This window comes from Drosophila subobscura, chromosome U (assembly GCF_008121235.1).
Source record: "Drosophila subobscura isolate 14011-0131.10 chromosome U, UCBerk_Dsub_1.0, whole genome shotgun sequence".
NCBI lineage: Eukaryota > Metazoa > Arthropoda > Insecta > Diptera > Drosophilidae > Drosophila > Drosophila subobscura.
Genome location: NC_048534.1, coordinates 741,335 through 871,757, shown reverse-complemented (window position 1 = coordinate 871,757; position 130,423 = coordinate 741,335). Strand labels below are relative to the sequence as shown.

Genomic DNA, 130,423 nt, shown 5'->3' with positions numbered 1-130,423 from the left:
GATGCAAAATTTGGTGGCTCTAGCTCTTATAGTCTTTGAGTACTAGGCGCTCATCAGGACGGAAAGACGAACAGACGGACAGACGGACGGACAGACACACTTTGCTATTTTGACTAGGCTATTGATACTGATCAATAATATATATACTTTGTGGGTTCGGAAACGCTTCCTTCTGTGTGTTACATTTTTTCCGCACAAATACAATATGCCCTCCCTTATTACTCTTCGAGTACCGGGTATAGTTGTAACGAACCCTTTTTCCGGTCGTATGACCTGGGCTGAGCTGGCTCAGCGGGAAATGGGGTGGTTGCAACGAATTTGTATTGTTGCCTCGACGACCAAGTAATAACGCAGGATTGGTTTAATTCTGATATTTCAGGTTTTATTCAATATATTAAGGTTCTCTGTTAGCCTAGCTTATTGTTATAGTATCGCTATCGTGCTACCTGTCGACTTTGGCGGGTCGGATCCGGGCGTTGCACGCTGATGCTGCTGAACTGGGGCAATTGATCTACTCCGCCACACCAATTCCGCACTCTAACGGTTCGCCTTTCACCGTTCTAACCTCGTCCAAAATCTACCGTACACTCTGATTATGTAAGACTCACTCTGGGTCTTCGATGCCGCTGGTCCCGTTACACCTTCCGTTATTCTGCACTTCGATTCACTTGTACTCGACTTAGCTCTTGGGCTGCTCGCGCGCGAAAGATATCTTCATTAATCATTTATTTGCAAGAAAAAAAAGTGGAAAAATAAATAAAAATAATAGCCAGTGCAATTTATGCACTCCATCTTTTTATACCCGGTACTCGAAGAGTAAATAGGGTATATTGTAATTGTGCGAACAACGATTGTATGTAACGCACAGAAGGAAACGTTTCCGACCCCATAAAGTATATATATTCTTGATCAGCATCAATAGCCGAGTCGATTGAACCATGTCTGTCTGTCCGTCCGTCCGTCCGTCTTGTTGAGCGCCTGGATCTCAGAGACTATAAGAGCTAGAGCCACCAAATTTTGCATCCATACTTCTGTATGCTCACACTGTTACAAGCTCAAAAATGAGCCCCGCCCCCTTCCGCCACCCGCAAAAGGGCGAAAACCTCCCAAATCTACAATTTTTAAGATAGCAGAAAACTAAAAAACATTCCGTAGGGAATGACCATATCTATCAGATCACCAAATTGGGATCCGATTGGATCATTATTCAATGAAGAAATTAATTTGCAGTGGCTACCAGTGGCTACCACCCTGTCCCGCAGCTTTTGTTGTTTTTTTTACATTCTCTCATTCACACTCTGCTTTGCGCATTGGCAGAGGCCTCCGCCTCTGACACGTCTCTACCTCTGCCGCGTCTCTGCCCTGACTCTGCAGTGTGTTGCTCTAGGGGAGGGTGGCGAGCTAAAAGAGCGTTTAGGCGTGAGCAGTGTTGTAGATGTAGATGACAGATGAAGAAAAAATGTAAAATTTAACAAATAACCGCTAAGGTGCAGATGTAGTACTGAGTGCCGGGTATAAAAGTTGTGACGCGTAAGAAGCGTCTCACACGTCCCTTCTCGTTTATATATAAAATAAATATGAAATGTAGAAAGTGCGTGCCACATGGAACGTATAAAAATAATAAATTACCTCCCACCCCGTCCCAAAGTCCGGATGCCCGGATTCAGTTCAGGGTCTCTCAGGTCGAGAAGTGATTTTGGTGGAGCGTTTATTATGCGAAAAATAAACGGGGAGCGGGACGCAGGGGCGACATAAATTAAATTGATGATGCTTATAAATATTCCACAGTCATTTTCAATACAGCAACAAAAACGAGGGCAACGGGATAACGCCAGGATGTGTGCTGAGGCTCGTGTTTTCTCAACAAATTGTAGCCACACGAGAGATTGAGAGAGACCTAGAGACATACTCGCACATATATTTGATTTATGGGCATGCGATGATCAATAAAATAATTGCAAAAAACCCTACAAAAAAGTCCAGTTGCCACCACTAAAAGTGAAAATGAATCGTCCATAAAATTCATAAGAAACAAACCCACACATATGTAACTCGCACTCGTATTCCATGTGGGGGAATTGATGATAAACGTTGTCAGGCACCTGAAACAGCAATTTATGGATAAGCCGCACAGAAAAATTATATATCATCGGGGAGGACATCGAAATCTACCTATGTATCTCAATGGAATATTGTTATGTATTTGATCCAAATGACAGGCCCGAAGACCTGGTTTAACTGTGGGGTACAATATTTAAGATAATAAACTTTTGAGAGAAGCTATGTACATAATACTGATAGGGTACACGGCTCTGTTCGTTCAAAATTTAAGACAGATTGCTGCGTTTTCTTTTCAGGGGTTCTCCTGTAAGTTGTATTACATCCCCAGAATTTAATAACAAAATTCAAATTTCAATGGGATTTATCTTCAGATGGGCATATGTATATAGACACAAACGATTGTATAAAAAGTAGAAAATGTATTATTACAATGGTAATTTGGGTACCGGCTATCACAGTCTCAATATACGTGTGCTACGGTTTCAAATGTTTGTGTCGGCTTTCCCAGCCTAATATTTCCCCCTCGTAGTCAACCAAAATCATAGGATCCAAAATCGCCTTAATCAACTTAATCATAGTAGAGTCACTTTAATTGTTCTTTGTTTATACTACCCACTGTACCAAATTGTCATCTACATATGTACATACATGTACATATGTACATATGTATGTATGTATGTATGTATATTCAATCGTTCTTTCGTCTCTTTATCTCACGCCTTTCTGCTACCCTCTGTTATCTTCATCCGATCTCTAGTACTCTCAATCTCTCTCTTGCGCTCTAATCACAGCCGTTTTCTTTCGTCGCACATGTACATATATTCAGTCATTTGCTGGCATACGAGCCGCGGTCTATGTATGATTCTCTCCTCTATTTCACCTTTCCTATCACTTTCTTGATCCCTCGCTCTCGCTGGCATTAGGGCACGGCCAGTTCGGACCATCTGGCCATAGGTAGTGTGGAATTGATATGCATAGGCTACGGTCTCTATAACCTTTAACCATTTTTGAATATATATGTATACATATGTATGTACATATGTACATATGTACGTACATACATACATATTCGCTTAATATCGCCTAATAAATTTTTCATACTTTGTTATATCAAGTTTTCGTGTTTTTATTAAACAAATCAACAGCTACTAAAAACGCTTAGTAGCTCAACAGTTGGATTAAGCTTTTTTCTATTATCTAAAACTGTACATACTTTTTACAATAAAAGATCCTTTCTTTCTAATAAGATAAATGATTTATATTGGTTTTTTTTCATAGATAGCAAATGGAATTGAAATCGATTTGATTGAAATTTGCTAAACTCAATCGATAAAGCGATTGTACCATGACAATTATTTGCTTTGCATTTCAACTTCTTTTAATCGCCACCCTCAATCATTTGACAGGAAGACATTTAATTAGCTTAAATGTGGAATTTACAAGTCACCTAATGCAATTAGGACGGAGAGACGGCCATGGAAAATTAATTTCAAATTAATTAAGCTTGGAGCTGCCAAAGCGAATTTGAATGTGAATGAATGTGTACGGTGAGGCGTGTAGCTGCTTTTTTTGTTTTTTTGAGAGAATCGGGTTTTTGGGATCCGCCGAAAATTAGGCACTGCCAGAAGTGCAAATGCGAGCATAGTTCTCTTAAGAAAGTAGCGGAGGAAGCGAATTGCATGGATAAGGAGAGCAGAGAATGCAGCGACAAGCTAGTTAAAAGGAGAGCGAGTTCGAAGGCAAATTTCGAACAGAGAGGCTTTAAATAGAGGTCGGCAGGACGCCATTAGGCATTTTGGAGCTGTATCTCTATCAACTTAAAAAGAGTTTCAGAGGCTAAGAAAGTTTTTTTCAAGTGAAAAAGTGCAGTAAAAAAGTGAAATTACACCGCCAACTTTGCACCGCCACCATCGATCGGCTAGATCAATTAGCCTGCGAGAGCCGCAAGGCAGCTACTAGGTAAGGGAAGCTGGGGAAAAAAATAAGAAAAGGCAAGACTGACACATTTGCCCACCTTTATGCTAGGCAGCGACTAGATAAGCCAAAGAGGAGGCTCGGCCGTTTTAAATTTGTCAGCTGGAGCGACAGAGTTTCGCCGGAGCTTTTGCCGCCGCTAAGCAAGCGAGCGAGAGGGAAAAAAGCAAACAGAACCAGGCAGACGGCGGCCACCTAAAACAGCGCCAAAGCGGTGCTGACGCGGAGAAGTTAAAACCCCGCGAGGGAAGGGAGGGAACTAAACAAATTATTCAAACCTAATCTACAGCCAAACCCACTCAACAAGTGAAAAAAAATGTTATAAAAAAAAAAAAACGAAAAAATGCCCCCGATAATGTTTAAATATTAATAATTATAGTCAAAAAAATCTTTATTTTAATGGTTCAGTACTTTTAGTTTTCTATTGCTATTCTATCTCTTTCTACCTTCCTCTAAAAGTTAAAAGCGATCGCCGTTAAATGCACGGATGGCAGAGAGAGAGAAAAGAATTTGAGACGTGCAAAGGTGGAAGGGAAAGACAAAAAAAAAAGTTTATTGCACTGAATAACCGCAAGACGGATTTTGTATGTGCATGATTGTGTGCGGTGCGGCTGAGTTTTTTTGTTGTTTCTCTGGGTTTTTTTTTTGGTGTTTATTTTCAGCGGCCGAAATCGGAAGCGCTTCTACGATGGAGGTACCGTGTGAGTAAATATGTATATATGTATGTAAAATTGAAACGATGTCTTGTTTGGGCACAATGGTCCATTAGCAAAGGCGAATAGAGTCAAGACTAAGAGAGGAAAAAAAAGAAAACAGACAGCCTAAGCTCCAAACACATATGCCTTCACATTCAAAAAATAGAGGGTATCTACGCATATGCAAGTGCAGGTACAGCTGTTTTGTTGGTCTACATTTTTTTTTTTTTTCATGGCTTCACCCTTCTTTAGTTCCCCTCTCCCATGTGCATTTATTGTGCTTTTAATTATATTTCCTTTTGCTTCTTTTGCTTCTATTGATTTTAAAATCGTTACATTTAGTTTATTTTTAGCATAATTGATTACTGGGTAGAATTAATGGGAATGAATATTTTTATGGGAAATTTAATTAATGTTTATTAGTACTAAATAAATATTTATAATGATTGAATAGAGTATTAGTGTTTGATCTCCTGCAGCAAGCCCCTGTAGGCCTCTCGAAGATAAAGGGGTCTTGTAACTAGTTTATTTATTCTTGGTGATTGCAAGACCAAGGTAGGGTGGGCGTAAAGGTGCCTCGCAAACACCTGAGGTATGCTGTCCGTTGTCCGTTTTACACCTGTAGTTATTGTCTTCCGTTTTAGGCGTTGCACTCTTCCGTCCGGTTTATGGCTTTTTTGTATGCACGTTTCATTTTTTTTTAAAGTAATAATAAGGTAGGCCTTAGCTTGGACCAAGAACACCACACTCGTAGCCGACGAGCCAGCAGCCGGAATAAATATAAGCGTGCCGTCCAATGCTAAGAATAACATCTCGCCTAATCATGGGTTATCCATTACATATATTATTATTTTTGGCGCCCAACGTGGGGCCCGACTTTTGGATAGGAATTGTCAGCAATTATATTTAAAGGTGTGGTTCACGAGCAATGACCTAAAATAGACTGTCATTTGACTAATATTTTTTTTTTATTTTTATTTCGTTTTTTTTTTGTTTATTGTTCATTGAGATTGAGGAGAAGTTTCGAAAGTTTCTCCGAGGTCTTGAATGAAGATGAATAGGAAGAGATCGAAAACATTTCCGCTATCAGTTAGTTCCTGTACGAGTCCTTGGAATACCGAAAAGAACTTACCCGTAGGTTAATTTTCCGGGCCAGGATTCTAAAGGTTCTGATTGAGTTCTTCCCTTTTCGGTGCCAATAGCCGGACTGTCTTGCTTCTTAGGAATACTGCAAGAATAGCTTTTGGAAGCTGTCTGTAGTCCAGATCAATTCAGTTTAGGCTTGAAGCACCACTCAACTTTATGCAATTGGAGCTTTTGGAAGCATTTAGGTAGGTCGACAGATTTGGATTAACAGGTGATGCATTTCGCATAGCTGCACTCCTGACCACGGCCGATTTCATTAATGTCCAAGCTTGCATTCTTTTATTTATTTTTTTTTTGAATATTAGATCACTATTTAGCCGAAATTGGACGCAGGGAGAATAATTTAATTTGTTTTCCACTGCCCGTGGCTTAGTTGTTCTAACTTTTCATTAATTACTTTCCTCTTTAGCTATACTTGGTGTATTAAATCGTGCAATGTGAGAGGCTCTTCAGGGAGCTAAGCTAACGGGGAGATCAAACTATTTAGAAATTTTTTTTGTTTATTTTTGCGATTACATTTTTTAGGTATAATTTTTGTTGTGGTCGAACTCATTTTTTTTTTAAATTTTGGTTTTTATTCTACTTTAACATATTTTCTTATATTTTTTTTATTTTTATTTTAGACTTTTTTTTTTAAATTTCATAGTAGTTGAGGCAGTTAATTTTAAGATGGGACTAGATCGGTCGGATGATGAAGGGGAAGTTCCCGCAGCAGTTCGTTGTGGGCATTGCAAGGAAGCTATAGCTCCCGAAAATCTATTTAAAACCCCATGCCAGCACGAATTCCATAAAGCCTGTGCAAATACAATTTTCAAAACTCAAACAACTTGCCCAACTTGCAAAACTATATGCTATGCCTCATCGTCTTCCCAGCAGCCGCTAGTACCTGGCAAGACTAGACAGCAGACGAGGTTAGTTCTTAAGGAAGGGAACAACCCATCGCAATTGGAGTCAGATAATCAACCAACAGGTTCCAAACAAATATCTAGGGAGATCGCTGAAGCGATAAAGGGTATGCAAAATGAACTCCTTAACAATCTGACGGAGAAGATGGCTCAAATGATAACTACATCAGTGGATGCTCGGTTAGCCGAGGCACAAGTTCCGCAGCCATCAATAGGAGATCTGAACAGAAACGTTTCATTTGATCAATTGTTAGGGATTCCCGAGGAGAATCAGCGCGAAGATTTCTTACTACCACCTCGGACTTCTCTGACTAGAACAACAACATCTGATTTAGCACAGAGACCGGACAAGGTTGGACATATAATGAATAATTGGAAGCTTCGCTTTTCAGGAGCACCAGAAGCCTTGAGCGTAGATTCTTTTATATATCGATTAGAGGCCCTAACCCATCAAACGCTGGAGGGTAACTTCATGCTGCTGTGTAGCAATGCCAATACCTTGTTTGAAGGAAAGGCATCAGATTTTTACTGGAGGTATCATAAGACAGCCGGCTCAGTGAGGTGGTTAGAACTGTGTGAAGCCTTGCGGAAGCAGTTTAGGGATTCCCGAACAGACGTAGATATCAGACAGTTGATTCGCGATAGAAAGCAGAGAGAAAAGGAGAGCTTTGAAGTATTTTTCGATGCAATCTTGAAACTGACGGATAAGCTTGAGCAGCCTCTATCTCATAAAACTCTGGTCGAGATCGTTCGCAGGAACTTGCGTCCAGAAATACAGCATGAAATCTTGAATCAAACCATAGATTCAATAGAAGTGCGGAGGGATATATGCAGGAAACGAGAATGCTTTTTGGAAGAGGTGCGTCGTACTCATGGCTACCAAAAACCTGCTCCATTTCGAAAACAAATCTCGGAGCTAGTAGACGAAACCTCAGGAGATGATGCAGAAGAGTTCTTGGAATCAGAGTTTGGGGATGAAGTGGCAGCCATATCTCTCATTTGTTGGAATTGCCGAAAGGAGGGACACCGGTACCACGACTGCGTAGGAAAACGTAAAATATTCTGTTTTGGATGCGGGGCACCAAACACGTATAAGCCCTCTTGCAAAAAGTGTCAAAAAAACACCATGGAGAACACGGCAGATCCTCGTCGGCTGAGCAGTGTTCCGCAGAGGGGGGCGACGAAACAGGACTAAGACGGTCAGATTGTAAAATACAGGAAGTGTCTCCTCGGGATTTGATTGAGTCACACACACCAATGGTGGGATGGCACAAATTTCTAGCAGAGGCCAAGCAAAAGATAGCACCCCAATGGGAGACCGCAAAGTCGAATAGAGTTACAAGAAATGCACGGCGCATAAAGGCACATTTTAAATCCATAAAATATATAAATGAATTAAGGAAAAAGAAAGGAGATAGGAGGCCTTATGCAGACGTTAAGATTCTAGATAAAACAGTAACCGGATGACTAGACACCGGGGCGGGAATGAGTTGCGTGGGTGGTCAGTTAGCTAAGGAGATAATATGTAGTAAAATACCATTTAAATTAATGTCGTCTAACGCTTTTACAGCGGATGGCAAAAAGCAAGAAGTATTAGGAAAATTAGCTACTAAAATAGAGTACAGGGGGGAAGTTAAGATAATAGAACTATTTATAATCCCAAATTTAAGTCAAGATTTATATTTAGGAATTGATTTTTGGTCACTTTTTAATTTACTACCTTCCGAATTCAATATTTCAGAAATTAGCGAGGGTTTTGATAGACATAAACTTACTTCCGCTCAAGAATCGGCATTAAGCCAAATTATCTCACAATTTCCATCCTTCTCTGTTCTGGGTCTGGGCAAGACAAAAATGCTTACGCACTCTATTGATGTAGGGAACGCTAAGCCCATAAAACAGAGACATTTCCCAGTTTCACCAGCAGTCGAAAAATTGCTATACGGTGAAGTGGATAGGATGTTGAAGTTAGGGGTGATTGAAGAGTCAGAAAGCGCTTGGTCTTCGCCTGTGGTTCTGGTCCAAAAAACCAGGAAAAGTCCGTCTCTGTTTAGATAGTCGGAAGGTCAATGCGGTGACCGAAAAAGATGCTTACCCCTTGCCGCAAATTGATGGCATTTTGAGTAGATTACCAAAGGCAGAATACATAACTAGCCTGGACCTAAAAGATGCATTTTGGCAAATACCGTTAGAGAAGGCATCTAGGGACAAGACGGCATTTACCATACCAGGGCGACCCTTATACCAATTTAAGGTTATGCCTTTCGGCTTATGCAACGCTTGTCAAGCCATGTCCAGACTTATGGATAAGGTAATTCCCTCATCTCTCCGAAACCAAGTTTTCGTTTATCTTGATGACTTGCTGGTCATCTCAGACACGTTTGACTCGCATCTTGAAATTTTGCGGCTAGTGTCACAACACATCCGTCAAGCAGGATTGACGATAAATATAGAAAAGAGCAGATTCTGTAGGCGATCCGTAAAGTATCTCGGTCACATAATTGGCGAGGGTGGAATACGAACAGACCCGGAAAAGATCTCCGCCATCACTAAGTTTCCGCTGCCGAAAACACTCAGAGCCCTAAGGAGCTTCCTTGGAATGGCAGGGTGGTATAGGAAATTTATACATAATTTTTCTACATTGTCTACTCCGTTGACAGACTTACTAAAACAGAAGAAGAGATTCGTCATGTCCCGGGAAGGTATAGAAGCTTTCGAGAAATTGAAGGAATCGCTATGCACGGCCCCAGTTTTGAGAAGTCCTGACTTTAAGAAGCCTTTCTATATTCATTGTGATGCGAGCAATACAGGAGTAGGGGGTGTATTAGTCCAAAAGACGGAGGAAGGGGATGAAATGCCGATAGCATTCGTTTCAAAAACTAAATAAAGCCCAGCGCAATTATACCGTAACCGAGCTGGAATGCTTGGCGGCTTTAGTGTGTATTAAAAGATTTAGAGCATTTGTCGAAGGACATCAATTCACAGTGATAACGGACCATGCCTCACTGAAGTGGTTGATGTCTCAGAATGATCTGCATTCAAGGTTAGCTCGATGGTCTCTCAAGCTGCAAGGTTTTCGGTTTAACATCGAACATAGGAAGGGAACCCAGAATGTAGTCCCAGATGTATTGTCAAGGGTCCACCAAGATGAGATCGCGGCAATAGATGATAGTAATGGCCTGCTTGTAGATCTTGACTCTCCTCACTTCAAATCGGTGGAGTATCTCGATCTAGTAGATAGGGTAAAAAGCAACCAGGAACAATTACCAGACGTAAAAGTTGTCGATAACTTAGTTTACCGTAGAGCAGAGCATACGAACGGGGATTTGCTTCATGACTCATTTGCCTGGAAGCTATGGGTGCCTAGCGAATTGGTCAGCGTGATCCTAAAACAGTCGCATGATGATCCTCTAGCTTCGCATGGGGGTATCCATAAGACCTTGGAGCGAGTCCGACGGTACTACTTTTGGCCGGGATTGGTTAACGACGTGAAAGCCTATATAAACAACTGCAGCGAATGTAAGACCACAAAGGCGCCCAACTTTACCTTGCGACCACCGATGGGAAAGGCGGCGCAATCACAACGATTCTTTCAGAGATTGTACATAGACTTTCTGGGTCCGTATCCGAGGTCGCGAAGTGGTCACGTCGCTATCTTTATCGTATTGGACCATTATTCAAAATTTGTGTTCCTCAAAGCCGTGAAGAAACTGACTGCGGACGTAGTCATTAAATACTTGCGGGAAGATCTTTTCCATACTTTCGGGGTGCCAGAATCCATAGTGTCGGATAATGGATCCCAATTTAGAGCTGAGAAGTTCCAAAACCTTTTAAAAAGCCACCGGATCTCTCATACCTTAACAGCGGTGCACGCGCCACAGGCCAATGCCTCCGAGAGAGTAAATCGCTCAGTGATTGCTGCCATCAGAGCATATGTGCGCCCAGACCAAAAAGATTGGGATGAACATTTAAGTAGTATTTGTTGTGCACTCAGATCCGCCGTTCACTCTGGAATAAGCGCGACCCCATATTACATGGTGTTTGGGCAGCAGATGATTACTTCCGGGGCTACTTACTCCCTTTTGAGATCGCTCGAGATGTTAGAAGATAGAGCGGCAACCTTTACCAAGGAAGATTCTTTGGAGTTGGTCCGGAAAAAAGCTCGAGAAGTAATGGACAAGCAAAATGCTCGGAATGAAAGACAATACAATCTGAGGTCGAGAGAGGTAGTGTACCAAGTAGGACAGGAAGTGTATAGAAGAAATTTCAAGCAAAGCAACTTTCAAGCTGGCTATAATGCAAAACTGGGACATGCTTTCGTGAAGGCTAGAATCCGGAGAAAACTCGGAAATTCTATATATGAGCTGGAAGATCTACAAGGCCGAAGCATCGGGAAATATCACGGGAAAGATATCAGGCAATGACAGCTACAAGCGGATCAGCCTTGTGAACATTCGGTACCCCAAGTCTGATCTTGGCAGGGGGGATTTGTACGGTGAGGCGTGTAGCTGCTTTTTTTGTTTTTTTGAGAGAATCGGGTTTTTGGGATCCGCCGAAAATTAGGCACTGCCAGAAGTGCAAATGCGAGCATAGTTCTCTTAAGAAAGTAGCGGAGGAAGCGAATTGCATGGATAAGGAGAGCAGAGAATGCAGCGACAAGCTAGTTAAAGGAGAGCGAGTTCGAAGGCAAATTTCGAACAGAGAGGCTTTAAATAGAGGTCGGCAGGACGCCATTAGGCATTTTGGAGCTGTATCTCTATCAATTTAAAAAGAGTTTCAGAGGCTAAGAAAGTTTTTTTCAAGTGAAAAAGTGCAGTAAAAAAGTGAAATTACACCGCCAACTTTGCACCGCCACCATCGATCGGCTAGATCAATTAGCCTGCGAGAGCCGCAAGGCAGCTACTAGGTAAGGGAAGCTGGGGAAAAAAATAAGAAAAGGCAAGACTGATACATTTGCCCACCTTTATGCTAGGCAGCGACTAGATAAGCCAAAGAGGAGGCTCGGCCGTTTTAAATTTGTCAGCTGGAGCGACAGAGTTTCGCCGGAGCTTTTGCCGCCGCTAAGCAAGCGAGCGAGAGGGAAAAAAGCAAACAGAACCAGGCAGACGGCGGCCACCTAAAACAGCGCCAAAGCGGTGCTGACGCGGAGAAGTTAAAACCCCGCGAGGGAAGGGAGGGAACTAAACAAATTATTCAAACCTAATCTACAGCCAAACCCACTCAACAAGTGAAAAAAAATGTTATAGGGAAAAAAAACGAGAAAAAATGCCCCCCGATAATGTTTAAATATTAATAATTATAGTCAAAAAAAATCTTTATTTTAATGGTTCAGTACTTTTAGTTTTCTATTGCTATTCTATCTCTTTCTACCTTCCTCTAAAAGTTAAAAGCGATCGCCGTTAAATGCACGGATGGCAGAGAGAGAGAAAAGAATTTGAGACGTGCAAAGGTGGAAGGGAAAGACAAAAAAAAAAAAAGTTTATTGCACTGAATAACCGCAAGACGGATTTTGTATGTGCATGATTGTGTGCGGTGCGGCTGAGTTTTTTTTGTTGTTTCTCTGGTTTTTTTTTGGTGTTTATTTTCAGCGGCCGAAATCGGAAGCGCTTCTACGATGGAGGTACCGTGTGAGTAAATATGTATATATGTATGTAAAATTGAAACGATGTCTTGTTTGGGCACAATGGTCCATTAGCAAAGGCGAATAGAGTCAAGACTAAGAGAGGAAAAAAAAAAGAAAACAGACAGCCTAAGCTCCAAACACATATGCCTTCACATTAAAAAAAAATAGAGGGTATCTACGCATATGCAAGTGCAGGTACAGCTGTTTTGTTGGTCTACACATTTTTTTTTCATGGCTTCACCCTTCTTTAGTTTCCCCTCTCCCATGTGCATTTATTGTGCTTTTAATTATATTTCCTTTTGCTTCTTTTGCTTCTATTGATTTTAAAATCGTTACATTTAGTTTATTTTTAGCATAATTGATTACTGGGTAGAATTAATGGGAATGAATATTTTTATGGGAAATTTAATTAATGTTTATTAGTACTAAATAAATATTTATAATGATTGAATAGAGTATTAGTGTTTGATCTCCTGCAGCAAGCCCCTGTAGGCCTCTCGAAGATAAAGGGGTCTTGTAACTAGTTTATTTATTCTTGGTGATTGCAAGACCAAGGTAGGGTGGGCGTAAAGGTGCCTCGCAAACACCTGAGGTATGCTGTCCGTTGTCCGTTTTACACCTGTAGTTATTGTCTTCCGTTTTAGGCGTTGCACTCTTCCGTCCGGTTTATGGCTTTTTTTGTATGCACGTTTCATTTTTTTTTAAAGTAATAATAAGGTAGGCCTTAGCTTGGACCAAGAACACCACACTCGTAGCCGACGAGCCAGCAGCCGGAATAAATATAAGCGTGCCGTCCAATGCTAAGAATAACATCTCGCCTAATCATGGGTTATCCATTACAAATGCCTGCAGTTGCCTCCAATCGTAAATAAAGTTGATTACGATTTATTTGAAACAAAATCCAAAGCAAAGAAGAACAAACCAGGTTTAAAAAAAAAAAAAAAAAGACGAGGGGCGTGTGAGACGCTTCGTACGCGTCACAACTTTTATACCCGGTACTCTGTAAGTATATCTGTACCTGTTCTTTTCGAATTGTACGTTTTACATTTTTTTCTACATCTTTCTTCTACATGTACACACATCACTTCTTACACCAACACTACCTTTTAGCTCACCCACCGCCCTCCCCAAAAGCCACATACACGAGGCAGAGTGTGCGAGCGAGATAGTATGAGCAACAAAAAAAAGGCAAAGCTGCTGGAAGGGGTGGGGTAAGCCACTGCAAATTAATATCTTCATTCTTGCTATAATAATGATCCAATCTCAATTCGGAGATCGACCTGATAGATATAGGAATATAGGATCTGGTCGTCAAAATTGTGGATACAGCAGATGTTCTCTCTTTGTTTGTTCGCAAGGGGTGGGGCCAAATTTTGAAAGACACTTGTTTAATATCCCAGCAATCTTGATGCAAAATTTGGTGCCTCTAGCTTTTATAGTCTCTGATATCCAGGAGCTCATCAAGACGGACGGAAAGACGGACAGACAGACAAAAACTTGGCTATTGATGCTGATCAAGAATATATATACTTTGTGGGATCGGAAACGTTTCCTTTTGTGCGTTACATATGTACATCCACTTTCGTGCACAAATACAATATACCCTATTTACTCTTCGAGTACCGGGTATTCAAACATTCAAACGCGCTGATCAATTTGCAATGCAAATTATTTTTGTGTGCCATTCTCGTGCATAAAAATTAAGTAAATATATATTTTATGTTTCACTTGGCGTCGTTTAATGCCATAAAAATGGGAATGTGTCTTATTAACTGATTTGACTGTCGTCTTTGGGTCCCTCAACACAAAAAAAAAACGAGAAGGGACGTGTGAGACGCTTCTTACGCGTCACAACTTTTATACCCGGCACTCAGTACTACATCTGCACTTTAGCGGTTATTTGTCAAATTTTATTCATTTTTTTTCTTTATCTGTCATCTACATCAACAACACTGCTCACGCCAACACGCTCCTTTAGCTCGCCACCCTCCCCTAAGGACACACACTGCAGAGTCGCGGCAGAGGCAGAGGCAGAGAAGTGTCAGGGGCAGAGGCCATAAACAGCGCGAAGCAGAGTGTGAATGAGAGAATGTGAAAAAAACAAATATAAGCTGCGGGACGGGGTGGCAAATTAATTTCTTCATTGTTGCTATAATGATCCAATCGTATACCAATTTGGTGATCTGATAGATATGGTCATTCCCTACGGAATGGCGTTTTTAGTTTTCTTTTATCTTCACAATTGTAGCTTTGGAGGTTTTCGGCCTTTTGCGGGGACGGGGCTCATTTTTGAAATACACTTGTAACAGTGTGAGCATACAGAAGTCTGGATGCAAAATTTGGTGGCTCTAGCTCTTATAGTCTCTGAGTACTAGGCGCTCATCAGGACGGACAGACGGACAGACAGACAGACAGACATAGACTCGGCTATTGATGCTGATCAAGAATATATATACTTTATGGGGTCGGAAACGTTTCCTTCTGTGCGTTACATACAACCGTTATTCGCACAAATACAATATACCCTATTTACTCTTCGAGTACCGGGTATAATAAAAACCGGTACGGCACCAAGCCAAGATCTCCAAATAACCCCAATTCGTTAACCGTCTAGGGGCCATAGTGCCATTAATTTCGGAATCGTAAAGCCCACAATATGTCAAATGAGACCACACAGCGTCGTAAAACTCGATGTTAATGGCTGTTCGCCTCCGAGTTGGTATACTCCGTAGTATGTTTATTATACCCGGTACGCGAAGAGTAAAAGAGGTATATCGTATTTGTGGTCGAAAAATGTAACAGACAGAAGGTAACGTTTACGACCCTATAGGATTTATGTACATATGTATGTTCTATATCAGCATCAATAGCCTAGTCGATATAGCCATGTCTGTCTGCCCGTCCGTCTTATTTGACGCCTCGTTCTCAGAGACCATAAAGGCTAGAGTCACCAAATTTGTGTGAAGACTCATGTGATATCACACTGAATCAAGTTTGCTTCCAAATTTCTCACCGACCCCTTCCACCACCACAATTGGTGAGAATCTGTTGTATTAATTGGTGCTGCGTTTTCTTTTCAGGGGTTCTTCTGTAAGTGGTAGTACAGCCCCAGAATTTAATAACAAAGTTTTAATTTCAATGGGACTTATCTTCAGATGGGCATACATAGACACAAACGATTGTATAACAAGTGGGAAATGTATTAAATGCCTGTAATTTGGGTACCGGCTATCACAGTCTCAATACACGTGTGCTACGGTTTTCAAAAGTTTGTGTCGGGTTTTCCAGCATAATATTTCCCCTCTGCTTATTTTTGTTGCACCTACTATCTCTCTAGCACACTCTGCCTCGTGTATGTGGCTCTTGGGGAGGTTGGTAAGCTAAAAGGACGTGTTGATGTGAGAAGTGATGTAGATGTAAGTAGATTACAGATGTAGAAAAAATGTACAATTGGACAAAAAGCTAAGGTACAGATGTTGTACTGAGTACCGGGTATAAAAGTTGTGACGCGTAAGAAGCGTCTCACACGTTCCTTCTCGTTTATTTGTATTTTTAAACTCAAGTTGTGACTTTGGTTTTTGGCTTTCGAGGCTTTGAATTTCGTTATCAGAAGTGTCGCGTCGCTTTTAATGTGTTTTGCTTTGGGTCTTGAGCGTGTTTCGGTTTTTTAAACGCTTGCCACAAAATTAAGCGTAACTTATTTGTCAAGTTTCTTCTTTTTTGGAGGGAGAAAACCATTAACAAACGTGATTCGGTAAAAGATTCGAGTCGAAGTAAAATAAAGAAAAGAAACAAGGAGCAAATAAATATATATTTAAGTATTTGTTGGGATGGGTAACTGAAGATATATTAATTACACTACACTCAATGAACCAAACCGTCTTTTTCTGATAGATTTTGGGCATTAAAATGTTTTAAGAATTATAATTTTTTTTCTATAGCAGAACATTTTTTTAAGAATTTTAGGGGTTTTCTTTAAAGGTTTTTTCAGAGGTAGCGGTTTGTTTTTTAAAATAACTTAAGCATTTTAGACCTGGTTGTAAAGAACTTTCAGTATTTTTCGAGTACTTGAGCCAGAAATAGTTTGTCGGTTGGGCGCGCAAACCTCCAAAACGTACTTTTTTTATTTTTAAATTTTTAATATGTGCAATGCCTTAAACGGCGACCTTTTCTTGACTTTTCCTGAGTTTTTAAAGTCAACCTTTCGAAAAAAATACCGCACAAATATCAACATTTTTGCATTACAAAGCCTAATATTTTCCAGACGATAAGCTAAAACCACAAAGTGTGTGGGTCCACTTTTTAGCTGCATCAATCAGCTTTTCAGATAAACAAAGTTCTTTATAACCAGATCTAAGATACTTAACTCTAAAAAAAAGTTCTCCCATAGAAACAAAAAATTATCAAGAGACCATTTATAAGCCCCATATCTTTCATAAAAAGTGGGTTTGGTTCCTTAAGGTAAAATCATGTGTTATAAACAAGATAAACAAAAAAAAATGATAATAATAATGTGTTTCCTTTTTATATATGATTTTTCAGGTGGCGGTTTTTGATTTCAACTTTCTTTTTCGTTACTATTATTTTTGCAATTTTTGGACCATTCACTTATGAAAATATTAAACCAGAATATTATCAGGCTTGGGTGCTTTAAATATTTTATTCTTTAACATTTTGGTGAGTTTTAAAAAAAACAAGGGCAGTAAAAGAAATAATACTATTTACACCTAAATTTACAAATATTTTACCTTTATCTTTACTTGTATATTTCTCTAATATGTGGGTTAATATTTTGAGCTACAAATAAAAAGAAAAAATCTTCAGATAAAGAGTTAAATAAAATATAGCAAAATAACTTAATTTAAACAAATCAGTGAAATGTCTAAAACAACACTGAAATTCATTTAATAAATTGCCAATTCGAAACTCCCAATCTATGGCAATATTTAGTTCACCTGCAACATTAAGCATGTGCTGCAGCCAAACTGAATTGCAGTGTCAATTTTTTTTACATGTTTTTGAAAACGAATTATCAGTAAATATTTTGCTAATCACACCACAGAGTGAATATTTAAGCCATACCATGGGGCAGGGTGCTCAGTGCTGATGGTGCTTGGTCTTGCTGCTGCAATTCAGATTGTAACAGATGCCCCATGGTATCCATAATAATGTTAAATGCTTTATAATAACCATAAATGTTTGAAATGTATGTGCCAAATGGCTTTTGGTGGCACATCCAGTAAACTGGGCATTCCCAGTCTCAGTTCCAGTAAACAGTCACAAATCCAGCTGCGCCTCTCGACAGTCGGCACAGTGAGAGGTCCATTGCGTTGCGTTGGTTGTGACGGGCCCCCATGGAAATTGTTTATGATCATTTTCTGTCTGTGTCTAAATGTAACTGATTTTTAATGTGTGTGCCCCAACCGCGCAGAGAGATGGTTTGTGGGCGTCGAGCGATGGAGAGATGGAATTTGAGGTCCACACACAACGTCATTTGGTATTAGCCAATTTGTGGCAGTTTATTAATGGAAAACAATTTTGGCATGATTGGCTGCTGGCTACTGTTTAATAAACTCACTGATTTATGGATAATTAAATTCCGTTTTGGATACATGTACATATATTCATTTAAGCCATTTTACAGCAACAACGCAAAAATTCCTCAATGGGTCAATGCTGTAATTATTCAGTCCATACACACACACACACACAAACACAAAATTAAAATACAATCAAGCTACTAAATAACTAACTTAACGAGTGAATGGAGCAAACTGAAGTCAAGTCGAGCCGAGCCGAGTGGATATCAAAGATTAATGATCAACAAATTGGGTTGACTGGCAAATGGAATTATTTGAATTTTTTTTTTTTTAGACCATGGCCATGGAAATTGAGAACCCGCAACGCCCTAAACTGTCAGTTATACATCACGATTGATGGATGTGCTTTAGCTACAGAGAGAGAGAGAGAGATATATAGAAAGAGAAGAAGCTACCATCCACTCATCAGCGTCAGAGTCAGTATTCATTATCCATCCGCAAACTATAGCCTCAGGTAGCCGCTTTCCCCCGCCCATATACATATGGCTATGAGTATAAATCGTGCAAAATGATCTTCAATCCTCTCCCTGTGGGTCAATCTCTGGGGTGTTACCCAAACGTATGCCGTAACACTTTTTCGTTGCTTTTGGTGCTTATCCACAAAATTGTAATCAACTTAATAATGGCCCTCTCTGCACGCCTGAATGCTGATTATGGGCTTTGTTTTGTCCAAATATGCCTGCATCCGTACGGACTTTTATTACAATTATGTTGTGACAGTCACGTTACTTGCTTACTTTCGCTTTGCCGCAACCAGCCTTGGCAGCATGTTGCAAGACCTTCAGAAAGTTTCGCAACATACATATAGGCTATGTCTGGAAACCGTCCGATATATATTGATAAAAATATAAAAACATAATTCGGGAATTACAGCAATGTAAAAATTGTACATTACTTATTTTAAAGAATAAATAAACAATCTTTAAAGGAATTATAACCTTAAAATATGTATTCCAAATTATTATTGCCTAACTTTTTAGCTGACAAAATCGTTTATTTCCTTCTTCAAGTAAAATCGAATTAGTCATTAACCAAATGATTTTTTATAACATTTTCTTGACTTCCCCAAAAATCAATCATCAATGAAAAGATAAATTTATATATAATTTCCCAAAATTAATGATTTGCACGGAAAATGGCTTATGCAACATTTTAACTGCTTTCCCTCCCGCTTAATTTGTTATAAATATATGGCACTACCTGATAATCAAAATTAATTTCCAATATGATTGATATGTTTTTCACTAACACACACACACACAGAGACAGAAACCATAAGGCAAGAAATGACTTTGTCCGGTGGGGATGGCAATAAATCATTGAGACAGAAACGTAAACACGCGGCGCGGCACACACATTAGTCAAAGAGGCCAAGAGGCAGCCAGACAGCCAGCCAGCCAGGCCGAGAATCGGTTACTAGCCAGAAACGAATAAACATTTTAAAGCGCAAAACAATTAACTAAATATAAAACATAAAAGAGTAGGCAGAAACACAGAGAGCCAACCATGGCACAAATGATTAATGAACGTCACAAAAAGCATTTTGGGAAAGTTACATAAATTAACACATGTCTTTACCTATAATGAGTCAACGGCAGCAGCGATGGGACCAAGAGTAAGAGTCGAATTAATGTGTCTTTAGATTGTGGCTTTTATGGTCTGGTCTTCGCTTATGTTTCTCCAGCTGCCAATTGCCAGACAATCACATTCTTTGGATGTAAATATTCTATCAATTTTGAGAGATCATCAGCGTGAATTAATGGGTTGAGGAACATTTAAGTTCAAAAATTTGATAGAAAACACAAATTTGAATTGAGAGGCAACGGAAATAATAATGATATGTAGCAACATTTAAAAAGTTCGATTGGCTCCTGCAGGTGTCTAGGATTTCATGAGATACTTCTCAAATATTCGAATATTGTTACTATTTATTACTGAATTTAGATCAAATTAACTCTACAAAACCATTTCCGTTTAATTGAATTTCAAATCCTCTGTTAGCTGGTTGAAAAGAGCATACAAATGTGTTACATGATACTTGAAACATGCATAATTGAATCAGTCGTTGAACAGTCAAATAAATCAATACAAAATTCCATCCACTTACCGTCTACTACCTCCAGACATGTGAAAAATAACGAGTAGGGACGTTTGTGAGACGCTTCGTACGCGTCACAACTTTTATTCAGTCTGTCCCGGTAAAAGTCCCGGTACTCAGTCTGTATATACATATGTACATACATATATTTATTCATATGTATGTATGTCACCTAATGTACATGCATACATACATATGTACTTACACCCATGATTTTCTCGAATTTTACATTTTAAATGTTCTCTACATATGTTATCTCGCCCCCTCGCCCAGAGCCACACATTGCATGAGGCAGAGTGTCTAATGAGAGAATGAGCAATTAATAAACAAAGCTTCCGGAAAAGGTGGGGGCTAGCCACCGCAATTTAATTTCTTCATTAAGGCTATAATAATGATACAATCTGATTCTTATTCGGTGGTCTGATTGATATGGATATTCTGTACGGATATTTACTCTGCGAGTACCGGGTATAAAAAATAGGTCCTGTCATTATGTCAGAATTTGTTTTTAACTCTTTTTTACGTTGTTTTGTCTGCGGGATAGTGAAATGAACACACAAAAAATAAGGGCAAACAAGTAAAAACGTTTGTGAGACGCTTCGTACGCGTCACACTCGTGTACCCGGTACCACTAAGCAAACAACACATAGAGACTGCAAACTAAGTTAAAACTGGCTGCCTAATCAGTATAGTGGATCGGCTCCCATTGGCTTCGGCTCTTGGTGAGAGAGCCTTCGGCTGAGAGAATTTGGCGTTGGCTCTCTTGAACATTGAACCCAAAGCGACTCTCGCAAAAACAAAGTTTTGTTTCCTCTTGAAGTCTGCTTCGCAATTTCATGTGTGCGGTGACACATACATATGTACATACATACATGATGGCAATGCGTGTATCCATTCTCGACTTCAATTTTTAGCGTTTGAGCAGACGTTTGGCATTTTTCTGTTGTTCTGAGATCACATACCCTTTCTTTCAAACTTGCGACTTTATGAAGCAGCTTGCCCCAAATAAAAATAAATTGATTTTGTGTATCCCCTCTATGCTCATATATTTCTTAAGTACATTTAGGACGAAAGGGATAAACGGTTATAAACATCTAAAAATGTATACATATAACAACAATTGACTTGGCGTTGCAAATATTTTGTTTGCTTAGTGCCGGTACTCAGTCAGTATATATGTATGTACTATGTATGTACCAACATCTACAGATCGCCGCCCTTCCACAGTGATACATAATGCATGAGGCAGCGTGAGCGAGGGAGAAAGAATGAGCAACAAAAAGCAAGAATAAGCAAAGCAGCTGGACGGTGTTTGGGTAGCCATTGCAAATTTATTTCATCATTCTGGCTATAATAATAATCCAATATAATCCGAATTCGGTGATCTGATAGATGTGGTCACACCCTACGCAATTGCATTATTAGTTTTCTCTTATCTTGTGGATTTGTAGATACAGCAGATTTTCGCTCTTTGTGGGGGCGAAAGGGGGCGTGGCTTGATTTGGAACAAACTTGATTCAGTGTGAAATCAAATGAGCCTTCTCACAAAGCTTGGTGACTCTAGCTCTTGTAGTCTCTGAGAACGAGGCGTCAAACAAGACCAAGAGACGGACTGACAGACGGACAGATATAGACTCGGCTATTGATGCTGATCAAGAATATTGTATATACTTTGTGTATACATCCACTTTCGTGCACAAATACAATATAACCTATTTGCTCTTCGAGTACCGGGAATACAAAAAATGTGTGGCACATGTGGCCCCAGGACACACTCATCCCATAACACGACCCTGAGCCAGAGAAGAATGGTATCTCTCCTCTGGCCACCGACACGACCCACAGAGTCAGACGCTAATTCGATCTGATAATCGTGGACTCGCCAAAGGGCATGAATTGTAATTTCCTCTTTCTCGGAATTAACTGTCGGCCGGTCCCCTGTTCTCTCCTTGTTCCTGTCGCTTCGTGGGGTTTGACTTTGCTGTTTTTTTTATACCCGGTACTCGAAGAGTAAATAGGGTATATTGTATTTTTTGCGGATAACGGTTGTATGTAACGCACAGAAGGAAACATTTCCGACCCCATAAAGTATATATATTCTTGATCAGCATCAATAGCCGAGTCGATTGAACCATGTCTGTCTGTCAGTATGTCCGTCTGTCCGTCCGTCCGTCTGTCCGTCTTGTTTGTCGGCTAGTTCTCAGAGACTATAAAAGCTAGAGCCACCAAATTTTGGCACCAGACTGCTGTATGCTCACACTGAAACCAGTGTATTTCAAAAATGAGCCCCGCCCCCTTCCGCCCCCGCAAAAGGGCGAAAACCTCCCAAATCTACAATTGAAGATAACAGAAAACTAAAAACGCCATTCCGTAGGGAATGACCATATCTATCAGATCATTAAATTGGGATCCGATTGGATCATTATTATAGCCACAATGAAGAAATTAATTTTCAGTGGCCAAACCCACCCCGTCCCGCAGTTTATAGCAGCACACTCTGCTTCGCGCAGTTTATGGCCTCTGCCCCTCACGTCTCTGCCGCTGCCTCTGCCTCTGCCGCGACTCTGCCCTGACTCTGCAAAGTGTGTCTCTAGGGGAGGGTGGCGAGCTAAAGGAGCGTGTTGGCGTGATTACTGTTGTTAATGTAGATGACAGATGAATAAAAAATGTAAAATTTGACAAATAACCGCTAAGTTGCAGATGTAGCACTGAGTGCCGGGTATAAAAGTTGTGACGCGTAAGAAGCGTCTCACACGTCCCTTCTCGTTGGTTTTTGTTTTTGTTGTTTGAGTATACTTTTTTTTTTTTTTTTTGGCAGCATTGTTTTCTGTATTAGTGAGTCATATTTATTTATTTAAAATATTGCGCTCTTGTTTTTATTTCTCTCCGCTTTTTTATTTTTGCCAGCATCATTCATGTGCATTCATGACTGCAGGATTTTTTGTATTTGTCTGTTGAAGCCTTTGGTGTTGTTTTGTGTGCCGTTGATGTTTTGTGGTGTTAGGTTATTTTCGGTATTTTTTAATGCATTTTTGGATTAGTAAAGGAAATACATTAATAAGACAGGGACAGCTAGCCCATGGTGATTAAAAGCTTTCCCTCTGACAGCTTTTAGTTATATTTGTAACAGTTGGATAATATAGAAGTTTGGATGCAAGACTTGTTTGCTCTAGTTCTTATAGTCGTCTCTGATATCACTACTAAACACGATTTGGCCGCTTTGATCCAGACCAACTTTTTCTGAAAGATATGGGGCTTAGAAATGGTTTTTTTTATACCCGGTACTCGAAGAGTAAATATTTGTGCACAAAGTGAATGTATGTAACGCACATAAGGAAACGTTTCCGATCCCATAAAGTATATATATTCTTGATTCTATCATCAATAGCCGAGTCGATTGAGAAATGTCTGTCTGTCCATCCGTCTGTCCGCCTGGATCTCAGAGTCTATAAAAGCTAGAGCCACAAAATTTTGCATCCAGACTTCTGTATGCTCAAACTGTTACAAATGTATTTCAAAAATGAGCCCCGCCCCCTTCCGCCCCGGCAAAAGGGCGTAAACCTCCCAAACCTACAATTTTGAAGATAAAAGACAACTAAAAACGCCATATCTACCCGATCACCAAATTTGCAGTGGCTAAACCCTCCCTGTCCAACAGCTTATATTTGTTTTTTTCACATTCTCTCATTCACACTCTGCTTCTGCAGTTTGTGGCCTCTGCCTCTGCCGTGACTCTGAAGTGTGTGGCTCTAGGGAAGGGGGCGAGCTAAAGGAGCCTGTTGGCGTGAGAAGTGTTGTAGATGTAGATGACAGATGAAGAAAAAATTTAAAGTTTGACAAAAAACCGCTAAGGTACAGATGTCGTACTGAGTACCGGGTATAAAAGTTGTGACGCGTAAGAAGCGTCTCACACGTCTTCTCGTTTTTTCTGTGGCAGAACTTTTTTTTAAAGAGCTGTTACAATTTTTTTTTTTGTTCATTACTAAGTATCTTACATCTGGTTGTAGTAATCTTAGTGAAGTAGTGAAGTCAAAATTTCGTAAAAAATACCTCACAAAAATCAACATTTTTGCATTTTAAAGCTCAATTTTTTTCACACGGAAGGCTAAAACCACAGAGTATTATTGCATTTATCAGCTTAATAAAATGGCTAAATTCACTAAGAAAGTTCGATTTTGTCGAGTAGTGTATCTAGGCGCTCGTCTGGACGGACAGACGGACGGACAGACGACGGACATGGCTGTATCGACTCGGCGATTGATGCTGATACAGAATATATGTATATAATTAATGGGGTCGGAAGCTTTTCCTTCTGAACGTTACATACATCTACTTTCGACCAAAAATACAATATACCCTAGTTACTCCTCGAGTACCGGGCTTAAAAAAACAGAGGGCAAGTAGATACGTAAAAAAATAAAGGCAAAACAGTTGAGAGCTTTGGCCCAAACGAGAGGCACCTATGAAAATATATTTCATATGATGAATGTATTTACATACATACATATGTATGTATGGTATGCATATAAGAAGAGAAAGTTGCTGGGCATTCACAACAATTTTGCAAACGGAGGGCAATAAAAAAATCAGCATTTTTAGTAGTTAATTTAATTTATTGCTGCATTTTTATGGTTGACTTTATTGCATAATAAAACATAATTTACGGCTCCATTGAAACTTTTTGCGTTTGCGTCGATGATTCTAAAGCACAGCACATCGACCATAACCCTCCTAGAGAACAAAAGAAGCAGTAAAATGGGAAGAGCGCAAAGAGGAGCAACATTTTGTGGATGCTGCGAATTTTGGGGCGAAACAAAAACAGTGCCAGGGAGAGAGAGATAAGGTAAAGGCAGTTACGAGTATGAGAGGCAAACAGATTGCGATTTCTTTTATTTTTATTTTTTGTATGAAACACCCATTACGGTAGACACTCGAGCTTCTTCTACAGATTGCAGTCGGAATGAATATATTGTACAACAAACATATGTGTCAGCAGATAGCAAATCGCTATGGGAATGGCTTAATATACTTTTTATTAGGTCGTAGGAATACGGAAGTGCTCGTATTTTATAAAAATAAAAAATAATTTGAGGCTAAATTGTACAAGAAATTCTTATAATTTTTTCCCACTTTGATTTTCAATTTTTCCTAGATTTGCACTCTGCGACCTCATACGTATATTTATTAGAAGTATGTGCATACGTGTATGTACAGTGGGGAGCAATGATGAGAACATGTTCACAATAACTGACTTTCGTCGCCCATAACTTCTAAACGCATAATGCAAGCGTAACCAATCTTTTTGTAGATATCAATCACTTTATTCTTAACAATTAAGCAATACCAGAAAAATACAAATGTGAAGCTTTTAAATAGCAAAAAATTAAAAACTAAAATAACTCGCATGTACACATTTATGCACTTTTCGTTGCTTTCACTTATTTAATATTTCAAAATTTTCAAATCAACAATATTCTTGCAGATTTGATGTTAAATATTTTTCTGTTTATATTCTAGTAATACTAACATCAAATTAAGACATTTCTCATAATAATCGAAGCAGATTTCATGAATTTATTAAATAGTGCCTAAGTTGCACCTGAGACAGAAGAAACAATATCTAGAAAATGTAAATATTATTGTGTAGCTCACTGAAAATGGCTATACAACAGCTAATACTGCTGAAAAACATGGCATTAGTCAATCGGTGGTGATCAGAGTGGAAAAGACGAGAAATTTTGTCCCGAAACAGCAAAGCCAAGGTCGCCCTAAGGCGCTAGCAGACCCAAAAGCCAAACTTATAATGTCGCAAATTAGTAACAAGGACTTTCTAAGTCCAAAGGATGCTCTTTTCGCATAATACTATCAATGTTGGTCTAGATGGCCAAGTCGTACCACCACCTGAAACATCCTCACACCATTTAACATCTACCGGCATGTTTCATGGTTTGCTTGATATGATGTCCTTGAAGCCTTTTTTCGGTCTTACGCTAACATTACTGCAACCCATTTGATTATTTGGAATCATCTGACCTGATAACACGTTTTCAATCATCCGTGGTCAAATTGTTATGCTAATTTGATATTTTCGGGTTTGCTTTACCATTATTTACCTACCACGTGAAAAGTGCCGGTAGATGTAAAATGGTGTAAGGATTTTTCAGGGGGTGGTACGATGGCCATACTTGGCCATCTAGACCTACATTGATAGTATAGTATTGGCAGTGATAGCTTTCGTATAGCCATTTTCAGTGAGCTACACAATAATATTTACATTTTCTAGATTGTTTCTTCTGTCTCAGGTACAACATAGGCACTATTTAATAAATTCATGAAATCTGCTTCGATTATTATGAGGAATGTCTTAATTTAATGTTAGTATTACTAGAATATAAACAGAAAAATATTTAACATCAAATCTGCAAGAATATTGTTGATTAGAAAATTTTGAAATATTAAATAAGTGAAAGCAACGAAAAGTGCATAAATGTGTACATGCGAGTTATTTTAGTTTTTTATTTTTCGCTATTTAAAAGCTTCACATTTGTATTTTTTCTGGTATTGCTTATTTGTTAAGAATAAAGTGATTGATATCTACAAAAAAATTGGTTACGCTTGCATTATGCGTTTAGAAGTTATGGGCGACGAAAGTCAGTTATTGTGAACATGTACTCATCATTGCTCCCCACTGTATGTACTTACATACATCAGATGAACTCCATACTTAACTTGTGGTCTGGGCCATTTGATTTAATCGCCAGTTAAGAGAACAGCAAAGTGATTGACGCATAATCGAATGAGGTCCTACCAAATCATATCCTGCTGAGCAGGACACAAACATTCCATCAGCTGAGTCATTGACATATATCATGGCATTGTATCGCCGAATCGGTTTGGGCCCTTCTATAAAAGCCGCCTCTGTTCAGTGGTATCCAAACAGTTGGGTGTTGGTTACGGTACAGAATGCATGTCCAGGAATTTCTTTTCATTGCTGCGGTCCTAGTGCCCCAATGCCTAAGGGCTTTGCGATATAACCATCAGGGCACTGGCGATGAGAACTGCGAGACCCTTAAATCGGAAATACATTTGATCAAGGAGGAATTTGATGAACTGGGACGCATGCAGAGGACCTGCAATGCGGATGTTATAGTCAATAAATGTGAGGGATTATGCAACAGTCAGGTACAACCATCGGTGATTACGCCAACGGGTTTTCTGAAGGTGAGTAGCACCCAGTCCACATCTTACAGAACGCTCTCAAATACAAATATCTATCTCCATCTTTAGGAATGCTACTGCTGTCGCGAAAGTTTCCTCAAGGAAAAGGTCATCACACTCACCCACTGCTATGATCCTGATGGCACTCGTCTAACATCACAGGAAATGGGCACCATGGATATACGTCTGCGGGAGCCTACCGAATGCAAATGCTTCAAGTGTGGCGATTTTACACGTTAACTTCCCCATAAATCCAAACGAATATTGAATATATTTCAAAAAATTGTATGGCGAATGTAAATTGAATGTTTGTATATGGTTATGTGTTTTCTTTTTTTTGGTACCCCTAAAGGGCCAACAGATGTTTTGATTGGAACTTGCTCCACCTGAATGTTTGACATGTGACTGGAGGGCCACAAAAAATGTTTTTAACAGTCAATGATATTCACAGAGAGAATATTCTCTATTATCTATGGAGTGTCGTTGCATTTTCTTGATGGCTTGAGAGGAGTCTCTGATTGACTCATTTGTGTCGAGCGAGACTCCTGGCAGCTTGGACCTGGGACCCACCCGGAAACTTTACGTCTCTTGCAAAACATAACAATAAAGCATAAACTGCACTTTCTGGTTTGTTAATTTTAAACGTTTTATGCTGTCTTGATTAAAAGGCAAAAAGCTAAAAGAGAGGCATGGCATGGCCTGAACATCGGGTTAATTGTAAAGTGAAGTGGGGACTGCCGGCACGGAAACCCGTTTCTGTGTTCTTGGGGGCTATATTATAATTTCATGTTCACAAGCACATTTGCACACACTGTAATTTACTCAAGCATTTTTCCAACCGCTCCCCCAAAAACCCAAACCCAAACACGATATAGGCGAGAGTATGATCTGTCTTTAGTCGATGCTGCTGCTACCTGTTACCGCCTTTCGTTCGTTTGTGCGAAACTCATAGTTTATTTGTCACGCCCATTAATAACTAACAGGCAGGCTGCAGGAAGCAAGGCGGGCGATCTTGCCGTGAAGCAGGGCACGCAGGGCTTTGGGTGGCATCAGTTCACGTCAGTTGCTCCATCAAGCAACTGCAGCAACCAGCATCATCACAACGTGCCGACACAATATAAATTATATATTTAAACTAAATACTTCAGCAGAGAGAGAGAGAGGAGAAAGAGAGATAAAACAGCATCCAGGCAGGGACGCTCCAGTTCTAGGCAAACTGCCATTCCGGATGGAGTCACGTAACTGCCGGAGATCGAATCACTGTACAAAAAAAAACACCTTTTACATTTCATTATGGTAATCGAAAAGTATATAGTCTATGTGTTGATAAGTTATTTAGCTGTAGAAGGATTTAACTCCTACTTCCATATATGATTAATAGTTTGAGTCAAATACATACATATGTACCTTAATTCATACCTTGTTCATTCTTCATAGCTGTCTAATAGCATTAGTATTAAACCATGGTCATAATATACACCACATTGATTTCAATCAGAGAGCCATAACCAAAAGGCCTGGCCAAACCAAAGAAACACACAAAAAACGAGAAGGGACGTGTGAGACGCGTCTTCTTACGCGTCACAACTTTTATACCCGGCACTCAGTACTACATCTGCACTTTAGCGGTTATTTGTCAAATTTTACATTTTTTCTTCATCTGTCATCTACATCAACAACACTGCTCACGCCAACACGCTCCTTTAGCTCGCCACCCTCCCCTAGAAACACTAACTACAGAGTCGCGGCAGAGGCAGCGGCAGAGGCAGCGGCAGAGGCAGAGGCAGTGACGTGTCAGGGGCCAGGCCATAAACAGCGCGAAGCAGAGTGTGAATGCTGCGGGACGGGGTGGGTTTGGCCACTGCAAATTAATTTCTTCATTGTGGCTATAATAATGATCCAATCGGATCCCAATTTAGCGTTTTTAGTTTTCTGTTATCTTCAAAATTGTAGATTTGGGAGGTTTTCGCCCTTTTGCGGAGGCGGAAGGGGGCGTGGCTCATTTTTGAAATACACTTGTAACAGTGTGAGCATACAGAAGTCTGGATGCAAAATTTGGTGGCTCTAGCTCTTATAGTCTCTGAGTACTAGGCGCTCATCAGGACGGACAGACGGACAGACAGACAGACAGACAGAGACTCGGCTATTGATGCTGATCAAGAATATATATACTTTATGGGGTCGGAAACGGAAATTTATAGGCTACAAAAATCCTTCTTCTCAGCCTTTGCCAGCCATCTGCCAAAATTCATATTATCCAACTATTACTTTTAGAGTATTTTTAGGAAGCATCGTTGCAGTAGCTTTCGCACAATGCCTCCTCGCCTGCATATCACATATCGTATATCATATTTCAGTCAGACGATGAAAAATTCAGAATTCGAGCGCCAACAGCACGCAGCACGTGCATGCAGCGGACGGCGGGGGAGGTGCGAGCTAGTACAGGGGGCTGCCTAGGTGCAAGCGGGTTCACCTGTCAGTGGAGTAAAAGCGCAACAAAGCGCAAAGCGTTTTTGCATTTTGCAATAAATTTATGATTTTTACAGCTGGCATTTGTTTTGGGGCGTCTCTCTCTCTCTCCACTTGCACCGAGTCCACTCGGCGAGAGTCAGCCAGCAGCAGCAGCATGTGCAACATGCAGAAAATATAACAAGACAACAACAACAACAACCATGACAACATATTTCTTATACGCAACAGCAGCAGCAGGAGCAGCTGTCATAAGATACAATTTTGCCAGCGCCTGCATCATGCATAAATGCAACTGCCACCCATTGCTGAAGCAGCAATGCCCGAGGTGGAAAGAGGGTATAGCCAGAGAGACAGCAACATGCAACATATTCTAATGCGCTGCGACATCAAGTGACAGGAACGGCGACAGTTTCTGTTGCCGCATGAGAGTCGGCGACAGGCTACAGCACCCAAAGATGAGAGTGCTGCAACAGCAACAGAAACAATTTTATGAAAAGTGAGCTGCATTTTCTTGGGCATGGCATGCAAATGAAGTGCAATTATGATAAACGTCAGCAGTTGACCGGAAATGAGCAACTAAAACGAAGACTTATAGCGGAGCGGAGCCTCTTATAACACAATTAAGTTAATGAACAATGCCAGAAGATTGTAAAATTCTAGGAAAAGTGTAGGAATTCTACCGATTTGATCTTGTGTGACAGTTTAATAAGTTAGATACTTAACAGGGGAGGCAAACGGGTATGGAAGAGTAATGATACGGTATCTTAACCGTTTGCATTTACATAGATACCTTTGCATACATATGTGGATAGTGTCAGATGGATATATATTTTATGCGGACTCTCTTTTTCATTTCAAACACTAGCAATGAAATTATTATCTTCCCTGAAGATAATTCCCTTCGCTTCTTCAATTAAACCTGATGCTTTGGTTAATTTTCTCCCTGAAACCTGAGACCTTGGTTCATTTTTTCCCTGAGTCTATGCTTTGTTTTCCCCTGAACCAAGCCAAGATTTACCTCTGACTGAGGCTATTTAAAGGGTATACATATCACACAGAACTGAGAATTAGGCCTGTTTTGCCAGGCTAGCATCCATTTTCATTGTAGACAAGGCTTCCAGCGAGAAAGAGAGAGAGAGAGAGAAAGATGAAAGCTTATTTCATGGCATAAAGTATATCAAAACGTAAAATGAAATTGATGCTAGCATATGTTGCCTGCTGGCCTTTGGCTTTTTGGTATATTTTCTCATTTCTTTATTTTTCCACACACAGACACACACAAACACATGGTTGGGGGCGACACACTGCTTCTGCACATTACTCATACGCCCCAGAGAGTAAATTTATGAACTCGCAGGCGCACTTGAGGCGGGGCCCCACCGACAAACGAGCAGCAGAAACAGAATAAAACAGCAAAAATCAACAAGCAAAAAAAGGCCAACACACTCTCGCACATACGACAAACAATCTCAAAAACTCTCAAACACACAGAGCAGAGCTGAGCAGAGCAGAGCAGCGCCGTGTACACCCACTAACAATAAGTGCGTTTGTTCGCCTTCCCAGCGCACGCCACGGCGGCAGGCAGTCGGGGAGTAAAAGTAAAGCAGCTTGTAAAATAAAATATGCCAAGGGTTAAAAAGTGTGCAGCATATAATTCATACTCGTCCACATATGTACATACATATGTACGTAAACACACACACATACTTAAACCAATGCCCCCAACCTGGCTAAGGGTTAAGCAGACTAAAAAAAAGCGAGTAGGAACGTCACAACTTTTATACCCGGTACTCAGTCAGTATATATGACTGTTTTTTTTCGAATTTTACATTTTACATTTGTTCAACATCTGTCATCTATATACATACATCTACATCACTTCTGTGCGAGCGAGAAGAAATGACAACAAAAAGCAAACACAATAAAAGCTGCTGGACGATGTGGGGGTATCCACTGCAAATGAATTTATTCGTTCTGGCTATAATAATGATCCAATCTAATCCCAGTGATCGGATAGATATGATTATTCCCTACGGAATTTCATTATTTCTTTTCTCTTATCTTCAAAATTGGGGATATGAGAGATTTCGCACCTTCTGGGGGCGGAAGGGGGCGAGCCGAAACAAACTTGATTCAGTGTGGTATCACATGAGTCACATGTGAACGAGGCGTCAAACAAGACGGATGTATACATATACAGGCAGCAGGACGGACAGACGGGCGGAGAGACAAAGTTGGCTATTTCGACTAGGCCATTGATGCAGATCAAAAATATATATATACTCTATAAGGTCGGTTCTTTCTGTGTGTTACATTTTTTTACCTCAAATGCAAATATACCCTATTTACTCTTCGAGTACCGGGTATAAAAAGAGTGGTGGCTAGACTTAGTGGGAGAAGACAGGGAAGGCTGGAAGACCCGTAGTGAATGAGAGACTCCACAGAGAGGAAGAGGGAGAGAGAGAGAGAGAGAGAGAGAGCAAGTGCTTGGCATTGCTCTCTGCAATAAGTAGAGGAAAAGCGGGAAATGCAACAGCTCTTACGAGATACGCAACAGTGAGAGAAATCTTCAAATAATGTTATAAAAAAGGAACATCCATCTCTTTTGGTTTAATGTATTTCGAATCTCAGTTCGAAGATCAAGAGTTCATACAAATCTACGTAAATATTCATCAATATGTTTGGCTCGTTCTATCAATCCAAAGTCTTAGCAAGCATCTCTTCAGATAAACCTGAAGCCTTGGTTCGCTGGTTCTGAAGCCTTCTTAGTTTTCCCATAAGATTTAAATGTAAGCAATTCAGCTATCAAATTTGAGTCTTAGCTTTAGTTCCGTTTTCCCTTCCTAAGCAATTAGCAAGCAGTGCGTCGCTGAAACCTGAAGATTTGGTTAGTTTTCCCCTGAAATAATTTTTTTAGCATGACCAAGCAAACCTTGAAATAAATGACAATCCAAAAGTGTATTTATTAAATGCCAAGCCACCGGTAATTATCGAGTCGAGCCAAGTCAAAGAGCTAAACTCTCTGTCGGATGGAGAGTGGATACTCCGGAATTCCCCGGACAAATGACCACCACTCAACCACTTTGGTGACCATTTTGTGTTATACCTTTTCCGGTTACATGTGCCACATATATGTACATACATACTTACATATATACATACATACATATGTACCCTCATGTCTCCATAAATGAACTGCTAAAATGCCAAGAAAAGTACGAAACGGAAACGACCCCAAACCGCCCTACAAACTTATTTGTCTGCTGGGGATAGACACCCGACCTACAAACACAGCAAAAAAAAATGATAAGGACATAGCCAGAGTTCTCTATTATACAGTAAGTCCGGTTTTTTTGTTCCATCCAGCCAGCTTTGTGGCTTGTAATGTGGCCACAAAATAATGTTGGCTACTTAATTTTGTGGTTAACACGGGGATAGGAGAGAGATAGACCACAGTTTTTGTGTGTGTGGGGTTAATTGAAACTCGATTGTTTTGTGTTGAACCAGAAAAGATACTATTAGGCAACCAAATAAAATGAAACTAAAGCTATATTTTGAAACAAAGGAAGTCATAAAACGTTTTTTTGACTAAGACTTCGGCCCATTAAAGTAGCATCAAAATAAACATTTTATGCTTGTTGAAAGGCGAAACTTTCAAAAGCTTCTTAATGAACATGACAAATGCACGCAGACCACGGACGGGGGGCTCATTTTTTATGAGAGCATCACTAAAAATGGTGATCGACTCAACAAACAAAAAAAGGCGTGGGGCCATAGCGAAACAGCAGCAGCAGAGGCAGAGGCAGCCCCCGAGAGCTGTCAATATATGGTTGAAATATGTTAATTATCGATTGTTACTTCAAAGCGCCACAGATTAGTATACATTTTTATTTCTCTTTCCACTCAAAAAAGCAAAGCATTTAAATGCCATAAAGCTGGAGCAACATTTCGATTCTTGAATTTTGTACCTATTGCGTGGATTCGATTTGTTTTTGATTTTTTTACGAGCGCTCTTTTTACGATCCAACAACGACCTGAATTGAGTTGTTTTCCCGGAGGGTATTACTTATATAGGATTTCTGGGCATTATTTTTGTTTTGGGGCTTGGGAATTAGTCGTAAACTATTTTGGTGATTATTTTGGTAGCTTTTGGTAGCTTTTGGAAAATAAAATTTTTTTTTTTGAGCCGTGTTTTTTTTTTTTTTTTTTAACTTTATTTAAGATCTGTCTTTCGCAGACAATTATTAAATTTCCTCACTTTTTGGGTACTTGGCAATCTTATTTCAGTTATCTTTATCGGTTGTTGAGACCGAAAATCCTTAGATGCTGCTGGATATGCTGTTTTGTAATTATCATTACTATCATTTGAACCACTGACGTTTGTTCGGTTCGGTTGTGGTGGCCAGATGAGAGTTTAACGCTCAGCACCATGGCTTGTAAGGAAAATAAAATAACGATTATTTTTAGGCTTGCCTAAAAAATTGGGAATATATTTTTAAAAGTGATGCAAACCTTATTTATTTTTTCAAACAAATATAGCTGATAGTAAAACGATCACAAAACGAGAAGGGACGTGTGAGACGCTTCTTACGCGTCACAACTTTTATACCCGGCACTCAGTACTACATCTGCAACTTAGCGGTTATTTGTCAAATTTTACATTTTTTCTTCATCTGTCATCTACATCTACAGCGCTTCTCACACCAACACGCTCCTTTAGCTCGCCACCCTCCCCTAGAAACAAACACTGCAGAGTCAGGGCAGAGTCGCGACAGAGGCAGGGGCAGAGACGTGTCAGGGGCAGAGGCCATAAACTGCGCGAAGCAGAGTGTGAATGAGAGGATGTGTAAAAAACACATATAAGCTGCGGGACGGGGTGGGTTTGGCCACTGCAAATTAATTTCTTCATTGTGGCTATAATAATGATCCAATCGTATCTCAATTTGGTGATCTGATAGATATGGTCATTCCCTACGGAATGGCGTTTTTAGTCTTCTTTTATCTTCAAAATGGTAGATTTGGGAGGCTTTTGCGGGGGATTTAGGGGGCGTGGCTCATTTTTTAAATACACTTGTAACAGTGTGAGCATACAGAAGTCTGGTGCAAAATTTGGTGGCTCTAGCTTTTATGGTCTCTGAGTACTAGGCGCTCATCAGGACGGACAGACGGACAGACAGACATGGCTCTATCGACTCGTCTATTGATGCTGATCAAGAAAATATATCCTTTATGGGGTCGGAAACGTTTCCTTCTGTGCGTTACATACATCAGTTTTTCGCACAAATACAATATACCCTATTTACTCTTCGAGTACCGGGTAAAAAAATACCAAATGCGGGATATTAGCCAAAAGTATTGCGGAAGACATTTCCTGTCTTCGTGTCCGTCTCGTTGAGATACAGTTAACCCATCAGCTGTTTTCTGTTTACAGGACGGGAAAACAAAAAACTCTCTCTCGCAGAAACGAATCTCTCTCGCTTTTTCTTTCTCTCTCTCTCTCTCTCTCTCTCCATGAAACTCTCTGCATACTATTCTCTCCTAATCTCTCTCTATTTCTCTTGGTTATGCTCTAAGTCATATTTTTTCCAACATTTATCTTTTAACACATTTCCCCCCTACGTTACCCGTCACACACCCACCTGCTCGTAAACAATAATGGCCGACGCCATGGCGTTTCTCTCTCAAAAAACATTCGTACAAATATCCGTACATATATGTATATAAATAAAATCCCCATAAGTAACAACAACAAGGTGGAAAAACGAGAAGGGACGTGTGAGACGCTTCTTACGCGTCACAACTTTTATACAAGGTACTCGGCTATTAAGCCTTTGCGGTTTTTTTCAAACTACATTTTACAATTTTTTTTTTCATTTTTCCTTAACAGATTGAGAGAGAATGTGCATATAAAAAAAACCTGCTGGTGGGTTAAGGCACTGCAAATTAATTTCTTTATTCTGGCTATAATAATGATCCTATCAGATCCCAATTCGGCGATCATGGTCATGGCCATTCTCTACGGAATGGTGTTTTTAGATTTATTTTATCTTCAAAACTGTGGATACCGTAGATTTTCGCGATCGGGGGCGGAAGGGGCGGGTCGAAATTTTGAAATACACTTCTAGCAGTGAGAGCATACAACCATCTGGATGCAAAATTTGGTGGTTCCAGCTTTTATAGTCTCTGAGAACCAGGCGCTCAACAAGACGGACGGACAAACGGACAGACGGATGGACACACAGATATGGCTAAATCGGCTCGGCTATTAATTCTGATCAAGAATATATATACTTTGTGGGGTCAAAAACGCTTCCTTCTGTGTTTTACATTTTTTCCGCACAAATACAATATACCCTATTTACTCTTCGAGTACCGGGTATAATAACCCAAAATGGCTACACAGAAGCGTCGATCGTCCAATGGGGTAGCGTCGAGACGGTGTTGCCAGCATTGTGTGCGAGTTTTGCGCGAATGGCATATCCATACATTCACATTATATTAAATTAACTTTTTTTGTGGCTTTTCTTGAAAAACGTTTTTGGAACTAATTTATTCGATTTGTAACCTACTCAGAGGCGTTTTTCAATCCATTAATATTGTTGTTTCCGCTCAACCGAAATGGTAGAAAATTCTGGAATGGGCAGACATTAAAATATTTAAGTTTGTATTGTATTTTATGCTAAAAATAAGCCACACCTAAAATAAATTTAATTGAAAATATTTTAATCAATGTTTCGAATTGGAAATTACAATAGTTTGAATTTTGTATTCATGATCACTTAATAATGCTTACAAATTAAAAAAAAAAAAAAACAATTTCTTGCAGCTACTACTTTTTGTGCTACTACTTTCCCCCAGCTACTACGTTTTGGCATTTTTTCCTACTACAGTTTTTCCAAGCATGCGCACGCTCAGCAAAGAGCATAAACTAAAGCTCTCACAATCTCTGCCTTCGGTTCTCTCTGGTATCTCTCTCGTTTCTTTGCTCTCGCTCTCTGTCTTGGTTTCGCTCAGCGTAAAGCGCATGGCTTTTTTGGGGCCACAGACAACAACAAAAGCACACTTGTTGAAAATGAAAACCGACCACAGCAATGACAACAACTGAACTGGTTTTCTCACCCAGAGACACTAGCGCTCTCTCTTGCTCTCTTCAAACTCTTGAAAACTACTCACTAAAACTTTCAGTGAGAGAGATAGGGAGAGTGCTGCTGGTAGAAAGAGAGCAATAAGCGAGCGAGTGAGTGAGCGAGAATGAATGTTGTTTATAGATTTTTAGTCGAATTTTGTTATTTCACGTTTAAAGTTCGTACGTACGCTACGACCGGACTGTACGACCGGAGTGTTTCCACAGCCACAAAGAAAAATAAGCGTGTGTGTCCCGCGTGTCAATCGAATACCCCAAAAGCAAAAAAAAGTAAGGTGCCGAAAATATAAAAATAAAAAAAATATTTGTAAAATCATTTATTGTGTGATGTTTGTTCTCTAACATGGTGCTTTATCATAATCTAGACTGAGTCTTAACCCAATACGTATATACACGACGAAACACATTCGAGAGAAATTTATTCCTTTGTTTGTTCCGGGGAAATCTACCATACCATCCTCTATGAGAAATCGGTTCCAGAACACCAACTGTCAGAGGCGCAAAACCCAATCCAAACATACACGTACGTGCCTCATCATAAAACGCGCCCTCGCCGAGTGGCTACCAAGCAAAACCACAAACCAAAAACGGCCAAGCCAAAGAAATAATGAAAACCCATAAATAAAAATGAAAACCCAGCAAATAAAGGAAACAAAATATATACGAAAGTAATTCCATTAGCTAGAAGTGTATATCTTTTTAAATAATTTATTATATTTCGTGTAGCATTTTTGCAATATATTTGGCGCGTAATATACACATACAAAAAGTGAGCAAAAAATTAAAATAAATAATAAATAAAAAAACGAGCTAAGGCAATTATAATACTTAATGAATTTATTACGCAATGAAAGCAGAGCAGAGCGCAAATAAAAATCAGCAACAAATTAATATGCCACTGGCGTGAAAGTCACAATTCGATGCATGAAAAAAAAGTTCACCTCCCCTGCGGTGATTTATTAATGAAATCATCAAATTGCAAACAAAGGCCAGCACTGCAAATAACAATTGCAGATTATAATAATCCAACAAAAAATACAACATATTATTAAATACAATTACAAGAAGAGCTGCGGTACGACAAACGGCTTAATCAGCGAGAAGCCAGCGGAGCATCATCGCAGTTTAGGCAGCAAGCAGCGTTTGGAAAATTATTACAAACGAGGCGCAGGCGCCGCTTTGAACACGAGTTCGCAACAGCAAGCAGCACACGCCACACATAAATTGGCATTTACCGTTAAGCGTGCTGCCGCCTGCTTCCCTGCCACCACTCTGCGGTCTGGCTGGAACACACACCAAACGCACCGCAGCGCAGTGCATCATAGTGTGCACCACACAACTCAACACCTCCAACACCGCCGAATCACCAAAGAAAAGCCGTCAAAGTGGATTTAACAAATTATAATAAAATGCTGCAATCCAGCAATCATCATTATTTAAGGCCGGATTATATGACAGCTGCAACAGCCCCAACAGCGGTAAGTCGTCGCCTCATTCTTTTTTGGATATCTGCTTCGGTTTCATTTATAATTTTTTGGGGTGGGGCGGGTAATCATATTGAATTAATGCGTAATCGCATTAAATGTTCAACTTTTGAGAGTATTTCTTTAGTTGTGTTTTTCGGTTTTTCGATGGGTTGATTTTTTGTTAATCAGAGTTAATTCGGAGTTAAATCAATTTTGAAAACAGCCATTATCCGTCTCTATCATAATCCATTGATCTAATGATAGATTAATACCCGGTACTCGACGAGTAAATAGGAAATATTAAATTTGTGGGGAAAAAATTTAACATACAGAAGTGAGCGTTTCTGACACCACAAAGTATATATATTCTTGATCAGCATCAATAGACGAGTCGATATAGCCATGTCTGTCTGTCCGTCCCTCTGTACGTCTGTCCGTCCTTACAGCGCCTAGTACTTAGAGACCATAAGAGATAGGGCAATCAAATTTTGCATCCAAACTGCTGTATGCTTACATTGTTACAAGTGTATTTTAAAATTTCGCCCTGCCCCTTCCGTCCCCAAACAAAGGCCTAAAATCTGCTGTGTCCACAATTTTAAAGATAAACTCTGGAGATAACTAAAAACGCCATTCCGTAGGGAAAGACCATATCTATCAGATCACCGAGATCAGATTGGATCATTATTATAGCCAGAATGAAGAAATTAATTTGCCGTGGCTATCCCCACCCCGTCCAGCAGCTTTTTTTTTGCACATTCTCTCATTCCACACTCTGATTCGTGTAGTGTGCGGCTCTAGGGGAGGGGGGCGAGCTAACAGAGCGTGTAGGCGTGAGAAGTGATGCAGAAGTAGATTTAGATGACATATGTAGAAAAAATTTAAAATGTCAAATGTAAAAAATATTTTTTACAGATATACTAACTGAGTACCGGGTTTAAAAGTTGTGACGCGTAAGAAGCGTCTCACACGTCCCTTCTCGTTCATTATTGTTTCTCTATTTGTATCATACTTTCTGTATACTGTATAACCCCTCATAGAAATATATAATTCTCTATCTTTATATTCGTACATACATATATCATTCGTTTGGATAACCATCTAAAGCAGTGCTCGGCACCCATACAATTAACGAGCCGTTTTTGCGTTTATATGTGCAGACGCACGCAAAACGGAACATTTCACTATATTGGGATTGGTACGAATCAGTGTAATACGCGTGTACGTGAGCGGCAGCGCAGCAGCAGCGCCTTGTCCTATACCCTTTGGATAGGGCCGTGCCGAGCCCTGATCTAAAGGACTAATCTTCTGAGAACTATGATATATACCCCCCCCCCACATCATCGATCCATTTCTTTCAATATCTAATGGGGATTTCCATAGTATTTGGCTGTCCCTATGAGATTGTTATGCCATTTATCAAATAGAATGCAAATGTCGACAGTGGGTCGGTTAATTTTTCAGCAACATCTGTCGCCACCCCTTTCTCAAGGCAAACCCCGCCATTCTGTCTTGGGCCCATGCGTGCTACCCGAATGGAATAAAAGTTGAATAGAACTGTTTACAAACGCTGGGCAGTGTAGAGGAGAGGGGGAGCAAAAAGCAAACAACAAATTCACAACCGTAGAATAATGAATTTCCCAATATCTGAACTTAAAACTTATTTCTATTTGTTCATATTAAACTATGTAAATCTGTGTAGACTGCGGCGTGGTCCCATGTAGGTCCCTGCTGCCGCTGCCACTGCCACTGCTGGTGCTGCTGTCCCAGTTTGTGTAAGTGTTTAGAGAGTCTCGAAAGCACTACTACCACCACCTCTGGAAATTGTATTCAAATTTATGGTGCGCCAAATTTGAATTTATAATGACAGAAAACAAATGCAATTTCTCGCACCGAATGAGACTCAGATGCAACGCAATGTTGCTGCTGCGCTACACACTGCGAGTACGGGCGAGAAACTATGGCAGTTAATCAGAGTCAAAGTTGTGGCGGTCTCCTCTTGCTCCTCCTCCTCCTATCACTATGTACTATCTCTTTCGAACTGCCGTGAGAGTAATAAATTTCCATTTGAATTTGTAGAGTACGTTTCGTTCATATAGAACGGAAGCTGTTTATGGCAACAGCCACCGCGTTAAGCACTCGTTGGACGAGTACGAGAAGGTACATTAATTTAATGTAATTTTTTGTAAAATTCATTTTTGTTGGTGCCACATTCAGCGTGATTACAAAGATTTTCTTGGGTGAAAGCTATTGAAAAGTCAAAAAACAGAAGGCTATTAATTTACATAACACATCTTAATGAATGGGAAACTATCAAATGGTTTTGGTGCAATGATGTTTTTGATAATGATGCCATTAGGGGCTATAAATCATCTTTTTATATGGCTAACTCCTAACAATGAATAGAAGCTAGTTCTAACGGTAAATTTGGTATTATAGAAAATTTAATGGGGACCTATTAAATTGAAAGTGGTTTGTAGAATACTTTTATAATTATTAATGTGCTTTAAAAAAATATCTAATTTTAATTTAAAAGCGGAACAAAGAAATCGAGCTAAAAAAGCGTGTTGGCGTGAGAATTGGCAGACGTAGATGACAGATGAAGAAAAAATGTAAAATTTGACAAATAACCGCTAAGGTGCAGATGTAGTACTGAGTGCCGGGTATAAAAGTTGTGACGCGTAAGAAGCGTCTCACACGTTCCTTCTCGTTTTTTAAATACACTGAATTCAGCGTGAGCATACAGCAGTCTGAACGCAAAATTTGGTGGCTCTATCTCTTATGGTCTCTAAGAACTAGCCGACAAACAAGACGGACAGACAGACATGGCTCAATCAAACGATGAATTTCTCATTAATTTATTTTAAATGCTTTAAACAAATAAATAAATATATGAATTAAATCCTCCGAAAGTTTCTCCAAGTGTATAAAATGAAAACAGACACTTTAAATAATTAATGCTGCTCCGATTAATTATTTATATGGGATGTTATATTCATGACTTTGATTTTAATAAATTTGCCTTTTGCGTCTGCCTGTCGACTGGTGACTGGTGAATGACTAACCTTCTGTTGTGTTTCGTGTATCTAAGACACTATCTACGAGTGTATAAATTATTCAATGATTAATGTCATCTGCTAATAATTAATTATAATAAAATCAAATAAACTAAGCTTGACAGCTGTCAGTGTCATCATTTGTGTATATCTTTTAAGCGGCGCCTTAGAGCACACAGACGACAGGCGGAGAAGATCTAAAAAATGACTGTTGATAATTTGCTGTCACATTGCGCTGCCAAAAAAGGAACAATAAACGGCATTCGAATGGATAATAACTCAAAAAGCAAACAGCAAGAAAAAAGGATGAAAGTTTAACAAAGAAGAAGTTCGAATACTCTTTGCAGTTACAAATAAATCTACCAAAAGTAGAGGATGCGCTGGATAGCTAAAGCCTCATACAGTTCTAGGGGAAAGCTTTTTAAATCTATTTTTATTAAGGTCATGCAAATGTCAAGTTTCAACCCGATAGCCTTTAACCTCTCAGATTAGTTCACATGGAAACATATGTACATAGACAGACAAATAGAAATGCCACGATCTGACATTGTCTCCAACCTCCCCGCAGTGTGAGTACCAAACCAGTGACCTAAATTTCAGACACCCCCTCTTGGCAAAGGGTATATGATTGTACAGTAGCAGAGCTCACTGGAAGAGCTCAAGTCAGTTAAAATGACAGACGCGCAGTGGAGATGACAGGTTAAGCGAAGTAAACAAAAAAAAATAAGGTGAATAAAGTGCAAATGTCAGCTGACCGCAAACATCATTAATATAATTAAATGTGTCAGACAAGCAGCCATTTATGCAGTCGGACATTCATTTCAGTTAACCACACGCTGCCTGCCGTCAGTTTCAGCCACCATATGCCACCTACAGACAAAAAACTGATGGCTGAATGGACGTCAGTCAGTCAGTCGGTTGGTCTGTCGGTCGGTGCTCTCTTAACTGGCAGTTAAAGTGTGCGCTTGACATAGCGACGGGGCTCTTAGTCTCTTCTGACTACGACTTCTGGCTCGTTCTTTCACAACGAGAGAGCTGTCTATCTGTCTGTACGTCGGAGCTTTTGTGTTTGCGTGTGGCTCTAATTAAAGTGTCATCAACAGCAGAAAATACCACCAGCAAAAGCAATAGCAATAGCACCCAGAAAAAGCAACAGCAACCAGCACCCAAACAACGCAACAAATGAGCAGAGCAGAGAGTAGAGTTGTGTTATGCCCCAGCATGTTAGAGATAAATTGCTATGTCTAGAGCTGTCATGTTAATTTTTTGTACATGCACACAAATAATAGTTTTTATGCCTAAAGTGTTAATTAATTCTTGGAATATTTTAAATACACACATACTTTCGTACGTGTAAACAACAAAATAAAACGGACAGCAGCAGGGATACCCACTGGATGGCTTTGCACTCTAATTAAGGTTGGGGTCTAGGTTAGGGGTTACATTTTATGATGGGAATTTCTAGAAAACACAGCAAAATCTGTAAAGTTCCAATAAGAGTTCGATGGAAAGTTAATTAATGAGTAGAGAATACTGGGAAATAAATTTGATTATAGAAGAAATGAGAAGGGACGTGTGAGACGCTTCTTACGCGTCACAACTTTTATACCCGGCACTCCGTACTACATCTGCACTTTAGCGGTTATTTGTCAAATTTTACATTTTTTCTTCATCTGTCATCTACATCAAAAACACTGCTCGCGCCAACACGCTCCTTTAGCTCGACACCCTCCCCTAGAGCAACACACTGCAGAGTCAGAGCAGAGACGCGGCAGAGACAGAGGCAGAGACGTGTCAGAGGCAGCGGAACCAAACACTGCGCGAAGCAGAGTGTGAATGAGAGAATGTGAAAAAAACAAATATAAGCTGCGGGACGGGGTGGGTTTAGCCACTGCAAATTAATCGTTATTCGCACAAATACAATATACCCTATTTACTTTTCGAGTACCGGGTATAAAAACGGTAGAAATATAGAAATAAGTAAAAGTGGATTAAAAATTGCATTAAACAGGATGATGGATGGAACTTCAAAAGTCAAGAAAAATCAACGAATAATCTAAAATGTGTTAGATTTGACCAACAATAAACTCGTTTGCATGTACATGTTTGTTCTCTAATCTTGGTCTATGTATTAAAATATTTTTAAGTACACTTAAATAATCACCTTCAATAATATTTTCTTATTTTCTGCAATCAAAGTTCGCTCAAATATATACCACAAATCAGTCCAATCTCTTGCCCAAATGTGAATTGCTACTGTTTTCAAAAAGTCCTATTAAATGCTTAAATGGATCGATTTAATATTTATATAAATATTCGATCCCCAACTGGTTTAACTAAAAAGTACTTGGCTTATGGCTCGAAAAGAAATCGATTAAGAGCAGCCTTAATAAAAAATAAAAATAGCCGTCATCGAAGCGATATCTTGTGGTGTTCATTAAGAAATGTATTGCATTTTATGGCTCAGATCATAAATTTAACGATTCAACCAATTTCGTTAATAAGCAACTATAAATAAATAAAGAAGAAACAAAAAACGAAAAGGGAAGAAGCAGACTCGATCCATTATAATCAATCGTTATTATGACGAGTTTTATTGCCTGTTTTTGGATGAGAGTACGAGTATGAGTACGAATACAATCGAATGGCATTTATCACTCGAGACACGATTGCTGCTCGCCCCGTCAATCACGCCTTCTCACTCTCCTCCATTCCGATTCGATTCGAATTGAAAACCCAACCCCACATAGCCACAGAGTCATAGTTATAGCCATAACCATTCATGGCAAATGCTCGGGTACCATTTGTGAAAATCGAAATGCTTACGTACGAGCCGTTGAGTCGGTGTACAAATTGAATGAGTGAAACCCAATGAATTCATTTAAATGCACGCGAGGCGGTAACTATGATAATGAATTGCAATTGCCTCTTAAACCGCAAAAAAATAACCCGTTTTTTATATATGTATAATATTATTTTCATTTTTCATTATTCATTTATTTTTTTTTTTTTTGAGTATAGTCCGAGGAATATTACAAATTACGGACCGAGAGATAATCGAACGGGTAACATGGTGACAGAGGGGGGTATTGTGGCATAAAAGGTTATAAAACAGTCAGAGCCAATAATCGTAAATTGTTCAAACAAATTAACCAATAAATTCATATAGAAACAATCAAATTAATGTCCATGCTGATATCTGTCAATTGCATTATTTTTGTCATCATTAAAAACAACGCAGCATCAGCTCATCATCAGTATTATGAGATATATTGAGATTGAAACGAGTTAAGCTTGTTAGAATCAACAATGGAAATAAAACTAAACTTTGTATTGAAACGTGCCGATAAACGTTAAGTTTCAGTTTCTATAAAGCTTATACGCATGAAGGCAATGAGTGTCATGGAAATGTAGTGAACGTGTGAGACGCTTCGTATGCGTCACAACTATTACACCCGAGTACCGGGTATGCATATAAATATGTATGTATGTACATACGTATTTACATATGCAAAGTATGTGCTATTTTTATACCCGGTACTCGAAGAGAAAATAGGGCATATTGTAGTATGCCCTATTAGTATAGTAGAGTAGTATATATAGTATACTAGTATAGTCGAGTATATATATTCTTGTATAAAAAGTGCTAAAAACCCTGTTAAAAATGGTAGCGAAAAAACATTTTTTATACCCGGTACTCAAAGAGTAAGTAGGGTATATTGTATTTGTGCACAAAGTGAATGTATGTAACGTACAGAAGGAAACGTCTCCGACCCCATAAAGTATATATATTCTTGATCAGCATCAATAGCCGAGTCGATTGAGCCATGTCTGTCTGTCCGTCTGTCCATCTGTCCGTCCGTCCGACTTGTTGAGCGCCTGGATCTCAGAGACTATAAAAGCTAGAGCCACCAAATTTTGCATCCATACTTCTGTATGCTCACACTGTTACAAGTGTATTTCAAAAATGAGCCACGCCACCTTCCGCCCCCGCAAAAGGGCGAAAACCTCCCAAATTTTGAAGATAAAAGAAAACTAAAAACGCCATTCCGTAGGGAATGACCATATCTATCAGATCACCATTATTATAGCCACAATGAAGAAATTAATTTCCAGTGGATAAACCCACCCCGTCCCGCAGCTTATATTTGTTTTTTACACATTCTCTCATTCACACTCTGCTTCGGGCAGTTTGTGGCCTCTGCCTCTGACACGTCTCTGCTTCTGCCTCTGCCGCGTCTCTGCCCTGACTCTGCAGTGTGTTGCTCTAGGGGAGGGTGGCGAGCTAAAGGAGCGTGTTGGCGTGAGTAGTGTTGTTGATGTAGAATCTACATTGTAGATGACAGATAAAGAAAAAATGTAAAATTTGACAAATAACCGCTAAAGTGCAGATGTAGTACTAAGTGCCGGGTATAAAAGTTGTGACGCGTAAGAAGCGTCTCACACGTCCGTTCTCGTTTAAAACTCTTTTGCACCACCCTATTATTTAAATCGATAGATAATTCTTAAAGGGATAATTTATAAGTAATTTCATATTTTTCGGTTTTCCGTTTTATCCGGATTATCGCAATCGGTTGAAAGTGCCTTTTGCCGCTCGATCGATCGCTTTCACTTTCGGTTTGTTTCTGCGTCTGCGTCTGCTCCTGCGTGTGTTTTGGTCGCTTGCAAACACGAAAAGTAAGTTGAGACGCTTTCAAATGACTGCCAGACAGAAATCGAATGGACACCAATCAGACGAACACAAAACACACCACAAACACTCTTTACGGTGCTAGATTGACAGGCGGCGTTCAAGTGGTGCCAATTAAAACGATTAACATCTTGATAGAGAATAAATAATACAAAATGTGTCCCGTATCCTTACCCTTATCCTTGCCCAAACATAAACGCGAATGAATATGGTTGATGATAAGAGCCCCATGCTTTGATGGGCTCACAAGAGTTGTTTCAACGCATAATTGATGTGATTGAGATTGATTGTTTATTGGTTTTGCCCCTTTACAATCACACACACATCGCACACATCTCAGGTCTGCGCAGTGGGTTTACTGATTTGATTGAAATGGCCATGGCCCCCGTGCCCAAGCACGATTCCGACGCCAGTATGACCGCTTTGTGAGCTTATCAATATCACATTTCAGTTTATTTCATTCTTTTTTGTTTTTGGAGTGTCTTGCTTGTCTCGCCTTTTGGTCAGACAATGGCTGCCTCACCACATAAACGCCACATCAAGAGCTCTTTTTGAACCCGTACGAGCGATACCTATAGCAAATAAATTTACACAGATACATACATATGTATATGCTTTTTGCCTTCTTTTGAATATTTCTGTGCTTGGGCTTCAAAAGCAATTTGTATGCATTTAGTGTCAAATGTTTTGTTGAGCACTGAAAAGCCCTCTCCTATTTGCCCTATAATACCTTTTGTGCGGGGGCTTTGTCCAGGGGCTATTTTTTTTGGGGTGGCCACCACTGATTAATATTTTTACACAATTCTAAGGCACTCAGTCATGATTAATGATTCATACCATTTGAAAACCATTTAATTTACTCTGGATTTCCAAGAATTACGGCCGGCCATGCCTCACCTCGGAAATGGTCAAGAGCCCATGAGGACTCTCCGCGAAGTATGGTTACGCTTTTGGCTTTAAAACACATTCGTTGTGGTGTTCCTTTTGATAGGGAACAAATATCTTTTATCATGAGGTTTGAGTCAAATGTTTACTTATGTGCTTGGAAATTATTATGTTGTGGGTGGAATATAATAACTTTAATAAGGAAAAAGGAAACAGAAGCTTAGGCGTAAAGGGAACTACAATTTAGTTGTCTTATACGAGGACTGTCCGATAAGTATCTGGCCTGACATAGAAGATGTACCTTTACGTTTACCAAACTTTGTTATTGTGATCAGGCATACGAAAGCTATCGCTTAACAATCGATTTACTAAATCAATGTCAGTGCTTTTGTAAAAATGGAAAAAGTATAATTATCTTGCGGTCATTGGAGATTTGTTTTTGGGCAATACGCCTTCAAAAATCGAAACCAAGCTTGACACTGTCTCTGGGGACTCTTCCGTATCATTTACAACCACGAATTGGATATGAGAGAGCTCTCGGCACGTTGGGTGCCGCGTTTGCTCACTCTTAATCAAAAGCGTGTTCGTATGATCTGTTGCAATTCTCTCTTGACGATTTTAACTCGTAATAAATCAGAGTTTTGGATGAAACATGGATAGAGGCAAACATGGATACACCACTATACTTCAGAAACCAAATGACAATCAAAGCAGTGGATTGAGAAGGGGTATCCCAAAAGAAATCGAAAACTGTTATTTCAGCAGGAAAAGTTGTGAAAACAGTTTTTTGGATAGTAGTGGAAACATCTACACCGATTATCTGGAGAAAGGAAAAACGATCATGGGGAAGCTACTACGCATCGCTTTTGGATAAGTTAATGCCAGAAAAGGCGGATAAACGGCCACATTTGCAGAAGAAAACAATTTAGTTTCATCAGGATAATGCACCTTCCCTTACATCAGCAGTTTTCATTGCAAAAATACATGAATTACGCTTTGGATTTCTTCCCCATCCCCCTTTCTCACCAGACCAAGTGACTTATTTTTACTCCCTTCGCGCTTGGCGAACAGAAATTTTCAATAACTTTTGTAAACAGTTAACTTTTTTGAGGAGCAGGACTACAATTATGTTAAGGAGGGGTTGAAGAGGTGGCTTCGATAAGTGTATTGACTTAGAAGGAGACTATGTTAAAAAATAGAATATCAAAACAATTTTAAAACTTCTGCTTTATTGTCAGACCGGAAACTTATCGGACAGCCCGCGTAAGACGTATTTCCTTATTTATTGGCTCAAAATATATCAAAAAATTAAAGATCTCATTTAAAATTAAAGCGAAAATTTCCTTAAACTGTTTTTCAAACCCTTTTCACATGAAAATCATTAAATTTAATTGACACTTGACACCAGAATTTTCTTCTTCTCTTCTTTCATTTGTATTTTTTTTGTGTCAAAGACACAATGAAAATCTAAGGCAAAAGTTCATTTAAATAGGAGAGTGACATACGTCAAAGTGACACTTTTTGATTGCTATTCGGTTACAGTTTCTAGCGCTGTCTTTGCTGTCTTTTCCACTGTAGTTGACACTTTTTGAACCCCCCAACCATCACCACACACACACCCCAAAGGCACTGAGAGATAGATGGATAGACACTGCTTGTGACACTTCAAGGCAAACAAAATCGCAAGGTTAAAGCAACCAAAAAAAAAAAAAATAATGAATAAAAATATAGAGTGAAAAGTGAAAATGAATTAAAGACCATGTCAGAGTTGTTACGTTTTCGAAATGACAGGAATGTCATGTCAAATGCCAAGTCGGCATAACATTTCCAGGGACATGCTGATGATAGGTACATTGCCGCATGTGTGTGTCATACAATTCCAGCAAAATGTTTTATGAAATTAGAAATTAAATGGAACTTTGAATGGCGCAATTGAGACAAGCAAGTCTAAAGGATTTTTTACAAAGAAACACTACAGGATACCCTCCTTTACTTCTTTCATATAATTTCAATTTAATGTGAACGAGGAAGGAGACACTCACACACGTGTTAGACACTTCTTACGCGTCACAACTTTTACACCCGGTACTCAGTATTAAATCTTAGTGCCTTCTTTCAAATTTTACATTTTAAATTTTTTCTACAAACGTCATCTACATCTTCTTCTACATAACTTCTTTATCAACACACTGCACGAATCAGAGTGTGGAATGAGAAAATGTTTAAAAAACAAACAAAAAACTGCTGGACGGAGTGGTCGCAGCCACTGAAATTAATTTCTTCATTCTGGCTATAATGATCTAATCTGATCTTAATTCGGCGATCTGATAGATATAATCTCTTCTTTCGAAATGGTGTTTTTAGATTTATTTTATCTTCAAAATTGGGGATACAGCAGATGTTTGACCTTTGTGGCGTCGGAAGGGAATGGGACCTTTTTTTTAAATACACTTGTATCAGTGTGTTATCGCAGCTGGCTGGAGGCGAAATTCGGTGGCTCTGGCTCTTATGGTCTCTGAGAACTAGCCGAAAAACGAGACGGACAGACGGACGGACGAACAGACATGGTTTTATTGACTACAAAAATATATACTTTGTGGGGTCGGAAACCCTTCCTTCTGTGTGTTACATTCTTTTCACACAAATAAAATATACCCTATTTACTCTTCGAGTACCTGGTATAAAAATATCCAAAGCAGTAAAGAAAATAGAAAAAGAAAATAGCATACGACAAGATCGTAACAAAACAATGCATGCCATTGCACATCTCACGCCTCTTTGAAATTTTTCCCATGCTTTTGGCCACATTATCACGTGTCAAATATCTTAGGGATGAACAAAAGCTTTCCACAATTTTCGTAGGGATAGCATCATCAACATCATCAAAGGGGCGGAGTCAGAGACAGGGGCCCTCGAGGCATCGGACTCCCTGCCTATTCAAATTAGCCAACGCGAGTCGAGTGTTACGAATAAAGTGTACATACTGCAATTCATTTATTCAGCTGTCTCCTCGCTGTCTTTTTGGCTTGTCGCCCTGTCATTTTGGCGTACTTTTTCAGGAGGGTTTTCTTTTGCTTATCGCAGTGAAAAAATCTAACGAAAAGGAAGAGACCCCCTCGACTGCCTATCTCTAAACCGTCCCATGTGTGTGGGTTGTTTGAGTTCTCTTTGTGCAGAGTGGGTATAAGGAAATGTAGCTTTGGGAGCGACCATGAACAAAGGATCTTTATGAGCTTTATATAAAACAATTTCCTTTAGCTGGACGCTGCATGGAACTGTTTAGATTGCATTTCCTTTTCACATTATCTGCCATATAAATCAGATATACATATCACCCGATCAATCCTTAAGTGTATCCAAATCTTCGGTTTTTCCTTCTCCTTCCATTGATGGTGTTGCTGTTTTTCTTGGTTGCATTGCTCGCGTTATTTGGTTCTATTTGCATATTTTCGCATTTTCTTATTCAGACAGACACCAAAAGACCTGAAAAAGAGCAGGGGGAAGGCAGAGGCGTCAGCACGGCATTCAGTTAGTCTCTATCTCGCTTTCCTCTTCCCTCACTCTTTCCTTTCTGTTATGTTACAATTTTTTATATGCCAGAGAATGCCAACTGTATGTATATGTTTTTTATACCCGGTACTCGAAGAGTAAATAGGGTATATTGTATTTGTGCGAATAACGGTTGTACATATGTAACGCACAGAAGGAAAAGTTTCCGACCCCATAAAGTATGTATATGTATTCTTGATCAGCATCAATAGCCGAGTCTATGTCTGTCTGTCTGTCTGCCTGTCTGTCTGTCCGTCCGTCCGTCTGTCCGTCTTGTTTGTCGGCTAGTTCTCAGAGACTATAAGAGCTAGAGCCACAAAATTTTGCATCTAGACTGCTGTATACTCACACTGAAACCAGTGTATTTCAAAAATTAGACCCGCCCCCTTCCGCCTTCGCAAAAGGGCGAAAACCTCCCCAACAATTTTGAAGATTAAAGAAAAGTAACGAGATGGAACGTGTGAGACGCTTCTTACGCGTCACAACTTTTATACCCGGCACTCAGTACCACATCTGCACTTAGGGGTTATTTGTCAAATTTTACATTTTTTCTTCACCTGTCATCTACATCAACAACTCTGCTCACGCCAACACGCGCCTTTAGCTCGCCACCATAACCTAGAGCCACACACTGCAGAGTCAGGGCAGAGACGCGGCAGAAACAGCGGCAGAGCCGCACACTGCGCAAAGCAGAGTGTAAATGAGAGAAGGTTCAAAAAACAAATATAAGCTGCGGGACGGTGTGGGTTTAGCCACTGCAAATTAATTTCTTCATTGTAGCTATAATAATGATCCAATTGGATCCCGACTTGGTGATATGATAGATATGGTCATTCCCTACAGAATGGCGTTTTTAGTTTTCTTTTATCTTCACAATTGTAGCTTTGGGAGGTTTTCGCCCTTTTGCGGGGGCGGAAGGGGGCGGGGCTCATTTTTTAAATACACTTGTAACAGTGTGAGCATACAGAAGTATGGATCCAAAATTTGGTGGCTCTAGCTTTTATAGTCTCTGAGATTCAGGCGCTCAACAAGACGGACGGACGGACGGACGGACAGACAGACATGGCTCAATCGTAAGGGCTATTGATGCTGATCAAGAATATATATACTTTATGGGGTCGGAAACGTTTCCTTCTGTGCGTAACATACAACCGTTATTCGCACAAATACAATATACCCTATTTACTCTTCGAGTACCGGGTATAAAAACATCATTCCGTAGGGAATGACCATATCTATCAGATCACCAAATTGGGATGCGATTGGATCATTATTATGGCCACAATGAATAAATTAATTGGCTGTGGCAAAACCCACCCCGTCCCGCAGCGTATATTTCTTTTTTTCACATTCTCTCATTCACACTCTGCTTCGCGCAGTGGCAGAGGCCTCTGCCTCTGACACGTCTCTGCCTCTGTCTCTGCCGCGTCTCTGCCCAGACTGTGCAGTGTGTTGCTCTAGGGGAGGGTGGCGAGCTAAAGGAGCGTGTTGGCGTGAATAGTGTTGTTGATGTAAATGACAGATGAAGAAAAAATTTAAAATTTGACAAATAACCGCTAAGGTGCAGATGTAGTACTGAGTGCCGGGAATAAAAGTTGTGACGCGTAAGAAGCGTCTCACACGTCCCTTCTCGTTTTTTCATGTATTTCGAAGCAAGAGCAGTGGAGCGGGTTGACAGGACTGGTCCGAACGAACAGCTGTGCAGCACAAAACTGTCAGACGTCTGGCAGAGAGCCGATGCGCTCGATGCATAGCGCTAAAATAGTGCTAGCCGCTCTCTCTCTCCCCTCTCTCTCTCTCTCTCTCTCTCTCTCTCTGTCTCTCTCTCTCTTTCTTTCTCTATCTCTGTCTGTATCTCTCTGTCTTTCTGTCAGAGTTGACTTGCACCGGAAGTGCAACAAACAATTTTATTTCCTTTTTTCACAGTTTGTCTATTCTGTCCTGCCTTTTATTTTGTGACCAACAGTAAATAATGGCAACGAAAGGAAACTAAAAGTTTGGGAGTTTTATAATCAAAATAAAGATCTAAAAGATCATAGATAGGGTTTTCATAAAAGTTTGGGATATTCCTAGTGGTTCAATAGATCCTTCAAATTAATTGATTACACCCGGTACTCGAAGAGTGAAATGGGTATTGTATTTGTGGTAAAAAAATGTAACACACAGAAGGAAGCGTTTCCGACACCATAAAGAATAAATATATATATATATATATATTCTTGATCTGTCCGTCGGTCCGACTCATGTAATATCACACTGAATCAAGTTTGTTTCAAAAATTCGACCCTCCCCCTTTCGCCCCAACAAAGGACGAGAATCCGCTGTATCAAAAATTTTGATGATAAGAGGAAACTAAAAATACCATTCCGTTGGCAATGCCCATGTCTATCAGATCACCGAACTGTGATTAGACTGGATTATTATAATAGTTAGAATGAAGCCCAGCCTCATGCAGTGTGCGTCACTGAGGACGGGTGTCTAGCTAAAAGAGTTTGTTGGCGGGAGAAGTGATGTAGATGTAGATTACAGATGTAGAAAAATTTTAAATTTGTAAAAAGCCGCTAAGGTATTGATGTAGTACTGAGTACCGGGTATAAAAGTTGTGACGTGTAAGAAGCAGCTTATATTACTTTCTATTTCATATTGGCTGTAAAATACATTCAAGTTCATTTACTCACAAAACATAAAAATGGGAGAAAGAAAAAGTGCAAATATTTATTGCAAATGCAAATCAAACACGCAAGCGCCTCATTAAAAAAATGCTGGTAGGAAAATGCAGAGGGAAAAAAACTCTATTCAGGTGTAGCAGTCGGTATGGGGAGGTGTAGTTAGGGATGCTGACAACAGTTGTCAACGCAAGTGTAGAGGCGGCATAATTATAAATAACATGTAATTACCTCAGGGTAAAACGAAAAGCGGAGAGTGGTGTCGTCCCATTTTGTGGATCTGTTCTGGGGTCTGGTCTTCTCTTTTCCCAGAGTGGGGTGGGGGGTCTTGGCATTTTGACAGGCAAGCCAAGGCGACAGCCAGTTGACAGGAAACAATGCCACAGAAACGAGTAGCGGCGACACAGTCACACTGTGTCTGCATCTCTGTATCTTTGCTCTACGAAAAAATTATACATAAATATATTGTCGTTCGATTTATTATGCCGATCGGTCGAGAGCGATGCAGCGCGAAAATTTCATTAACGTTGACAACTTGAAATGCTAATTATTGTCAAATTAATTTAGTCAACTGTCAGCTTAAAGATATTTCATAATAACAAAAAAGGAGAACAAAAAAGAATATATGTACATATATCAGTCGGACAGCAAGAATAAATGAATGCCGCATGTGGGCACACCGGGCACATTCAATTCGCTTGACAGCAATGACAGACACCTTTTTCGCTCGGCTTTATGCTAATTAGCCGGGCCAACAGCTGCCGCGGCGCACAGCACACAAGTCACAAAATCTGTTAAATGAATGGAATAAAATATCAAAATTATTGTTTCTTGATGAACAACCAAGATTTGTGATTATAATCGGATGTGAGTGGGGGTTCTATGAGTACGTAGATGGCTGGACATACGGGGGCGAGAAGGGAATACTAATTTGAGATTCCGAGAACATCCCCAGTTCGAGGTGCTAAATTTATTCTACTTAATATTATTATGTTGCGGCTAATGCGATTCTCAGAAGCAAACAAACAACTTAAGTCTGATAGAAGTGTATTCGCTTGAGAACATTTTGATTTCAGAATTATCAGTATATCAAAACTTTTGATTCAAAAGTGGGGATATATTTATAAAATCAAATATGTGCTTTTTATATCCGGTAATCGAAGAGTAAATAGTAAATAGTAAAATATTGTATTTGTGGTAAAAAGTGTAATTTCGACCCTATCAGGTATATATGTACATATATTCTTGATCAGCATCAGTAGCCGAGTCGATATAGCCATGTCTTTCTGTCCGTCTGTCCGTCCGTCTTGATTGACGCCTCGTTCTCAGAGACCTTAAGAGGTAGAGTCGTTTGTGTGAAGACTCATGTGATTCAGTGTAAGTCAAGTTTGTTTTGGAAATTCGCCCTGCCCCCTTCCGCCTCGTCAAAGGGCTAAAATCTGCTGTATCCTCAAGTTTGACGATAAGATAAATCTAACGAGAAGGGACGTGTGAGACGCTTCTTACGCTGCACAGCTTTTACACCCGGTACTCATAATAATGATCCAATCTAATCTTAATTCAGTGATCTGATTTTGCATTTTTAGTTTTTTTTTATCTTTAAAATTGTGGATACAGCAGATTTTCGCCCTCTGTGGCGGCGGAAGGGGGAAGGGCTAATTATACCCGGTTCTCGAAGAGTAAATATATTGTATTTGTGCGAATAACGGTTTTATGTAACGCACAGAAGGAAACGTTTCCGACCCCATAAAGTATATATATTCTTGATCAGCATCAATAGCCGAGTCGATTGAGCCATGTCTGTCTGTCCGACCGTCCGTCTGTCCGTCTTGTTTGTCGGCTAGTTCTCAGAGACTATAAGACTGTACGCCATTCTGTAGGGAATGGCCATATCTATCAGATCACCAAATTGGGATTCGATTGGATCAAGATTATAGCCACAATGAAGAAATTAATTTGCAGTGGCTAAACCCTCCCTGTCCAGCAGCTTTTGTTGTTTTTTCACACTCTCTCATTCACACTCTGCTTGTGCAGTTGCCGCTGGCCGCTGCCTCTGCCGCGGCTCTCCATCTGACGTGGATCTGAAGTGTGCGGCTCTAGGGGAGCGAAAATAGCGTGTTGGCGTGAGAAGTTATGTAGATGACAGGTGTAGAAAAAATGTAATATGTCAAATGAAAAATTCGAAAAAAAACAATATGGACCGGTACCCTGACTGAGTGCCGGGTATATAAAGTGTGACGCGTAAGATGCGTCTCACACGTCCCTTCTCGTTGTTTTTTGAAAATACATTTTAATTTAATGCCAAAAACAATTTGTTTGGATTCTATTTATTTTTAATCTAGTTTTCCCCCCTTTAATGGAAACCTCATCCCTGACTCTCTTATCAAACTGCTCTGGCAGCTCCTCATTTTACTTAAAAAAGGGAATTTCCTATATATTATAAGCCGAAAAGTCGTAGACCATTTGAAAGTTTCCCGCCGACCAAAACGATAAAAGTAATCAAAAATAAATATATATTTGCAGTAAGCAATAATGAGCTACTTATGAGCTACTAAAAGTTATCAAATATAAATATGTACATATATATTTGAAGTAAACAACAATGAGGTACTTATTCATTGCGCAGATTTTTGTTGTTTATTTTTTTCATATTTAAATATATACTCGTATTTTGTTGAAAACCTTATAAAGACTTTGTGTGTGCCTGGGCGGGGCAGGATGTGGGACCCCCCGGCCGTCACAAAGTAACGCCCACACGTTGCGGCAAGGCGCATTCCATCACAAACTCGACTCTCGTCGGAGGCTGGCAGGTGACAGGCTCACGTTGCGTATAATTGATAAACACATTGTCCGAACAACAAATTTATGGACACGAGTGAGCGAATGGCGCGTGAATTAAAAAATTAAACAGCATCTTCCTCAAAACAGGCGAGACAGGTGCGCTAATCTCTAGAGCACAACCTTGAAGGTTTCTTCGCCTTTGAGTAAAAGCAAATAAATTTATTTTATTTATGTTTTGCTGCGGCTGCGTCTGCTGCTGAGTGAGTGATGAGCCGCATAATGGAATCCGCCAATTTGCGTTGACATCAATCGCAATAACAGAAATAAACTTTCGGGAAGTGGAATCTAAACAGAGAGATGTGTTTAAAGAGCAATGCCTTGTCGGCTTTTTTCATTTATTTCTTGGCAAGGTCATAAGGTTAATTATATTGCGTGGACGCATGGGTGTCGCACCAGACATTGATGGAAGGCCTTTTAAATGTATTAAAAAAACAAACAGAAAGAGAATTACAGTAAAAATAAAGGCCATTGTCATTCATGGGCAATATTTAACGAATAATATTATAATTTCCTAATATCCTAATCAATCGGGCAGCACTTCAACTCTTAAACTACTCACTACTTTCGCCCTCCCACTTCAACAATCCACTAATTAACCAAAAACATTTATGTTTTCCCCACGCACACACACTCATTCCGCAAAGACGGACAAAAGTGCTACATCTGCAGAAGAATTTGCCATGCAAACATGAAGAATAATTGAAAAAAAAAACCACACAAAAGCGAGTAATTTGCACGGCCAACACCAGAATAATCAACCAGTACAACTAAAAAAGGGAGAAAAAAAGAGATAAAGTAAACGTGCGAAAAAAAGAGCCTGCCTTGAATGCGGTGACCAAAAACATATGTTTGCATACAAGGTACACAGTACGCGGGTAAAAAATAGTTGGCAACAAAAAAAAACAAAAGGCAATACGAGTTCGAGTGCCTGCCTGCCTGTAAAACTGACAACTAAATAGACACGTAATGTTGACAAAAGTCTGACATGAAATCTAACAGAGAAACAAGACACGACCCCAAGCAGAGTCAACAGGGGAGGGAGTGAGTGGAGGCTTTGGGCTTTTCCCCCGAAAGCACTGGCATCAAATGAAAGAAAGAGTGACACATGAAAATAGCATTAATGTGTCACTCAAAGTGCAACGGCAGCAGCAGCGAGCAGCAAACAGCAACAACAACAAGCAACTGTGCAACAACTGTGCAGCCAACAAGCAACTGTGACAATTGCAATGATATGTCTGACAGTTGGGGACTCATGCAACGACTAAAATTGCAACATTGTCTAACGCCAAGTGCACTTCAACCCCCTCTGCTCTGCTCCTCTTTACCAATGTGTCTGTCTCTGTGTTTGTGTCAAATTAAGTGGCAACTGTATGGCCTGGCATTTCCACATGCCATACGAATACAAAGTACTGTCGAGTGCTAGAGATGGCCTCGTCGAGTCTCAATTTTATTTTTCATTCGTCCTCACTATGTCTCCCCTCCCCTCTTCTCTGCTGTGTGTGTCTCTGTCTCTCTGTTCTTTCTGACAGTCAAATGACGCTGTCACTTGTCAATATGACAAGTGTCAGTGTTTTGCAGCAGATGACAGTTAATGTGACAGCGTTTTTTGTTCCTGTCTCTCTTGTTGCCATGCCATCGGCTGAAAATAAACCAACAGGCATATTGAATTGCATTTTGCGGTTGTGCTCGTTGCTCTTCAAGGGGGGTGCGTCTGTTGGGGGTTTACAAGCCACCGAACCTGAACCCTATCCCGCACCCCACCTAAAATACATATTACTGACTTTTGGCATGTCTTTCGTGTTACTCAATGTAATTATTTTGGTTATTTTTAGCATAACTCGCAGTAGCAGTCCTCAAATTGTTTAAGGTTCAATTTTTGTTTGCCTTTTTGACAGGAAATTTAATTGTTTTAATATTAATATCATATTTTACCCACAGGGAAGGAAATTCTTATTCCTCGAAGCATATTTTGTATTAAATATTACCATTCCTTTTTCATTGAGTGATTACATAAATATTTATTTGATCGTAGCATTCGCATCAAAGGTTAAATGTATTTCCTTTCTGCCCCGAAATTTCATGTGTACTCTACTTTTGTCATATCTCCCGGATGATTTAGTTAGTTTAACTAGGTTCTCAAAAGCCTTAAAAACTCTTAATATTTTTATGACCTTTTATGTAAGTTTGTGTGTGTGGGTCAATATTTATTGTCAAGTACAAAATATACACAAAAAGAGCTGTTAACAGGGGGAAATGAGGCATAATACCATATTATTTATAACGAGGACGTACCCTACATTTCCAGTGAAAGACTTGGGATATCAGACAGCAAGAAGAAAAAAAATACAAAGTTGTATACAGTTTTTATCGCTTATTTTATAATTCCTAACAAAAATTCACGTTGGTTAAAGACGTTACCGGGGTTCGGTTCCGTTTCTTTTTCCGTTGGCTTATGCAAAATGTTGTCGAGGACGACGACGGCGGCGGCACACAATTTCCTCGTTTTAAGCTTATCCTGTAATTCATATTTATAGCAGCTACTTTCGACATCGTAATGTGTGTGTGAAAGTGCCGTGCACGAAGGAAAAGGCAACGGAAATTTCCTGAGCCGCAAAATCTTTGAAAATATGTATGGAGCAGGAGATATAAGAAGCAACGGAAAAGATGCTGAATTTTATTAACGATACAGTCTTATTGCGGTTTAAGTCCAAATAAACTGAAATATGAAAGTTGTAGACTTATTTGAGAGTATTTTTATGTATATTCCCTCACCCACCTTTTCCTTATACTCTTGTTGAAAATGGATGTAGAAATGTTGACTAAGACCTTGACTTTCTTACACGTAATATTCCAATACCAATACCAATTGATGCAAATCCCCCCAATCCCAAAATAGACACACAATTCGGCACAACTTCAAAGCCCATCAAAGTACGCGAAAGACATAAAAAGTTGTAATTTTTGTTTTTGAGAGAAGTCACACAGACAAGAGAGTCAAGCAATTGATCTTGGCTTGGTTTGAACTCTAATTTTCAAGTGCAAGAGAGCTGAGGGGGGGCCTGTCATTGTCAAACAAAAATTTGCAACATTTGTCATTTGAACACAGACTATGAATTTTCAAGGGCCCGCACATCGAGTGAGCGTGTGTGTGGTGCTGTGGCAAAAGCTTCGCGTGCCGATTTTATTTGTTTATTATTTATTTTATTTTTAAATTTTTTCGAGTGAACCAGAGCTTCCTCTACTGTACTGTATTGTTTCAAGTGTATCGCATAGTAGATGTTGACGGCTAACAGATGTCGAGGTGTCACTTGGCCCCCTCTAAAATCAGTTGAGTGAGTCTCTATTCAGGGTACTCGTACGCGTACTCGTTTTAAATAATTTGACACATTTAGCTTTTCTTGTTATTTTGTATATTGCTTCAAGCATTTACTTGTGACAGTTGTGTAAAAAGTTAAACAAATAACACGCAATCCACAGTACAGCACAACACAAGTTGATTATGGGTGTTATGGTTGGGAACTACTTTCAAACTACAGTGGTAATGGCTTAAACAGAGAAATATTTTACTGGTAGATGTATGTATATATTTACTCAATCATTCTTCATTTATTTATTTATCAGTCTTCTTCGATATAACTACTCGACACGACTTTTCCTCAAGGAACGAAACCTACTTTTTATGAAAGATATGGGGCTTAGAAATGGTCAGATTTTTCCGACAATTTTTTTTTCTATGGCAGAACTTTTTTTTAACAAAATTTCAAGTCAGGTATTTTTGTTAAGCTTTTTTTCCGAGGTAGCTGTTTGTTTTTTGACATAGCTTAACTATCTTAGATCTGGTTGTAAAGAACTTTGTTTACCTGAAAAGCTAATTGATGCAGCTAAAAATTGGACCCAAATACTATGTGGATTTAGCGTACCGTCTGGGAAATATTAAGCTTTGAAATGCAAAAATGTTGATTTTTGTGAGGTATTTTTTACGGATCCCAATCACAATCATAATTCATTACAAAACTTAAATGCCCGCTGTCTATCAGAAAAAGTCAGTTTGGTTCCATAAGGAACAAAAAGTTTGATTTTGTCAAGTAGTGTATTTGATAACGATTTTAAAAGAAGAATAAAATTAGTTAGAAATTGACCTGATCATTTTTTAATGCACTTCACTGTATGCCTACCCCAACAAAAAAGTTATAGACTAGCGATAATGATATGTTCTCTGGGGTAGACAGAAGCTATAACTTCTAAAAATAATTCTATACATTTTCATGAACCTAAGGTCACGCGAAAAACCAATTCATTCAGATAAAAACCACATTTTAATGACACTAAGTAATGCATACACACCATCTCTCATACAATAGCTTATCAGTAAAGGGTGAGGTTTCTCTTTCGTAGTGACCAGACGTGTTTTTGTTTTGCGCTCCGTATTTTCCTTTCTATTTTGGATAAACAACCGGGTTTTGCTTTTTCTTTTTTGTAAGTACGCCCTCACTATTAGCCGCTCTCTCTTGTAGTTGCGCTTCTGCCTTCCACTCTCTAGCTCGAATAACTGTTCTCCCTCTCTCGCTCTCAATACTTTCTGTGCAGCAGCGCGCGCTAGCTGTCGCTGCGTTTCTTCTTTCTCTACTCTCTGCGCTCATCTGTTTTCGATCCCGCTTTAAGCACTGCTTAGTTGCATTTGTCGGCACACTGGTTTCACTGCTATTTGTTTTTTGAGAAAATAATTTTTATATATTTCATTTATTTATTTCGTTTTTTTATTTCTATATTTAATATAAATAATAGAAATAATGGAATACGTGGTTATGTGTTCCGCTAAGGCTTGCAAGAAGCAGATCACCCACGACCAGCCGAACATCCCATGCTGGCTCTGCGATAATGTAGTGCACGCAAAATGTATTGGGTTTTCAGGCCTCGTGGGTGACGCAATTTCAAAGCGTAATGGTCTGCATTACAGTTGTGAGGCATGTCGGTCTGTCGAGAATGACATGGTCACATTTATGAGGCAGACGCGAAAGGGCTTTAAGGAGCTGACCGTGGGCTTTAAGAAGCAGTACGATCGGCTTCTAGCCATGGAGTCTCAATTCAGCGGTTTTAAACTGCTGAATGAGTCTCCTAGGCGCAAAAAGTCACTCCTCGTGATCTGCAAGTGCCTGTCCCTCGATCGCTCGCTGCTGATCAACTGTCTCCGTCCACTCCGATAGTGCAGCAGCTAATTTCGTTTGCCACTCCAATGGCAACGACAGCTGCTGGTGATCAAGTTTCGGCTACCGAATTGATCATCTCGGAGAACATGCAGCCAGTTAGCACTGTAGCGTCCGTGTCTGTCGAGTCCGTTCCAAAGCCCATCCCATCTATTTCGATCCCACCAGTTAATAAACGTCCCGGACCACCGGATATTGCCGTCACAGGTATTAGACCTGTGGTGCCAAAACCTCTGGTGGGAATCCCACCAAAGCGGCAAGTTTTTGTCTCTCGGCTTGCCCCTGACCTCACATCTAATGATGTAAGTGCTTTTATACAAAGCAAAATAAAAACCGATGGCTTAAAGGTGAAGAAGTTTAATTTCTCTTATGCCAGGGAGATATCCTCTTTCAAGATTAGCGTGTCTCCAACTCATTTCGAGACCATTTGCTCTTATAAATTTTGGCCAGAGCACCTGGTTGTGAAAGAGTTTAAGGCTAAGAAGAAAAATAGGCCCCCCATAACTCTTCCTAGTAGTGAGGCCAGTGCTCCTTCCTCCTCTACTCTTTCCTCCTCTGCTCTGCCCACCTCTTCCCACTGCAATTCCTCGCAGTCAAAAAACTAATTTCCCTCGTTGTAGCCTATCAAAATGCTCGCGGCTTACGTAGTAAGCTGAGCACTCTTTTTATGGATAGTTTCACATTTTCATCCCATGTTATTGTGTTTACCGAAACCTGGTTAAAGCCTGACATTCTTAGTTCCGAAGTTTTGGCAGATAGGTACACAATTTATAGGAATGATCGTTCGTCTCGGCGTGGAGGAGGCGTTCTGATTGCAGTAAACTCTTACTTCACGTCGGAACTTTTCATAGTCCAGGTTTCACAAGACTTGGAATTCCTCTGTGTTAGACTGATTCTTCCCGGCCAGTCTATTTATGTCACCTGCTCGTATATTCCACCGACTTCGGATGTATTAATATACGAGCAGCACTTGTCCGCCTTAAAAACTGTATCTTCCTCGCTATCTGACAAAGACCATTTAATAGTTCTTGGGGATTTCAACCTGCCATTTACTTTTTGGTCTTCGGTTAACGAGTCAAATAACCTTGTGCCCATGTCACGACATGATTTTATTGATGGCTTATTAGACCTATCCCTGTCTCAAGTCAACCATGTGAAAAACTCCTTGGGTCGATTGCTTGATCTGTGCTTTGTCTCGGATCCGACCGTAGCGTTGTTAACACTAACTAACTATCATCCTACTTTCGAAGTGTCGGTAGATATTGGACCTACTGTATCGGATCGTGCGGGTAGGCTATCTGAACGCGTCCGCCGCTTTCGTAAAGCCGAGTTTACGAAGCTCAATAACTTAATTAGGGATTTTGATTGGTCCGCTCTGTACTCGTGCACTGACGTCATTGAAGGCACAAAAATTGTTTACAATGTACTTGACACAATTTTTGACACGTGTGTCCCACTCTCATGTCCGACTAGATCTGCGAAACCTCCTTGGTTCACCAAAGAGTTATCCAGTCTAAAGAACCTAAAATCAAGACAATTTAAAAAATCTCAAGAAGTTGGTGCTCCCTCTTGTCTTTCTAATTACTTAATAGCTCGGTCAAATTTCACTGTTCTTAATGCTCAATGCTATAGGAACTACCTACTTCGATGCAGGATACGTTTTTCACAGGACCCTAAACAGTTCTACAGCTTTGTAAACAGTAAGCGTAGAACGTCCGCACATCCATCCTTGCTATCATTTTTGAATATGTCGGCAAACAATGATCAGGCAATCGCCGATCTTTTTGCACAATTTTTCCAAACCACCTATTCCCAGGAAAGCTACCCAGGCACTATGTATCCATATAGTTTACCAAGGTCGAATGGCATTTTCTGCCCTATGTTCAATCTCCTTACTTCATGAACTTAAATTAGTTAAGCCGGTATTTTCACCGGGCCCTGACGGAGTTCCCGGCTGTGTACTCAGGTACTGTGCCGAGTCTCTGTGCGGACCTTTGCTTAAATTATTCAATCTTTCCATCCATTCTTCTAGCTTTCCCCCCATCTGGAAGGAATCCTTTATAATTCCTCTCCATAAGAAAGGTAGCAAGTCTGACGCCAAAAACTATAGAGGTATATCTAAGTTATCCGCTATTCCTAAAATGTTCGAGAAAATGTTAACTCCGCAATTGCAACATCTTTGCAAATCACTTATATCTCCAGCTCAGTACGGATTTATACGGCGACGATCAACAACCACTAATCTTTTAGAGTTCATCTCCTTTGTCATTAAGGGATTCCACGGTAGACGGATGTTATTTACACTGACTTCAGTAAGGCACTCGATTCTGTAAATCATTCTCTTCTTGCACAAAAGCTTGACCTTCTAGGGTTTCCGCCCAATCTTTTGAGATGGATTTCTAGCTACCTGTGTTGTAGGTCTCAAAGGGTCCTTTTCAAAAACTTCTTATCTTTACCTGTCATGGTTACTTCTGGAGTACCACAGGGTAGCCATTTAGGCCCCTTACTTTTCACACTCTTTATTAATGACCTGCCTTCTGTCTTAACAAATTCTCGAATACTTATGTATGCGGATGATGTTAAGCTCTGTGTCCAGTATAAGGACATCTCATTTCACTCTCGCTTGCAATCTGATCTCAATAGCTTTCAGTCATGGTGTTGTGCAAATATGTTACACCTTAATGCCTCGAAGTGCAAAGTAATGACTTTTCATCGCTCCAGCCTCTTCCTGGCTCCTTACACCCTCTGCGGTAGTTCTCTTGAGAGAATTACATTGGTTGATGATCTAGCTAGACCCCAAGTTAAAGTTTTCTGAACACATTTCTCCCATGGTAAATGAAGCCATGGGTGTGCTTGGGTTTATAAAGAGGTGGTCAAAGGAATTTGATGACCCCTATATAACGAAGACTCTCTATATCTCGCTTGTTCGTCCGATTTTAGAATACGGCTCATGTGTATGGTGCCCTCAGTACAACATACATCAGGACCGTATTGAATCAGTACAGAAAAACTTCTTATTATTTGCCCTACGGGGCCTCAACTGGGATGCAACTGTGAGACTGCCATCCTACCGTAGTAGACTTCTTTTAATAAATCTTCCATCCTTAGTTAGTCGTAGAAAAATGCTTGGTGTAATTTTTATGCACAACTTGATCAAGGGGGATGTAGACTGCCCTGACTTGTTGAGCCGCGTAAACTTTACGATTCCCATTATACCCACTAGAAACTATATTCCTTTGTTCCTTCCAATGTGTAGATCGAATTATGCCTTGCACGAGCCCTTTAGAGTGTTATGCTCGGATTATAATTCCCTCTATCACATTATTTCCTCGACTCACTCCCTTCCTCTTCTTAAATCTCTTATACTAGCCTACCTCTCCCGTAGTTAATTTAATTTTTGACTTTGATAATTTTGCTTGCTTAGCTATAGTTGCTCTAGTTTAGTTGTGTTTAGTTCCGGGCGTAACAGGCTTTGGCTTGGTGTCGCATGGGCCACTTGATGGTGCAGTCATTGCATATCAACGTCCAGACAGGAACCACACAAAACCTTTAAAATGAAAACTAGAAGGGACGTGTGAGACGCTTCTTACGCGTTACAACTTTTATACCCTACCGGGTATACTGAGTACCCTCAGTAAGACATCTGGACCCTAGTGCTTTTCTTCAAATTTTTTTCTACACTTATCATCTTCATTTACATCTACATCACTTCTCACGTCAAAACGCACTTTAAGCTCGCCCCCCTAGAACAATCCAGGAAGCAGAGTGTTGAATGAGAGAATATGCAGAAAATAAAACTAAGATGCTTGACGGGGTGGGGGTAGCCACTGCTAATTAATTTCTTCATTCTGGCTATAATAATCATTCAATCAAATCTCAATTAAGTGATCTCGTAGACATGGTCATTCCCTACGGAATGGAATGGTTTTCTTTTATCTTCAAAATTGTATACAGCAGATTTTAGCTCTTTGTGGTGGCGGAAGGGGGCGGCGCTAATTTTTTAAATATACTTGTATCAGTGTTAGCATACAGCAGTCTGGGTCAAAATTTGGTGGTCTCTAGCTCTTATAGTCTCTGAGAACTAGCCATCCAAAAAGACGGATAGACGGACGCACACACAGACATGGCTATATTACTCGGCTATTGATGCTGATCAAGAATATATATACTTTATGGGGTCGGAAACGTTTCCTTCTGTGCGTTATATACATACATCCACTTTTGTTCACTAATACAAATTACCCTATTTACTCTTCGAATACGGGGTATAATTAGCATTAAATGTAATAACAATATGACGTAAAAAATTGGGTTAATAAAATGTAAGTAAATCATGACAGCTGACTGACTCTCTGTGGCTGTTTAGTCTTAAGTTTATAAACAAATTTTATGCATTTAACAAGCGACTGTGACTTGTGCATACGACTTTAAATTTTATAGATGCATTGATTAGCTGTAAAGAATGACTAAGTTTATTACAACCAGATGTAAGATACTTGAGTTGTGGGATAAAAAGAAAGAGCTAAAAAAAGAGTTTAAAAAAATAATAGATTTTAAAAATTCTTTGCAAAAAATTTGCAGTGGCTTCACCGGACCCATTTCAACAGCTTTGCGTGTGAAGAAGTGATGTAGATGTAGAAATATGTAAAATATAAAATTCGAAAAACGTAAGGTTACAGACATACATACAGATGTATGTACTTATCACACTAAGGTAACATACATACATACATATGTGCAAATGCACATGTAAACAGAATGAGTACCGTGCTTAAAAGTTGTGACGCGTTCCAGCGTCTCATAACGTTCCTCCTCGTTTTGTTTGCTGTTTGTTCACCTTATTAGGTGTACACATTTTTTCCCACAAGGTGCAACATTTTAATTAACACACTTTACATAATTTTACGAACTATACAGGTAGTAGCTTGCTTTTTTACGAGTGCTAATTGAGTGTTAAAAGTACGAGAGCTTTCAATTTTAAACAGCCCATTATAAAAAGTGTTTGCCATAAAACTAAACTTGATTTGTATGGCCTCAATTATTACATGGAACCCCAGGTCGGACTATGGCAATGGCGCTTCACAGACTAACCTCATACTATGATATGTTCGTACGTTTTATGGTGGCCATTGTCCAAACATAATTTAAACACATCCCCATATGGCTCATTGTATCTATAAAAAACAACGCAAACACAAACACACACACACACATACAATATTTATAAACTAAAATCACAAACAACGAGAAGGGACGTGTGAGACGCTTCTTACGCGTCAAAATTTGTACACCCGGTACTCAGTACTACATCTGTACCTAAGCGGGTTTTTTTTCAAATTTAAAATTTTTTCTTCGTTTGCCAGCTATGTACATCTACATCACTTGTTACGCCAACACGCTCCATTAGCTCGCTCCTCTCCCCTAGAGCCACACACTACACGAAGCAGAGTGTGAATGTGACAATGTGCAAAAAATAAAAAAGAACGCTGCTGGACGGGGTGAGCGCAGCCCTGCAAATTAATTTCTTCATTCTGGCTATAATAATGATCCAATCTGATCCCAATTCAGTGATCTGATAGATATGGTCCTTCCCTGTGCGAGATTTTCGTCCTTGTGGTGTCGGAAACGCTTCCTTCTGTGTGTTAAATATTTTCCGCACAAATACAGTATATCCTATTAACTCTTTGAGTACCGGGTATAAAAACACTACAATGTGCGACACGAATATGCGTAATACCGAAAATCAATACGGAAACCTTATCACATGGAAATAAATGGTGACTAGTTGTGCTAAAAACGGTACAGAATGTGACCGCAGTGGAGCTCTAGAGCTGGCACTGGCGCTGGAGCTCTAGATGTATGCCAATAATTAATAAAGTGCTGATGACGGCGGAGCAGGTGATTAGAGGGAGGTTCTCGGGGTACGGTCTGGTCTATTAGCGGCTTGGTGTTTTCTGTGGACACAAATGCAAATCAAATAAATAAGCAAAATAGTTGCACTGAAAATTGGGGATGACTAATACATTATTGATGCGATAGAGAATAATTATTTGCACATGCAGTAGAGTAAAGATACTGATATTTCTTGGAATTTTTTCTCTCATTAATTAACTTAGAAATAATACTTTCTAATACTAAAATAAAGACCCTCTTCAATATTATGACAGCTTGAAAAAATAGGGACAACCTTTTCAATCTTTAAATCAAAGAGGAATTCAAATAAGTTTTTTTTAAATATACAACAATACGACAAGGGTTATACAACCTCTACAGTTTATCCGATTCCCCTGGCATATGTACTTATAAATATCCCAGCGAATAGTTAAGGCTTACACTCCCTAGCAGATTGTGGGCATCCAAAAGTACTCTTAAGTACCGATAAGAAATTGTTGCCATTTTCACAATAGTATCATATAATTTATGGCAGCCCATTGAGTGTTATAAAAGCTTCAATATTTTTTAGTTTATGACTTGGACCAGTTGGGGCATAAGCGCAATTACGCCCAAACCAGACATACAGCCATACATACACCAGCGGACATACACATAAAGCGTACATCATTATATTCCATGTGTTTGTGTGTGTGTTCCTGTGTAATTGTACGGATGAGTTATGGAACGTTCGATTTTTTCCTCAGTTCCATGGTTTTTCCCTTTCCTTCCGCTTCCTTCTTCTTTGGTTTTGTGTGCCACACTCACTCCTCCCTCATCTGTTGCTGCTTCTCTCCCTCTCTCTTTTGCTCACTGGTACTCTGGTGGTGTTGTGCCATAATTTATGGCATGAGGCGAAATGGATTTTATTGCAAGAACCGTGTTTATGGCAGAAATTTTGAGTAGGTAATATTCATTTCATTTATGTTCACACTTACGACTCTCACGACTGACAACGATGACTGCAATTCCTTGGCTTTGTCGGCACCTCCCATCCCACTTTGTACCACTCAATCGGTAATTTTTAATCTTATTGTTTTCGCGTTTCGTCTACCTTATTATAACCGGTACTCGAAGAGTAATTCTATATATGTATTTGCGCTTGAAGTGTCCGAATAATGTGAAGCCCTTAATTGATTAGTCATAAGCATAAAGCCATAATGTTATCAAAAGTTGGGGTACAGAGACGGTATACGAAATATGAATATGAATATATGAATAAGGGAGGAAAATTTATGTAATGTAATGTACTCTGTGGCAAAGTTTAAAAGCAATCGGGCTGTAGAACATTACTGAATAGAGTAAGGGATATTTCCAAGAAACAAGAGCGAGTATAACTGAAAGTACAATTTACAAAAGTAATTACAAATTCGTAATCTTCTTCAAATGAAAATCAAACAAAAATCCCAATAAGTATTCAAGGTTTTCTAGAAAAAAAAATACCAGTATACCCTAGTGCATTCTATTCTATCTTTTACGGCTGAAACCCCATTTTCAACAGCGCCACTGTACCCTATAGCGTCGCCAACTATAGTGACGACATTTGTTTATTTTATGAGTGATAAATGTATTGGCTCATTAAGAATACATTGTGGGCTCATTAGAAATGGCCTGATTACATATTAATAAGAGATAATAATAGAAACGAACAAATAGAAACACTCCTTAGAGAGCGGAAAGCCTTTAAAAATACATTTTCGTATACCACTGCTCGATTGAGCATGAGTATTTTTTAAAACTGAATCCTTTATAAATTGCATTGTGACAAAAATATATTCGAACTCCTGCATTAAAAATATAAAATATCCAATTACCCAAAATCTTAGCTTTTCCATAATTTCAAGATAATGTGCATCCCTGCGGGCCACCCCAAGGGTCTACCTAAGTTTTTTCGTTTGGCTTTTAGCACCACATTGGCATCTTTATATTAATGTATTTTTTATATCTTCCCTACTCGTATTTTTTGGGCCAACATTTTAATGGCCTCATAATTCCTATTATTTTTTCTACGTTAGGATTATAAATATTTATGGCTAAGCGAGAGCAGAACCTTATTTATGTGGTTAAAGAGGGTAACATGGGAATGGGAGTGGAAATGGAGTGGGGAATTCGTTGTGAAAGATTACAATCTGTGGATGCGCGACACAACGTGCCAAAGTGAAAAATCGTTTAGCCGTGGCCACAGATGTGTTTGCAGAACAAAGAATAAACGAGTGGAGATGGAAGATGGGCAAAGGGAGAGATGTTATCCGTGATGCAAATCGCACGATATCGAAGATACAAACAAAACACAACATACATATATGTATTTTCTACCTTTACATCATCCTTTACTTATGCATACCTCTCTTTACCTCTCTCTCTTTCTCGTTGTTCCATCGTTACAGCTGGACAACAAAAGCAGTCCATTGGCGCTATTGGCGCAAACATGCAGCGCCATTGGAGCGGACACCACAAACCCCAAGCTGCTGGCGGCCAATATTGAAAAGGCCACAAAGCAACAGCAGCCAAAGGGAGGAGGAGGAGGAGGCAATGGTCTGGCGGATAACAACGCACGCGATAAATCCTCGCCGGTTAGCAGTCATTCATCCAGCGTCAGCACCGGTTCTGTGGAGCAGCAACAGCTGCCGCCGGCTCACAGCAGTAAGACCCCAAGCACCTTTAAGCCCTACGAGCCCAACAATAACCACACCACCATCATCTCCAATGCCTCGACCATTGCCACCGATTTCGGCGCCACAAATCTCACCAGCAGCAGCAACGGCAATGGGCAGCAGCAGCAGGGGGTGAAGACGCCCAAAACGACGGCAAACGGCCAGAGATGCGATTCGAACCAAAGTGCCAGCTCTCACAGAGAATCGCCCACAGCTGGCGGGGCACGAGACTCCCTAAGACGTACCCCCAACTCATCTTTAGGGGGCGGAGGTGGTGGTGGAGGTGCTGCCCCTGGCCAACTGAACGGCAGTCCCGGACTACCCTCTTCGTCTGCCCCCTCTGGACGCTGCAATTCCAAAGAGTCGGCAGCAACAATGCACAGCCCCAGTGCAGCAGCCCATGCGCATGCAGCAGCGGCCCAAGCGCAGGCCCAGGCCAGCTCCAATCGCCTCCAGGAGGCGGCTATGGCCGCTGCCAAGGAAGCCAACTATGTGAAGGCTCTCCATGCAGCCAGCCAGCAAGGACAGGCCTCGGCAGCAGCAGCAGCAGCTGCATCCTATTATCCTCCAGGTAAGTGCAACGAAGAATTGCGAGAAAAGAAGAGCATATTACCCCCGAAATTACGAACAGCAGCAACAGTTGTAGGGGTACGTACGTATGCGCGGGTGGGGTAAATGTTCTGTTGCATCAGTGAATTGTGCAATTTCGCCTCCAGCAAAGCCAAGTGGTAATGGGAAATGGCAAATGCAAAATTAGGAAGCACCCTTAAAGGGAAATATGGAAAATTATACATGCATCCAACATCAAAACGAATGGGGTAAAGGTTGGGTCTTGGGGCTTAGAGAGAGATCTTTACATGCTTGTTGGTAATTTTCAAAGGATATATTCTTATGTCAGTAAGGTACATTTCCAGTTTAAGATTGCATTGGGTTCCACTTGTTACCACCCCCCACACATAAACAATAAATTCCTTCACTCATCCAAACATTTTCGTTTTCCCATCCAGGCTATGGCAGTCCATATCCCATGGACCTGATGACAGCCAGCTCCCTGATGTCACCCCATCATGCCATGTTCAAGGCGTCGGCAATGAACCCATATCTGAACTATGCCCGTCTAAAGGGACTATCGGAGCAGTCGATGATGGCGGCCACACCGAATGTGTGCCGGGATCCCTACTGCACCGGATGCCCGTCCAGTCCGCATTATATCAACAAGGCAGCCGGTCAGCCCTGCCCAGCCGGCTGTCCACAGTGTGAGGTTTCGGGCGGTGGATCGGGCAGCGGTAAATCGGGTGGACAACAGGGATCGAGTGGTTCCTCGACTGCGGCAGCAGCGGCAGCTGCGGCGGCCGCCCAGTCATATCATGCCCAATTGGCTGCTCTGGCCGCCGCATCACAGATGCCCTACGTATGCTCTTGGATTGGCAGCGATGCGGCCTACTGTGGCAAACGGTTCGGCACCTCCGACGATCTGTTCCAGCATCTGCGCACGCACACAGCCTCGGTGCCCGATGCGGTGCTGAGTGCCGCGGCTGCCGGTGGCATACCGCCCAATCATCCGTTGTTCCAGCGCACATATCCGACGCCACCGCTGAGTCCACTCTCGGCGGCACGCTATCATCCGTACGGAAAGCCCTCGATGCTGCCCCCATCGCTGGCACCACCCGGCATGCCCGGTCTGCCCCCACATCCAGCATTAGCCCAGTACTTTGCCCCATATTCGTTATACGGACCGCGAATGGGTTCGTCGCATCCGTAGTTGTTAGAGCGCGAGGGTGGGTCTAGATCGGGGTCTGGGGATGGTCCGAGATCGGCATTCAGTCAAGTAAATAATCATTTCTCTTGAGTCGCATATGAATATATGTACATATATACATATATCCCTAAATCTATGTTTTTTGTATATGGATGTGTGTGCATGCATGACTCACTCAGTGATCTAGTGTACCATAGTTACATACAAATGTGTTTACAAGCTTAGGATTCTAAGGAGTCTACCATATAATTGATATCTGAAACAACAAAAAATCAATCAACAAAATTCTGATGGCAAATGCAGCAATATCGCTCGTCCTTGTGTGTCTGTCGCGTCTCTTTGTGGATGTAATTATATGCCTATGTGTAATTATAATATTATTTATTACATTCAAAAAACAAAAAACCAAGCGAAAAAAACAAAACAAAATGATTGAAGAATTAACGAAGAAATTAAAAGATTGTCCAAAAACTTAAAGTTGTAAAATTCTTGTAAAATATTAAATGAATATAAATAAATTCGATATACATATATATATTGTATGTATAATTACGAACAATATTTTAATGTTCAATTAAGTCACTACGAAACAAATCAATAAATCAAAGAAAATTAAATACCAAAGAAGTTTTTTTTTTATTTTTGAATGCAAATTGGGTAGGGGGTTGTGCAGAGGTTAAATGGCAGTGGAACAGGATTTATCGTGTGTTTTCGGCTTTAAATTGGGTACATCCTGTTCAGAAGAAAAGGCAAAATGCAGATGAAAAATCAGAAAATGCTAAGGTTCATTAGGAATGTAAACCAACCTTACATTTACGAACCGAAATCGGTAAGAAAACTTGAAATAAGTTTTGCACGTGTGATGTTTGTATGTTTCTTTGGCGTATGTTTTAAACGGGTGAAGGCAGATGGGCAGTGCGCAGATGAGATCAATGGTGCATTAATTTACAGACTTGAAGTGAGGTATATTTATGAATTATTGTCTATTCTCTGGAACGATGGGAGGGAGACGGTTAGTGCCTTAATAATATTATATCCAAAATTCACGTGGTGTGCAACAATTAGAAGCGGGGCCAAAAGTTAAGAGTGCGCCTTGCTGAGATTCATAATATCTATTAGGTGCGTGAAAGAAAAGGATTGCGTTTATAAAGCAGTCTATTCAGGTAGCTAATTATATTCAAGGTTAAGCATTTTCGTTTTAAAACTAATGTCTTGGCATTTGTCCGAGCCAAAAGCCCAGTCAAACCACTTGCTCAATGTCTGAAAGCTCAACACAAAATCCATCAGAACTCAAACATAGCAAGTAAAGTGCGCCCATTCTCGCAATTTCCTGTCATTTTTCTGGACAGAGCACTGCATTATAAACTGCCTCAAGCAGTTGGCTAGAAAGCAAAAAACAAAGCAAACCTATATCTAACGAGAAGGGACGTGTCAGCCGCGTCTTACGCGTCACAACTTTTATACCCGGCACCCGGTACTACATCTGCACCTTAGCGGTTATTTGTCAAATTTTACATTTTTTCTTCGTCTGTCATCTACATCAACAACACTACTCACGCCAACACACTCCTTTAGCTCGCCACCCTCCCCTAGAAACACACACTGCAGAGTCAGGGCAGAGACGTGTCAGGGGCAGAGGCCATAAACTGCGCGAAGCAGAGAGTGAATGGGAGAATATGCAAAAAACAAATATAAGCTGCGGAACGGGGTGGGTTTGGCCACTGCTAATTAATTTCTTCATTGTGGCTATAATAATGATCCAATAATGCCCCAATTTGGTGATCTGATAGATATGGTCATTCCCTACGGAATGTTTTTAGTTTTCTTTTATCTTCAAAATTGTAGATTTGGGAGGTTTTCGCCCTTTTGCGGAGGCGGAAAGGGGCGTGGCTCATTTTTGAAATACACTGGTTTCAGTGTGAGCATACAGCAGTCTGGAGCCAAAATTTGGTGGCTCTAGCTCTTATAGTCTCTGAGAACTAGCCGACAAACAAGACGGACAGACGGACGGACGGACAGACAGACATGGCTCAATCGACTCGGCTATTGATGCTGATCAAGAATATATATACTTTATGGGGTTTGAGACGTTTCCTTCTGTGCGTTACATACATTCACTTTGTGCACAATTACAATATACTTACCCTATTTACTCTTCGAGTACCGGGTATAAAAAGCTTTAAGTCATAGCCAAAAGGCTATGTATGCACGTGTATCCATTGGCTCACAAATCATAAGATTTCGGTTACGTTTGCCGCTAAATTATACCTAGGGAGCTACTGCTCGAGCTACTACCACACACAATATGGCAGTAAATCAAATTTTATATTTCCCCCAAAGAGAAGTAACATGACAGAGAGCTAGAGAGCAACTTAAGGGGCAGGCAGGCGCGGGCACGGGTACGGGAGCTGGCAATAGTTCCCTCTGCTCAGTGCCCACATATGGCGTCGATAAATTAAAATTTTCCAAAGTGGAGGCAGGCCACAAGGGGGCCCACAGAAAAAGTGAGTTATGACCTTGCATTTTGACAGCTAGCCGCCCCACCTGACAATTTATTGTATTATATGGCTCCCACAGTCTGCAGAGGAGCAACCCCTGACCTAGCCAGGGCTCTCTGGTTCAGGCTCTGGCTCTGACTCTGTCTCTAGTCACCATCTCTCTTTCTCTCTATGGGAGTCATAAACGAGAAGGGACGTGTGACACTCTTCTTACGCGTCACAACTTTTTTACCCGGTACTCAGTACTTACTAACTCTGTACCTTAGAGTTTATTTTTCTAATTTTAAAGTTTTTCTACATCTGTCATCTACATCTCCATCACTTCACACACCAAAACGCTCCTTTAGACGGACGGACGGACGGACAGACAGACATGGCTATATCGACTCGGCTATTGATGCTGATCAAGAATATATGTATATACTTTGTGGGGTCGAAAACGTTTCCTTCTCTGCGTTACATGCATCCACTTTGTGCAGAAATACAATATACCCTATTTACTCTTCGAGTACCGGGTGTAAAAAATATGCCATAAACTTTGGGGATTTCCCATCCTCCCATCCACACATATCAATAACTCTTTCATAAATGTCCATTTCGCCACATATAGCCGAGAATCGAATCGAATCGTAGGGATGTGGGGAAGATTCAGATTGGGAATGAAAATCGAGCTTATGTATCTGTGTGCATATGTACAATTTACATACGTATGTATATGTGTAGGTATATATGTACATATGTATGTAGTATGTATACTCTCATAAGTGATGTTCACGTTCAATGCTTTTGACAAGCAGAGTATGAAGATATCTCGCTTGGACCCACAGGGCGGTCCTGCTGCATCTCCCTGCTTCACAGTTTTTTTTTCATTCACTTTTTTTGAAGGTGAAAGCCACCGCCATCGCGTTGGCCATTATAGTGGTTCTCTCTAGCCGCGTCCATTTATCATTGGAGGTTACCACCAACCTATCCATTCAACTAGGCTGGACTTGTCACCCAACCTCATGCAGAAAATACAGAAACGAAAGCAAAGAGAAAATGGGCAAACGGCCCCCCACTGACTGCTGTGGGATGTGGGTGGATAAAATTTATCGGTTGGGGATTTTGTGTAAAATATTTCTTCTACCGTTTGCAAATTTATTTTCCAGCAAAATAATGGAGATGAAAAATCGACAAAAGATATAGAAATTGTACAATGCAAGGAGAATAAACGAAGAACCGAAAGTTGGAATAAAATATGACTGTTCCCTTTTTTTGTGGTTGCATGGAAATTGTTAAGGTTGTACTAGTAGCCACTCACACACAAGATATTTATTGTGCACTCTCTCCCTCTGGGGTCTCCCTACTTAGTCACAGTGCCACCATCTTGGCAGCCATTAAAATCGCCGACATGTTGTACCTCCGCAGCGTGATAAGTGTTGACTGCATATTTAAAATGCAGACAGCAAGCAGTCCTATGCGAAAGCAGGTAAAATCGTAATTCACTGCAATTTACGATTGCAGCACCACCTCCGACAGCAGTGGCAGCAGCAGCAGCGACACCAGCAAAAGAAAATGGAAGAAAAAAACGAAAATGTTAAGCACTTGCCGGAAAAAAAATTAAGCGTACCGAACAAGGAGTACTCTTTAGTATAATTTGACTATTTCAGTTCATAAATACATTTATTTTATGATTTTTAAACTGGTTTGTATTAGTGTGGCATATGCAATTGTGTGTGAATTCTAGATGTAAAGGCGAATTTGCAGTGTTGGAGAGTTTTTTGTTTGAGTGTTAGTTTTTTAATCTCAAATGTACAACTTTATTCAGGATCTTAAGATACGAATCCCTTATAGTATTTGCACGCCACAGTTGTGCAGAATATTTAACAATTTATTTCCACAATGAAGCTACAGAAGAAATAAAAAAAAAACGATGTGTAGTGTTTGTGTATAACCACCATATTTTAACTCTACCGAACTCTTTTAAGACATTAAACACCACAAAAGTGCCCATAACCATATCTCCCAAGAGAGTATCGAACAAAATCCCAAACCCAAATTGTAGACGGCCAGCACAACAATAATTTTCAAAAAGCAATGACAGCCGACAAATCCATATATCATTGTGCATGGAGGCAATGCCCTGCCACCTCTTATCTGATTCTCTTTGACTTTTGTGCCACCCACGAGCTGTACATTTGTCACTTAACGCGTCGCGCAAGGCGTCGCGAGGCTGTCTCTTAACTAACGTCTGTCGACACGTCTGTCACATTTGCCACCCGCTGGTGGAGGGGTCCCGACAAAAACTTTTAATTTCTTCACAACTGAAAGAAGCAGTAAGAGGTGGAGGAGAAAAAATATGTACGAATTTAATAAATTACCATGCAAGTGCTGCTTGAAATTGTCGCATGTGTTTAGCAAATTATGCAAACTAAATGGATTTTTTTTCTTTTTGTCGGAGTGTGCTTGGCAGAGACCTCCCCCTCCCCCACACATGACTATCATCATCATCGTCTGATGACATTTCCCTAATTAGTCGAGCGTGTCTCGTCTCGTCTTCAAATCTGTCTCTCTCTGACATGTTCCATGTTGCATGTTTGAACGCTTGCCTTGATTTGATTTGATGCACAAAGTGAACTTCACTTTTGAGTTTAATGAGAGAAAAGTGGTGCTAGGAGAAGGATTTTTGAACAGTTTGGTGTGGTGTCGTCGTAAAGGCTTTTCATATTTATTTATTATGCACACAATTTCTGCAGACTGCGTTGTGCATGTCCCTGTCAACGGGCTCTCCTTCAAATCGCATCTACCATGTGCGAATTGACGCCGAATTTATGGTGTTGAAATATTAATGCCCGAGAGTTGGTCATGTCATTTTGATTTATGAGTCTCTTGTACGTTTTTATGCTCGTATACTCGTCTGAGTGTAGAGCTTCGTGCATTGAGATGTTGAAGGTACATGTTGTATGAGAAGAAGCGTCACGGAATGACAGACAACTGAGTGAAAAATTATTAATCTGCAGGGGGATACTCCTAATTGTGCATTTAAGGATTCTTAGTTACATTGCAGAAAACCTCTTTTATAACTGCACAATTCAATCGATTCATCTCTATGGCAACTTTAAATAATAAAGAACAAGCTGAACAACAGCAAAAACAAGTAACCGATTGCGCGACAATCGCTACAAGAGAAAACCAAACTGAGGAACAGCTTACCAAGTTGGCCCAAAGAACAGGCAAGAGAGAACAGGGAGCAGCAAACCAGAAGCTGAGGCAGAAGCTAAAGTCTGCCAGAAACTCGGCACATCAGAAGCAGGAGCTGCAACTACTTGCTTGTTTGTTGTTTTCTTGTGCAATTCGGTGGAGCCACGAGGTTGAGGTCGCCAAACGGCAAACTGCATTTTATCTTCTTTTACTTATTCTTTTGGGTTTGTATTTTGAATACTCTTTTAGACGGAGAGATGTAGTCCGAGAGAGATGTTAGCAACGGAGAAAATAAAATAGATTTCAATTCAAACGAGAAGGGACGTGTGAGACGCATCTTACGCGTCACAACTTTTATACCCGGTACTCAGTCAAAGTACCTGTCCAATACTGTTTTTTTTTTTCGAATTGTACATTTGACATTTCTTCTACATCTGTCATCGACATCTAAATCTACATACATAACTTCTCACGCCAACACGCTTTTTTCGCTCGCCACCCTCCCGTAGAGCCAGAGACGCGGCAGAGACAGAGGAAGCACACTGCAGAAGCAGAGGTTGAATGAGAGAATGTGAAAAAAGCAACAAAAGCTGCAGCAACAGGGTGGGTTTAGCCACTGCAAATTAATTTCTTCATTCTGGCCATAATAATGCGTAATAGGCCTTTTTAGTTTTCTTTTATCTTCCAAATTGTAGCTTTTAGAGGTTTTCGCCCTTTTGCGGGGGCGGAAGGGGGCGAGGCTCATTTTTAAAACTGTAACTGTGTGAGCATACAGAAGTCTGGATGCAAAATTTGGTGGCTCTAGATTTTTTGGTCTCTGAGTACCAGACGCTCATAAGGACGGACGAACGGACAGACGGACAGACAGACATAGCTCAATCGACTCTGCTATTGATGCTGATCAAGAATATATATACTTTATGGGGTCGGAAACGTTTCCTTCTGTGCGTTACATATGTACATCCACTTTGTGCACAAATACAATATACCTACTTACTCTTTAAGTATCGGGTATGAAAATCGTAAAAAAGTAAACAAGAAAAAAAAAATAGAAGAAGAAATAGAAGAAATAACACCACCCTAAACGATTTGGCCTCAAGGAACCAACACAATTTTTTCTAAAATGGGCCTTCCTTAGACATGGTTTGATGATTTTTTCTGTTTCTTTAGCAGAATTTCATGTCAAAGAATTTTTAAAAACTGTTTTTTGGGAATGCTTTTTTTAGAGTTATCACTTATTCACATAACTGAAGTATGTTACGTCTGGTTGTAATGAACTTAATCATTCTAAAAAGCCGATGATTCATCTACAAAGTGTACCCAAACACTTTGCGGCTTTTGCTTACGGTCTCGGAAATATTAAGCTTTGAAATGCAAAAATGATGATTTTTGTAAGGTGTTTCTTACAAAATGATGACTTTAAAAACTCACGAAAAGTCGAAAAAGCCGTCTCTCCATAGATTTTAATGAGAAATATCTTAAACGACACCGAAATGACACCTATACTCACAAAAAAAGGAGCCAGGCTATAATTTGTTTCGACTTTTCCTGAGTTGTTAAAGTCAAAATTCCTTTTAAATAATAATAATTTCTGCATTTCAAAGTTTTATATTTCCGAAACGGTAAACTAAAACCACCAAATGTTTTGGTTCTTCTTTTAGCTGCATCAATCATCTTTGGGAATGGCAATGTTCTTTACAAACAGATTTAAGATACATAAGTTAAGGTACATAAGGAAAAAAACGAACCGATAGCTCTAAAAAAAACATCAAGAAAGAAAAATAAAATAAGAAAAAAATAATCAATTAGCTTTTCAGATAAACAAAGTTCTTTACAACCAGATCTAAGATACTTAAGTTATGTGAAAAAGAACCAACCTTTACGTAATTACCTATGTAAAAAAGCTTTAAAAAAATTCCAGATTTTATAAATACAAAAAAAAAAAGTTCTGCCATAGAAAAAAAAGACAATTTTTATCAGACCATTTCTAAGCCCCTTATCTTTCAAAAAAGGTGGATTTGGTTCTTGAGGAAAAATCGTGTCGGGTAGTGTAATTTATTTTAATAAACTGAAATAAAAATAAAATTTAAAGAGCTCAAAGAAAAATATAAAAAATGCAAATCAATCCAAATGAATACAAAAACAAACAATAAAATATAACATATATAACATATAACTAGTTTCAGCTAGTTTATTTTCCTGTGGTTTTCTTTTAGACGTGGACATTAAAAATGCATGAGAGAACATTACATATTAATAAATTGTAGCAACAGTTTGTATGCAATGCAACGCTTGGAAACGCATTTTTATCGATGATGATGACGGTGGTGCGGTGGTAATGATGATGCCCCGTTGAAAGGTGTTGAAGTTTCTGCCTCGATGCTCAAACACGCAATGGGTACGTACCCGACGCGGATTCAAATGGCACTGAGATCGGAATTTGGTTGGAGATGGGTACTAGGGACTGAGACTGGGATTTTGGGACCGCCATGAAACCAATGCTTTTGACATGCCTTTAGGAAGCGCACACAGACCAGTGGACTGGGATTAACCATGCACGAAATACTTTATAGCTGTGGAGCTGGAGTTGGAGTTCTGGATGTCGATTGTAAATTATCGGCATCCACACAGCATCCCATTCTGATGCTGCTGCTGGTGGTCAGAATCGTTGGCCATTTTATATATGAGCACAATGTGTCCCCCCTAATAGAGGGGAGACTATATCTTGTTGGGCAATTTTCTGCGCTGCTGACACTCCACGTAGTTTGTCGCACCACCAGTCAGTCAGCAGACTCCTGAGAGACTAGTGTCATCGGTTTTGTTGTCGAGTTGCATGTTAATTTTGTGTATAGCTTACAACGAATATGTATGCCACGATTTTATGGCCGCCACTTTGCACGCGCGTTGTCAAAGGAGAAATTTAAATAAATGATCGTGCGCCAGTGTAAAAATTGTAATTGCCAGTCAATCAATTTTTACAATTCTCTAATTATTTCTATATTGATCTTTAAATGGATACATTTAAAGTATAAATATTGAAGAATTATCTGAAATTTATATGCTAATTCGGAGGGATTTTATAACAAAGAGATATTTAACTTTAAGTGGTTGAAAAATGTGACGCCACTTGGATACATGTTTTAATTCTTGGGTAAGAAAATATGGTGCTTTAAATCTGTACAGAAAAGTGGGGAGGTGCCAAAGTCTTTCTAAAATAAATCATAAAACCTAAATAGAACCCCCGTGTTCAACGAACCACTATTCTTCTAAAAACTATGCTTAAACTACGCTTAACCACTAGGCAAACTACAGATAATAAAACCCATTTAAGTGCACCAAGTTGTTGCAGTTGCACTGAAATGTATTGGGCGTCCATTTCTAAGAGATTGGCCAGCTTAAAGTTGATGGAAATTAAAATTCAGTGGGGCAATACTTAGTTGGATGCTATTTCAGACCATATACGTACATATGTATGTACATATGTACATATATATGTATATGTACAAACAACTACATAACTATATGGCTATCGAAATGAGTGTGTCAACGATATTAATCATGGCCTTACATTGTCATTTATAATGCTGCCAGCATCGGTCGGGTGAGTGAGGATTGTTGTGCATTGCTGCCGGCTGCCGTCTGCAGGCCCACTACCAGATGAAAATTGAAGTGTACAAATGGCAATTTCTATGCAAATTTATAACAAAAAATTACTGACAGCCATATTTCATTAATAATTGCAAGTACAAGGCGCTCACTCGCTCTCTCTCTCTCTCTCTGTATCGCTCCGTGCCACTCAACCACAAAACAACAATATTTTAAAGACACAACTTGCAAATGCAACAACAAACACTGCTGGAAGCCTTTCCACGTAACTGAAAAGATCGGAACGTATCTGAACCGTGCTGAGCCCCCAGATATGAGAGGTAAGGGCAGGGCAGAGGCAAGTGCCGCCTGGGCACAGTGTGGCAATTAAGCTGATGACGTTGATAAAAATCAACAGCAGTCAAGTTTCCATAGCCCATAATTTATAGCCCACAGCACTCGGGCACTGAGGAAAATATCTACATATGAAAATGTGGCGACACATTATTAAAAGGTTGAGTTGAGAGTCTGTCGTATAACATTTCTCGTATACAAATGTATGTAAATATGTACATATTTATGCACATACTGGGATATTGTAAAATCTGTACTCTCTATAGGTGACATACAATGGTTAAAAGTGCGATCAACTTGGTGGCTAGTTAGCTGTAATTACAGTTGTGCCAACAATAAAAAAATACGAAATAACAACACGTTGCATTAATGGAAAGATAATGGCCTTGAGCTCTAGTTGACCTGGTCTTTGAGGGGGTAATAGATGTGTTGTTGCACGTCATGGAAGTTATGCAGTGCTTAAGATTCTCCAAAGATATTTGGTGCTTTTTGGAAAGTTCTACGGATAATTGTTTTAATAGTAAAAGTAATAGTTGTACAATAATAGATACAATAATAAATAAAATACTAAATACAATAATAAATATAAAAATATAATAAAAATAAATTCAAACAATCATCAAATAATTTCTAGTCATTTTATTTTCAAAAAATATTGTAACTGCTTATACTCTAAGCAACATTTTTAAATCTCATCCTTTTGATTTAAATTCACAAACTGCATGTGAAAATTACCAGCTAACTATGGAAATTACGCTTTAAATGCGGGAAAATTCAGCGGCCGCCAACTAATGCAAACAAAAATGTACATTAAAAGTGGGGCAAAAGCGGGGCCAGGACAATTTGCAAACAATTTGTGTGGTGCCTAATACTAAATTATACATTTAATTAGTTCTAATTATTGCATTGGATTTCTGCAGCCCCCAAACATACACACACAGATGCACACAAAGCTTTAATGTCATAAATATGCCAAGGGATTTGTGTAGGCAGCTGTGGGGAATTGCCATTGGAGTAGTCGTAAAATAAATGTCTTTTCATAATTGAAATGTTGTGTAGTCGAGCCCAAATTATAATAGAAATTATGATTTCCTGTGCATAACTATAATGCAATTTAGTAGAACGTAAAATGTTTAGTTACCTTGCGGGGGCCGAACTTTGGACATATGTACATATGTATGTATGCATTAATTTTGGAAACTGACAGTCCGAAAGGGGCTGATATGATTTCTGCGCATTGTTAACATAAACAATCTCTTGACCAATTTAGCCCAAGGGTCTAGCTAATCGTCTGAGGTAATTTCACAACAAAAACGTTCAACTCAGCATTCATAATTTAGGTAACAAATGATAACTCGAAGAAATGTGAAGCCATGCATAAATTGTACTCCTCACACACCCAGTCACAGGTAGATGGTCCAAGGTAGATGCAGATCCAGATTTCTCATGTTGCAGACAGTCCGACAGACATACTCCAGGCAAAAACGACAGACAATTGCAGATGAAACTGTGTTTGATTTATTACCGAGCAGCAACGTGGAGAGAAGGTGCAACAGCAGCAGCTAAAGGACTGAAGGAGTCATTCCTGGCAGCCAAACTCCTCTCTCTCTCTTCCTCTCTCTCATCAGCGGCAGTCAGCAGTCAGTTGCTGCCTCCAGCCTGCTGCCTCATAATTTATAAGCAAATGCGAATGAGTATAGTAGGAGATGCACTGTCAGAAGGGAATAACAGTCGTCCATCAGTGTATGGGCGGGCATGTGGTTGCTAGGTTGTGAGGCTGGGAGGTTTCTGGGCTATGAATGTACATGGTTATCCATCCACTCCAGTTGGATGGAAGTCAATCGGAATTCATGAGATCATAACGTATGTTATGGTGGCATGTACATAAATGTACATACATACATATGTACTTACATATCCTTCAACTTCCTCATTCGATTGATAAAAGTAGGATTGAAAAATTTACTGCAAGGGAAAATGGAAGGGATTGATATAACTATACGTGAAAATAGACCCAGCCAGCTTTTCGCAGTTGAGTACTCAGATCAGCGGAAAATATACCAGCAAACCACCCGATACAAAAATACCAATGCGAAAGAATAAAGCTATCTTCTGTCGACAGAAACAAGGAAGGAAACAAGCGCAAGAGGGCTAAAAAAGATAATTAAGTGAATACGATTTAAAACTTATTAATGCAGTCGAACGAAAACTGATTATATAAATATTATAATTTATTAATCTTATACACGGGATAGAGAGCATGCTCTTTGGTATTACTGTGCATAGAGCAAAATATATGGCATTTTCTGTCAAAAGAAAATTGAGAGCATCTAAGTGCTGGGCTTAAACGACGAAAAATATATTAAAATTTTACAAAATTAATTGAAACGAGAAAGGACGTGTGAGACGCTTCGTACGCGTCACCACTTTTATCCCTATACTTTTATACATCTGTACCTTAGCGGTTTTTTCAAATATTAAAATTTACATTTTACACTTTTTCTAAATCTGGCTCTTTTCGCTTGCCCCCTCCCCTAGAGCCACATACCGCACGAAGCAAAGTGTGAATGTGAGCAAGTGCAAAAAATAAAAACAAGATGCTGAACAGGGTGGATTTTGCCACAGCAAATTAATTTCTTCATTTTGGCTATAATAATGATCCTAATAATGATCTTCCCTACCGAATGATGTTTTTAGTTTTCTTTTATCCACAAATTGTGAGTACAGCAGATTTGAGCGTTTTGCGTGGGCCAAAAGGGGCTAAACTAATAACAGTGTGAGCATACAGCCATCTGGATGCACAATTGGGTGGCTCTAGCTTTAATAGTCTCTGAGATCCAGGCGCTCAACAAGACGGACGGACGGACGGACGGACGGACAGACGGACAGACAGACATTGCTTTATCGACTCGGCTATTGATGCTCAAGATTGATGATCAAGAATATATATACTTTGTGGGGTCGGAAACGTTTCTTTCTCTGCGTTACATACATCACCTTTGTGCTCAAATACAATATGCCCATTTAAAATACAGTTTGAACACATTTTTAAATAATAATTTTCATCGAGTTAGACGATTTCTTGATTCGCAAAAATGTTTAAATATTAATTGTCTTCGGTAAAGTCGATTTCTTGGTTCCAAAATTAAATTAAAATACCCTACCGTACAGTATCTTATATCCTTATTAAACATTCAAAAGATATTCCCAGCCATCACAAATATTCTTGCATTTGTTTCAAGCTGTATTTGTAAATATTATTTTTCTTGGATTTAAGCCTGCAGCAAATACTTAATGAATATATTTCAATTTTTCAACAAAACTTTAAATGGGAGCCGTCCTTGCTCACTCAAAGAACAGTCTTAACCCATTTACATTCCCACATGTCAGCATCCACAGACCGACGGACCCGACTGACCAACATAGCTTCAATTAATCAAACAGAATTGCTAAAATGTGTAGACTGCCGTGACGTTTTGAAGCACTCGCCAATTTAATTACAGTTACATCAAATGCACACTCGTCGGACTGCTCTTCGTTTTCCAAAAATTGAAAAAAAAAATAAATAAATTCATTCACAAATGCAGACTGGCTATTCAATTGTATTTATACCCGGTACTCGAAGAGTAAATAGGGTATATTGTATTTGTGTGGAAAAGTGGATGTATGTAACGCACAGAAGGAAACGTTTCTGACCCCATGAATTATATATATTCTTGATCAGCATCAATGTCTGTTTGTCCGTCCGTCCCTCCGTTCATCCGTCTGTCCGTCCGTCTTGTTGAGCGCCTGGATCTCAAAGACTATAAAAGCTAGAGCCACCAAATTTTGCATCCAGATATCTGTATGCTCACACTGTTACAAGTGTATTTCAAAATTTCGCCCCGTCCCTTCCGCCCTCGCAAAGTTCGAAAATCTAACGTATCCCAATTTTGAAGCTAAAAGAAAACTGCAAACACATTCTCTCATTCCACAATCTGCTTCGTGCAGTGTGTGGCTCTAGGGGAGACGGGGGGCTAAGAGGCCGTGTTGGCAGTAGAAGTGATGTAAATTTAGATGACATACAGATGTAGAAAAAATGTAAAATTTAAAATTTGAAAAAAACCAGTAAGGTACAGATGTACTACTGAGTACCGGGTATAAAAGTTGTGACACGTTCCTTCTCGTTTTTTGTGTGTTTGCTGGGGAACGATGTCTGCCATTAATTGTGGCATATGTTACAACACATTCAAATATGAATATTTAAAGATATTTTACTGAAGGGTTTAGGCAGAGGTACGTACATTACTGTATGGATCTTCCACGAAACATTTTTTTATGTATTGCTTTGGAAAAATGTAAATACATTTTTTTGTTACGTATTTTTTAGCTCTAAAAAACAACTTTAGGATATTGAAGCTTGATCTGTGTTTGCATCCCAAAAAGCGCAGTTCTCTAGCAACTGCACAGTAAATTCTAAAAAATATACTATTTACAAATATATCCATAAGTGTTGCTCATTAAGCTCATTTATCAATTAAGTTAAGGGCATGTTAAGCCACACCACTCTCCCATAATAATTATCTCCATAAGCCCAATGACTAATATCCATATACGAAGTGGAACAAAAAGGCCAAGAGACGCTGTACGAGTGCGACGAGACACTCGAGTACGAGTGAGCTCGAAGGCGTTTTGCTCAGTTACAACTCAGCCCTAACTACATAATAATTTAGTGTTGTTTTTAAAAGGGGCCTTTAGCCAATTGATCTGACATTTAGATCTTGTTAAACAGTAGGCACTCGGGTACGAGTGCGTCAGTCTGTCGGTCGATCGGTACCAAAACAAACAATAAAATTAAATAATTACAAGTCGTGAGTGAATTTCACGCGAAACCAAATGCTGATGCACACACTCTGATAATGGATAAAAGCAAGAAACCCAAAGAGTTGTCTGACTATTCGAAAAATGCGCAACGGATGCCTCCTGACCAAAGGACACAACAGAAATACAACAGAACAGCGACATAGCAACAGCAAAAGCAACTACAAAAAGCCCGTTTTATATCGATGACAATGTCCCCAAAATAAGTGCCACAACAACTAAGGATGTCACTACGCAGACAAAATCAAACCACGAATGTAGGCAGTCGGACAGTCAGCCATTCAGGCACTCCTCTTCGGACAGAGGCAAACCATTGGGAGCCATCGACCGACAGTCCAGTCCAGCATAAAAGGCGAGCAAGAGGCAAGCATCCCCACTAAATTCCAGGAACATGTTTACATGTTCGGAAAATGCTGCAGGCCCGACCATATGGGTGACAATTTTTTTAGCATAAAATCAAAGAGACCCTGTGGCATGATGCTGCCAAAATTGGCAGAGATGATATGATATGTGTTCTTCATATACTACTATATAGGGTTCTCTTATGTTCCCCAATGGTTTGACGGCGACCACCATCTGATATCTGAATTTGTAAATATTAATAAATGCTCATTTCTGTCGGTGTTAATAGATGTACATAAGTGTACAATTTGGGGGCTCCAGCTTTTATAGTCTTTGAGATCCAGGGTTGGTTGAACAATTTTAGCTTAGCCGTCTCTTCATAGATTTTGACCGTCCGTCCGTCTTGTTGAGCGCCTGGATCTCAGAGACTATAAAAGCTAGAGACACCAAATTTTGCATCCAGACTTCTGTATGCTCACACTGTTACATTTCAGATAGGATAGATCAGATAGGATAGTTATTATAGCCATAATGAAGAAATTAAATTTCAGTGGCTAAACCAACCCCGTCCCGCAGCTTTTGTTGTTTTTCTCACATTCACTCATTAACACTCTGCTTCTGCAGTGTGCGGCCTCTGCCGTGCCTCTGCCTCTGCAGTGTGTGGCTGTAGGGGAGGGGGCGAGCTAAAAGAGCGTGTTGGAGTGAGAATTCATGCAGATGTAGATGACAGACGAAGAAAAAATGTAAAATTTTACAAAAAACCGCTGAGGTACAGATGTAGTACTAAGTACCGGGTATAAAAGTTGTGACGCGTAAAAAGCGTCTCACACGCCCCTTCTCGTTAGTTTTCTTTTATCTTCAAAATTTTAGATTTGGGAGGTTTTTGCCCTTTTGCGGGGGCGGGGCTCATTTTTTAAATACACTTGTAACAGTGTGAGCATACAGAAGTCTGGATGCAAAACTTGGTTGCCCTATCTCTTATGGTCTCTGAGTACTAGGCGCTCATAAGGAATGACCGACGGACGGACGGACGGAAGGACAGACGGACGGACAGACAGACATGTCTCTATTGAAGGGACGTGTCAGACGCTTCTTACGCGTCAAAACTTTTATACCCGGTACTCAGTAGGACATCTGTACCTTAGTGGTTTTTTTTAATTTTACATTTTTACTACATATTCATGTATGTCATCGACATCTACAACTACATACATAGCTTCTCACGCCAACACGCTCTTTTAACTCGCCCCCCTCCCCTAGAGCCGCACACTGCAGTGGCACTGCAGAGGCAGAAGCCACACACTGCAGCAGAAGAGTGTGGATGAGAGAATGAGCAGAAAACCAAACAAAAGCTGCAGGACGGGGTGGGTTTAGCCACTGCAAATTAATTTGTTCATTGTGCTATAATAATGATCCAATCGGATCTCAATTCAGTCATTCCCTACGGAAACTGTGGATACCGCAGATTTTCGCGATTTTCGGGGGCGGATGGGGGCGGTGCGAAATTTTGAAATACACTTGTAGCAGTGAGAGCATACAGCCATCTGAATGCAAAAATTTGGTGGCTCTAGCTTTTATAGTCTCTGAGAACTAGCCGACTAACAAGACGGACAGACTGACAGACAGACAGACAGACATACATAGAGTCGGCTATTGATGCTGATCAAGAATATATGTACATATATACTTTATGGGGTAGGAAACATACAACCGTTATTCGCACAAATACAATATACCGTATATACTCTTCGAGTACCGTGTATAATTAGCAGTAACTTTATTATTAGTAACCCCTTCACATACAAGTATGTACGATATAAGGTGTGTGGGTCAGTAATTAAGTTTAAGTACACGGAATGCGCTGGCTGTGCGTGCGAATCGTGGTCCCTGAGCACCTTCGTAGGACACATGCCACATGCCCACTGGGAGCCACAGAACGCGCCCAGTTTTTTTTTTTTTTGCAACTTTAAAGGCTATAAAAGGACACGCCGTGTGGCTGGCGCAGCTTAGTTAGTTTGACGACACTCTTAGACGGACACGGTGCACAATGTCCGAGATCAAGGTTGATCCCGAGTTGGAGGAAGAGCAGAAACCCTGCAACATATTACCTGGCCCAGAGCTACTGGCCCTGCCGGTATTCGTTCAGAGGGCCAGCATCGCCTCGGCGGCTTTGAGTGATGTGCCCAGCGACGTGATCATCAAGTCTCGCATTCGATATGGAAGTCCTTTGTCCGCCTGCAAGGGTCTGTTGCTGGAGTACTCAAAGAACACGACCATACACGGCATACGATATCTGTTTGAGGTTCATCGTCCCATCTATGAGAAGTATGTGGTGTGATATCGGAACGGTTTTGTTTGGTTGTCTAAAACTTTGAGTAATTTCAGAGTATATTGGCTGTTCTTTACATGCATTTCCGTGTATTTTGCCATTTCCCTCATTTGGGACACGTATCTTAAGTGGCAGGAGTCACCGGTAATACTTGGCTTCGACGAGACTCTGGTGCCAGTGCACAAGATACCATTTCCTACGATTACCATTTGTCCGGAAATCAAAATGGAACGCAATCTCTTTGATTATACGAATGTATCGCGTTTGCTCTGGGAGGAATACCAAAAGAATGGCAATGCCACCAGCATGGATGATGAAGAGTTGAGTATTAATAGTTCTAAAACTCTAAAACTGTTAAAAATCTTTCCGTGAACAATTTTGTACATATGTATACTTCGACTATTTTTGGGGCTAAAATTTGCTATTAATTACCGTGAAAACTCTCTGAATATTCTACCCATAGATTATCGCGCATGGCTGCTGCCATGCACATCTGTGATCCGGATGTCGTGCATCGTTTTATGCCCATACTCTCGCAAATGAATCCACCCTTTGTGGACATTACCGAAACCTTAATTGAGCTGAGTATATCGAAGAATGAGACGGGTCCCTTTTGCAAATGGAATGGCCGCTTTTATTTTTGCGACAAGATATTCGATTTTGTGGCCACCGATGAGGGAATTTGCTATCAATTCAATGGCTTACGACCCAAGGACATTTATCGTGACGAAAACTACATCAGCTACAAGGATCCCGATATTGTGGATTTCAATAATTTTTTTGACACAGAATTGCCGCGTTGGAACAACATCAGTGGCAATTGGTCGCTGGATACGGGTTTCGTGGATCAAGGACAAAATGCCTATCCACAGCGTACGGTTTTCTCGTCCGTGGGCAATGGATTCTTTGCCTTTCTGCAGGGACTGCAGCACAATTTTGACTACGATTGCCGCAGTTTCAAACAGGGCTATAAGGTATACTGTATAATTATACTGGCAACTGGGTGTGTCTCTAGTTTCTTCGCAATTGTTTCCCAGGTCTTTCTCAACTCCCCGGAGAGTGTTCCGCTCACGTCAGGCAATTATATTCTTGTTCCCCATGGCGATGAGGTGTTGGTCAGTGTATTGCCTAACTATGTCATGTCTACCGACAATTTACACGAAATCAGCCCCGAAAAGTACGAATACAAAAAATAAGAGGTGTTAAAAGAAAATGTAAACCAATTTTCCTTTTTTTCAGGCGGCAGTGTTTGTTCGATGATGAGCGTTCCTTGGCCTTTTTCCGTTCATATTCGCAAAGCAATTGCCAAACCGAATGCCTGGCTAACTTTACAGTTTCCAAGTGTGGCTGTGCCAAATTCTGGATGCCCAGTAAATATACATATGTGTGCCTTTATTTGTTGAATTTTAAATATTTTTGGTTGATTTGTAGAACCTTTGGGCACTCTAGTGTGTGGTTTGGATGACATTAATTGCTATACGGCTGCCCAGGACGAGCTTTATACATTGTTACAAAATCAAACCATGGAAAAGAGTGTCAATGATAATGTGGAAATTATGTGCAACTGCATGCCGGCCTGCACATCGTTGGAATATAATTTTGAGATATCCCGAGCACGATATGATGTTGCCAAGACCATTAGGGCTTTTCGGGAGGTGTATGAGCACACTGAGTGAGTGTAGAATAACCCTTCAGAAAGCGGGAAAATAATTTATTTTATCCCTTTCCGTGCAGTGCCATTGGTTCACGTCTCTCTGTGTACTTTAAGGAGCATCAATTTACTGCCATCAAGCGCACCATTCTGTTTGGTGTCTCCACATTAATATCCAACTGCGGTGGCATCTGTGGCCTCTTCATGGGTATCTCGTGTCTCAGCTTCCTAGAGCTGCTCTATTTCTTCTGCATGCGCATCTGTGGCAGTTGTCGCGATCGTCGTAAGCACAAGATACAATCCGTGTGCCCAGAGGATGAGCCTGAGGATAAACTGGACTAAAATATACATTAATGCCACTTAAATATTTAAATTGTATCCACAATCTATTTCACAATCCATTCAATAAAGAAGTTGTCTGGGTTAACATAATATTTCACACTCTCAATGGCACTTTAAGGGTGTGTCCACCAAAAAAAAATGTATTTATTTAGCACTCACATAGAGAGAGAGATACAGCTGGGTGCACTTTAATTGATTAAAAATTAAAAATACATTTGTTTAGCACATGGCCACCACAATTGATTCTCTCTAATTAAGCGATTGTAACACTTGAGCAAAACACTGGGAAATAAATTAATTTACGGAATCGATTCTAATGGAATCAGCATAAATAATGCCTGTTAACCTGTTTGCCACAGTCACACACACACACTCCTGCGTGTGGATCATATTTTATCTAAAGGCGGCAATGGAAAAAAGACAAGTCGAAACGTTTTAGCTGCAATACTAAGGATTCCTAAAAGCGCATTGTATTTCGATTAAACGTTTTCAAACAGATAATTATATTTTCGAAATTTTGACCTTGAAAATGATCCGATCTCCTAGTTTTTCTGCATTCAAATCTATCAATTAATAGATTAATGTTGTTGGGTGCTACAAAACTTTAATATCTGAATTCAGGAATATACATATACTAGCTGACCCGGCGAACTTCGCACCGCCTAACAGTCAATGAATGTCGTGTTACTAATTTGGGCTTTGATGAACGTAAAACAATGATACAAAATAATATGTTTATATAGATAGAAACAAAAAAGTACCAACTTGATAGCAGTCTTGAACAGCCTGACCAATGCATGATGTTCATGAAGCATTTGCTGCAGATCTTGGAGAATTGCTCTCTTCGTAGCTGTGTTGATCCCTTGACGCCTGTCAATTTGTTCTTCCATATTGCCCATGAAGTATATTTGCAAGAATTTATGCTGTGCATCTTCTTTAGGTTGCAATGATCCAATGCGATGGTAATAGGATTTTCATTCAAGCACTTTGTGGAAAACCACATTCTTTGTTTTTTGGTCAGGCGCAAGAACAAACAAAGCGGATGGTTTGCCGACACGTGAGCATGCCACGTACAATTGACCATGAGAAAAACATGAATTTTCTAGATTGAGGCCACAAATAGTCAAGGATTGGCCCTGTGATTTGTTGATCGTCATGGCGAAGGCAAGACGAATCGGGAATTGAATTCGTTTAAACTCATAGGGCATATCCGTTGGGATCATTGGAACCCTTGGAATAAGAACTTCCTCATCTTTAAATTTTCCTTTAAGTATCGACGCGTGAATCACATTGCTCATCAGTTTTCTTATCACCAAACGCGTTCCATTACACAGTTTTGGTTGGATTAAATTTCTAAGCATGATGACTACCGAGCCAACTTTAAGTTTTAAATTGTGCGGTTGTAAACCAGGCACATCCAAGGAGTTTAAAAATTCAGTTGGATAATTAGTGGCTTCTTCTTCGTTTGTTACACAGTCGATAGATTTGAATGAATACAGAGTACCTACGATTTGATTTTGAATTATAAGATTGAGGTCATCTACATCTTTATTTTTAGCGGCCAAAATTGCTCGCTCACTTAACCATTTAGTATTTTTGTGGTTAGCAATGATATCCGGGAATACTTTGTTGATAAGCTCGTCTTTTGATGATACGAAATTGCAAAAATTTGGAGGAAATTAAATCAAACCGCTCGATTTGTCAACAGGAACACGGCCATTACTGATAGTCAGCAATTGCTTCGAGAAATCATCAGCAGATAGATCGTTCAACAATGCAACTCGCATATTTACAGACAGTTGAAGTTTCTTTACATATCGCCACAAATTTGATGCTTTGAGGCAAGCGTTTATTTCGTCGGCAGCAGTAGATCTTGGAATGACTGGTAGTGTTTGTCGGAAATCGCCAGATAATAAAATCATTGCATCATTGTTCGGTCTAGTGCTTCCAATGCGCGTTTGTGCGCCATTGTGCATTCGTCCCATATGATGATTTTTGATGCTACTAAAACTTTGGCCATTGCGGAGTTTTTCGAAATGTTACATGTCGGTTGTTCAGTAGTTTGAAGGTTTAATGGCAATTTTAACGCTGAGTGAGCCGTACGGCATCCGTCTAACAATGTTGCCGCTATTCCAGAAGAAGCAATTGCTACCGCAATTTCGGATCTCGCACGTACAGTGGCCAAAATCAATGACATGCGGAATGTCATCCCAGTTCCACCTGGGGCATCAAAAAAAAATTAGCCGCCATTTCCATCATCAATTGCATTAATCAGTGTATCATAGACTTCCCTCTGCTTAGGATTCAACAGAGGTACATTCGTTTGAACTGATTGGATTAGTTCATGTGGATCATATTCACGTTCACGTTCCAATTCTCTTTTAAATGCGTCATTCATTCCGCGATCTGGCGCTGGCATTCCTAACCTAACTAACAAACTGCCGCACATGAGGTAACACATATCTTCGATCAAGAGCAAAGTATGGTTATGGATCTCCTCATTCACCTCAAGATCGTAATTTCTTGAGCTGACGCGAATTCGATGTAAAATATCTTCTGACATGTTATCTTTGTATTTGTTCCACAGGTCACGTGGGTTCGATGGGAAGCATGTTGAAATGATGATAGCAAATAATGTGCGTATCTGACTTGGAGATGCAGAAATAATTGCTTCAGCGATTTTCGTGTCCCAATAAGTATCGTTTTCAAGCAAATTTAGCTCTTGAAAAGCTGCACGAAATGTGGGGCACACGATACCATTAACAGTTCGCAGTGATTCAAATGATGTTGGCCCTCGAACATGTACCAGCAACAACCGCAAATAGAAACATTCATCATTCTTCGGATGAACTGTGTAAATACGACCTAGAGCATCAGTAGAACGCATATCTGGATGACCAGGAACTGCATCGCCTTGCTTCCGACGTTGAAATTTCTTCGATGTAGCGTTCCAAGTGTAATAACGTGGCATTTCTGAGTAAAGCAAAGTTCGTGCGAACGCATGTCACATCCTATGGCTTTTGTAATTTTCCACAAATCATAAAAGAATATTTAGCATTATCAATGAAAAACGACAATCAGGCTGTCACAAACGGCATAGAGAGCTGAAGAGATAAAAATTTATCGGCGACAAATATTTGGTGCCTTAATCTTTATTTTGCGTTAGGTTAAGTCTCTAAAATTTAGAGTCTAAATGCATATTTATATGTTTTACAAATTTTTTTCGAAGATATAATAAACGAGACGGGGCGTGTGAGACGCTTCTTACACGTCACAACTTTTATACCCGGTACTCAGTACTACATCTGTACCTTAGCGTTTTTTTGTCAAATTTTAAATTTTTTCTTCATCTGTCGTCTACATCTACAACACCTCTCACGCCAACACGCTCCTTTAGCTTGCCCCCCTTGCCTAGACCCACACACTGCAGACTCACGGCAGAGGCAGCGACGCGGCACTGCGCGAAGCAGAGTGTGAATGAGAGAATGTGCAAACAACAAATATAAGCTGCGGGACGGGAAGGGTTTAGCCAAGGCAGAGGCAAAGGCAGAAGGACGGCAGAGGCAGAGGCCGCACAATGCAGAAGCAGAGTGTGAATGATAGAATGTGAAAAAAAAAACAAAAAAAAGCTGCGGGACGGGGTGGGTTTAGCCGCTGGAAATTAATTTCTGCTATAATAATGATCCAATCGGATCCCAATTTGGTGATCTGATCGATATGGCCATTCCCTACGGAATGGCGCTTTTAGTTTTCTTTTATCTTCAAAATTGTAGATTCGGGAGGTTTTCGCACTTTTGCGGGGGGCGTAAGGGGGCGGGGCTCATTTTTGAAATTTTGTTATTTTTTTACAAGTGTAACAGTGTGAGCATACAGAAGTATGGATGCAAAATTTGGTGGCTCTAGCTTTTATAGTCTCTGAGATCCAGGCGCTCAACAATACGGACGGACAGACGGACGGACGAACAGACAGACATGGCTCTATGGACTCGTCTATTGATGCTGATCAAGAATATATATACTTTATGGCGTCGGAAACGTTTCCTTCTGTGTGTTACAAACAACCGTTGTTCCCCACAAATACAATATACCCTATTTACTCTTCGAGTACCGGGTATAAAAAATATTTTAGTATCGAATATGTTCTTCGTTCAATTATAGATAGATTTTCTGCGTGACTGACAAATTGTTGACGCAGCTGTTTGTGTGTTGAAATAAGCGCATGGATTTCAGTTAATTACTCTCAAAAACCATTTTCTACATAAGGTGTTTATGGCTTGTGTGCGACGAAAATTCCATAGAAGTATTTTGTTAAAAATAAATCAAATGTGAATACATTTCACTGCTCATAAATTGCAATACATTTTATAACATTCTTTGGTGATAATATTCTGAATATATCTTTAGGGTGCAATGGAATGAATCCAACTAGTTACAGATATTTTATTAAGCACTAACTTGTTTTATTTAGATTTACATACATTCCTTTCCATTCCGTAACAACAACCAAAAACCGAGGATTACAGTCTTCAAAATAGAAGGGTTTTACTTTATATTTCAAGAGCAATTCTTACACTTATATAAATATTAATCCCAATTACGCAGCTAACTCTTGGCCCATCAACTCCCCTTGAGCGATTTAAAAGAGTATTTCAACATGACAAATACACATACATTAGAGAAAAATGCCACACAACAAACCATAAATCAAGTTAAATAAATACCCTTGTGCCTCATCAGCGAATAGAATGTTGGAATTCCTACAGAAAAAAATATATAACACGCACAGCATATATTCGAAGAGCTCATAAATACATCGCACAAACTAAAACGTACTTAGACGCGTAGCGAAATAGATGTGAGGCGAAAAATACAAATTGGAAAAACAAATAAACTAAAATCTTAGGCTATTCACCAACAACCCGAACATCTTCTAAACCAACCCATGCCCGAGACGAAAGCATTTTAAAAAGTATTTTCAAATTAATTTTTATCAGAAGGCTAATAAACAAAAATAAAAACAAAGTTAGGTGCAACAGAACGAAGATTTGGATACCCTGGAAGAATGATTGTAAATTGATTAGTGGAGATATGGTATGGGGATTTATTTGTAAAGTTCTGGCTTCTTTTAAAAACAATTTTTATTTTGTGAAGAACACGTTTAAACTTTTTAATTAGCTTCTTTAAATGAGTCTATGAAAATATTTGAAAATATCTTTTTTCCAATATTTGTATCAATATGTTACAAATCTAAAGAGGCTGTGGTCTGTCACAACCCCTGCGTGGGGCAGCTTTTCTCTAATATTAAGAGAGCACATATATCTCTTTGACAGAGAAAGAGGCGCGAAAGTAAAATATTTGTATTAGCATGTCGCGAAATTTTTCAAGACACATATCTAGTCAGTGTTTAACAATTTCATTCGAGAAAATTTGTTGCGTGTGTTTCTATTCTGTTCTGTAGGCTTTCCACTATTCTCGCGTGTGTCTCTTAATCTAATTTATTAATCTTGCGTGCTCCCCGCACTACATTTGTGGGCAGCGATCTTTGATGGGATAGCTGAGTGTTGGCAGGCATCAAGGCTCACTTAACAACTGACGTCTTCTCAAAATTATTTGTCTTTTTTTCTTAAGAATTGGCCAGTGAGCACGAAATTGAGGTGCAGCCATGAATCGTGGGGAAAGGTGGGATGAAAGTCTATTTAAATTGGTGGCTAATAGAAAATTGTGAGTTTTTCTATATATGTATGTAGATTCGGTTATTTTTTCTTATTTGAGTATACTTATAATGGTCATCTAATTGATAGCTACAATATTTTTCATAAAAGTGATAAATGGCGTGAGCTATCCATCTGTAGAAACTTTAGTAGTAGATAGAGCACTCCAAAGGAACAATTTCACTAAAATTACCCCCAATTTTTCAGAATCATTAAATAATGTATCGTTTTCCGCATTCTGTATACCTTTTTTAATTTAAAAAATTATTTAATGTAATTACCCCTGTATTACCCTTTACTAAATTACAATTTATAAATTTAATGGTTTTTAATTGATGGAGCTTTCGCTCTCCATAATTTTTTTTTTACATTTTAAACGAATTTATTTAATTTTTTCAAATTAACCAAATTTATTGCTTAGCCTTGGTTTAACTTTATTTATGAAGGCAATCAAGAAATAACCAAATAAACTCTCAATGCAAAAAAAATTCGATGAGTTTTAAAAAATGGCATACAATTACACTAGCCGACACGGTTTCTGAAAGGGACCAAAACCACTTTTTAAGGAAGATAATTATGTATGGGGCCACTAAGCAAACAACACTTGTTGTTTGCTTAGTGATGGGGCTTAGAAAAGGTCTAGGGTCTAAAAATATGGGTCTTTTTGTAAGCATAACTTATGTATCTTAAATCTGGTTGTAAAGAACTTTGTTTATCTGTAAAACTTATTGATACAGCTAAAAAGTGGACCCAACCACTTTGTGGTTTTAGCTTGCCGTATGGGAAATATTAAGCTTTGAAATGCAAAAATTTTGATTTTTGTGCTGTAATTTTTACCAAACTTTGACTTTAAAAACTCAGGAAAAGTTGAAAAAAAAAAATTTATATTTTGTCCTTTTTTAATGTACAGGTATACATTAATTGGGCCTCGTTAAATATTAAATCTATTGCTCATCAAAATGGAGAGACGTTTGAGCTTAAAAATAGAGGACACATTATATACTTTTATCAACTTTTCCTTAATTGTTAAAGAAAAAATTTGGAAAAAATATAGACAAAATATACAATAAAATCACTTTAAAAAAATTATTTAAAAAAGTGTTCAGCCTTTGAAAAATAGAAATAGAAAACTATAGAGCACTCAGTTTAGATTGGTTCGAAACTTATAATGATGTTAAATAAAATCACTATTAATATATGAAAAAATCCTGACACCCTTCAAAAGTGTATTACTAGACCATGGCATAACTTTTTTTTTGAAGAATCTTTAAAGAGTGGTATTTTTTTTTGTAACGGCTAACGAGGTAGCGCTTCTTTTTATACCCGGTACTCGAAGAGTAAATAGGGTATATTGTATTTGTGTGCGAAAGTGGATGTATGTAACGCACAGAAGGAAACGTTTCCGACCCCATAGAGTATGTATGTATATTCTTGATTAGCATCAATAGCCGAATCGATATAGCCATGTCTGTCTGTCCGTCCGTCTGTCTGTCCGTCCGTCTGTCCGTCCGTCTTGTTAAGCGCCTGGATCTCAGAGACCATAAAAGCTAGAGCCACCAAATTTTGCATTCAGACTTCTGTATGCTCACACTGTTACAAGTGTATTTCAAAAATGATCCCCGCCCCCTTACGCCCCCGCAAAAGGGCGAAAACCTCCCAAAACTACAAGAAAACTAAAGAAAACTAAAAACGCCATTCTGTAGGGAATGGCCATATCTATCAGATCACTAAATTGGGATCCGATGGGATCATTATTATAGCCACAATGAAGAAATTAATTTGCAGTGGCTAAACACCCCTAGTCCAGCAGCTTTTATTTGTTTTTTGCACATTCTCTCATTCACACTCATCTTCGCACAGTGTGCGGCCTCTGCCTCTGCAGTGTGCGGTTCTAGGGGAGGGAGGCGAGCTAAAGGAGCGTGTTGGCGTGAGAAGTGATATAGATGTAGATGTTGATGAAAGATGTAGAATAACATGTAAAATTTAAAATTAAAAAAAACGGCGTCTCACACGTCTCTTCTCGTTTTTACAGATTTTAAAAATTCTTTAAAAAAAGTTTTTCCACAGAAAAAAAGTTGTCTTGAAACCATTTCTAAGCCCCATATCTTTCAGAAAAAGTTAGTCTGGATCGAAGCGGCAAAATCTTGTCGAGTAGTGTAATTAATTGTTACACAATTTGTATTGCATTGCGTGTTGACAGATTTATGTTTATTTTCGAAACAAAATTTTGTTTTTCGCATAATAAATGAATGCTTGATAAACACAGTCACAAATATACATAAAGAAATATATTAATATTCTACTTAATGCTCAAAGTGAAGAAATAAATTAAATTCAAGATATTTGTATTTGTGTACGCACCATGAAACATCAAATGGGATTAACAAAGTGTAAAAGAGCTAATCACATTACTATGAATAGGGTTCCAAATAATTATACTTTTGTATTGAATATTGAATATCTAAAAGCGCACTCACATTCACAATCCATAAATTCTATGAAAACAATAGCTAATTACCCCGACAAGTGCCGAGCTCCTCTGTCAAACATTTGCATATGGAAATCAACAACAACAACTACAAATGAGAATAAATCTAACATTTTAATAACTTAATGCGCATTTATTTTACTGTAAAGATCATTAATATATGTCAAATACGTGCATACATCAAATTGACAGGGAAAACGTTGCCTTTGAGAGACAGCGAGAAGGCGACACAGTGGGCAAAGAACCGATTGAGATCAACAAATCGACTGAGTAAAGTGAGTTTAATGAGATTGAACCTATGCTCTATGGGGAATTTGACCACTTTTTGTGGCAACAATTAATTCTTCCAAACGAAACAATATTTTATTTTTTCTTTTTTTTTATATAAGTTGATATTAATGAGAGTGGCTGAACTGTAAGTAATGCTATAATATAAAAAAAGCGTGCATTGATTTTTAAAAATTGTAAACTAGAAGATAATCGAATTTGTACATTGACTTTCCTTGTATAATGCAAGCAGCTTACTTTTCTTGAGTTGTAGACATTTTGGACACAATAGAACTGCACGTTAGTGCAGATATAGTGGAAATGTCTTAACTTTATTAAAGTTGTCTTAACTTTATTATAATTGTACGATTATACACGAAGTTAGACAATCTGCACATTTTCTTTTGATTTTGTTCAAGTTTTCCGTGAAATTTTTCACTTTCATCAAAAAACTGTTAAAAAAATGTGTTCAAAGGGTCTTCAAATAAGCCTTATCGTTCTCAAAACTTCTTCATAAAAAAATAGTGGACACATGATTAATTTTTTTTTTTTACTTTTCACGAGTTTTTTTAATTAAAATTTTTGTAAAAAGATACCTCACAAAGAGGGAGCGAAACATGCGGTATCACAATGGGCCGAAACCGGCCTAAGTGTGTCGGGTCTCTGACAACCCCGACAGCCGCCTCAACCTAACCTAACCTAATCTAACCTCACAAAAATCATTTTTGCATTTTAAAGTTTAACATTTTTTAATCGGTGAGCTAAAACCACAAAGTGATTGGGTACACTTACTAAGTACACTTATTACTTTATTATTACTTTATATTACTTTATTATTACTTTATATTACTTTATTACAACCAGATGTTAGACACTTGAGTTGTGTGAAAAAAAGGACCTACCTCTGAAAAAAACCGTTACAAAAAAATACCAGACCTTTAAAATTCTTTAGAAAAAAGTTCTGACATAGAAAAAAACCATATCTTTAAAAAAATGTAAAGCCCTACCTCTACCAGAAAAAGTCGGTTGCGTTCGAAACGAAAAAAAAAGGTTCGATTTTGTCGAGTAGTTCGAGTATATCGGTTAAAAAACTTGTATTTTATTGATTTTTGAAAATTGAGTTGCTGCCAGAAAAAGTGGTCAAATTCCCCATAGTGCTATGGAATAAGAGTATGTTGAATATTTGATAGTCACAAAGTAGAACCCTAAATTTGTTGATACATTTCAAAGGATTAAGGTATTACATTTCAGGATAAATGCCATGAAAGCTTCTAGATCTTTGAATTCAGCTATAGAGTAACCTTTAAACAATTTTAATTTAATGAAGTCGAGACATTTGGCTTCCAACGTATAATAAAAATATAATTGTAGCTGAAAAGCTGCAAATAGGGATAGATCGAGATCAGATACCATTTGAACTATTAACGAGGAGGGACCTTCCCCAAGAACAGCATACTGCTCGAAGCAGAGTGTGGAATGAGGTAATGTGCAAAAATGAAAAAAAAAAAACTGCTGGACGGGTTGTGCCTAGCCACTGCAAATTCATTTTTTAATTCTGGCTATAGTAATGATCCAATCTAGTCCCAATTCGGTGATCTGATAGATATGGTCATTCTCAACGGAGCGGCATTTTTATGTTCTTGTATCTTAAAAATTGTGGATACAGCAGATTTTCGCTCTTTTTGGAGGCGGAAGGGGGCGGAGCGAAATTTAGAAATACAATTGGAACAGTGTATGCATACAGACGTCTGGATGCAAAACTTAGTTGCCCTATCTGGTATGGTCTCTGAGTACTAGGCGCTCATAGACGGACGTACAGACAGACAGTCAGACATGGCTATATCGACTCGCCTGTTGATGCTGATCAAGAATAAGTATACATGCTTTGTGGGAACGGAAACTCTTCCTTCTGGGCGTTACATTTTTTGGGGATATCCGAGTACCGGGTATATACCGGGTATTCTATGAATTTTGGTTAGCTTATTTTCCATTGTTTCCATTGAAATTAAATTTTATACTTATCTGCAAATATCTTCTTAATCTCCTATCAAATGTCTGCATATTTATTACAAACCAAGCTCTCTCTTCAAACCACTTTTTCTAGGTTAATATAAGCTATAACCTACTATCTAAGTTATTCTTATTTATACACCCACCCTAACAAATACAAAGTCTACAAGCAGTAACCGTCTGTCATTCAGAGTCTCCGACTGTCTCGGCACTCGAGACTTTCAAATGCTTCGATGGATTGATTTATGCATGCATTTAACTTTAATTTGTGTTCTTTTTTTGCACTCAACAGATAACGCATAAAAATATACATATGCATTTGCGATTATACGAGAATATACAAATGAACCCATGTAAAAATGTATCTTGTGTTTGATAGAAACATTTGCATAGAACTTCCGCCTCAATGGTTTCCGTTACCAAAAATATAAAACGAAATAGAGAAAAAAATGAATGAATGAAGAATGAGTGGATTTAGATAACGCATAATGGTTACTCTATTTGTGGAAATGCTTTAACTGAAATACAGAAAATAAATTAATCGTTTATTTTACTCTTTTTATACCCGGTACTCGGATAGTGAATATGTTATATTGTATTTGTGCTCGTGGATGTACACATGTAATGCACAGGAGGAAACGTTTCCGACCCTACAAAGTACATATGTATATTGCTGATCAGCATCAATAACCGAGTCTGTCTGTCCGTCCATCTTGATGAGCGCCTGGATATCAGAGACTATAAAAGCTAGAGCCCACTAATTTTGCATGGAGATGTTTGGGATATTACACTGTTACAAGTGTATTTCAAAAATTCCCCCCGCCCCCTTCCGTAGACACAAAGTGCGAAAATCTCTCATATCCACAATTTTAAAGATAACAAAACGCAATTACTTAGAGATGGGTAAAATCTATCAGATAGCTGAATAAGCTGAACCATTAGATTGGATCATTATTATAGCCACAACTACTACTCGTTTTTTATTTTATATCTGTATGTATAAATCTTAATAGACGTAGCCCTAAAAAAATGTACGATCCTCTCTTTCTTCTATCAATATTATTACTGTCATATTTCCTACCAATTTATAGCATCTCTCCTTTATGTAGTGTAAACTTGGTCATTTTTAGCAAATATCTAGAAAATGATACTCGACTTTGGCTTTGAGCTTAGCACTTCGTCATAATCAACTGTCGCAAAAAAGCGGCAAGCCTATCAATCTGGTGACCTACCTCTAGCTCTACCTCTGCGCCACACCAACCCACACTACTGTTACTGTCCCCGCGTGTCTCTAACTGTTATTTCCATCGAGAGAAAAAGCCTCTTGCTGTGCCACGCTGCGAGCATCGGTGTCCCATGAGCACTGGACAAAAAAATAAAGCAAAACCTAAATGGCTTAGAGTCGACACCACAATACCCAGTACTCAGTTTTGATATATCGAAACTTTATCCTCAAAATCTCGTTGCGCTGGTATTAATAGGGCTTGAAGGCCAGGTGTTCAAACAGCCAAAAATCCTTTACTTTCTGGATTGGAAAACGTTTTAATATACTGGATTTCTGTCTGTTGAATATATGTACTCCTATACACTTTTGGGCAGCGTCTACAAAAATGGAGAGCTGTATGCATAAATCAAAATTGTTGACGCTATGATTATGGCAGCTAGAGGTTTTGAGGTTTGTTTTTATACCCGGTACTCGAAGAGTATATTGTATTTGTGCACAAAGTGAATGTAAGTAACGCACAGAAGGATCCTTTTTCGACCCCATAAAGTATGTACATATATTCTTGATCAGCATCAATAGCCGAGTCGATAGAGCCATGTCTGGCTGTCCGTCTGTCCGTCCGTCTTGATGAGCGCCTGTATATCAGAGACTCTAGAGCCACCAAATTTGCATCCAGATGGCTGTATGCTCACACTGCCCACCACGCCCCCTTTCGCCCACGCAATGGTCGAAAATGTGTGGTATCCACAATTTTGAAGATAAAAGAAAACCAATTCCATTCTGTAGGGAAGGGCCATATCTATATATATGGATCATTTTTATAGCCAGAATAAAAAAATGAATTTGCAGTGAATTTGCAATTCACGTCCAGCAGCTTTCTTTTATTTTTTGCACATTCTCTCATTCCACACTCTGCTTCGTGCAGTGTGAGGCTCTAGGGGAGGTGGGCGAGCTAAAAGAGCGTGTTGGCGTGAGAAGTGATGTACATGCAGATGACATGTGTAGAAAAAATGTAAAATGTAAAAGTACCGTACCACTAAGGTACGGATGTCCTACTGAGTACCGGGTATAAAAGTTGTGACGAGTAAGAAGCGTCTCACACGTCCTTCCTCGTTTTTTCGGTTTTGAGGCCTCTGTGGGAGAGCAACAGGAGCCGCAGTCTCAGCAGCAGCAGTCGAGTAAGAAAATCGTGCTCAAAGGTGTTACAGCTCTGACAGTTATTCTATAAAATATGACAACTGACAGCTACATTTATAAGCCACAACTCTTTAATTTGTGCATACATAAAACTTTGACACAACAGGGAAACAGCAGCAGCTACAGCAACAACTATAATAAAAAAAAACGAGAAGGGACGTGTGAGACGCTTCTTACGCGTCACAACTTTTATACCCGGCACTCAGTACTACATCTGCAACTTAGCGGTTATTTGTCAAATTTTACATTTTTTCTTCATCTGTCATCTACATCAACAACACTACTCACGCCAACACGCTCCTTTAGCTCGCCACCCTCCCCTAGAGACACACTTTGCAGAGTCAGGGCAGAGTCGCGGCAGAGACGTGTCAGGGGGAGAGGCCATAAACAGCGCGATGCAGAGTGTGAATGCTGCGGGGGTGGGTTTGGCCACTGAAAATTAATTTCTTTATTGTGGCTATAATAATGATCCAATCGGATCCCAATTTGGCGATCTGATATATATGGTAATTCCCTACGGAATGGCGGGAGGGAGGTTTTCGCCCTTTTGCGGGGGCGGAAGAGGGCGGGCTCATTTTTGAAATACACTTGTAACAGTGTGAGCATACAGAAGTATGGATGCAAAATTTGGTGGCTCTAGCTTTTATAGTCTCTGAGATCCAGGCGCTCAACAAGACGGACGGACAGACAGACAGACAGACATAGACTCGGCTATTGATGCTGATCAAGAATATATACATATACTTTATGGGGTCGGAAACGTTTCCTTCTGTGCGTTACATACAACCGTTATTCGCACAAAAACAATATACCCTATTTACTCTTCGAGTACCGGGTATAAAAATATCTGCTGATTGAGGTCCCAACTAATTAATTTTACCACATTAAAAATGTATGCAAAGCAATTAACTTAATTATGGCGATTGCCAAGATATTGGTCAGGCCAAAAAAGAAGAGGAAGTTCTCAAACAGCAACCGTGTAAGAAAATGAATTAGTTTGCCACACGGCGAGCTAAAGTTTAAATTGTGTGACCTTTGTCTTGTCGAAGGCATCAAACTAATTAGCATATAGCCGTACCATAGTAGAAGGGGACTGGACGGCTCTGATTAAACTGAAACTCAAAATGGGAAGTGCACTCGAGAGCTGGCACATAAAAGTCACTTCGATGCTTGGATAAATTTGATTAATTATATGTAGATATGTATGTAAACAATAGATAGGAGCATCGAAGATTAAATAGGGTATATTGTATTTGTGCGCGAAAGTGGATGTACAATGTACATACATATGTATGTATGTACATACATATGTAACGCACAGAAGAAAACGTTTCCGACCCCATAAAGTATATACATACATACATATGTATGTAAGAAGGCTAGCTCAGCGCGGACCCACCCCAAGAGATCAGAGAGAAGAGAGCATAGGTCGAAGAGGAGATCGCGAGAGCGAGAGAGCGTGGAAGCGTCAGAGCACAGAGAGAGAGCGGCCGGCAGTCAGTTGTCAGTCGTCAAGTTGGGCAGTTGTTTTTTGTCGTAGTTGAAGAATCAGTTGTCAGTCGTCAAGTTGTGCAGTCGTGTTTTGTCGTAGTTAAAGAATAAGTTGTCAGTCGTCAAGTTGTGCAGTCGTTTTTAGTCGTAGTTGAAGAAGCCGTTGAAATATGACGAAGAGACACTTAATTTAACTAATACTCATACTTAAATAACCGGATAAACTAATCTTTTAATAAACTTATCATACATGTATATTCTTGATTGGCATCAATAGCCGAGTCGATATAGCAATGTCTGTCTGTCCGTAGCTATAAAAGCTAGAGCAACATAATTTTGCAACCAGAAATTTTGCCCCGTCCCCACAAAGGGCGAAAATCTCCTATATCCACAATTTTGAAAATCAGAGAAAAGCAATAACGCAATTCCGTAGGGAATAACCATATCTATCAGATAACTGAATTGTGATCAGATTGGATCCATATTATAAACAGAATGAAGAAATTACTTTGCAGTGGCTGCGCTTACCCCGACCAGCAGCGTTTTTTTTATTTTTTGCACATTTACACTCTGCTTCGTGTAGTGTACGGCGCTAAGGGAGGGGGGCGAGCTAAAAAAGCGTGTTGGCCTGAGAAGTGATGTAGTACTGAATACCGGGTATAAAAGTTGTGACGCGTAAGAAGCGTCTCACACATCTCTCCACCTTTGAGATTAACAATTATTTAACTTAATTTCCTTGCCGTAATTCTTGTTCTCTAGAAATCTTTGAAATTGCTCAAAAATGTTTTCGCAGCCAAAAACTTTAAACCAAATACGCAAAAAAAACTATTAAGTTACCAGAAGCAAAGGCATTACATTTACATGCTAACATTTCTTAAGTCACGAAACAAAGGAATTTATAGAAGCTTTAATTGTCATTGCATCTCTAACGCCGGTCAGCATAAGTCGAGTCTACTATTGTCGTGCCATATTTTATAAGATGGAATCTTTTGTACTAAAGTACCCCATTTATTTACATGACAATGGCTGTCGGTCGACGCGTTTGATTGAATTGCAAAGCAATAAAATATAGGCTTAAAACCGCTTTACAAAGGCAAATTCAAGAGAGACAAGAGTCTTCCACATAATATACATGGCTTATAAAATTATATATCCATTGTGTGCCGCTGACATGTCGTGAGCTACGTCACTTTACATTTTGCAAGCGATTAACATATTGTACATATGTACATATATTATATTTGCTTTTGCGATAATTTTCCATGGGTCTTAATGACTTCTGACAGTCTGAACTGTCGATATTAAAGTCCACAGACATCAATAAAAAAGAGTAGGAACGTGAGGTGCTACGTACACGTCACAACCACATATCACAGCCATCTGGCTGCAAAGTTTTGTGGATCTTGCTCTTATGTATATGTAGTTTCTGATATCCAAGATCTCATCAAGACGGACGTAAAGACGGACAGAAAGTCACATAAGTACTCGGCTATTGATACTGATCAAGAATATATATACTTTATGGGGTCGAAAACGTTTCCTTCTGTGCGACACTTTGGAGCACAAATACAATATACCCATATATCAAAATACCCTTTATACTCTTCGAGTACCGGGTATAAAAAGAAACGCCACATAAAGTCCATGATTAGGTTGACAATTTTTTAGCTCCGATTTCTTCGCTATTTAGCAACAGCGTCTCTCGTTTTAATGCATAAAGACACCTTATAAATTATTTATAATATTTTCCTAATAGTACATTTCAATTTGTCCGAAAACAATTTCATACAAAAATGCCGACACCGCCACTGACACTGTCCATACAATAAATAACAACAAATCTGCGTAAACTAAAAGAATTGAATATAACAAAGTAAACAACAAAACTACTTTATAAGAACAAATAACATATGAAAATATTTAAGCGTTTTACGATGCGTGCGCTCTCCATTGACATTAAATATTGTATAAATTTAATATTTAAATTTTGTTTAATGAAATGACAAAAGTATCAATAAGACGAAATCAGAAATCAGGTTATATTATATGTGTGCACAAAAGAGGATGTATGTAACGCACAGAAGGAAACGTTTCGGACCTCATAAAGGCGAAAATCTGCTGTATTCACAATTTTGAAGATAAAATAAATCTAAAAACGCAATTTCGTAGGGAATGAATATATTTATCAGGTTACCGAATTGGGATTAGTTTGAATCATTCTTAGAGCCTAATATAGCTCATAATAGCTCATAATAAAATTATTATTATTAACAAAATACTACTTAATAATAATAATACAAATTAACAATTTAAAAAATTACCAATCAAACCATTTTTTCTTTAACTTTTTCTTTTTTCTCTGCTTATAACTCTACTCGACAAAATCGAACTTTTGTTTTGGTTGGAAGAATTTAAAAAAACGTATATTTATACCCGGTACTCGAAGAGTAAATAGGGTATATGTATTCTTAATTATGTCTAAAATAATGATCCAATTTAATTCAATTCCACTTTATTCAGCGATCTGATAGATATGGTCTTTCCTTACAGAATGGCATTTTTATTAGATTTCTCTTGTCTTCAAAATTGTGGATACAGAAGATTTTCGGCTTTTGTGGAGCGGAAGGGGGCGGGGCGCAGTTTTGAAACACACTTGTAACAGAAGTCTGGAAGCAAAACATGGTTGCCCTATCTCTTATGGTCTCTGATTACTAGGCGCTCATAAGGAGGGACGGACAGACGGACGGACAGACATGGCTATATCGACTCGGCTATTGATGCTGATCATGAATTTATATATACTTTGTGGGATCGGAAACGCTCCCTTATGTCTCAAAAATCTAATATACCCTATTTATTCTTCGAGTACCGGGTATAAAAATAACCCCACCTATCACATGTTTCTTACTTTAATATTATTTTATTTCAAAACTCATTGCCCACTTTGCGTTTATTTGAGGCCAACGAAATAATGAAAACATTTAATTTTTTTTTTTTTTTTTGTCTTTTCTGAACAAATCATTAAAAAACAATATTTTAAGAGTGTAATAAAATTTGATAATAAACTGTTTTAGTGGCTCGCCATTGATGTGGTTATTAAACTTTATGAATTTTTGTTCGTTGGCGAACTACTATCAGCACGAATCAAGATTATCTAACAACACTATACGACAAAATCCAACTTATTTTTCCGCTTCGAACCAAACCAACATTTTCTGATAGACTGAGGGCTTTAATTATTTTTAAAGAATTATGGTTTTTTTTCTTAAGCAGAACATTTTTTTAAGAATTTGTAAGGTCTGGTTTTTTTTTGTAACGGTTTTTTTAGAGGTAGTGCTCCTTTTTTTCACACACCTTAAGTATCTTACATCTGGTTGTAATGAACTTAGTAATTCCTTAAAGCTAATGAATAAAAGGTACCCAAACACTTTGTAGTTTTAGCTTACCGTTTGAAAAATATTAAGCTTTGAAATGCAAAAATGTTGATTTTTGCGAGGTATTTTTTACGATATTTTGACTTCAAAAACTCGGGAAAAGTCGAAAAAAACAATTATTTTTCCACTATTTTTTTATGAATAGGTGTGTTTGGAGCAGCAGCAAATACATAATTTTTAAGATCAGCTCGCCTTGTCTACATTCATACTCTCTTTATAATATCTTATACTAATATGCTATTGTCCCGCTCATCGCTCCCTCTCACAGTTCATAGAAGCACACGCATATGTATGCACCCTCCGTACTGCTTATAAAGCAGTGCTTTGCCCTTTCCTTTGTCCCAGTCTAAAATATTGTCGATCGCCGTGCATCTCTCTGAGCAGTCCAATTAGTTCTACATACATATGTCCAATGTTTTAATCGAGCTTCAAACCATTGTACATTTTAACAAACCGAATCGTAGTTCACGGTAGTATAAAATCGTTGAATAATAAATAAAAATATTAAAAACTAAATACGGAGAATAATTGTCGTAAATGTGGAGTCAGAGTTGCCGAAAGTGCTCGGCAGCTTCCAACAAGGTGCATTAAGGGCGTCGTTTAAGGTATTGCTCATTGACCAACCCTAAAGAGATGAAAAAATCCAAAAAATGTACCTGTTGGAGGTTTGCGAGCCCAACTGCCAGAGTATTTCTGGCTTCAGACTCGAAAAATACTGAAAACAAATTCAAAAAAATCCTTAACTGTTTGAATTTAACGGAAAAACGGGGTTTTGGGGTTTTAAGGGTTGCACTATGGGTAAAAAGTCCGATATTTAATCCAAAAAATAAAGCGAGACCTCTACAAATGGGTACGAATTGTTAGAACTTAAAAAAATATATATTTGATTGACTGATTGGTTAAATGTAATTTGATGGGAATCGCTCCAACGTGCGATTACATTTCGCTTAATACTTGTTTAACTAAGCAATAAATTGGATAATTTTCTTTGAAATTTCAATAGTTTCGTCTACAGTTAGACAGTTTCCGCCAATTCTTTCTTCAGTACAACATTTAAATGCGTCTGCTTCCCGATTGTTGTTACTCCCGACCTCCACAAGCGCAGCATGAGTGAACTCATAAGCATCTGCAAAATTTAAAATATTCCGAAAAGGGGCAAAAAAAATTAACACCACATGATTATATAATAATTGGTTAATAATATGTAACTTGAACCTTTGTGAACTGGTGTGCTGAACAAATTTAATATTCCACAGAACACACTTGCAATTGTAAGTACCAAGCTAAAAATATACACGAACAGAACATTGGAAAAATAAAAAATTACACACAACTATCAAAAACTTTTATTGGCAATCAATTTAAATACCCCGACCTATTAGTTCCATATTTTCACTTTTATTTAAAGTTTTTCAATGTTTCCCGCACTTTTTCACTAGTCAAAGCCCCTATAAATCAGCTGACTTTGAAAGCTCGCAAAAATTTTATGAGACTCCGTAAAAATCTTCTAAAATCAGTTTTATCCTGGCTTGATATTTAGGACTCAGAAAACTTAAGTCACATTCAAATATTATATCCAAAAAAAATTGTTTTTTTATCCATTAATATCAAAAATTATGGATTTTTACCCATAGAGGCTTAGTAGAAAATTTTTAGCTCAGGCGTCTCCCCATAGATTTCGATGAGCAATACCTTAAACGACGCCCAATTAATGTACCTATTCATAGTTAACACATGACTTTCGACTTTTACCGAGTTTTAGAAGTCAAAATGTCGTAAAAAATTACTCACAAAAATCCAAATTTTTGCATTTCAAAGTATAATTTTTTTTCAAACGGTAAGCCACAAAGTGTTTGGGTACACTACCTCTAAAAAAAAGCGAACAAAAAATTCCATATTTTAAAAATTCTTCAAAAAAAAGTTCAGACATAGAAAAAACGAGAAGGGACGTGTGAGACGCTTCTTACGCGTCACAACTTTTATACCCGGCACTCAGTACTACATCTGCACCTTAGCGGTGTTTAGTCAAATTTTACGTTTTTTCTTCATCTGTCATCTGTCATCTACATCTACAACAGTTCACACACCAACACGCTATTTTAGCTCGCTCCCCTTCCCTAGACACACACACTGCAGACTCGCGGCAGAGGCAGAGCCAGCGGCCGGCGGCCAGTGTGCGGCCACTGCGCGAAGCAGAGTGTGAATGAGAGAATGTGCAAAAAACAAATATAAGCTGCGGGACGGGGTGGGTTTTGCCACTGCACATTAATTTCTTCATTGTGGCTATAATAATGATCCAATCGGATCCCCATATTGTGATAGATATGGTCATTCCCTACGGAATGGCGTTTTTATACCCGGTACTCGAAGAATAAATAGGGTATATTGTATTTGTGCACAAAGTGAATGTATGTAACGCACAGAAGGAAACGTTTCCGACCCCATAAAGTATATGTATTCTTGATCAGCATCAATAGCCGAGTCGATAGAGCCATGTCTGTCTGTCCGTCTGTCCGTCCGTCCGTCCTGATGAGCGCCTAGTACTCAGAGACTATAAGAGCTAGAGCCACCAAATTTTGCATCGAGACTTCTGAATGCTCACACTGTTACAAGTGTATTTCAAAAATTAGCCCCACCCCCTTCCGCCACGGCAAAAGGGCGCAAAACCTCCCAAATCTACAATTTTGAAGATAAAAGAAATCTAAAAGCGCCAATCCGTAGGGATTGGGATCCGATTGGATCATTATTATAGCCACAATGAAGAAATTAATTCCCAGTGGCTAAACACACCACGTCCCGCAGCCTATATTTGTTTTTTGCATATTCTCTCATTCACACTCCGCTTCGCGCAGTGCCGCGTCGCTGCCTCTGCCGTGAGTCTGCTGTGTGTGGGTCTAGGCAAGTGTTGCAAGCTAAAGGAGAGTGTTGGCGTGAGAAGTGTTGTTGATGTAGATGACAGATGAAGAAAAAATGTAAAATTTGACAAAAAACCGCTAAGGTACAGATGTAGTACTGAGTGCCGGGTATAAAAATTGTGACGCGTAAGAAGCGTCTCACACGTTCTGCTGCGTTCTGCTGGGTTCCGCACGTAACAGTCTTTGGCTTGGTGTCGCATGGGCCACTTGATGGTGCAGTTATTGCATATCAACGTCCAGACAAAAATGTCTCTTGCTCGTGAGTCTTTGTAATGGCGATTAGTTTATTTGGAATTCGTTTAAAACATTTCTTGGTGTTTTTATACCCGGTACTCGAAGAGTAAATAGTGTATGTTGTAGTTGTGCACAAAGTGAATGTATGTAACGCACAGAAGGAAACGTTTCCGACCCATAAAGTATATATATTCTTGATCAGCATCAATAGCCGAGTCGATTGAGCCATGTCTGTCTGTCCGTCTGTCCGTCCTGATGAGCGCCTAGTACTCAGAGACTATAAGAGCTAGAGCCACCAAATTTTGCATCCAGACTTCTGTATGCTCACACTGTTACAAGTGTATTTCAAAAATGAGGCACGACCCCTTCCGCCCCCACGCCATTCCATAGGGAATAACCATATCTATCTGATCACCAAATAGGGATCCAATTGGATCATTATTATAGCCAGAATGAAGAAATTTAATTTGCAGTGGCTAAACCCACCCCGTCCCGCAGCTTATATTTGTTTTTTGCACATTCTCTCATTCACACTCTGCTTCGCGCAGTGGCAGAGGCCTCCGCCTCTGACACGTCCGTGCCTCTGCCGCGTCTCTGCCCTGACTCTGCAGTGTGTTGCTCTTGGGGAGGGTGGCGAGCTAAAGGAGCGTGTTGGCGTAAGCAGTGTTGTTGATGTAGATGACAGATTAAGAAAAAATGTAAAATTTGACAAATAACCGCTAAGTTGCAGATGTAGTACTGAGTGCCGCGTATAAAAGTTGTGACGCGTAAGAAGCGTCTCACACGTCCCTTCTCGTTTTTTTTTAAATTAATCGCTACATCGAAATTGGTTGGCCGCATTGACCATGTACTTTATGTTGAATATTATTATTTGATTTTTTTGATTATGTTGAATATTAAAAAAAAATTTTACTGAAAAATGTAGAACTCAAAAAAGACTTGTTTGCCGAACGAACACCAGAAATGGAATGAGTCAAATTTTAGCACTAAATCACACAACTGCCATAGGATTTCTAGCTGGGATCTGTATAAGGACTGGAGAGCTATACGTTGGTATTTGCAAAATATGTAAGTGTATCTAAAGTTTCTACCAACAGAATTTTATTACTAATCATTTGTTTTGAATGGTCCTTCGATGTGGAATTTATTGTGGAGTTCCTGTGGTTCGTTTATTTCGATTGGGGTTCCTTGTGGAGTTTCTAGGGTTCCTTTTTTTTGGTTTTTAGAGAGTTCCGTTTAGTTTTTTTACGCTTCCCTGTTGGAGTACGAGTCCTTATAATTTGTTTATTTACAAAAACGAAATCATTCCTGCCTTAGCCGAATAGGTCAACAATTTTGTGGTGCATTTTTCACATCTCGGAATTCCATCAGCTCCCAACCAGCATTATAAATACCAATACCATGGCAGTCCACTCTTCCTCTTCCTGCTATCATATTTCGTGTTTCGTTCCGTTCCGTTCTGTTCATTTCAATCGATGGGTTCTCCTCTATCATCAGCCTTCTGGGGATGCAACACCGAGTACTCATGCTCTGTACTTCTCACACGTGTATGTGGTGTTTTGCCACTTTATTTTCCTTTCGGTTTTTGTTTTTCCCCGTGTGTTGTGTTTTTGTTGCAATATTTTCGATGACGATGCCAATGGATGCGATGATGGCAGGAAGGAGGCGCATGGCCCACCTCTCATCTATGGGGGGCCTACTCTCCGTACTTCAGCTTACCCTGCCCTTGCCCCTATCCCATTGCGGTGTGTTTTCTACTACTCTTCTGCTCATACTCGTATGGGGGGGGATTGGCGGGGTAACATTTTTATGATGCCTAGCGGCATGTTAAAATTGAAAAACGCATTTGCGTGATAAATTGCAATATTTAACTCACACAAACACACACATAACACAGGCATTGGGGCACATAGAGGAGGCAGCAGCTGTAGCTGTAGCATGTGGTGTCCAGTTGTAATTGCAACAACTGCTGGCCAGGTCTCAGACAACACGGCTTTCCTCTCGAGTGCTGCAGACAGAGGGGATCCTGTTGGGTGCTGGGGGGCATACGGGCATCGGGCATGAGTTATGGCCACCCGTCATTCTGTAGCTCGTTGTTGAATGTGGCGAAATACGAGCGTATAATGCAAACGCCATTGCATGGCAACGCACACACAAGAAAGCAGTTAACATTTTTCTCCTTTGGCTTTTTCTTTTTTTAAGCCGCCAGAGGACGGGGCCATCACCCAGCCTACAGTCAGTCCAGGCAGCCCAGGCAGCCTGACGATATGAGTTACATGCCGTGCTTAATGGCATAATTTAAAGCTGCAAATTTTGTCATAAATTTTAAAATTGATTACCACGAGAAGGCAGTTTGGTAGTTTCCATGTTGCAGTCGTTTGCTGCTGCTGTTGTTGTTTCAGTTGCTGTTGCTGTTTTTGCTCGTTAGTTGAAAATTGCATGCCGCCTGATGGCTACATTGGCGGCGGCAGTGGCAGTGGCAGCGCCGCAGCGTGGCAGGCTCCAGTGTTAAAATTGTGCCTCAAGTGTTGGTATATCAAAATTGAGCACATTTTTTATACCCAGTACTCGAAGAGTAAATAGGATATATTGTATTTGTGCACAAATTGAATGTATGTAACGCACAGAAGGAAACGTCTCCGACCCCATAAAATATATATATTTTTGATCAGCTTCAATAGCCGTGTCGATTGACCCATGTCTGTCCGTCTGTCCGACCGTCCGTCTGTCCGTCCGTCTGTCCGTCCGTCTTGTTGAGCGCCTGGATCTCAGAGACCATAAAAGCTAGAGCCACCAAATTTTGCATCCATACTTCTGTATGCTCACACTGTTAGAAGTGTATTTCAAAAATGAGCGCCGCCCCTTCCGCTTCCGCAAAAGGGCGAAAACCACCCAAATCTACAATTTTGAAGATAAAAGAAAAATAAAAACGCCATTCAGTAGGGAATGACCATATCTATCAGATTGAAGCATTATTATGGCCACAATGAAGAAATTAATTTGCAGTGGCTAAACCCACACCGTCCCGCAGCTTATATTAGTTTTTTGCACATTCTCTCACTCACACTCTGCTTCGCGCAGTGGCAGAGGCCTCTGACACGTCTCTGCCTCTGCCGCGTCTCTGCGAGCTAAAGGAGCGTGTTGGTGTGAGAAGTGTTGTAGATGTAGATGACAGATGAAGAAAAGATGTAAAATTTGACAAAACACCGCTAAGGTGCAGATGTAGTACTGAGTGCCGGGTATAAAAGTTGTGACGCGTAAGAAGCGTCTTACACGTCCCTTCTCGTTTTTTTTGCATTGCTTTTCTTTCCAGTCATTTTTCTTTCAACCATATCATTTACCATAATATAAAAAGTATAAGGGTGCTGCAGAGTAGGAGGTGCAACGGGCACTGAATATGCTTAAAAACATTGTAAGAAATTTATTCATGCAAACATCTTTATATGCCCTCAACATGATATTTGATTAATACGCCATAGCTTTTAATACAAAGTCACAGAGCGTGTGAAAGTTGAATCAAAAATGCGGCAGAGTAATTAGAGAGGGAAAACGGATGGATGCAGGCGATACAATTGAAAAGATGCATTTTAATTAACTCGAAAAGTTTGTAGGAAATTTATGAGTTGAAAGAACGAAAGAACGCAGGTGGGAGCGAGTGGACATCTCCAATTAACTAGCAATTTCTTCAACTAAGTTTACAATTTTAAAACATAAATTGTGTAGTAATTTGAAAGAAGGATATATTACAGCACGATCGGGAAATGGGGAATTATTATACAAACGACAAAAAGCCAAATAGCAGAAACGATATCCAAGTTTCAAGTTTTCAAATAAACAAGTTTTAAGCAAAGAAGCCATTAACAAATAAACAAATAAATATATTGAAATGTAGACTGGAATATGTAAAAGATGGATCAAGGGGTTTCCGATTATGCTTAAAAGATAAAAAATGCCACCCTAAACAAGTGATTGGGTTACAAAATAAATTAATTATCTTTTCATATAAATATGTACATATGTATATACAAATATTATGTAATATGACAATTGTAATAATTAAATCTCCAGGTTCAAGATTATGTTTAAAACAAAAATCAAAACGCATATAAACATATTAATAAACACTTACTAATTTTATGAGACTTTGTTCGTGCTAAAACTAATTCCAGTCATTTAAAGCATGGCATAGAAGAGCTCTAGGAAAATGATATCCAAATTTGTATTATTTATCCAATAACTAATATAATGATAATAACATTACTCGACAAAATCGAATTCGACGCCTTAGCTAAAATTGGTTAACCAACCCTAGCTAAAATTGGTTAACCAACCCTAACAAAAACGAGAAGGGACGTGTGAGACGCTTCTTACGCGTCACAACTTTTATACCCGGCACTCAGTACTACATCTGCAACTTAGCGGTTATTTGTCAAATTTTACATTTTTTCTTCATCTGTCATCTACATCAACAACACTGCTCACGCCAACACGCTCCTTTAGCTCGCCACCCCCCTAGAGACACACTTTGCAGAGTCAGGGCAGAGGCAGGGTATAAAAAGTACGCTTTATAGGGTTGCGCTCCCAACTGCTGTAGTGTGTCTGGCTTCAGTACTCGAAAAATATAAACGAGGAGGGACGTGTGAGAAGCTTCTTACGCGTCACAACTTTTATACCCGGTACTCAGTAGGAATTCTGTACCTTAGTGTTTTTTATACCCGGTACTTGAAGAGTAATGTATTTGTGCGAATAACGGTTGTATGTAACGCACAGAAGGAAACGTTTCCGACCCCATAAAGTATATATATTCTTGATCAGCATCAATAGCCGAGTCGATTGAGCCATGTCTGTCTGTCCGTCTGTCCGTCCGTCCGTCTTGTTTGTCGGCTAGTTCTCAGAGACTATAAGAGCTAGAGCCACCAAATTTTGGCTCCAGACTGCTGTATGCTCACACTGAAACCAGTGTATTTCCAAAATTAACCCCGCCCCCTTCCGCCCCCGAAAAAGGGGGCTTGGAGAAACAGGCGATGAAACACGCGGAAATCAGACCTTTTTGTTTTAGGTAGGAACGCATGTAGAAGTGGTGGCTGTTGTAATTTCAACTTCGTGAATCACTCGGGTTTCCCTTCCAGTGTACAGAACTCATATTTGGCATGCATCTAGATGCGTTCCATGGGAATGTATGGAGTGTGCATATAATATCGTGCCACAGAAACCTATTAAGAACCGTTCCGGAACTGTTCAATGGATTCATTCCATAGCACATCCTTGGAATGCTTAAAAGAGCGTTCTCAAAGAACGCAAAAAGAACATTTGTATGTACATATGTACACAAAAATATTCATTTTCAAACTCATTGCGTTTATCAAATTAGATAAAAACGAGAAGACACGTGTGAGACGCATCTTACGCGTCACAACTTTTATACCCGGTATTCAGTCAGTGCACCTGTTCCATATTGTTTTTTTTTTTTTTTTTTCGAATTTTACATTTGACATTTTACATTTTTGCTACTCCTGCATTCTACATCTACATAACTCCTCACGCCAACACGCTTTTTTAGTTCCTCCCTCTTCCCTAGAGCCGCACACTGCAGAAGCAGAGTGTGAATGACAGAATGTGAAAAAAACAAATATAAGCTGCGGGACGGGGTGGGTTTAGCCGCGGCTGAGGCAGAGGCAGAGGAACGGCAGGGGAAGAAGCCGCACACTGCGCGAAGCAGAGTGTGAATGAGAGAATGTGCAACCCTGCGGTATGGGGTGGGTTTACCCACTGCAATAATGATCCAATCGAATCCCAATTTGGTGATCTGATAGATATGGTCATTCCCTACGGAGTTTAAGATTTCTTTTGTCTTCAAAACTGTGGATACCGCAAATTTTTGCGATTTGAGGGGGCGTAAGAGGGCGTGGCGAAATTTTGAAATACGCTTGTAGCAGTGAGAGCATACAGGCATCTGGATGCAAAATTTGGTGACAGACATGACTTAAATGTAAAGGCGCTTGTTTTGGTACTACAATAAAAGGTAAACACACTTGTACATATCTTACCTTCTTTATTTATTTTCCCATGCACTCTTCACGGAAACATTGTCGAAATGTTTTCTTTACGTGATTTGCCATAGACATGGTCGTGCGTCAACTGCCTCACGCAATGAGGCCTTTGGGAGTTTCTTCTCTAGCACCAGCAGTGGTCCCTCGCAATTCAATCCTTGTCTGCTTTATGCTCTAATCTTAAAGCACCTGCCTAGTGCAGTGTTATAAAGCGTAAAATCTCCTCCTCATCAGTAGGGTCTAAGCAAATCAATGATCTGATAGATATGGTCATTCCCTACGGAATGGCGTTTTTAGTTTACATTTTTTCTTCACCTGTCATCTACATGTGTACATCCAACACGCTCTTTTAGCTCGCCCACCCCCCTCCCTTAGAGACTGCGCGAAGCAGAGTGTGGATTAGAGAATGTGCAAAAAACAAAAAAAGCTGCTGGACGGGGTGGCTGCAGCCACTGCAAATTGATTTCTTCATTCTGGCTATAATTATGATCCAATCTGATCCCAATTCGGCGATCTGATAGATATAGTCCTTTCCTATGGAAAATTTTGGCTGTGGGAGATTTTCGCCCTTTGTGGGTGTGGAAGGGGGTGGGGCGAAATTTTGAAATACTCTTGTAAAAGTGTGAGCACACAGAAGTCTGGATTCAGCCAGTTTTTTGGCTCTAGCTTTTATAGTCTCTGAGATCCAGGCGCTCTACAGGACGGAGGGAAGGACAGACAGACAGACATGGCTAGATATATAGATACTTTATGGGGTCGGAAACGTTTCCTTCTCTGCGTTACCACTTTTGTTAACAAATACAATATACCCTATTTACTCTTCCAGTACCGAGTATATTATATATGTATGTATTATTAAAACAAACATAGGAGACCCTATTTTCCAGCCTAAATTTTACTTTAGAAATATAATTTGCCTTGCTCGATATGATAACGATATGATGTTGTGCCGGCCACGAAGGTACTATTCCCTCGAAAACTAGGTGAATAATTTGTAAAACTATTTAATTTCTTGGGACACGTAAACAGTAATTACATAAATACTCGTACAAGGTTACCATCGGACACGACTTCCCTTTTCCTTAAAACAAAAATGGAAAATAACTACTGAAAGAGAGGTGCAACGGCAACGCGAAATATTGGAGGAGGAGTAAAGTAGTAAAAGAGTGGAAGATCGAAAGAGCTGGATGTATGGATATGTGGTTGGGGAAACTATTGATTATATTACATGCTATAGACGGGGGCATACACATCTTGTGAGTGATATAAATGGCTTCATTAAATTTTGTAACCATCATTTACGGAACAGAGCGAAAGAGCCAAAGAGCACACACACGAGAGTTTGCAGAAGAGTAAATTGTTTTATCAATGGATTATAATTCCAGCAGCCTCCACCCTGTCTCTGACTGTGCCAGCGTGAAAGTGTGGGCCCATTAATCGATACATTATAATTAAGGGGAACAAGCAGCGTCGAGCAGCTATTCGAGGCATCGGAACTTGTTTGATAATGCATCTGAAAGACAGCAACTAAGTGTAAGTCCCAGTCCGGGTCCGATTCCCATGATAACATCATCAATAGGGGCCACCATCTCCTATGCAATTACCTAAATTATATGCATACCCTGCCACAGCTACAGTGGTGCTGCTGCTGGTCAGGTCGTTTAAAATTAAATTAGTATTATGCACTTTTCCTCTCTCCCCGTCTTTAAGTCTATAATCAGTTGCTGTTTGTGGTGCAGGCCAAACCATCAACTTAACTTATCTTCTCGCAATTTGTCATGTCTCCCTCCTCTTCCCACCACTATTCGGACCAATCGGCAAACACCATCGCATGATATCGCTTTGGCGGCGCTGCTAATCATTTTTTGATATGGCTAGTAATTATAGGCATTCCATCCAGTTCATCCATCCATCCATCCATCTTCCCCGTTAAAGGTTTCAAAAGAGGAGAATTTAATGGTTTTCCATTTCCATTTGCTCTTATGACTATAATTGATTGGTTGCTGCGGTGACTGTGGCAATTACAAACAGGAAAATTAGACAGGCTGTGCCTTGTGCCCGTTGCCCGAAGGTGTGAGAGTGGATAAATGGGACATAAATACGACAGATAAGGTAGGAAACCCTTGGAGAGCGAAAGGTGCTTCCAGTGTTAATGGCAACCTGAGGTAAATGCAAAAGAAAAAATTAGTGCATATTTATATAAACATATCTTCTAGGATGATTAGTATTACAATTGATGGTACTTAGAATATAGTGTAGTTTTAGATCAGGGCTCGGCACCCATACAATTAACGAACCGTTTTTGCGTTTGTGTGTGAAGACGCACGCAAAACGGAACATTGGTATTGGTACGAATCACTGTAATACGCTTGTACGTGAGGGCAGCGCAGCAGCAGCGCAGCAGCAGCGCCTTGTCCCGCACCCATGGGATAGGGCCGTGCCGAGCCCTGTTTTAGATTGACTCAAGTTAATAAATAGTCAGATGACTTATATATTTTTTAATTGAGCTGTATAGCTGTAGCTGTTTTGACGCTGCAGAGATGATTAAACTGTCAGTTTTGTGTATATCACTTTTACAATTTATTTAAGCCACTAAGTGTAAGGGAAGAAAATTAAAATTGTTCATGGATCTGCTCGATTAACTCTAAAAAAACAATTAAGCCTCACCAGAGATGATTTACATAATTGATTGACGTTTATTTTTACTAAATTACAATTTTCCATAGATCCATTCAGCGCCTTAATTAAAGAGTAACTCTAGAATAACTTAAAATTTTGTAAGCTATATTTTTGTGCAGCAAAAAACAATTTATAGATCAGATTACAACATCTTTAGTGATGTCCACTCAAATGTAAAATCATGTCAGTGGAGGGATGGATATCGACTGTTCTTTTGTTGAAAATTACTCAAATTCAAGAAGATATTACATTTAAAAAGTTCACAAGAAAATTTCAAGATATTAAATATTAAAACTATTTAAATAAAACGTGAACAGATGGAATATCAAACCTATTCGTATATAATTTTGTAATATATGCCTCACTTGCTGTACAAACGAGAAGGGACGTGTGAGACGCGTCACAACTTTTATACCCGGCACTCAGTACTACATAAAAAGGGTATAAACGTCTCACACGTTATCTTATCTTCAAAATTGTAGATTTGGGAGGTTTTCGCCCTTTTGCGTGGGCGGAAGGGGGCGGGGCTCATTTTTTAAATACACTTGTAACAGTGTGAGCATATAGAAGTCTGGATGCAAAATTTGGTGGCTCTAGCTTTTATGGTCTCTGAGATCCAGGCGGTCAACAAGACGGACGGACAGACGGACGGACAGACAGACATGGCTCTATCGACTCGTCTATTGATGCTGATCAAGAATATATATATACTTTATGGCGTCGGAAACGTTTCCTTCTGTGCGTTACATACAACCATTATTCCCCAAAAATACAATATACCCTATTTACTCTTCGAGTACCGGGTATAAAAACCCATTACAATTATTTAAATACATATTTCAAATTTTTGTGCACATTTTGGGGGCACTTTCTAAAAACCAGTGTGGCCGAGTAATCAATCATAGAGGAGTATAATCAACTCAACTGCAGCCATTACTGCATAACACTTACAATACTCGTACTCGTACGCCATCCACAACCTACGTTCCATCATTAAGTCGAACAGACAATTTGTCAAATGAAACAAGAAAATTTGCATAGAAAACTAACAAACAACTAACATTAGAGACACAGCAAAAAATTTGCATGTCTGACCGACTGAATATTGGCCAACGATTCAACAACGAGGCAACAACAAACAGGCAAGAGAGGCAGCGGCAGCAAATAACAATTTACCACACACACAAAACTGGCCGCGGACTCTGTGGCTCTAGCTCTGCCTCTGTCTGTGGTAACACAGAAGCACTGGATGCAGTGGACGAAGTGCAATTACCAACAGCGCGCCACAGAGTCCATGTCCAAGCCAAGTCAAGCCACCAAATATCAAAGAAGATCGGCAAAAGAGCTACAGGCAGTAAGCAGTACTGGCTGGACCGGCTGCTTTTTGTAGCTTTTTGTTGTACATTTTGTTGTCTCTTCTTGTTGTTGCTGTTGTGGCCAAACAACAAGTGTGTTTGTGTCCGCAACGATTAAGTAAAAACAATTTAAACGCCTTTCATGCCAAGAGTAGCACAGCACAGAAAAAAATAGGCAAAAAGAGGCAGACAGGGCAACAGGGCAGCAAATGTTAGAGAGGAGCTAAACAGCTACGTACATAAGTATAATATGTAGGCAACATTTAAAAGTTGCATAAAATACTCAAATCAGTCATAGCTCCTTCGCGATGCCAGCCCGAGACTCGTGACTGAGTCCCTTAAATGGCCATCGCTAAGGCAAGTAGTCCACGGTCCTCGTATCTAAACCATGGCGTTAATATGCGTCGCTATGGCTTAGCTTGTAGGCCAAGTTTCAGCTTGATGTTGTTGCTCTTGCTACTGCTGTTGTCTGCTGCATGTTAGTGCTTCCTTTTTGGCATCGGCAACATGTCAATTATATCGTATCAAATTAATAATTGTACACGTCGCGCCGCATTGCACGTCTTCGCCCCATTCACCAACTGAAGTTGGTTTTTAAAGGAGATAGCTTGGATGGCTGGATAGCTGGCTGGGATGCCTGCGCATGACTGTGCTTGGTGTTTGCCCGTGTTTGCTTCCTCTTGTGGAGCTGGGGCTGCCATGTTGGCCTGCTGCTTGCCACTAATCGTGGCAGACAAGCATGCTGAACGGCCCCGCAAATGTAATATATTTTAAGTTACCTGTCAATTTTGGATGCTGTTAAGCGTTGCTAACACGCCGCATGTTTGCCCCGAGTATTCGATATCAAACTGAAAAGTGTGGTGCACCTCCTCGTACGTACATATGTATGTATAATAATGCGCGTGGATGTATGTTCATTAATATGTGGTTGGCAGGAGTGTGAAATTAAACTAAATTTGTGTTGCAGCATTGAAATGTTTGTTGATTTCGTTTTAAATGCCCATTTTATGGCTCACTTAACGGCAGTACAAATCAATAATGGTCCTAAATTAAACTAACCTTCATAAAAGTGTTGTAATGCAGTTTTCGAAGTTCTTGTTGGCATACTAATTTTTTAAACACAGCAATTCACCACATTTCCAATCAGCTGTGAAGGCTTTGATGATCAGTTGGCAGCGCCTAAAAAGAAATTGGTAAAAGCTAGAAAATATTGAATATTTGCAGAGCAAATACGATTGTTTTTTTTTATCACTCACACTTATTACCTGAAGATGTGTTATTAGAGTTATGTTTTTAAGCTTATTTTTAACACAGCTTATTTTTAATTTTCTGCTAATGAAATGAAATGAAATGAAATGTATATTAGCCAGAAATGCAAATAAATACAAGAACGGAACACTCTTGAACAGCTCACGAAATTTGATCAATAATAGCTTTACACATTATCTATCCTGTATAGATCCTGTATAAAAGAACAGACGGACGGACATGGCTTGTATTTTCGCGCTACAAACATTTCGCAAAACATACCAAACACTAATCAACGGGAATAAAAACACAGCGGTAATCTCCGCTTTAGTCTCCCTCTATATCCGCTGACTTGTAACCTTTATCCAAGCTTTATTTATCATTTAATCGCACTTTTTATTAATTATTTTCCTTAACACGCGTTGTTTTCGTCCTACTTGCGCACCATTTTCTACTTCACCACTCCTTTCGTATGGTGGCCATCCAATAGATAACCAAAGCCTAAACAGCTGATCGAATGCGTGGTGAACTTTTGTGATTTAAAAATTTTAAATTTAATTCAGATGTTTCGCAGAAGCACAACCATATAATGAAATTAATCAACAATTTTAGTGTGACATTATTGAAAAACAGCAAACTAAGATAGACGCAGAAAACTGGTTTAAGCCTTTTAGAGCTGTTGCTGTTTGCTGTAGCCGGTGCGCGGTTTCGGCGTCATTTATGGTGTTCTCTGGGAGCAGGTGGGGAAAAAATAAAATAAAAAACAAACATTAAGACAAAATCAAAAGCGAAACGGTAATTATCTTTTGACAGCACTTAAGTTGAATTTGGTAATGACAGTCGGGCTAAAGATCGGGGCAACACACCGATAAAGCGGCGTTTTAACTTAACTGACAGTTGAGGCTAAAGAGTGGCCGATTAAATTGACAGTCAGTCCGTCAGGCGAGAGTGTATTTTGCACTGTGTGCTCAGTTCTGTGTGCTAAAATGCGTGGCCCATCATTTTGTGTGTGTGTCTCTTACTCGTACTCGTATTCGCTGTGCGATTAATAACACAGCACAGCAGATCTTGGTGTTTCTGGAGCATGTCAGTGGCGGAGCCGGCGTACATGACGGAGATAAATGTCTTGAATGTTATTTATGGTGGTTGGGTGATTCATTTGTTCACTTAAAGTTGGCGGAAAACCCGTTGATTCATCTATTTAGGTGTCCATTCAGCCATAGAGAGCGGCCTTCCTGCTGACTGGCTAAAAACTTGGTTTGCCAAGTACTAAAAAATGCAAAACATAGCTTAGAAACCTGTAAAATTACAAAGTAATGTGTTCTTTTTGGATAAATGTTAAATGTTAATAAAAAATAAAAATTCACAAACCATAATGCATTTTTAACTCATTTGTTGCTTGACAAACCTTTTTTGAGTCATGGCAAACATTTTACCTTGGCATAATCACTTACATTTTACATTTTTAAATTTTGTCAAAAAAAGTTCATCTGCAAACCCGCATAAAACTCCAAATCAAATTCAAATTTAAATAGCGCGAATCCACCACACCAGCTATCGGCCAGTGCACATCACTATGTTGCTGCAATGTTTACTTACCTGCTAATATGAGTGTGATTTTAGAAAGGGTTGGGGGGAACTGGTGAAAGGCGCCAAAAGTCTTTGCCGCGAAAAGCGAAAAGGAAAATACAGACAGACCAAAAGGGAAGCCAAAAGAACCGAATCGCAGCACGCTTTATCCAAATTGATCAGCAAATAATAACGAAAATCCACTCTTTAAGTATTTTGCGGGTGAAAGTGTTTATTGCCAGCTGATCGCTGATCGCCAGAATCTTACAGCTGCTGCGCCATGGCCTGCAAGCGGCTGATGCTCGACGATTGCGAACAGGGTGAGAGTTTTGGCTTTGATCTGGAGAATCAGGAGAATGTAGCTCACAATAATGTGGCGAAGCGCCACAAGGGGCAGCTGGAGACGCCGCTGCATCGGATGCTGAAGCGGCACATTCCCGGCAATTCGGCCGCCACCGTACTGTCGCCCATCACCGAGCTGGCGTACAATATGCGCGGCGCGAGGCTAAATGAGAGCGGTGGTGGGGGTACACCCAAGTCCAGCAATAGCCTCCGACCCTTCAATAGCATCAACAGCATCGAGTCCAGCTGCGATTCGGGCAACTCCCTCGACGATGAGTACCTGCACATGTTCGAATTGGACCAGCGGGATGCTGCTGCTGTGGGCCTGCCCGGCGATATTGAGCAGCTGATCAGTGGCCAGCTGAAGACGGAGCACATCTCGGAGAGCGGCGCGGAGCCAAAGTACCGTTCGGCACGTCGCTGTCTGAGCATGCTGCCCAGAGAACCGGCGGAGGAGGACTCCAGCGGCAGCAGCGTGTCCGTGGCGAGCAGCAAGTCACCCACCGCCAGCGTCACTGCCACGCGCATGCTACAGCGCAGATCCATGTCAATGAACGATGCCGACATCCTCACAGCCCTGGGCGATGAGCCCGAACTGATTGGCGATCTGAGCAAACCATGTGCCCTGCCCTGCCTGCTCACGGGCACCCGTCATCGCGACTTGAAGACCATTTCATGTGAAACGCTGGCGCGCCTGATCAATGGGGAGTTTGGGGAGCAGCTGGGCCACGACTATGGCTACCAGATCATCGACTGTCGCTATCCGTACGAGTACGAGGGTGGTCACATACGCGGCGCCCACAATTTATACACGCGGGCGCTCATCAAGGAGGCATTTCCATCCGCCGCATTTCAGCAGCACCTGACGAGTCAGCGCCACATCTACATCTTCCACTGTGAGTTCTCCTCGGAGCGCGGTCCGAAGCTGTTACGCTTCCTGCGCAGCATCGATCGCAACCAGCACACTAACAACTATCCGACCCTCGACTATCCGGAGCTGTACCTCCTGCACAATGGCTACAAGGAGTTCTACAATCTATACGCGAATCTCTGCGAGCCACGTGAATATGTGCCCATGCTGGCGCCTGCCCATAACGAAGAGTTTCGCCACTTTCGCGCCAAGACCAAGTCGTGGCAGTGCGGCGATGGTGACGGCGCTGACAGTGGCATTGGCGGTGGCACTAGCACCGGTTCCCGTACCCTGCGCAAATCCCGCTCCCGCTTGCATTACTTTGAGTAAAGTGGAGTGGCCCATCCTCTTTAGCCCCCAACTGCCATGACATCATTTTTTTTTCTAAAACAATTAATCGCAAAGATTGAAAGGACGCAAATTTGTAGTTTCGTATCGTTGATATTTGTTCAAATGTTGAGTTTTTATATTTAATATTTAACATTTAATGTTTATTCGTATTTCTAGTTGAGAGTTTTACACACCGCAAACCCATTTACAATACGCAGAAAATAAGCATAGCGACAAACAAAAAACATAAAAAGTAAGAAAGAAATGTTCTCTAGTCAGTGAAAGTGAAAATTTCGAATTTAATTTAGTTTATTTTATTGTTTGTGTTCGGCATTTTAGAGTTTAATTTCGTGTTTAATTTTAGTTTTAACCAATTAAATTTTGTAAAGCAAATGTTTGCCCAAAAACCCCAAATACAATATATAAAGTCTTGAAGTGAAAAGAAACCTAAAAACTATTCAAAGTTCTCTATTTCAGTGTTTCCATTTCGTTATGTTTTCAATTATTTCAGATTAGTTTCAAATGAATTTTTTGTTTGGAAACTATAAAAATTCCAGAAAAATCCACCAATATTTATATGAATTATTTACAGACGAAATACAATGCTAAACAAATTTTCATATATATTTTAATAGCGGAAAAATCGAAACTGATCAGAATGAATGTTTGCTTGCTCGTATATTCCACCTACTTCGGATGTATTAATATATGAGCAGCACTTGTCCGCCTTAAAAACTGTTTCTTCCTCGCTATCTAATAGAGACCATAGAATAGTTCTTGGGGATTTCAACCTGCCAGGTACTATTTGGTCTTCGGTTAACGAGTCTAATAACCTTGTGCCCATGTCACGACATGATTTAATTGATGGCTTATTAGACCTGTGCTTTGTCTTGGATCCGACCGTAGCGTTGTTAACACGAGCACTTCCGCTCACTATACCTGAAGACTGCTATCATCCTACTTTCGAAGTGTCGGTAGATATTGGACCTACTGTATCGGATCGAGCGGGTAGGCTTTCTGAACGCGTCCGTTGCTTTCGTAAAGCCGAGTTTACGAAGCTCAATAACCTAATTAGGGATTTGGATTGGTCCGCTCTGTACTCGTGCACTGACGTCATTGAAGGCACAAACATTTTTATACCCGGTACTCGAAGAGTAAATAGGGTATATTGTATTTGTGCACAAAGTGAATGTATGTAACGCACAGAAGGAAACGTTTCCGATCCCATAAAGTATATATATTCTTGATCAGCATCAATAGCCGAGTCGATTGAGCCATGTCTGTCTGTCCGTCCGTCCGTCTGTCCGTCTTGTTTGTCGGCTAGTTCTCAGAGACTATAAGAGCTAGAGCCACCAAATTTTAGCACCAGACTGCTGTATGCTCACACTGAAACCAGTGTATTTAAAAAATGAGCCCCGCCCCCTTCCGCCCCCGTTAAAGTGCGAAAACCTCCAAAATCTACAATTTTGAAGATAACTAAAAACGCCATTCCGTAGGGAATGACCATACCTATCAGATCACCAAATTTGGATCCGATTGGATCATTATTATAGCCACAATGAAGAATAGCCACCCCGTCACGCAGCTTATAGCAGCACACTGTGCTTCGCGCAGTTTATGGCCTTTGCCCCTGACACGTCTCTGCCGCTACCTCTGCCGCTGCCTCTGCCCTGACTCTGCAAAGTGTGTCTCTAGGGGAGGGTGGCGAGCTAAAGGAGCGTGTTGGCGTGATTAGTGTTGTTGATGTAGATGACAGATGAAGAAAAAATGTAAAATTTGACAAATAACCGCTAAGTTGCAGATGTAGTGCTGAGTGCCGGGTATAAAAGTTGTGACGCGTAAGAAGCGTCTCACACTTCCCTTCTCGTTTACAATGTACTTGACACAATTTTTGACACGTGTGTCCCACTCTCATGTCCGACTAGATCTGCGAAGCCTTCTTGGTTCACCAAAGAGTTATCCAGTCTAAAAAACCTAAAATCAAGACTATTTAAAAAATCTCAAGAAGTTGGTTCTCCCTCTTCTCTTTCTAATTACTTAATAGCTCGGTCAAATTTCACTGTTCTTAATGCTCAATGCTATAGGAACTACCTACTTCGATGCAGGATACGTTTTTCACAGGACCCTAAACAGTTCTACAGCTTTGTAAACGGTACGCGTAGAACGTCCGCACATCCATCCTCGCAATCATTTTTGAGAATGTCGGCAAACAGAGATCAGGCAATCGCCGATCTTTTTGCAAAATTTTTTCAAACAACCTATTCCCAGAAAAGCTACCCAGGTCATGTGTATCCATATATTTTACCAAGGTCGAATGGCATTTTCTGCCCTTTGTTTAATGAAGGCTCCTTACTTCATGAACTTAAATTAGTTAAGCCGGTATTTTCACCGTGCCCTGACGGAGTTCCCGGCTGTGTACTCAGGTACTGTGCCGAGTCTCTGTGCGGACCTTTGCTTAAACTATTCACTCTATCCATCCATTCTTCTAGCTTTCCCCCCATCTGGAAGGAATCCTTTATAGTTCCTCTCCATAAGAAAGGTAGCAAGTCTGACGATAAAAACTATAGAGGTATATCTAAGTTATCCGCTATTCCTAAAATGTTCGAGAAAATGTTAACTCCGCAATTGCAACATCTTTGCAAATCACTTATATCTCCAGCTCAGTACGGATTTATACGGCGACGATCAACAACCACTAATCTTTTAGAGTTCATCTCCTTTGTCATTAAGGGATTCCACGGTAGACGGATGTTATTTACACTGACTTCAGTAAGGCACTCGATTCTGTAAATCATTCTCTTCTTGCACAAAAGCTTGACCTTCTAGGGTTTCCGCCCAATCTTTTGAGATGGATTTCTAGCTACCTGTGTTGTAGGTCTCAAAGGGTCCTCTTCGAAAACTCCTTATCTTTACCTGTTATGGTTACTTCTGGAGTACCACAGGGCAGCCACTTAGGCCCCTTACTTTTCACACTCTTTATTAATGACCTGCCTTCTGTATTAGCAAATTCTCGAATACTTATGTATGCGGATTATGTTAAGCTTTGTGTCCAGTATAAGGACATTTCATTTCACTCTCGCTTGCAATCTGATCTCAATAGCTTTCAGTCATGGTGTTGTGCAAATATGTTACACCTTAATGCCTCGAAGTGCAAAGCAATGACTTTTCATCGCTCCAGCCCCTTCCTGGCTCCATACACCCTCTGCGGTAGCTCTCTTGAGAGAATTACATTGGTTGATGATCTAGGTGTTAAACTGGACCCCAAGTTAAAGTTTTCTGAACACATTTCTACCATGGTAAATGGAATTTGATGACCCCTATATAACGAAGACTCTCTATATCTCGCTTGTTCGTCCGATTTTAGAATACGGCTCATGTGTATGGTGCCCTCAGTACAACATACATCAGGACCGTATTGAATCAGTGCAGAACAACTTTTTACTTTTTTCCCTGCGTGCTCTCAACTGTAGTAGACTCCTTCTAATAAACCTTCCATCTTTAGTTAATCGTAGAAAAATGCTTGGTGTAATTTTTATGCATAACTTGATCAAGGGGGATGTAGACTGCCCTGACTTGTTGAGCCGCGTAAACTTTACGATTCCCATTAGACCCACTAGAAACTATATTCCTTTGTTCCTTCCACTGTGTAAATCGAATTATGCCTTGCACGAACCCTTTAGGGTTTTATGCTCGGATTATATTTCCCTCTCTCACATTATATCCTCGACTGACTCCCTTCCTCTTCTTAAATCTCTTATACTAGCCTACCTCTCCCGTAGTTATTTTAACACTGAACACTGAGAAAATTATATTTAAGCCTTTAAAAATAAATTTAAAAAGCACTTACCCACATACATATGTACACATGTATGTATGTACATACATATGTATATGTATGTATTAACTCTAAAAATAACATGTATAATTAAATATTACAATTTAGAATGCATGCATTGATTGTTTTTCTTCGACGAAATTAAGAAGTGAAGTTTTTAATTTTGGTGTCAATTAACAAACAAAAAAATTAATTCATTAAACAATCAAATACTCTTTAAAATAAATACACAAGTCTTGTAAAATATGTGATATTTATTTTAAATAATATTTAGATTTGTAAGATATACATAGGAGATCTCTTAAAAACAAATAAAATATGAATAATACATACATATGTATATATAACAAGTTTATAT

The 130,423-nt window shown here is 39.6% G+C and overlaps 4 protein-coding genes and 1 long non-coding RNA gene across 8 annotated transcripts; 4 read left to right on the top strand and 1 right to left on the bottom strand.

The window, feature by feature from the left end:
• The first annotated feature begins 27,030 nt into the window (after positions 1–27,030).
• Positions 27,031–27,621, top strand: LOC117900674 (partner of bursicon). The gene is made up of 2 exons (XM_034811119.1): positions 27,031–27,323; positions 27,390–27,621. The coding sequence occupies exons 1-2, from the start codon at positions 27,066–27,068 to the stop codon at positions 27,558–27,560; spliced, it is 429 nt and encodes a 142-aa protein (XP_034667010.1). The 5' UTR covers positions 27,031–27,065; the 3' UTR covers positions 27,561–27,621.
• Positions 27,622–29,932: 2,311 nt separating this feature from the next.
• Positions 29,933–72,037, top strand: LOC117900306 (zinc finger protein Elbow-like). Of its 3 annotated transcripts, none has more exons than XM_034810622.1 (4): positions 29,933–29,948; positions 38,141–38,414; positions 69,609–70,446; positions 70,883–72,037. In XM_034810622.1, exons 2-4 carry the CDS (start codon positions 38,346–38,348, stop codon positions 71,635–71,637), a joined length of 1,662 nt encoding a protein of 553 aa, XP_034666513.1. In that variant the 5' UTR covers positions 29,933–29,948; positions 38,141–38,345; the 3' UTR covers positions 71,638–72,037. The 3 variants fall into 3 exon arrangements, with proteins under 3 accessions (XP_034666513.1, XP_034666514.1, XP_034666511.1); XM_034810623.1 differs by lacking the exon at positions 29,933–29,948 and having other exon boundaries at positions 37,066–38,414; positions 69,609–69,756; positions 70,147–70,446; XM_034810620.1 differs by lacking the exon at positions 29,933–29,948 and having other exon boundaries at positions 37,067–38,414.
• LOC117900307 lies at positions 53,483–123,515 on the bottom strand. 2 transcript variants are annotated; one of them, XR_004649273.1, is made up of 4 exons: positions 123,362–123,515; positions 123,088–123,160; positions 122,891–123,010; positions 53,483–53,684 (listed from the first exon to the last, which is right to left on the bottom strand). It is a non-coding gene; the product is annotated as an uncharacterized LOC117900307 (long non-coding RNA). The 2 variants fall into 2 exon arrangements; XR_004649272.1 differs by lacking the exon at positions 123,088–123,160.
• On the top strand, positions 88,430–91,080 carry LOC117900305 (pickpocket protein 28). Its single transcript, XM_034810619.1, has 7 exons — positions 88,430–88,778; positions 88,839–89,102; positions 89,246–89,756; positions 89,820–89,959; positions 90,022–90,152; positions 90,214–90,454; positions 90,517–91,080. The coding sequence occupies exons 1-7, from the start codon at positions 88,501–88,503 to the stop codon at positions 90,773–90,775; spliced, it is 1,824 nt and encodes a 607-aa protein (XP_034666510.1). The 5' UTR covers positions 88,430–88,500; the 3' UTR covers positions 90,776–91,080.
• Positions 123,516–124,566: 1,051 nt separating the features above from the next.
• Positions 124,567–126,614, top strand: LOC117901800 (cdc25-like protein phosphatase twine). The gene has a single exon (XM_034812713.1). It carries the CDS (start codon positions 124,929–124,931, stop codon positions 126,228–126,230), a length of 1,302 nt encoding a protein of 433 aa, XP_034668604.1. The 5' UTR covers positions 124,567–124,928; the 3' UTR covers positions 126,231–126,614.
• The last annotated feature ends 3,809 nt before the right edge of the window (positions 126,615–130,423 follow it).

Coding starts and splice junctions, on each gene's coding strand:
- LOC117900674 (XM_034811119.1), top strand. CDS start 27,066: ATGCATGTCCAGGAATTTCTTTTCATTGCTGCGGTCCTAGTGCCCCAA. Junction 27,324..27,389: donor CGCCAACGGGTTTTCTGAAG/GTGAGTAGCACC, acceptor CTCCATCTTTAG/GAATGCTACTGCTGTCGCGA.
- LOC117901800 (XM_034812713.1), top strand. CDS start 124,929: ATGGCCTGCAAGCGGCTGATGCTCGACGATTGCGAACAGGGTGAGAGT.
- LOC117900306 (XM_034810622.1), top strand. CDS start 38,346: ATGCTGCAATCCAGCAATCATCATTATTTAAGGCCGGATTATATGACA. Junction 38,415..69,608: donor CTGCAACAGCCCCAACAGCG/GTAAGTCGTCGC, acceptor CCATCGTTACAG/CTGGACAACAAAAGCAGTCC. Junction 70,447..70,882: donor TGCATCCTATTATCCTCCAG/GTAAGTGCAACG, acceptor TTTCCCATCCAG/GCTATGGCAGTCCATATCCC.
- LOC117900305 (XM_034810619.1), top strand. CDS start 88,501: ATGTCCGAGATCAAGGTTGATCCCGAGTTGGAGGAAGAGCAGAAACCC. Junction 89,960..90,021: donor CACGAAATCAGCCCCGAAAA/GTACGAATACAA, acceptor CCTTTTTTTCAG/GCGGCAGTGTTTGTTCGATG. Junction 90,455..90,516: donor GAGGTGTATGAGCACACTGA/GTGAGTGTAGAA, acceptor CTTTCCGTGCAG/TGCCATTGGTTCACGTCTCT.